Source organism: Phocoena phocoena, chromosome 10 (genome assembly GCF_963924675.1).
Source record: "Phocoena phocoena chromosome 10, mPhoPho1.1, whole genome shotgun sequence".
NCBI classification, from domain to species: Eukaryota; Metazoa; Chordata; class Mammalia; order Artiodactyla; family Phocoenidae; genus Phocoena; species Phocoena phocoena.
The window spans coordinates 40902733-41040496 of record NC_089228.1 but is presented as its reverse complement, the minus strand read 5'-3'; the positions used below and the strand labels follow the sequence as shown (position 1 = coordinate 41040496).

Here is a 137764-nt window from a genome sequence, read left to right as displayed (position 1 = left end):
TAGCTGGTCAGTAAATATTTGTTGAATTAGATTGGAAGGAAAAAAATTTTGGTGAGAATTCTAAACTATCGTCATGTCTAAAAGTCTAAATCAGAATCCCCTACCCTACCACGGTTTCCAGTAAATACATCAGGACTATCTCATCTTGTATACGGTGAACTCTCTTGAATAAGTTGCCCAGAATTTGGCACTGCTTGGAGTACTTAGGATTGACTTTTTTTCCCCTTTACTGTTGCGGGGAGGGAGTATTCTTTGTTGTATTTCCTGGCTCAGGCTAGGAGGCGCAATTTGTTTTCCTTTGGAGCTTCTCAAAGACCTAGTCCACGCCCGCCTCACCTTCCCTTTTAGAAAGTGAGGCTGAAATGGAACGCTGAGTCAGCCACAAATGTGGCAGATGGTATAAGATTTAGCCAAAAGGAAACCAGCACAGGCAAACACTGCACTAGCGGCTGGGGAAGCGAGATTTCCAGAAGACCAGGTTTCTGGATCTCCTAGTCTGAGGGATAAGGCATGGGGGAGGGGCTGGTGAAAGACAAGAAAACCAGCAATTTACCACAGTGTTGACAAAATGAGGGAAACTCCAGTTCAAGTTCCCTCTAAGAACCACCTGCCAGTCCCTAGAAAAAGAAATACAAGCATACAATAAACATAAGTGCAAATCCAAACAACAACAGGATACTATCTTCACATATAGAATTGGCAAAAATTAAGATGCTTGCTGCAGCCAGCTGGTAAGGACCTGCAGGATCTGTGTGGAAGGGAGGGACAGGACACCGGTGCTGCCTTCTTGGAAAATAATTTGGAAATGTCCCCCCTTTAACCAAGCAGTTCCAGTGCCAGAAGTTTATCGGCTAGATATATTCCCAAGCAATCACCAGGATATACATATAAGGGAGTTCACTGCAGAACACAGAAACACACCAAGTGATTCCTGATAAGACAGTTTATGATACGTCTACATAGAAATTCATATGATACAGTCCCCATCCCCTGCACACACATACACAAATGAAGTCCCCTCTTAAGCCCTTCTCTGTCCCTCTTACCCAATTTCTGTAACAGTATAGCTCTAAAATGGCTCGTTTGAGCAGTCTTCCCTACTGAGTTTGAAGATTTTTGAGAGCAAGAATCTATTCTTCTAAACCCCACACAGAGGTCTGTAGCAAATATAGAATAGGTTTCCAGTGGCTGTTTGTTAAATGGTGAAAACAGAAAGCCATTTACTTGATGAACGGGCGAGGGCTCCACTTCTGACAGTGTTACTTGAGTTTTATCAGAAGCTGTTGGGCGCTGAGCTTGGTGGGATAAGAGGCCTCGCATTCCTCAGCTGGAGAAATTCCCCGGCCTGGCTTGCCGCTCTTCCCCATCTTCTGGCCTGAGGGGAAAATGACAGAAGTAAGACACAACGTGCCCCTAGGAATCCTACGATAAAAGTAGGGTTTGACCTTAAAACCTCCTCATTGTGCTGCAGAAATGGCTGCTGTTTATTAACTATTCAGTTGGGGTTTAATTCTAAATGGTCTCGACCACTGAAATGTTCGAATTGGCTTTTTAAAACTATCCTACCTCCAAATGTGTTTTCTTCCTTGAATTTGAGACAGACACTGGAAGTTTCTCTTTTGATTACGATGTTTTTTTTTGTTTCGACTATTCTTGATTGGTTGGATGGTTTTAAGGCAAATTCTTACTTGTATATTTTAAACACACACAACTCTGTCTCCCTTGCCCCAGTGTTTAACACAGGACAGCTCAGAGTTGTCGAAGCCAAGTTCGTGTGCCCAATGCATGTTTCGGTCTGTTTGGCCCCTTTGTGCATTGGCACACAAACTTGGGTTTGACAACAAGAGGGCGATACTGAACCGTCCTGAGACCAAGACCATTTGTTTGTCAGTGCCCTCCATAAGGAAGGAGGTGGCCCCCATTCCAGGGTCTCCCATCCCCAGGCCCTCCATGGGTCTCTAACACAGTACTCACTGGCCAGATACTGGGTGGCATCTGTCAGTCAGCAGTGACCGAGCAGAGGTGTCCAGTGGCCGTCCTAGGGTCACCAATCAACTCCCCACCCAGACACAGCCACACAACTACAATCACTGATTATCGTCCTCTATCCCCCACACTACGCAGTGGGGTCACCTCTCACCACTGTGTCCCCAGAGCCTAGCCCCTGACCGGTAACGTAATAGACTCATTAAATACTTGTTGAATGAACAGTCTGCGGGGCCGCCAGCCCGATAGCAAATGTCTGGCCACTCAGGCACCTCTGCCCTCCCCTCCCCCTCATTTCTTCCTAACTCAAAACTTTGCCCAGATTCTGTCTAGTGCATACACTTGACTTTCTTTGCCCTCTGTACCCGTGGGGAATGCAGATCTTTTCAGTGAGTTCCAGTCTTTGGGTACACAGAGATTCTGTGTGGGCTGCAGGCTGAACACACCAGCCATGCAGACTCGGGGCCTTGGTTCCCTCCTGAAAGTGGGGAGGTGATTTCCAGGGATCCTAATTCAAGTCCTGAAAGTTCCACAAGAGCCCCTTTAAATAAGGAAGTGTCAATGCAGGGGTGGTGTCCTGCTGCCAGTTCTGCCACAGACCTGCCCAGCCTCTGTGGAAAAAGACATTTAAGTCCACAGATGGGATTCTTTGGTTCATCCTTAACGTGAGACTAATATTGCCAATGCTGTTATCTACTTAGCACACCGGATTGTTGAGGGCTGTGAAGCACAACGTGTACTAAGAATGTACTGTACTTTCTTTAAGCCTCCGTGCAACTCCTGGGGTTGGGTGATTAGCTTTCTCCTCTGCACTGGCCTTCCCCATATCCAGCTTCTAGAGCTTCAGGCCAAGTTCCCCATTCTCTCTGAATCTCAGCGTGACACTTGAAGCTTTTTAACAAGTTGAAAGGCCACACAGGGAGTTGAAGCACAGCAGGAATTAGTGAGCTGCTGTGGAGTAAAAATGCTACCAGCTATAAGTAAATGGGCTGCATCGCATCCCACCATTGCTTTGATGGGGACCTACCTCCCACTAAAAATAATTTAAAGTTTAATTCTCCCAAGATGCAGGTGTAGAAGCAAATAACAGCTCTTCTTTAGCACCTGTGGACCTGTTGCCTTCACAGAGGTAGACACAGATGCTGAAATGGCTTCAGATGCTGCTGCCAATTCATTTTGCCACGGTGTAAATCCAATGGACAGAGATGGGTGACAAGAGAACTGAAACAGGAGGGACGGGGGCAGGGCACAACCTTTCAAGAATAACACAGTGGTTGAGAAAAACTGGAGACGACAAACACTGGTTAGAGAAAGACGCAGATGTAGAGAATGGACTTGAGGTCACGGGGAGGGGGAAGGGTAAGCTGGGACGAAGTGAGAGAGTAGCATGGACTCTCTCTATATACACTACCAAATGTAAAATAGATAGCCAGTGGGAAGCAGCTGCAGAGCACAGAGAGATCAGCTCAGTGCTTGGTGACCAACTAGAGGGGTGGGAGGGAGATGCAAGAGGGAGGGGATATGGGGATATATGTATATGTAGAGCCGATTCACTTTGTTATACAGCAGAAACTAACACAACATTGTAAAGCAATTATAATCCAGTAAAGATGTTAAAAAAAAAACTGGTTAGAGCTGACCAGGCCCAAGATGGCGGAAGATTTGACTCCCGGTAGACCTTGAGCTCATTATGCACTCATTGTAATATATTAGCATATGCTAAATGACACACCCACAGGCGCCATGACAGTTCCAAGGCTGACCATAAAAGGTCAAAATGTGGGCGGTGGCCCAACTCCTGGAAGTCCCTGCCTCTTCCCCAAGAGTCTCTTTCCCAAGGGACTCTTTGCTCAAGAGTCCAGCACTGAAAGACAAGTGTTGGGTAAAAGGAAAGCTAGCCTTACTGAGGAAGCCAGCAACCCTGGGGAGATGGTAGACTCATGTCACAAAGACCCAAACCCCCAGGTTTTGCTTGGGAAAAGAGGGAAAAGGGTTACGTGCAGGGGAGGGGTCAGTCTTCTATTTTCAGAGATGATTGTCTCCATCACGCGGTTCCAAGTAGCCGTCAGGTCTCGATTGTGGTTGGAACGTTATCTGACCCATAAATCTTTGGTCACTTAGTCCTGGAGAATAAGGAACAAGGGTGAAGTCTATAGAAAAACTAATCCTCAATCTCGATACACATCAAGCAGCAAGCAGTTTCTCCATCAGCAGCAAGCTAAGCTAAGCTAATGGTAGAAGTCAGGCATAGTAATAATTAAGAAATATATTGGGGGGAATTCCCTGTCAGTCCAGTGGTTAGGACTACATGGTCCCACTGTCGGGGTCATGGGTTTGATCCCTGGTCGGGGAACTAAGATCCCACCAGCCTTGTGGTGTGGCAAAAAAATGAGAAAGAAATAGATTTGGAACAATGCTGAGTTGCTGACAGTCCCTAGTAACAGTCTCATTTCCTCAGTTACAATCCCCACTGCCGGATTTTCCTTCCATGTCTAGGGAAAAGGGGTGAAGACGTCTTTTGTAACTTCAAGCTGAGCATGGGCAACGAAGGATTCTTAGAGTGGAAGGATCTGACATGGTGTAAGAAATATTCTTTGGTTCCCTTACGTGCCTGTTGAGATTCCAAAAGAGGCATCTCATTACTAACGTTTTAAGTAACTGTTTTGCAAAGAGCTGGCGTGCCAATTATGATCCCTTGACTAGAAGATAAAATCCCAACTTAAGGATTCCTTCAAGCATTGACCTAATCCCAGAGGGAATCCAAGAAAATAGGTTCATAAACCAATCCCATTCACCTTGAAATAGGGGAGTATGGTGGGCTAAGATCTGTTGGAGCCAGGTTGTGTCACCGTCATCTTGATTGTTTTAAGCACAGTTAATCTTCAACTCCAGGGTCAGTTTTTTCCCATTCTCTTGAGGCCAGTTCTTGGAATTGTGCTAGCCATAGATTCAGTGCTGCTCAAGACAGAGCAGCTCATGTCATGGCTACAGTCTGGTCATCATGCAGTTAGCTTTTTCCCTCTGGTGGCAGTTATAGTATCTGCAACACAGCTCAGGAATGTGCATCAGACACTGTGTCCTTCAGGGAGGAACTGAAGATTCTGTGACTCTATTGTCCTAATCATTAACTGCTTGAGCCTGCTCCTTTGTGACTCAACAGGAGACAAGGGACATGGAGGGGCTTTTTGTACCTGGGAGGGCCCCTCAGGGTCCTGCTTGGTTTCTAGAGGCCATGGGCTAAGTGACATGCCTCTCCAGCAGCAGCGTCTGGGGCTTCAGGGAACCACCAAATAAATGCTTACAGGGTTAACAGGGGACACAGCTGAATCTGGGGTTAATTCCCGTGTTGTTGGGGGCAGGGCGGAGAAGGGATGGAAGAGGCCACACTGCGGGCGCTGGGAGACTGTTAAAATGCAGTGAAACCCAGTGGCAAGGCTGAAATGGCCTCCCAGGCCGGACTGCCATGTTTCCAGAACATTTTCCTAGAGCAGGCCTGGCACCCCGATGCGCAGGCCACCAAGAAGGCGCAGGCCCTGGACGCGCACTCGCACCTCGCTGCCCGCCTCCCCTTGCCCCACACCCCACCCCTGGCGCCGGCTCCGCTTCCTTCCAGTCTCGCTTGCAAATTCAGGTGCGCCTGGTATTTACACCCACTCACTCCTGCGAGGGCAGGAACCCCCTCCCGACCCTGAACTTCTGTTTGGACTACCTGCTTCCTCGCCTTTCCCTCCCGCCCGCTGAGACACACTCTTCTCGACCACCTGAGTCTGCCTGGGGCGGAGCACGGGCTCAACACACCTTTCTTGGAAAACCAAAGATGAAAGCAAATTTCGGGAAATAAAACTTTTCAATAAAATATCAAACGCCTTGGGAGACCCATACATGGGGTTCAGGTTTTCCCGATTACAGCAATACTTTCCACCACTCCTCCAACTTGGAATCACCACCCCGTTAAGAGTAATTGGTTTGCTTTTTTTTTTCTTCTTTCTTTCAAAGAGTAAATGTGATCTTTTTAACTCGAAACTAATGATAGAGACATTAGGGCTGATTAACAACAGTTTTACAAGAATGGCCTTTTCCATTCTCTCTTTGTTTGGCTTCACCGCCTCTCACCTCCACCCCCAAGTGTTTCAGCATTGTAATGCGCACGGGTCTCCGCCTCCCCGCCCACCGGAGGGCAGTCCCCGCCACCCAGGGGCTTGTGGCTGAGGAAGGAGAATCTCCCTGAAGGTTTTTTTTTTTTTTTTTTTTTCCCCTGAAGGTTTTATTCAAAGCATTTATTAGGACCGACCTGTCTGAGAAACCCCCCAGTTTCTTCCGGCATCCTGGCTCCTGCTTCTGAGACCTTCTGGGGAGACCATATTTCTCATCTGGGATATTTTTCTCCTTAAATGCCCATTTTCGCTTCAAGAAATTAACATTTTCCTTTGGGTGTTTTGGCAATGACTGTGAATTAAAGCCAGCCTAATATCTTTTTCTTTCTAAATTGTTAGGAGCCATGGACCAAAGAAAGATGGAGCGCTTTTCTTACAGGTATGAACCAATCTTGAGTGTGAGCTTTTGATTACTAGTTTCCCAGCTTAGGAAACATGTCCTACACCTCTCTGTTGTTTGATTTCCTCTCATTCAAACCTTAAAGAGCTGCCAACAGTGCTGCTGTTTTCCCAAAAGACCTGGAACTTAAAGTTGCATCCACCTTTGCTATTGGCTTTTAACATCTTCAAACAGGTCACTGGCTCTGCCTCTGAAATGACTAGTGTTTTCCTACTCTCTTGTTAGAAAAGGTCAATATTACAACGAAATTAAGAATCTGCTTCTGAGAAGGTTAAAGGTATAGGCAGGTTTTCAATATTTGGGAACCGTTAAGAATAATGGGAATTTTTTTTAAACCTTGAACATCTTTTAAATGACTGGTTTAAATGAAATAGTTTGTAAAATGGAATTCATAAATTACATAGAATGTCATCCAGGCATTTAAAATTCCTATATGAAAACTATATGCAGGAGAAAAAAACATGTGAAATAGAAGATAAAAGATTTATACCTACTTAAAATTATGTGCATATGAGGACACAGCCTAAGAAGTAATAACACGTATTGGAAAGAGTTGGAGATTAGGTGGACTTTATTTTCATCATCTTTCTTTGTGTTGTTACGTGAATTAGTCAGCCATTTTAAAAGAAAGGAAAAAGGAAAAAAAGGAAAGTGGTGCTCTACAATTTCTCCCTAGTGGTCTGTAGTCCTGTGATGAGAAGACTCAGGTGTTAATTCAAAGGGATTTTATCTGCTTTGTTTTGCTAATGGAGGTCTGATTTCCTCTTCCTAGTATGATTTTGATCCTGGCCTTTTCCAGAGCATTTGAACTGGGATTAGTCACTGGTAAGAGACTTTGCTTTTTTGATCACTAGCAATTTTCACGTGGCCTGAAATACAGACGCAAGGAGTTAATTTTGTCATTCAGGATTGGGCCACTGTGAACTTGCCCGTCCATCACAGGGAGACCTGGCCTTCAGAGACGACGGCCTTCAGTCCCGGGAGGAGCCTGCAATTCGTCATCGGCCTTCCCAGTTTGTACCATCCATGGGAATCCAGAACAGTAAGACGTACCTGCCTTAGATCTACAGTGCGGTATTGCTATCCTGGTCCTTCACATGTTTCCTGAGTATCTTTTTAGACCCTCTTTCACCTAAGACAGTGGGCACCTGATTCTGGAGCTGGGCAGATGAATAGTTGGACTGGTTTTGATTCTGGGGGCCAGACAGGCATTGTGTACTTCACCTCCGCAGAATGCAGTTTCCCTCACCTGATCCCACTTCATGCTGGGGACTCCAGGTACCACCACTGGCTTATGCATGAAAAAAGATTTCTCTGATCAAAAGCACAGGTAGCCAAAGGAACACTAAAAAGGAGAGTCTTAGTCTGTTAGGTTTACAATGTTTATAGGCATCTGTCAACACTTGGAGAGATTAAGCCCTTACTGCCATATTAACCTTGGCTAACGGGAACTCAGTTTTTCAATCCTTCCACCCTCTCAGCCACTTTTCTTACATTTCAGGTAAGGAGCTAAACAGAACCTGCTGTCTGAATGGGGGAACCTGCATGCTGGGGTCCTTTTGTGCCTGCCCCCCCTCTTTCTATGGACGGAACTGTGAGCATGACATGCGCAAAGAGTAAGCCACTGAAACGGACTGGGGGTGGAGAGGAGAAGGAAGGAGAGGTGGGGATTTTAACTCCGCATGTCCGTTCATCCTCAGGAACTGTGGATCTGTGCCCCATGACACCTGGCTGCCCAGAAAGTGTTCCATGTGTAAATGCTGGCACGGCCAGTTCCGCTGCTTTCCTCAGCCGTTCCTACCCGGTTGTGGTAAGCAAAGGGTTGCCTCTTTTGCCCTCTCAGGTTAGTTAGTTGCCTGTGGACACTTAATTAACAGGGTCTCTCCTCTTACCTCATGGCTTGCTGAAGACTGGCAGCCAGAGCTCTCCCTGTAAAAGCATCAAGGACTCCAGATGGGTTGGTTGCCCTGGTGTCCTTGATATTTACTTCCTCAATATGTGGCCAGTCGTGCTGCCTTTCAGGTGGAGAGTTATTTCAAGTCTATTTGACGTTCTACAGTATGTGAAATTCTATAGAGGCAAATAAACAAGAAAAGACTTGGCCTCTTAAACACGAAGAGACACTCTCTGGCGTTCCTTTCTTTGGGCAGGGAGACCCAGACAGGCTCCAGGGGGGCAGCTCAGTGCCCACCCCACAGCAGGGTTGGGGGCACCCAACTCCAATTATTGCCCTTAAATTCCACCAGAGGAACTGACCCCACTCTCCTTTCTTAGGAACTTCTTCAGGGATCCTAAAAGGCCCCTCTAGGGCACCCCCTGGTGATTGGTCTCATAACCCTTTCACCTCATTGATTTTTACTGATTTGAGGAAAGCAATGACAAGGGCAGGCACCTAGAAGAGAACAAGAGGAGAGGGTTTGCTCCCTACCCCAACCTGAGCCAGATTTCTAGGGCCACCTTAGTTCAGAGACCTCTCCTACTTCTGACCCTGCATGTGTCAGAAATTGAAAATGTTCCATAAATTGAAAATGAAAACAAATGCTTCCTTGAGTACAACATGGGACCCCAATCCAGACAGGGATTGTCTTTTCCTTTTGCATTGGGTATCAGGCCCAGGATAGGTGACTGGAAGGTGTGGGTGGAATGGCTGGATAGGTGGGGACCATATTTTCTCCCTGGAACTGGGGACGCAAAATGTGCTGTCTCCTTAGCATCAGAGCCTAACCAAGTTCTGCCACACGCCAGCAATTATAGGCGTCACCGGCTGGGGTAGGTTACCAGGTGTGAGAGCATGTATCCAGGGAAGATCAAGTTAACAGTTTGTCGCAATATTTTCTCAGGGGAGTCTAATTGCACATAATCGGTACTGTTGATCCCATAAGCACATTGTACTCATCAAATCTTGGGCCCTAACTGCTTTTGGGTTCGTGTAGATGTGCCACGTGTTTGCCAACAGGATAAAGTGTCAGAGGGATTTCCTTTAATGACCAAGTGTCTCTACCTTCCAGATGGCCATGTGATGGATGAGCACCTCACAGCTTCCGGGACTCCAGAATTAGCGCTGTCTGCATGTGCTTTTATGCTACCTGGCATCTGCCTTGCTATACAAAGTTATTATTAACCCACATTTGTGTGCAGCATTTGCCATGCAGCTTTCATGACCTTTAAAGACTGTCTCTCCAATGTCCCAACTGAGAGATGATCATTTGTTAGTAGTCTTGAAATGGTGAATAGATTTCCCTATGGTCCCTAACATTTCCTTAAAGTACCACCTACTTTCCTCTTCCCTGCCCTCTCCAAAAAACTACTTAAAAAAAAAAGCCATATCTTGTTCCCAAGTCCTGTGTTTCTTGATACATGTAACTCTACCAAGGGCTTATTAATAGTTTCTTTTAAACAATTGAATTCTATCTTCAGATTATTGAAGGTTACTCCCAATGTGGAACTGAGCATAAAGCATCGAATAGAGTTGTGATCAGAATCAATTAAGATAGTATCTTAAGGGTTTCCCTGGTGGCGCAGTGGTTAAGAATCCACCTGCCAATGCAGGCGACACAGGTTCAAGCCCTGGTACTGGAAGATCCCACGTGCCGCAGAGCAACTAAGCCTGTGTGCCACAAGTACTGAGCCCAGGTGCCACAAGTACTGAAGCCCGCACGCCTAGTACCCAGGCTCCGCAACAAGAGAAGCCACCGCAGTGAGAGGCCCGCGCACCACAACAAAGACCCAATGCAGCCAAAAATAAACAAAATAAATTAATTTTTTAAAAAGTATCTTGAAAATGAAAGGAAAAGAAGCATTTGTAAGGGGAGCAAAGGAGAAGGGAGGGGGCAGACATCAGAGGTGAGAGACAGGATGCTGGAGTAATGGAAATGTGTGTGCATCCCTGGGAGACTAGGTAGAAAAGTGGGAGCAAATGAGAAATTTGAGAAAATAAAATGCATTACTTGATTGATCAGATGGTACAGAGAAGCAGATTAAAAAGCTAAGTTGGGCAAGTTTCTATCATCAGTAGGAAGCTGTATAAGATGAGGACACCTGTTTTCTCAAGGATTTGGAAAGAGAAAGTCCTTGAAAAAAAATTATATCTAAATTCCCTCAATGTATTAAGAGTGCTTAATACATTATGATTTCTCCATACTATGCAATTATTTTAACAGTGGTAAAAGAGAAAATGTTCACAATATATTTAGTTGTAAGCCAGGTGATAAAAGTATACATTGTAAAGCCCATTTTGAAAATATGTATCTGGTCTGCCCAGTAAAAGTGGGAAGTACGTTGACCAATGTGTGAACTGTGGTTATTTCCAGGTGGTGGGATTTTTTCCTCTGCACTTCTGTTTTCCACGGTGAGGGCATATATTTGTTTTCATATGGAATGAGATGACTACAACAGGCTTAAAACTGAGGAATCTGGAAGCGCCAAGAGCTCAGAGTGGTGCCCAGTTTTGTTTCTGGCTTTAGTGTGTGTGTTCTGCTGTGAGGGACAAGATTTGCTTCCGTTATTTATGTACTGCTGGATCCACAATTCATGTTTTTCCAAATTAATGCCCTGCAGATGGAAAATTCCAAATGAGTGGAATTTTTTTTTCAATGTCCTATGACAGAAGGTGAAAATGGGATAGGCAGGGAAGCAGTGAGGGATACCCCAGAGAGCTCAGAGCGTGAGGGTGGGCCGCCCAGTGGGGAGGGCTGTTCTGTCCACTTACTGGCAGTGGGGCCCAGTTTCCCAGTTTGAACCGGGTTAGTCCCTACACCGCAGTGTTGTTAGAATGAAGTGAACAAAATAAAACACTAGCACAAAAAGTTTCTCAACAAATGTCACATTTCTTCTCTTTCTACCTTCCTATTGACCACAAAGTAGTGTAAAACATTTTTTAGCCCAGAAATGGAAAAAATTTTTTAAACAAAAAAAACAAGAGTATTGAAAGAAGGCTTCTCATTTGCAAGCAACTCCTGTAATCCCTAACCACAGTGTGGGCAAGGCTGGACCGTGTTTTCCAAAGTTGGGCATTCACACTCTACCTTATAAGGGCCACATCACCTGTGCCTAATTGTTTTCTTTACATCAACTCATTTGTGTATTGCAAAATATACATAACATAAAACTTATCGTTTCAACCAGTTTTAAGTATAAAGTTCAGTGGCATTACGTACATTCACATTGTTGGGCAACCATCACCACCATCCATTTCCACAACTTTTTCATCTTTTCGAACTGAAACTCATTAAACACTAACTCCCCATTCCTCCTCCCCACAACCCCTGGCAACCACTAGTCTACTTTCTGGGTCCATGAATTTATTCTAGACACTTCACATAAGTAGAGTCGTGTATATCCTTTTGCGACTGGTCTATTTCACTTAGCATACTGTTTTCAGGTTCATCCATGTTGTAGCATGTGTCAGAACTTCATTCCTTTTTTTTTTTTTTTTTTTTTGCGGTACGCGGGCCTCTCACTGTTGTGGCCTCTCCCGTTGCGGAGCACAGGCTCCGGACGCGCAGGCTCAGCGGCCATGGCTCACGGGCCCAGCCGCTCCGCGGTATGTGGGATCTTCCCCGACCGGGGCATGAACTGGTGTCCCCTGCATCGGCAGGCGGACTCCCAACCACTGTGCCACCAGGGAAGCCCCTCTTACGTGGTTTTGATTTGCATTTCCCTAATGACTGGTGATGTTGAACATCTATCCACTTAAGTGCTTTTTACTCATCCCAAACAATAGCATTTGTGAAGCCCTGGATAATTTATACAAGTCTTGAAATTTAAAAAAAAAATAATAATAACGTTCACCCGTATGCCATCTAAAATCATGAACCAGAGGTACATTTTGGGAAATGGTGTGCAAGGGGATGCAAAAGACTCTAGATTCCACTCTCAAAAGCCTTATAGGGGCTTCCCTGGTGGCGCAGTGGTTGGGAGTCCGCCTGCCGATGCAGGGGACACCAGTTCATGCCCCGGTCGGGGAAGATCCCACATACCGCGGAGCGGCTGGGCCCGTGAGCCATGGCCGCTGAGCCTGCGCGTCCGGAGCCTGTGCTCCGCAACGGGAGAGGCCACAACAGTGAGAGGCCGCGTACCACAAAAAAAAAAAAAAAAAAAAGAAGAAGACAAGGGAGAGATTATCTATTGTAATTCCAAATCACTCCAGTTTGTTTTTATTTGGAAAAAGAAAAAAAAGCCATGATAAATCATGTAATCAATGTCAATCAGAAAAACTGACATTATTATAGGATTTACCAGACTAGCCCATCAAAATAAAACCCATGTGTATGAAAAGAAAATCAAATCTTGTTTGGTATTGTGAAAAGTAAGATGTTCATTTTTCTATAGTACTTGGATATTTGGATAAAGGGTGTTTCCCCCTCTAAAGTGTGTCCCGGTTGTACAAATGCATCAGTTATAAACAGAAATGTCAACAGTCCCACCAGACAAAAGATGGTTAGATCCTTTGCATAAGACCCTTGCCTTGAAGCTTCGGCTCTCTCTCCACTCACAGCTGCTGAGTCTTGGCTCCATCTCTGCCAGCACAGGCACAGCCTAGCCAAAGGTCAGTGTCACCCCCACGTCCAAGAATCCTCCGTCTCTGGGCAGGGGAAGGAGGAGGGAAGTCCACAAAGGGAGATAAGACTAACTGCTTTGTAACTCCATGAGCCCCTAAAAGCCCCAAGTGAGAAGCATCAGGCGATTGCAACTGGTGATGTGCCCTCCAGCCTGGGACATGCATGCAAGCTTATTCTTTGCTCTGCAAGAGTCACTCAGAGGAGCTCTTTGGAGCTAGTTCTGAATTCAGCTGTGCCTCATCTCCCTTCTTAGGAGAGGGAATAACAGCTTCCCGGTGTGCGCTGGTCTGCAGGGCAAGCAAGCACACCTAGTGTGCAGAGCTGGAAAGACTGCACCTTCTCCCCATATGGCCATGTTACCAGTCCCCAGCCTCCTTCCAACTTGAAGCTGCTAGGTGGGCAGACCTGACTGATGTTCTCTGAGATGGATGTGGCCCTTCCCTTGGCGTCTGTCAATCACTGGGGCAGGTGCTCTCACTGGGAAGCAAGTTGTTCCAACAGCCCATTGAAAAATGGCCAAAAGGAGGTTCAGAGCCAAAGGTAGCTCAATAGATACATACATACACCCATTCAAGTGTGTTCCTGGAGATCATGTAGCGGCTCGGATAATTTTTTTGAAGGTCCAGTTTCCCCTTTGGACCTGGAAGAAATCAAGTGAGCCCTTTCCTGGCACACAGGGAGAAAAGCCTCCTTCTTGGGTGGGGCCTCTGCTGGGAAGAGGAGGAGTGGTGAGAAAGAAGGGCCTTTAAACAGGATGGAGAAGAGCAGGAAACCGCAGACACACCTTTTCAGGCTGCCAAGAGCTAGCCATCCAAACCTTGGTCTTTTTCCCAACACAGTGGGTTTGGACTCTGACAGCCTAGGAGCAAGTCTCAGCCCCGCCCATTGCTAGCAAGTCGCCTTAAAGGCCTGTGCCTCCACGTGCTGTGGGCAGAATGAGGGCCCGGGCAGTCTGTTCGTCGTTGTCCCCGTGGTACTTGTGCCAGCATGTAAGTGGTGCTCAAGACATGTTTTGGAAGGGAGTGGGGGAGGTCCTACCACCATGCTTCCCATTAATCACCTCTTTTCCTATAAGTCTCTTCCAGATATGTCCCCTGGGCTGCCTTGCTGCAGCGTGTGCTGAACACTCCTCACCAAACCACAGGGCAGTGCTGAGCACGTGGCCTGGTTCTAAAGCAATGGCTTTAGAAAGTAGGCAGATTAAAGGGGGGAAAGTGGCGGGGGGGGGGGGATGAAATGGGAGATTGGGATTGACATATATACACTAATATGTATAAAATGGATAACTAGTAAGAACCCGCTATATAAAAATAAATTTTAAAAAATTCAAAAAAAAAGAAAATAGGCAGATTAGGTTCTCATTTTAATTGGATTATTAAGAGGGTTGTATCCCTTTCTACTCTCCTTCCTTTTGTTTATTCTTCTGCAGTTGTTTTGGCAAAACATTTGAGTTCAACCCCCACAGAGCAGTGCTGAGTAACTTGAGTTCACACCTCAGGGCAACTCATTCAGCTCCCAGCGCCCTTCTGCTCCACTCCTGAGCCGGACACATGGCATGGCAGGAAGTGGCCAGGCTCACCCAAGCCTTTCTGTGTCCCGCCTCCACCTCCGGAGATATTTGGATTAAAATCCAATAGCTGATTTCCCTGAATATGTCAGGGGTAGCTCACTCTTTGTTGCTCTTGTCTGAAAACAATGTTTGCACCTGCCCAAGGTGGTGGCCCCAGCAGGTAGAGCGGTTCATCCTTCCCCAAGGTGAGGGCAAAGACCAGGCCCACCTCCTGGCTCCCAGGCTGGAGGCAGGAGGAACAGCAGCTGCCTGGGACTCCACTCTCTGTCCCAGCTGCCCTCTTCTGACCCACCAGGATAGCAGCCCTGTGTCCCGGCGTCTGAAAGCCCAGGCATTTCCTCCCTGAACTCAGCACCCCAACTGTGGGCTCCCCCATTTTGACGTGAATGGGGGTCCCCTCAATGAGGGCTCACCCTCACCATTTGGGGCCCCACTGAGAGGTTTTCTTTTCAGAGACCCCTGGCCTCTCTAAGGTCACCCCTCCCAACACCTTCCATCACAAGGTCTTTCTCATCCTAGTGTGGGTTCATTGTCATCATACTTCCTTGTGTGTTGTCTGTGTCACTCCACAAGGACAGGGATTTGAGCTCCATGAGGCTGAGGTCTCTTGTGCTTTGTTCACTGCTGTGTCTAGAAAAATGCTTAGTACATAGTAATGTAACCAAGCAGTACCCTATGGGGCCTTCCCAGTACACACCCCCCATGTCCTCCACCTGCCTCTTGTTTGCAGTAAAACTTTAGGCTCCCAGGCGCTCCCCGAGTTCCAAAGAATAAACTTAATCAGAGAAGTGAGAAAATGCAGAAACAAAGGAAAACAGTCAAGCAAGACAAAATAATAATAGTTTAGCCATTAAACAGTCAGGGAACTTTAGTTCCTTCTCAAGGGCTATATATAGTATTCTGAGCCATGTCCTTTGAGCTGTTTTGCAGACACTGAAAATCTCACCAGGAGGAAGAAGTTAACTCTATGCTGACCACCAGCACATAGACCCTAGACCCGTAGGAACCAGAAGGTTGATGATGTTGACTCCCAATTACCTCACCACCAACCAACCAGAAGAATGTCCATGAGCTGACCACACACCCCTCAACCCTCTCCCTCACCCTATCTTTAAAAACCTTTCCCTGAAAGCCTTTGGAGAGTTTGGGTTTTTTAAGCACTAGCTGCCTAGACTCCTTGTTTGGCACCCTGCAATAAACGCTGCACTTTCCTTCATCACAGTCCAGTGTCAGTAGATTGGCTTTACCGTGCAAGGGCAAGTGGACCCAAGTTTGGTTCAGTAACAGTAGGTGACAAACAAATCTTTAAAAGAGTAAGTGAAGGAGCCCTGTCCTATATTGTTATCTTGGAAGGTTTTGTGTTTGGGGCTCTTACTTCTTTAATCAGGGTTTCAGCTGTTTATTCAGCTACCTTATAAAACAGTGTTAGGCCCCACTAGAGCCCTCAGCCAGCTGAAGGGGCAAGGCAGGTGGCCTAAGGTCATACTCAGAGTCACATGCTACCTTTCCTCCAGCTGCTGTCATGACAACGGTACAGCAGTGACTGAGCATCCACCAAGTCCCCTGGGACCCAGGAGAGGCCTGGACCAGACACAGGTGAGGAGTAAAGAAGTTGGCCAGATCCTGAGCCCGCCTGGCCTCCAGGGCTCGGTACTGCCTGCTGCTTCTGAGCTGAGTGGATCAAGGTAACTGCCAGAGCTGCTGCTGTCACCTGCAGAGGGAAGACAAGATGTGCCCAGCAGGGAAAGTGCCTGGGGTTGCCATCGGTCATCGGTAAACCAGCTGTCCTTGTCTTTATCTTCATTGCACATAAAACCAGTCTTTATTAGGCAAATGTCATGGATAAAATGTGTGGTATCACAAATATATAACCAGGCGTACAGCCAAGGAGGCATTCGGTCACCAAGGGGACAGGCAGTGGTGACTGATCAGGGTTTCGAGTCTGTACTGCCTTGTATGGAAACTTTCTTAACAAGGCAAACCACCTCTAGAAACTCTGAACAGTGATGGGTTCGCTGTGGAGAAAACCCAGTGGCTCCATGACCGTGGGCAGACATTAATTCTCTAGATCTCACTTTCCTTGTGTCTATACTGGAGATGATACCAATATCCACGATCGAAGGATTATTGTGAGGATGACGTGAGAGCGAGAGCAGGCAGGGGCCCCACTAGACTGAGTCCTGCACCCAGTAAGGACACAATGCCTCATTCAGAGTCAGGACTCGGGACCGTGCAGGGCAGGGACTTCATGCCCAGCAATGACCAGGATCCACCTCCAATGCAAGAAACATGGGGGTGGGAGGAAGTGACTCAAAACCAAAAACCAGTTCACGACCCCTCTGTCCTTCCCTGGCCATGAGGCCCCGGGGCACATCACATCACTTCTCAATTTCTTACCAGTGAGTTGAGACCAGCTGACACAGGGGCTCCAAAATCTCTGACTTTTTGCATTTCTCAAAGTGTTTGAAACTAAGTGCAAGATGGTTTCTGACTTGTCACTCAAGAGCCCAAAGCTAACGCCAAGTGACCCCAAGTGACCTTCACAGACCCCCTTTCTGCCTTCTCCCCAAGTTCTTGAACCTGACAAGCTTTCTCACTGCTTCCCAAGGCTTTTTCTTTTCTTTCTGTTTCCTTCCTGACTTCTTTGGCTGCTCACTTTTCCTACTTGATGTGCTTTTCCCAAACTCTCATGTTAGCACCTTCGTGGCCCCAACTCCTCTCATTGGAGTTTTCCATCCACATTACACGTTTCCCCCCTCTTTTTCAGAGTGAGATCGAGATGCTGTTCTTACCCTCGAGATTCTGTTTCAGCTCTCTGACTGCTCCTCACTTGAAGCACCTGGTGTTTAAACCACATTCTAGGAGTCTCTGGTTCACGCCGACTCCTTTAAGATGTGCCGTAAAATATGAACTAGAAGGGGATCAGCTGGCAAGTGGGTTTTGCGGTTTCCTTTTCCTTCTGTGGTCTGTAGTTCTCCCAGTCAGTTTCCTGTAGGTTTGCTGAACATGGCCTGGCAAACTGGGACCTCTGCCGGAGGACCAGAAGGAGCACCCTGGGGGTGAGGACCAGGGGCTGCTGTCCTAGCAGTGAGGTCCTGGAGCAAGTCAGTCCAGCCCCGCAAGTCCCTCCAGGTCCCCCAGGGTCACCAAGGCCCCTCTGGGCAGCAGATAGTTTGTCTCCTGTCAGGGAGAGACAGCGTCTGACCAGCTTGGACTTTGCCCCACACCTAGAGGAGAGGCAAGCCCACCCCCCATGGCTTCTGGTCAACTGCCTTCACCTGGAAGTTTAGAGAATGAAGCCCAGATCCACTCCTTTCCCTGTGCATCTCAGGAGAACATGACGCTCAGATAGCCTTCGAGGTAGCGGTGTTACCCAAGAAAAGTGCAGAGAGGACAAGGAAGGCAGGACAAACGTGTGTCACCATCTTCCCAGAATCCAGGGCTGCTGTCTGTATTCTTCAGGGCAAACTGACCACCCACCTACCTTACCACCCTGGTGTCTTGCCCAGACTGCACGGTGAGACTGCTCTCTTCATTCTCTGGGGCAGGTGAGGCCCAGGTACCTGAGGAAGTCCTGGTTTGCTCCTCTTCTAGGCCTTGCAATGTGATGGGAGATAAAGACAAATTATTTAAGTTCCTAACACCCTCTCTCCCCAGATATTTTAAGGTAGAACTTCAGAGACTAACTAATGAGAGTGTTCTTCATTTATTTATTCTTAGGGTCAGGGCTTTCTTTAGGTGCCTGCTGCATTTTTCCTACTTCCCTTCTTTTTTAAAATTACAAAAAAACTTGTGCCTGCCCAACACTATTTGCAGTGCATGGTTGTACGCGAGGCAGGACGTGTAAGGCAGAGTGGGGAGGCTTCCGCAAGCTGCAGGGACTCTACTCCTAGTGGATTTGGGTTTGCAGAGTGCTTTCACCACTTCCCCTGCCGTGTTGCTGCAGCAAATCCCGAGGGAGGGACCGTGGAAATAGGACAGGTGGTGCTCCTACCGCAGGTGAGCCTGACCCTCTGTTTGTTTACACACCACAGGGGCCTCTGCAGCTCTGCGAATCCACAGTTCCCAGAGCTGGTTTGAACCCCTGCCCAGGCTTCATCTGCCCAGTCCTGAGCCCACCCAACAAGTCACCAAACTGTGGCCCCTGATGGCTGGTGTGGGATCTACAATGGGTTGGCCCCCTGCCCCTATCTCAGCATAGAGGGTGCTGGGTGTGTTCAGGGAGAGACCCAGAGGCGCTGGGATTCTGTGAAGCTGAGTGCAGCGAGGGTAAGGTGCATGGGCTTAAACACCCCCTCCCTAACCTGGGGCTCTCCTGACACATTTAACCATCCTTACCCTGCACACAGGACAGAGGCTCCCAGAATTTTTATCTTTTGTGGGGTGTTTTGTTGGTTTCCAGCTCTTCACTGTCTCTGCAAAGATCATCCTTATGCCCGTATATTTGTACACCCGTGTAATTGCTTTAGTGGAATTGTAAAAGTTGGACACGAACTACGAAATTATCCTTAAAAATATTTTTTTGCTTATAAAAAATAAGGCCTATTTGCTTATAAAAATAATAAGGCCTTCTTATAAGTCTGTGGTGAAAATAAGTTCCTAGAGCCTTTGTTAGGACAACCTGGCGGGATTGCCCCCAATTTACATGGGCTACACTTTGAATTTATCCCCCCCAAAAGAATTGCACATGTACGTATAAAATTCTAGGAATAACCTAAATGCTTATAAATAAGGGAACGATTAAACAGGTATTGTGTATCCATAACAACGTATATGGTACATCTTAACATGTACTGGTTAAAAAGAGAGCATGAATCTATATGTATAGACTTGGAAAGAACTTGAGGGTAAAACATGCGTGTATAACATTGCACTTATATTTAAAAAGCCACATGTCTTATTTCTACATATATTTGTACATATACCTAGAAAAAGGATCAGGAGACACATCAAATTCAGGAGTGGTTGTACCTGAAAAGGAAAGCGGGATTGAGTTGGGGCAAAAGGATGTGGTGGTGAAGGGGGGCATTCATGTCTAATTCTAGGTATCTCTGTGTTCTTTCAACATTTTATACCAACACAACAAAACAAAAAACAAACAAAAAAAGCATGCATATATTACTTATTAAAAAAACAAAGCAACTCATTAACCCTAATAAATTGATGTAATAGTATGTTTTTAAGCTTACTTTTCCACCAAGTGACTCTGAAAGTGCTTGTTTTCCCACATCATCTCAACATTGGGCATCAGCCCTTTTAACCTTCAGCAAATACTTTAGCCTAATATTACATTATTACTGTCATCAGCATTGTTTGAAAATGAGGCTGAACGTCTTTTTGTGTGTTTATTGACTACCCGTATTTCTCCTTCATGTCCTTTGCCTAATTTTGTATTAGATTATCTCTTAAGGATTTACATTAACCTTCTGTCTGTGTATATATAGCCTCCAGGCCTGTGCTGCTTTTCTATTGGCTTTTTATCCCCACAATGTAGTGTAATAGAACAAATACTACTCACTGGGGCAATTCATTTAACCCCTCTGGTTCTTAATGTTCTCATAATTGCTTCTAATACTCATCCATCTATTGTGGGCTTACTCTGCCAGGAACTTTGCTAGAAAACTTGTACACATATGATCCTATTTGATGCTTTCAACGATAGTGTTGGGTAACTATTATTACCTCTATTTCACAGAAAAAGAAACTGAAACTCAGAGAGGGTGACTAACCTGCCCAAGACCACACAGCTGGTAGGTGAAGACAGATTCCAACACTGATTCCACATTCTAGGTCCTTATATCCCATACTACATTATAACTCTTCATCCCCAGCCCCATTCTCATCCCAAACATGTGGGCTTGGATCAAAGTAAATCTACTGTTACTGATTTTCTTTAAGCTAAAAACATTTAGTAGGGGGAAAAAAAAAACATGCTCACTATATGCAAAGCATTGTCCTAGGTGCCTGGGGCAAACACATCAGGACACACAGGACATAACCCCCACAGACCATGGTGCCCGTAGCCTGGGGTGTGAAGAGACAACTACACAAAGGGAAAAAGCACAGAGCAGGTGGTGCTGACTATGGAGCAACTGGAAATAGTCAAGTTCACCATTCAAATCTGAAACAATAGTATTATCGCTCTGTGGGGTATAAAGCCCCATTTTATGCAGCAGGTCACATCTCATCACTACAGTGAGCAGACCATTGACAGGAAATCCTGGAGAGCACAGGGTCCCGACTGTGGGTGGAGAGAGGTCCTCAGGTCCAACTGCTGGCATCACCACTGTGCAGAGGCAGCCCTGGCTGGGTGCTAGCTCACGGATCACCAGCTGCACTCCTGACAGAGGGCATCAGCATGCCGCTCCCCACACACATGTTCTCACTCACCCACATCCTGGGCGGGGATCGGAGGAGGAGTTCCATCACACTGTTACCAGCCCGACCCCCTCTCCATGCAGCCAGCCTAGGGGCTGGCCGGGGAGCTGCGGCTCTGCGGGCCGCCTCCCTTTCCCGAGCTGTACCCTTGCAACAGTAAGGACGTGCTTGGCCAGAGGTGCCTGGACTCAGCAGCCTAATTTTTAGTGTCTGGAAAGACCTCAGAAAGTCCTTGTCCAAAATAATCTTCCCCATGCCACTGCCAGAAAATCTTCCCCTACTCTCATTTTTCTTTAGAGGGTGACAGGGAAGACTGGCGAAAATGCTGGTGTAATCCAGGCAGCTCACTCACTGGCACCCCCTACCTGCCAAGTAAGAACAGCTTCTCCAAAGGTAATGGAATATGGATCAGATTCATAAAGGGATGGAAAAGGTCAGGCCAAGAGAGACACAAGCCCAGGCCCTGTCAATTTCACAACTCTTATCTTCTGCAAGGCATGTTTCTAAATGAGGTTCTTAAAGGTAAACCTCCAGGAGGACAGATAAATGCATCACAAAGCGGGCCTGTGGTCCTGACCACATGAAGGCATTTGAAGCCTCAGAGGGAAGCTTCTGTCAGCATTTGCCATGGATGTCTCTTAGAGAAATTCCAGTTCCCGGCTCTGTATCAGTTGGGGTCTGCTGTGGGCAAGGGTCTCGGAAAATCACTGACCTCTGGGTCAGTGATTGTCAAGTCCTGTTATGCTTCTGCCCAGGCTGTCTGGCACTCAGGGGCCGGCTCACAAACATTATCCTCCTTCACCAGAGGAGCGGCATCATTTAGGTCCCTTCCCAAGCTCATCTTACGCCTTTTGTCATCTTTGCCGCACTTATCACTTCTCCTCACCCTTGTCGATAGCTCATTAGACAATGTGATTGAAAGCATTTTGTGAATTTAAAAATGTCCTACAAAAATGTAGGACATTTTTAAATTCACAAAATGCTTTCAATCACATTGTCTAATGCTTAGCTATGCAGGATCACAGTCATGACTCAGGGCTCCTGACCGCTCCACTAAGTCAAGTGGAGCCTGGAAGTAAGGAATCAGGCCTGAGAAAGGAATTGCTGAGAGAAGAGAGAGGGAGATGAAAGATGTTCAGCTGCTTCCTATTTAACAACCCATGGGTCCTGGTGAAGGAGCACAGCTTTAAGGTTAAAGCCACCCAGAGATGGCAGAGTCAGGGACAGAGCCCTGCAGTAGACTCCTAACACAACCTCCAGACTTCTCTTGGATTTGGCCCAGCCATACAGAGACCTCTTTGCTTATGGTGACCATATTTCACAAACCGAAAAAAGACAGACCATAATCTTTAAGTAGCATCATATTTGCAGTCAGGACTTTCCTCAAGATGCTGTGTGGGAAAGTCATCATACCTTTGTAATCTTGGCCATGTGCATCCCTTTTAACTGTCTGTGCTTGGTGGTATGGTCTTTGGGCTGTACACTCATCTTGTTTCCCACTCAATGCTTGGCCATCTCCTAACAGAGATTGCACAGCTAATGAAGTCGAGCTGTCAGGAATCACTTGGAATAAACTGGATTCCAGAACCCACAGTGTTAGACTCCAAGTCCTCACTTTCTGTTGATCAAACCCCAACAATCCCACTCTATTTGGACATTTATTTGGTCATCTGTTTTTTTAACTGACCACATTGGATATAGTCATTTTCTATTTAAGTATCAAAGATTTAACTTTGAATCCCCTACCCTCCTCCCTGTGAAGATGACAAGGGATGTTGACATGTCTTAGTCAAGTATGGCTCAAATGACACAATGTTAATCGTGTTTTATAAGGCTAGTTACTATTTATATTCTGTGTGCCTACTATATGGGCCAATTTCAACCAGATACAAACATACCAGCTTTAAGAGCACCTGCAGGCTTTGAGGTCAGGCTGACATAGGTTTGAGCCTCAGCTCTGCCACTTACAGCTGTGGGATCATGGTCATGTTGTTCAGTCTTTCCCAGAATCAGTTTTCATGTCTATAAAACAGGGACAAGAACCTCATGTGAGGACAGTCAGTGAAGAACCACAATATAACATCAAATGCTTCACAATATAACATACATAAACATTAGTTTCATCTTCCCCTACCCTCTCTCATAGAAAATTAGTCTCCTCTACTTAAATTCAAACATTCTATCTTCTTACTAATTTTACATTCCTTCCAAATAGGAAACAACTGGATAACTAATATGTCATGTGTAAAGCATTGTGAGCTTTTGCAGGGAATGGAACTCACTCCATGGAGTATTAGGAAGAGAGACCATCATTACGTTAACAGGAAAGTTCGGGGCTACCAGCCCTGGGAAGGCCTTTCCTGGTCCAGTCAGCTTAGCCCAGAAAAGCAGCCAAATAAGGGCTAGGAACACCATGCAACCCACACAAATACTTCCAGTGTTGCAAAACCCAGGCTAGTAAGAGCTTGGGATCACCTAAAGCAATGTGTTGGCTCCCCAGTTTCTGCCTTATTGACCTTGAACTTGCCTGTAAAAGGCCTAACATTGTTGAGGGGCAGTACTTGCAGCTCAGCGTTGAACGAAAGCACCTTCCTCTAATGAGGGGCTTCTTAGAGCCCCATCACAAAGGACAGAGATGGCCCTTCCTGGGGGCTCTGCCACTTCCTCAGTCTGGGCTGCAAGTGTGTTTCCTGCCAGCCCTCTTCTGACCAATGACTCATAACTTCTTTGCTTCCACTCAGCCTCCAAGCTTAGTAAAGCAGCCCCTTTCTTATAAATGGGGTGTCTCACAAAGTCTCATTTGTGAACCTGATGGCTGGACCAGGTCCCTACTTGCTTGGAGCTGAATGACTCTTGATGGTTAGGGTTCCTGGCGGGCAGGCTGGTCTCTCTAACTGGGTTTCCCTTGGACTGTTTTGGGGGAGGGTTTTTTAAGCTGGGTTGTTATCTCCTGCAGGAGAGGCATGTTTTCATGCTATGTATTTCGCTCTCTCCCTGCCCATCCCCACCACATCTAATAACACAGTTCTCAGAGCCAAGAGTATATGCTGCGCTGAATGCAAACATCTCAAGATTCAGCTGGGCCCTGGCAAGCCCTGGAATTCTCCTTCACCATTTTGGGACAACCCATATCAAAAACTGAATCAGTACAAATCCCTTATTTCCAAGAAAGGAGAAAGACTGTGTACGATGACAACAGCAACAATAGCGGAAGCAAAAACATCTCCATCTATCAGGGTCTCCTCTGGGACAAGAGCTATGTGAGGAGCAAAGCAGCTGCATTTTCAAAATGCTCTGCCTGGTGGCAGTCTTCTCCTAGGACTGTGGCCCCTGCTTCTCTCCTGTCCTCCAAGGACTGCTTCAGCCACACGGCTCTTGCAGCTGCCCTACTAGGTCAGGCCAAGTTCAAGGAGGGAGTTGTTCAAACCCTCAACTCAGAAAATGTCCCATTTCCACTGTATTGGGCTGTCTTAGGAATAAATGTAACTAGAAACCAACCAGGCAGCATCAGGCTCTGCAGCGTCCCCATGACTCACTTCAGAAAGCCTGAAACCTGGGTGCTGAGAGGGCTCGGAAGCTGTGACTCTTCCACTGCAAGCACACCCAGCACCCAGGTCTTGGTGCATCAACACCTTCCTCCAGAAAAGTAGCCAGGTCTGCAAAGAGAAATGGCGGATTCCAGTGCAGGGGCAGGAAAGGTACAAGATGAGCCAAAAAGTAAGGAGGTCCTCAAAGAAGGATGGGGACATGTCAAAAGACACAGAAGCCAGCTTGAAGAGGCTCCCCCTGGCCAAATCTGCAACAATCTGGGCATCAAACTTTTAAATGGTAGTATGGATTATAATCCACTGAATAAAATAATAATCTATGAATCCATACTGACAATATATAGACAGACCAATAGACTGAGAGATAGTTGAGAAGGGCAAACTCTACTGTAGAATGCCAACTAATACATGTAGAAGTAAAGATGGTATTAGAAAATTACAGTTGCAACCATTATAACAAAAAATGTTTCAGGCAGGAGTCATCAGTGGGTGCTAAACGGGAGGCTGAAAGTTTGATGAGCAACAGGATATTTACAGTCTCCTACTTGTTCCCCACAAAATACTTATTAATTAAGGGAGAAATAATAACTTTACAGTGGATAAAACTGGCAGACACTACGTTAATCAATGATCAACAGAGACACCACCAACATAGAAACAAATGGCTATCTGTGCGTCCTGCTAGGGTGCCCTGAGCAGGAAACATCACTCCACTGATACTTATGCCAAAAACCCATAATCTGATTCTAGCGATGACAGGAGAGCAAACAAAACCAAGTTGAGGGATATTCTACAAAATACTGACCTATAGAATTAAAAACTGTCAGTGTGACGGAAGACCCAAATAAATAAATTCATTAAAAGGTTGAGGAAGTGTTCCAGATTAATGCAGATGTGACAAGTGAATGCAGTATACACACGATCTGGGATTGGATTCCAAACTGCTATCAGTTGCATTGAGAAAATCTGAAAACCATTTGTATGTAAGATAATAATTTAAAATTTCCTCATTTTGACCACTATATGGTGGTTATGTAAGTGAACATCCTTGTTCTTAGGAAATACACACTGAAGTATGAAGTACTTAAGAGTAAAGGGGCATGATGTCTGCGACTCACTTTTAAACAGTTCAGAAAGGAGATGATGTATGTATGGATGGATGGATGGATAGAGATGATAGGTATATAGAGAGAGACAGATGTAGGAAATGCTACAGCAAATGTGGCAAAATGAACATTTGGTTAATCTTGGTGATGATATGGAATTCTCTGTACTATTCTTACAAAGTTTCTGTTAAGTGTGAAATTATTTTAAAACAAAAAGTTAAAAAAAAAAACAAAGCAAAACATGACAAGTGAAAAGGAAGATACTAAAAAAATATATGCAGGATGGAAATATAAAGTGGTACAGCCACTCCACAAAGTAATTTGGCACTTTCCTAAAAACCTGAACATGTACTTACCATGTGACCCAGCAACTGAACTCTCATGTATTTATTCCAGAGAAAGAAAACTTCTGTTCATAAAAAGCCTGTACACAGATGTTCATAGAAGCTTTGTGTATAATAGCCCCAAACTGGAAAGCACCAAAACACCCTTCAATAGGTAAAAAATCAAAGAAGCTGATGCAGTCACATCATAGAGTACTACTCAGCAAAGGAACAAACTACTGATACACACAACAGTTTAAATGGATCTCAAGGAAATCAGGCTGAGTGCAGAAAGTCAATGTCAAAAATTTACACACTGCATGATTTCCATTTATATAGCATTATCAAAATGACAAAATTGTAGAGATGAAGAATAAATTAGTGGTTGCCAGAGGTTGTGGGTGGAGGGAAGGAAGGAAGTGGCTGTGAGTATAAAAGGACAACACAAGGGATCCTTACGGTGGAACAAGTCTGTATCTTGACTGCGATGGTGGACACATAATATGCACATATGATAAAACTGCACAGAGCTACACACACACACACACACACACACACTCAAGTGCGTGTGAAATGGGTGAAACTTTGAAGAAGCTGTGTGGGTGGTACCAATGACAGTTTCCTGGTTTTGCTATTGTACTATAGTCATGAAAGGTGCTAACTCTGGGGGAAACTGGGTGAAGGATGTGCAGTACCACCCCGTACATTTCTTTACAACTCTCTGTGAATCTATAATTATTCCAAAATAAAAAGTTCAAACCAAGAAAACAGCAAGCCCCGGACAGAGCTTGTATGGGCTGCCCTGCTGACACTGCCATGACCTCTGCTCCCAAGAGATGTCCCTTGGGGAGTCTGGCCTGAGTGGTGTCCTTTCTTCTCACTTTATCTGGCAGCCCCACAGCTTTGCATGAAGTCTCAACCCCCTTCACTATGTAACTTATCGCTGGGGAACAGAAGATGGAAGCACAGGGCAGAGACCTAGAGAAATCTGGGTATGACCTTTAACAATACTGGAGCTCACATTGGATTAAGGGCTTTGAAGTCAGGCTGCTTGGGTTCAAACCCCAATCTGTCTCTTACTATCCATAAGGCCTCAGATAAGATGCTTACCCTTTTGTGCCACAGTTTTCTTATCTATGAAGTGGGAGTGATGATAGTCCCTGATCATAGGTATATGATGTATATCATACTGTGTTTGTACCTATAAATCTTAGAACAGTACCAGACACCTAGAAAGAGTTAATAAATGTTAGTTGTTATTTATAATACAAATAAAAACAATTGTTTACCATCATTATATCTCTCTACAGGTTTAATCATTCCTATTTTACAATGAAGAAGCTGGGACTTAGCAAAACTAATTAGCTGGTGTGGATCGACTAGTGACAGAGCTGAGATCCAAATCCAGAGCCTCCAAGTGCATGCCCTGTCCAATACGTCTGTGTGAGTCAGTGTGTGTGGAAGCCTTACCAGAAAGAGGACGAGGGGGAAAATTCAGAAAGCAGAGAAAAGGAGAAAGAATAGATTATATTCTAGGAAGAAAGATGTGAAAGAACATCTCAACTGACTTAGACTATAAAGGAAATTTACATTCCCACTATTATGAGTTCCTAAGGTAGGGAGCCTCTAGTGTTGGTGAATTCAGTGGCTAAGCAATGTCATGGATCGTATGGGTCTATCTTTCGACTCTGTGTTGTCAATTCAAAATTCAGTCAAATTAGGAAAATCATAAATGTTTGTCCTTTGGAGTAAACAAATTATAGAGGCTGTGAAATTCCATGCCAGGGCATTAAGTAGGTTTTCAGATCACTTGTGAGCACAGAGGAAATAGCAACACTTCAGAAGCTTTGTTTGATAAGTTTTTTCTTAAAGTACTTGCTAATGGCCTCACTAAAATTTGAAGAAGCTCATGTAACCAAAAAGGTTTTCCCAGCATATAACATGTCTGTAAAAAAAAAAAAAACAGCAACAAAACTTTCAAGTTAATCTTTCACCTATTAAATATTGTTCCACTGTGGATTTCTTTTAAAGAGGAAAAGGGTATTAAAAACTTACAGTAGAAATATTTTACTAGCTTTTTTTATCCTATCCTCTCTGTTTGCATATAACATGTATCAAGAGAAAAACACTAAAAGCAAAATGGGTATTTTTACTTTGCATATAATCCAGTGATATCAGCATTGCTCTTGCTATCATTTTGAATAGGTGATGCTTTGAGGGGTTGCTTCCAAATCTACCTCCCTCTTTCCCCAATGAGAAAACCTCCACTGTACCATCTGGTTCTGCTGCTCCATTAGGCATTCATATTCGGAGAGAAAAGACTTATTAGAATACCTCTGCAGATTCAACATCAGCAATTCTACTTGCTTCACTGCCCTCAGATTTTGCAGTGGAGGTTTGAGCTTTGACACTGAAACTCATGTAACTAAGTTATAAGCATGCTTACTAGTAGCCTAGCAGGGTTTGATGATGACCTGACTGTTCTCAGACAGGGACCATCCCAGATGTTTAACCCAAGAACACAACAAGCTCCTTGAAATGGCTTGAAGGCCCCTTTCAACTGAGAAGCCCTTCTCGGTTTAATGTCTTTGCTGGAAGATGGTCATGGGTGTCCAGTTCTTGCTCCTGCTGGGGGACAACTAAGCAAACTGTGAAATGTCATCACCAAGCTCCCCGGGTGGATTAGCAGCTCCAAAGGGCAACACACATCTCTAAGTCGTCCTGTAAAGTGACCCCAAAGCGTGACTTGTCACACCATCCTGGGCTCGTTTACCCTCTGAAGGGCAGAGGGCCGCTTTGCCTGATGCACAGCAGGTTTAAGCTCACGGATAATCCAGAGCATGTTCTGAACAATAACTGGTTCCAGCCAAGTCATGGTCCCTGCAGGGCCTGCCAGGGCAGAAGCTCGCCTGCCCTTGGGTGGGTAGGGGGAACAGGCAATGGGAACTATTTTTCACCAGGAAGCACGTCACCATGTCCCTGGAATGAGACCTCTGTGATTCTGCTAATTTGGTGCCTGTAACCTTGAAAGGATGAGGCATTTCTGAAACACCTCCACTGGGCATATAAAGGGTTGAGGCCCTGAGGTTTCAGGACAGGCCGTGGACTTTGCAAACCCTAGAGCTGCAATACTCACCCTCCTTGACAGAAACTGTATCAAGACAGCAGCAGACTCATCTCAAAGGTAAAGGATTTTGAACTTGAGTGTGCCTGGGATGGAAGTTCATCTTGTATTTCTTGGGGGAAGCAAATGGATAGACTCCTTGTAACCCTGTCTTTTTCAGCCACTGGGGTTCATCTTTCCCTCTGAACGCTCACTTTGCATCTGCTTGGGAATGACTTAGAAATCTTAATGGGGCTTTTCCATATCTAATTTATATATTTAAGTGATACATTCAAAACAAGCTAAACTCTGTGAGAGCGCCAGAAATCAGTGCCAGTGTTCATTTAACACGGCACTGATAAGATGAAATCTTGTAAATGAAAACAGTGCATATGGAGGGAGAGTCTACTGAGACTGGCTTCTTCCACTCAGCATGAATGCCTTTGAGGTTCATCTAAGTTATTGAAAGTAGCAACAGTTTGTTCCTTTTTATTACTGAACAGTATTCCATTCTATGGATGTTCAACAGTTATTCACACATTCAATGACTATTGGTTGTCTCCACATTTTGGCAATGACAGATAGAACTGTGTGTGGGTGTACAGGTTTTTGCTAGAACGTTAAGTCTGCATTTCTCTAAGCTAAAAAACTAGCAATGGGATTGCTGGGTCATATGGTGAGAATATGTTTAACTTTATAAGTTATAACGTATGAGAGTTCCAATTGCTCCATACCTCTCCTCTCTAGCACTTGATATTGTCAATATATAAATTTTTATTTTGGCCATTCTTATAAGGATGTAGCAGTATCTCTGCACTTTTCATTTAATTTGTATTTCCCTAGTGGCTAATGATGTTCAACATCTTTTAACATGCTTAATTGATATCTGTGCATCCTCTTTGGTGAAGTGTCTGCTAAAGTGTTTTGTCCATCTTTTAACTGGGTTGCTTGCTTTCAAATTGTTGAGTTTTGGAAGTTCTTCATATATTCTGGACACAAATCCTTTATCATATACATAATTTGCAAATATTTTTTTCTCAGTTTGTATCTTGTCTTTCCATTCCTTTTGGAGAGCAAAATTTTCTAATTTTGGTGAAGCCCAATTTATTTATTTTTCTTTCATGAAGTGTGCTTTTTGTCATGTCTAAGAATTCTTTGCCTAGCCTCAAGCCACACAAAAAATTTCTCCTATATTTTCTCTTAAACGTTTTATAACTTTACATTTTATATTCGATCTATAATCCATTTGAGTTAATTTTTATATAAGGTGTGGGGTTTAGGGGGTTTTTGGTTTGGGTTTTTTTGCATATTGGTATCTTATTGTTCCAACACTATTTGTTGAGACGTATCTCTGATGTCTTTTTTTTTTTTTTTTTGGCCGATATCACACATCTTCATTATTGTAGCTTTGTAGTAAGACTTAAAATCAGGTAGTGTAATTCCTTCAACTTCACTCTTCATTTTCAAAAGGGCTTTAGTTACTCTAGTCCTTTGGCCTTTCCATAAGTTTTATAATCAGTTTGTCTTTATCTATTTTTAAAAATCCAATTTGGATTTTTATTAGAATTGCAATAAATCTACAGATTAATTTTGGGAGAACTGATATCTCTGCTATGTTGTCTTCCAATCCATTAACATGATATGTCTCTGCATTTATTTAAGTTTTCTTTTATTTCATTCATCAGCATTTTGCAGTTTTTAGCAACCATATTTTGCACACGTTTTGTTAGATTTATATCTAAGTATTTAATTTGGGGGGAGTTATTGTAAATGGTATTGTCTTTTTAATTTCAATTTCCAATTGTCCACTGGTAGCATATACTCATTTCTATGTATTAAACTCATATCCTGCATCTTTGCTAAACTCACTTACTAGTTCCAGGAATTTATTTTTTGTGATTTGCTTCATGGGCACTTGAATAGAATCTGTATTCTGTCGTCACTGGGTAGAGATCTATAAATTACATTTAGATCTAGCTGGCTGCTGCTGCTGCCCAATTTTTCTACATTGGTGATTTCCTCCCTACTAAGTTCTGCTCTTTGGGATCAGATCCACACACGTGCAGCCCACAGGCCAGCCTAGGCGCTCATGAGCAATTTTTAAGGATACCCACCTCTGTGGTATCCCTGGTAATTTCCAATTCCCTGGACTCCCCTTTTTCAATCCTCTGGCCAGAAACTTAGGGCTTTAGTTACCTGCTCTGCTGTCCACTTCTGGAGGCTGCACCCACAGCTGGGTCATATGCTGAGAGGACAGAGAGAGAGAGAGAGAGAGAGAGAGAGAAAAGCAGCGAGGGTCGGCTCCATCCAGTAGGACCACAGCTCCTCCTATCTGAGCAGGTGGGTTTTGCGTCTCTGCAGGCCCTGCTGCTGGTCAATTCCATTGCTGCTGCCAAGCTCCCTCGCCTTGGAATTTCCTGGAGACCCGCTAGAATAGGGAAAAGGAAAACTAGTGATTTCCCTCATTCTCTGAGCATCAGGAGTCTCCTTTCTTCCTAGAATCAGAGGATTGCTTGGAGCTCTCTCTGTCCACGTTCCCACTTCTGAGTTTACTGTTGACTTGAGTCTAAAGTGGGGATACCAGAATAAAAATAGAAAACTTAGCCCCATTCAATGGTAATTGGAATTCTGGCCTTCTTCTCCAATCCACCTGCTACTGTTTACTTCTTGGAGTCCACAAGCAGTTGCACTGAGTATTCTGTCCAGGCTTTGGAGCTACGTTCTTTGGAGAGACGGGTAGAGTGTGCTTCCTCCATTTTATCTGGAACTGGAACCCTATTTCAAACCATGATCTTTATGAAGCTTTTTGAAATGTTGTTAAAAAAAAGAAAAGAACCATGAAATAGTTGCTCTTATGAGGTGTTGGGTATGCAAGAAGTACGTTGGTGGCACACAGTCAGCTGGGATGCAGTGAGCCACACTAGCCGAGAGTCACAGGAATAACTGATACGTCAAAATTCTTCTTAAAATAACTCTCACATTCCTCAGTTTGGGTTTAATACTCTGAGTAACCAGAGACTTAGGAGATTAAATGGTTGGCACAGCAATTAGCGCTCACGATGGACAAATGTGCCTTTGTTTCAGCTGACTCACTAACATCGTTTGGCACTTGGTGCAGCACAAATGCCTCACAGATGGTGACAAGCTCAACACACTTTGTTTAACTGAATTCTGTGAAGGTGTTATACACTGTCGTTCTCTTTAAGCACTCATTAATTTTGTGAAGTAAAGTTCATAATTGTCATCGACGTTATGGCTTTTCTGGGTTGGTGGTGATTGACTGGAAGGAATACTATTGATTCTCTTGAGCTGAGGGCAGTCTGGTGGATGGTATTCTTAGCTGAACAGATACAGATGAATAGAGCCATTTATTTATCAAGGACGATCCCCTTTGTTTCCAAAGGGCTTTCCAACTATTGATATCTTCCTCATCACATTTCTGCAAGGTAGTTGTCCACATTTTAGAAGCCAGAAAACACAATGCTCCCAGAAACATGTATTACCCGTGAAGGAATGGGCTAAACCCTAACAATGAGATGCTGGGTCTCCCAGGAGGTTAGAGCTGGGGAGCTTGGATGAATCTCCAGTCCAAAGACAGAAGACAATTTTTCTCTACACTTATTTTATTTTATTTTTATAATATTTATTTATTTTATTTCTTTTATTTTTGCTGCACTGGGTCTTAGTTGCAGCACACGGGATCTTTTTGTTGCAGCATGAGGACTTCTTAGTTGCAGCACGCATGCAGGATCTAGTTCCCCGACCAGGTATCGAACCCAGGTCCCCTGCATTGGGAGCGTGGAGTCTTACCCACTGGACCACCAGGGAAGTCCCTTTCTACGTTTATTTAGGCATAACTTGTGTGTAATAAAATCCACCTGCTTTAGATGTACAGTTTGATAAGTTTTGGCAATTGTATACAGTTGTTTAACCATCATGAGAAGCAAGATACAGAACATTTCCACAACCTTAAAAGGTTCCCCAGGCCCCTTTGCAGTCATTCCCCTCCCTCACCTCGACCCCAGGCCACCCCAACTGCTTCCGTCACTCTGGTTCTGTGGGGCTCTCACCACAGGCCTCTGCACAGTCCACTTCCTGCATCCTGGGTGCTCCTACCCACCCACTCGTCCTGCATGTCCCTGCCCCTAGGAAGCACCCTGAAGCCCTCAGAACAGACCAGGTGACTCCAAGGTTCCCCTCACTGGCCCCAAAGACTTTCCCTCAATGCCTGAAGCACTACCACAGGGACCACTGCCACTTCCAGGCCAGCTCTTCAGGATAAAGATAACTTGGAGACGGGGGGGGGGGGGGGGGGGGGGGGGGGGGGGGGAGGTATTTATTCAATTCAATAAATATTTATTGAGCACCAGTACATGCTTTAATATATTTAAATAAAACATAGGATAATCACATTTCCTAAAAACTCTGAGGGCTTACTGCAAGGTCAGTTGGATCTCTGCTCTTTTGCCAGGAAAGTATGAGATCACTGAGTACTTCCAGGGGATAAGAAAGTCACTTTCCTCCTCCCTAGGGGACAGCTGGGGGCAGTGGGTGGGGCCTGGGCCCTGATTACGACAGCTGCCCCACTTACCAGCTGTATGACCTCGATAAAGCCCAATTGCTACTCAACTTTCTAACCTGCGGAATAGTGCTTACCTTGCAAGATGGCTGTTGCTGTGACATCCCTTTGCTCAGCCCTCACTACCTCAGCGTCCCTGGGGCCAGCTCTGACCCATGGCACAAGAGGACAGGATCAAAGACAGAGTTCTCACCTTGGCTGCACATTAGAATCACGGGGGGGCGCTTTTAGAAATCCTGACCCCCAGGCCACATCCCAGGCTGATGAAATCAGACTCCCTGGGGACTGGCATTTGTTTTTTGTAAAGCTCTCCAAGTGATTCCAAGGTCAGCCAAGGTCAATAGACACTGATCCAGAAAGAAAAGAGAAGAGAAGTAGAATTATTTCATGTCTATAGAAAGAAAGTTGGGGGAGGTTGTGATGATTACTTATTGTTAATTATTACACTATATCCTATACAGTTTGAGGTTTTAGAACTACAAAAGTTCTAACCTGTGAAACAATTGAATATTCATGATCAAATTTAATCTTCAGAGAAATTTTAAAGATGAGGAGTCTGAGGCCTGGAGAACTTATTGTCAAACAGAAGGTGCATCAAGTTAATGGACAAATAGGTCTGCAGTGAATGTCTGGCTTCAAACCCCTCTCTGCTTCCACCCTGCCCCACTGCCCTTGTCAGTCCCTCTGAGGGAGCTGTGATCCAGACCTTCATGCTGATTCCAGACCCAGGTGTCCAGATGCCCCTTCAGTACTTCCCCTTGGATGTTAACGCCCAGGCAACTCAAACTCTGTCCAGCACTGCTCAAGGTCACTCTGCATGGCCCTCCTCCTCTGGTTGCCCATCTTTGCACAGGCACAGCCAGTGCAGCTCCACTGACATCCCTCACCTTTGTTTACCACGTGGTGCTGACCACCTCCGGAATGCCTTCATTACCCTTGCCTCTACCACCTGGTCATAGCTCCTCCCTGGACATTTCCAGTAGCCCACTAACCCCTTTCCCCGCACCCACTTTCACCCTCCAGCCCCTGCTTTTGACCTGTCTGCTAGACCAACCAAGGTCTAGGAGTTGGGCAGGGGTTTCTTCATGTAAAAAAGTGACCATTTTTGAGTATCTGATATGTATGATTTCACACACAAGCGTGTGCACACACACAGGCACGCACAAACCTCAAAGCTGCTTGCTCGGTTGTGTCAGATGTTGGGACCATTTTCTGTGACAAACTTCTTTAGTAAAGGGCTTGAAAACATTCAGAAGTGTGCAGCCTGCCTTCTGCCAGTTACAGTTGTGGGACCACAAGCAAATTCTATCACTCCTCAAATGTCTCACCTTTAAAAGGAGGAAGGAAATGTTGACTCATGGGGATGTGGTGATAACTAAAGACATAAAATGCCTGTCACACACTACTTGCTGATAAAAAGCCAAGGGGCCGTTCATCTGTAAGGAGGAAGGAAGGACAGAGCTATTTGCTAGGTGCCTGAGACACGCCAGGCTCCAGCAGGGAGCTTCTGCCTTCACATCCCTGGATCCTGTCAACAAACCAGTGTACCTCCCCATGAGGTCCTGTGCTTGACCTGGGTCTCCCTCAGGTAAATAGCAGGGTCTGTACCTTCCAGAGTCCAAGAGAGCGTGTTCTACGGGGGTTCGGCTGATATTTTCTTTTTCAGGGGATGAACAATCAGTACGTCCGCCGGGAGGTCTTCTGCCGGAACACCTGTGACGAGCTCAAACGCTTCTGGGAAAGAGAAATTGGCAAACAGACTTACTACCGAGAATCAGAAGAGCATCGCCTGGGAAGAAGTGCGCTGGGAAAGTATGTGGCTTGTCTATTTTTTATTATCGATAATTAATTTTTAAAAATAGACTTTAATTTTTAGGGCAGTTTTAGGCTCACAGCAAAACTGAGCAGAAAGTAGAGCTTTCATACACCCCCTCCCCCGCCATACACAGCCTCCCCTACCAGCAACATGCCCCACCAGAGAGGTGCATCTGTTACAATCCGTGAACCCACATGGACACATCATACCCACACTTACTTGTCTGTTTTTTAAAAGCAAAATTGATTTCCCCAGAGGAATGCTAGATGGGCATCCTAGAGGACATAATTATTTTGATTTTCCATGCATATGGTCCTGTCACCATCTATGGTTATGGGCAGTAATTTTAAAAATTCTTTAGGACTTCCCTGGTGACTCCATGTTTCCACTGCAGGGGATGCAGGTTCAATCCCTGGTGGGGGAACTGAGATCCCACATGCCACGTGCCGGCAAAAAATAAATAAATAAATAATAATAAATTCTTCTAAGCTAACAAATGTACACTCTAGTTCTTATCTGTATAAACAGAAAAATCTCTCCTCTCTGTCACCATTTCTAGTGTGTGAGGGTTACACTAAATTTGGGGAGCAGATCAGCAGATGTATCCATGAAGAGCAATCAAGCAAAGGAGACAATGACCAATTAATTCTCAGTGCTCGTTTGGGTCAAGACACAGGACGTCCTGCATGGTGCTAGGAGGAGGGCCAATGGGCTCTCAGCCCTCTGGTGTGCATCCCTGTTCTAGCCAAGCAAGTCGAGTGGAGAGCAGTAACTCACATGAGCAGATCAGCGTTGCTGTCTCTAGGAACACTAGCACCTCACCACACTCACACATACTGCCTCTCGATGACTGCAGGGGGTCACCCACAGAACACAGGGAAAGACAGGTCGGGCTGTCTACCCCCTCATAGGGAACAGCTCAGCCACTGTCTGTTCACTAAGACCACAGCTAGTGTGTAGCCAGTTGCTGGTGGGACAGGTGTGTGCTGGCCCAACGGCAGGGCCCGTGACTCCATACTGTCAGTCCACGGTTGCTAGGCTGAGAACATGCATGAACTCACAAGAGTTATATTCACTGTTACCTTCCAAAACCCCGTCCTGAGCCCTAGAGGCAAACCCAGCCTCTTCTACATGCAGAGACCTGCTCAGCCATATTCCTGGCCACAGGCAAGAAAAAGCAGACTGTCCTACCTGCTGAGGCGTTGTGTTAGGGCATCTTGTCCAGGGATTCTCAGAGAAGCTGAGTCAGGTGGCCAGTCATCTGGGGAGTCCCTGCCATCTTCCTCCCCCGAGGCCAGACCACTCAGCATGCTGCACACCAGAGGCCACACTGAGGCCTGTGCCACGTGTGTGTCCCCCAGGGCAGTACACAGAAGGCCTCAGGTGGAGTGAAACTGACCTGCGGAAGATGCAAAAACCTTGTCTCTAAGCAAGGAGTAAGCCAAGGGGTGAATAAAATAAGCTCTGAAACAAACTGTGTTTTATTAAAACATTAAAATATATGTGTGCAGGATCTCTCCATGCACATAAAAAAGACTGCAGGAAAGACACTTTTGGTTGGTGGGGTCGCAAAGCTCTAACTTCTTATTTATCCTTCTCCTGCCTCTTCTAATCTGAACCTGGGCAGTCTGGCTCCAGAGACTCTCTGCTCCTCACCACTACTCCATGTTGTCCCTTCATAAATTGTAGAAGACAGTTCTGGTTCATTAGGTTGTTCTGAGGCTTGAATAAGAAAATGTGCCTAGAGACTTCCCTGATGGTCCACTGGTTAAGACTTTGCCTTCCAGTGCAGGGGGTGCAGGTTTGATCCCTAGTCCGGGAGCTAAGATCCCACATGCCTTGTGGCCAAAAAACCAAAACATAAAACAAAAGCAATATTGTAACAAATTCAATAAAGACTTTAAAAATAGTCCACATCAGGGCTTCCCTGGTGGTGCAGTGGTTGAGAGTCCGCCTGCTGATGCAGGGGACGCGGGTTCGTGCCCCGGTCCGGGAAGATCCCACATGCCGCCAAGCGGCTAGGCCCATGAGCCATGGCCGCTGAGCCTGTGCTCTGCAATGGGAGGGGCCACAGCAGTGAGAGGCCCGTGTACCGCAAAAAAAAAAAAACAAACAAACAGAAAATGTGCCTAAAGCACCCAGCATGGGGCAGGGCCCAGGGCTCACAAATGTCAGGTCCCTTGCCTCCTCCACACTCCCACTTAACCCAGAATTGAATATAGCAGCAGCAAGATGCCAAAGGAAGAGCCCTCTGGGTGAGTAGCAAGTCTCCCTGTGCCTCAGTTTCCTCCTTGTTATTTTTATCATAGAGAAACAAACACTGACAGAAGAGGGATGTTGGGGAGTTACTGCCTTTAATTAGTGGGGAGCAGTAGGTTGACAGTGTTGTTCAACTATATCCTTACTGATTTCTTGTCTGTTTTACTGATGCTTGAAATATGGGTACTGAAGATTTGCAGATCTATTTCTCTTTACAGATCTATCACGTTTTGTTTCATGTATTTTGAAGCTCTGTATTAGGTACATAAATGTTTAGGATTATTATATACTCTTGATGAATTAAACCGTTTATTACAAAACAACCCTCTTTCTCTTTGGTAATATTCTTTGCTATGAACTCTACCTTGTCTGTTGTTAATATAACCACTCCAGCCTTCGTTGATTAGGGTTAAGATGGGATATTTTTCCATCTTTTTACTTTTAACCTATTTATGTCTTCATATTTAAAATGAGTTTCTTATAGGCAACATATATTTGGATATTTTTTAATGCAATCTGTCAACCTTTGCATTTCAATTGGATTACTTATGTCATTAACATTAATTGGTATGATTGGGTTTAAATCTACCATCTTGTTATTTGTCACCTTTTTCTCTCAACAGTTATTTATTCCCTTTCTTTTTCTGACTACTTTTGAATTAAACATTTTTAATGATTCCATTTAATCTCCTCTTTTGGCTTTTTAACTATATCTCTGTGTGTTATTTTAGTGGTTGCTTTAACATTTACATATACATCTTTAACTTATCACTGTCTACCTTCAAATGATACATTATTTCCTGTAGAGGGTAAGAACCTTACAATCATCTAGTCCCATCTCTCTGCTCCTGGTCTTTGTGTTATTATACAGAGTACAATTTGACTTCCACATATGTTATAAACGCCATATTACATCATTAACAGTTTTGCTTTGAACTGATGATCTTTTTTTTTTTTTTTTTTTTCTGGCTGTGCCGTGCGGCTTGAGGGATCCTAGTTCACTGACCAGGGATAGAACTCGTGCCCCCTGCAGTGGGAGCGCAGAATCCCAACCACTGGACCGCCAGGGAATTCCCATGAACCACTGACTATCTTTTAAAGAGATTTAAATAGTAAGAAAAAAAAATCATTAATACACACACACACAGATGCCCTTCCAGGTGCTCTTCGTTCCACTGTGCAGATTTCCATGTGGTGTCATTTTTCCATCTGCTTGAAGGACTTCCTTTAACATGTCATATGTGACAGTCTGCTGGTAGTGAATTCTTCCAGTTTTTGCATATCTGAAAACAACTTTATCTCACCTCTGTTTTTGAAAGATAACTTTGCTGGGTAAATAATTCTAGATTGAAGTTTTTTTCCCCCTCCTGTACTTTAAAGATATTGCACTTTCAAGGGAAATTTCAGAGAATTAAGACTAGAATAGTGCTCAAACAGAAGTGAGAGTTCAAATATGTATATATTTTAATTTGCAAGTCTTCTGCATACCTTTTAAAACCTGAACACATGCATGCACACACATGCATACACAGACACCTTCAGAATAAAAAGGAAGGAAGCTTCCCTGAACCAAAAGCCATGGAGATGAATACTCCGTTTGTGTATATTTTGTTTCTATTTTCAGGCTCAGAGAAGAATGGAAGCAGAAACTGGAAACAAAGCTGAGACTACGGAACAATTCAGATGAGACAGAAAAGCGGGCCAATGTTGGCCAAGAGCTTCACTGACACAAGAGGATACAAAGCACTGAGGTCACTCTGCCAGGACAAGCCAGTGCAAATCCCTGAGTCCCTTTGCTACACCATACAGATCCCATACTATTGTTTCCCCCACCTGTAAATCCTGTGGGGATTTACCTGTGAATCCTTCCCCAATGCTGAGTGGGAATTATTAGCCAAGGCAGTCCTCTCTGCATGGGGACCAGAATATTATCCCCAATGTGTCTAAAGACGAGATTATCTAACAGCAAAGCTCCATGCAGCATACTTTATTTCCATATAATTATCTTCTAATTTTGAAATCCCAATATTTGAAATTCTAAGCACATGAGGGGGGGATGATTTTCACGGTCATACTTTAAACATCGCACATTAGTTTTGCTCCACACTTCTCCTAGGAAACAGCACCATGTAATCCTTTCTCTTGTTTTCTTTTTATGAGAAGAGAAATGCACCTATCTGCAGAAATAAAAATAATGTAAATAGTCCTTAAAATAAGGTTTACAAATTAACTGATCTAATATTATTTTTCTTCACATGAATTTAATAGGCTTATTCAAAAACATGTTTACGTAGAACCATTCAATAAGATCGGGATAATTTTAATAAAACTTGGTTGCCATGCCATCACTGGTATACATGTTCTTCATTTTGTTGCTTTCTTTTAAATCTCCACATGCTGGCACTGGTTGGCTCTCTGTCAGCTCAGCTAAAGTATATCTGGCCACCCCAACAAAGTGCTTGTCACATAGATTCTGGACTTTGAAATATCATTGTCACTGCCCAGCCATCTCTCAGGTCCCCATACAGGGTTGCTGCTTCTAAAAGTGCAAACTGTAACTAGGCCTGGTGCAACATTTCCCAACCAGGGCAAAGGAGCAGAGAGATGCTTACATTCTGTAAAGTGCTTGATGGTTGTAGGCAGTGCCTACAAAGCCTTACATATTTAAGGGGCAGTGTTACCAGGAGACACAGAGAGCAAGGCAGAGGCAATTCTGAACAGAGCAAGTGTGGTGTTCCAGTCCTCTAAATGCCCTGATGTGCCCTAAAGTGCTTCCATCCACATCCCCAGGGAGCCCAGATGGGAGCCACCAGGAGGCAAGAAGAGTTGGGGGAGCATTTCCTCAGATTCCACACTCATATGATCCAGGAAACAGGGCTTAGAGCCCTCCTTCCTGCTATGGTCTCTCATTCAACCTGAGATTCAATTCAACTAATAAACCACGAATCCCAGCTGGGTTCTTTTGAGATTGATGAAAGAGGAATTTTTGTTGGGTATAAGAGGGAAATAGGAATTAAACAGAAGGAGAAGAAAAGACAGAGCTTTCAGGCTGAGAGGCTCTCAGAAGAAAAGGCCTCCCGTGATGAACTGCAGAACGCTGCTGCTGGAATCTAAATGCAGCCAAGTGAGGCAGATAATGCATGTGAAGATTCGTTGTGCATTAATCCATTCACCGCATACCTGGCACTGTGCTGTACGACCAAATACAGCAGAGTAAACCAGAAGTGATGACTCTGGAGGCTACAGTCTAGGGAAGATGGCAGAAAAGCCAAGGCAATAAGTGTGAGGGACTAAATAGCACTGGGAGCCACAGCAGGCAAAGGTGCCAACGTGATATGGGGACCCATTCTGGTCTAGGGAGGGCTTCTTAAGAACAGGGTAGTTAAACCCAAGTAAGCATGATCCAGTGAAGGCAAGATTCAGGGCTCAGGTCCTGGGTGCCTTGAGGGAATACATTTAGCTAAGCTAGAATGGGAGTGAGGAGAAGGTGTAGCAAGAGCTGAATCTGCAGAAATCAGCATTCAGGGCCTTGCTGGATGAGAGTATGAGCTTTTCCCAAGGGCACAGGAAGCCACTGAAGGGTGTTGGCCAGGGGAGAGCCACAGTGGCCATGGTTCAGGAGGATTACTTTGCACAGGAAGATGGAAGGACAAAGGTGGGAAGTCCAGCCAGGAGGTTCTGCAGATGCCTCCCAAGAGGTAAGAAGGCCTACACTAAGTCCTCAGTGTCCTGGCAGCAGGGACTGGGGGGAAAGAGACAGGGAGAGAAGCATGAGTGCCTTTTCTCACAGTACTAGAGGCTTGAGGTCAAAGATCAAAGCGGCAGCACGGTCGGTTTCTGGTGAGAGCTCTTTCCTGTCTTGTAGATGGCCGCTTCTCACTGTGTCCTCACATGGTATGAGGAGAGAGAAAGAGAGAAAGGGAGAGAGGGAGAGGGGGAGAGAGGGACAGAGAACAAGCTCTCTGGTGTCTCTTCTTATAAGGACACTAATCCCATCACAAGGGCCCCACCTGCATGACCTTATCTAAACCTAATTACCCCCCAAAGGCCTCATTTCCAAATACCATCACATGAAGGATTAGGGCTTCAGCATATAAATTTGGGGCAGGGTAAGGTTTGAGGGGCAGGGAGGACACAATTCAGTCCATAGCAGAATGGGATGCTTTCAAACTATGTATCAAGTCCTGGACACATCCCATTTATAAAATTGACCAGGCTCAAACAGCAAAAACTTTGAGAGCTGAACTATGGTGTGGAATACCATAGGTTTCAAATTGGCCTCTGGGTAGCACACAAGCAACAGACCACAAAAGCAAAGGCTTTGAAAAGTAATTGACATTTGAAGTGTAGCCCACAAAAGTGGGCCAGGACATGTGTTCTTAACATAACTGTCTATTAAAATAGATACATAAAAAGGAGAGTCTCCTAGCCTTGTACTCAAAATGTCCAGGATATAGTCCAAAATGACTCATACCAAGAGCCAAGAAAATCTCAACTCAAATGAGAAAGGATAATCAACAGACACTTAGTACTGAGATGACACAGGGGTTGAAATTATATGAGGATTTTAAAGCAGTTATATAAATGCTTCAACAAGCAACTACAAGCACTCTTTAAGCAAACGGAAAAAGTAAAAATATCAGCAAAGAAACAAAAGATATAAAGAAGAACTGAATGGAACTTTTAGAAATGAATGCTACAATAACCAAAATAAACAAACAACAAAAATAACACTGGATGAGCTCAACAACAAAATGGAAAATACAGAAAAAAGGATCAGTGAAGTTTCAGATAGTTCATAAAATTATCTAATTTGAACGAGAAAGAGAAAATCGTTTTCTTTAAAAAAAAAAGAAAGAAACAGAGTGTCAGGACCTGTGGGACAATAACAGAAGATCTGAAATTTGTGTCACTGGAGTCCCAAAAGAAGAGGATGCCCACTTTCATGACTTCTATTCAACACAGTACTGAACGTCTAGCCAGAGCAATTAAGCAAGAAAAAGAAAATAAAAGGTTTATCTCTGTTCACAGATGACATGATCTTATATACAGATAACCCTAAAGATTACATACACATACAAAAGAAACTGTTAGAACTAATAATAAATGAAATCAGAAAAGTTGCAGGATACAAAATAAACACACAAAACAAAATGTATTATTGCATTTCTAATACAACAACAATGAAATATCTGAAAAAGATTATGAAAAAAATTCCACTTGTAATAGCATCAAAAAGAATAAAATACTTAGGAATTAACCAAAGAGGCATAAGACTTGTACACTGAAAACTACAAAACACTGCTGAAGGAAATTAAAGATGCAAATAAATGGAAAGACATCCCATGTTTACGGATTGGAAAATTTAATATTGTTAAGATGTCAATACCACCCAAAGCAATCTACAGATTCAATGCAATCCAATCAAAATCCCAATGGTGATTTTTACAGAAATAGAAATTCACATGGAATCTCAAGGAACTCCAAATAACCAAAACAATCTTGGAAAAGAAGAAGAAAGTTGGAGGTCTCATACTTGCTGACTTCAAAACTTTCTACAAAGCTAAAATAATCAAAACAATGTGGTGCTGGACACATAGGCCAATGGAATAGAATAGAGAGCCAAGAAATAAACTCTTGCATATGTGGTCAGGTGATTTTCAACAAGGGTGGGAAGACCATTCAATAGGGAAAGGACAGTCTTTTCAGCAAATAGTGCTGGGAAAACTGGATACCCACATGGAAAACAATGAAGTTGGACACATACCTTATATCATTTACAAAAATAAACTCAAAATGGATCAAAGACCTAAACATAAGGGCTAAAACTATAAAAATCTTAGAGGAAAACAGGGGGAAACTTTATGACGTTGAATTTAACAATGATTTCTTGGATTTGACTTGGATATGATAACAAATAAAAATAGATAAATTGGACTACATCAAAATTAAAAACTTCTCTATATCACAGGACACAATCGACAGAGTGAAAAGGCAACCCATGGAATGGGAGAAATCATTTACAAATCATATACCTGATAAAGGATTCATATCCAGAACATATAAAGAACTCCTAGAACTCAACAACAAAAAATAAACAACTTAATTCAAAAATGGATAATGCATTTGAGTAGACATATTTAAGTAGAAATGCAATATAAATCTCCAAAGAAAATATGCTAGTGGCCAATAAGCAGATGAAAATGTGCTCAACGTCATTAATCATTAGGGAAATGCAAATCAAAATTACAATGAGATACCACCTCACACCCATAAGACGGCTACTATCAAAAAATACAGAAAATAAGAAGTGTTGGTGAGGATGTGGAGATATTGAAAGCCTGTGCACTATTAGTGGGAAAGTAAAATGGTGCAATTGTTGTGGAAAAAATATATCAGTTCCTCAGAAAATTAAACATAGAATTATCATATGATCCAGCAATTCCACTTCTGTGTATACACCCAAAAAACTGAAAGCAGGATCTTGAAGTGATGTTTGTACACTTATGTTCATAGCAGCATTATTCACAATAGCCAAAAGGTGGAAGCAACCCAAGTATCCATCAATGAATGAATGGATAAGCAAAATGTGGTATATCCATATAATGGAACACGATGCAGCCTTAAAAAGGAAGGGATGTCTGACACGTGCTACAATATGGATAAATCTTGAGGACATTAGGCTAAGTGGAATAAGCCAGTCATGAAGGAACAAATACTGTATGATTCCCACCAGGCCTACATGGAATGGGGAAGGATCAGTTTCTCAAATAAAAAGTGAAGAGTGTACTGAGTAGAAAACAATTAGTCCCCATAGATCCAAGGGGACCATGACCAAATGGCAAACACCCACAGGACCTCAACAGACCTCCTGTTGGAACCCAGTCACGCTTCCACCCTTAACTGTTCTGAGCAGTGTCTGTCCAGAGCTAAACTCAAAGAAGTTCCTTTCTGGCTATTCCTCTCCAGATCTGTGGTCCCCACAACAGCCACGCTTGTACCACAAAATCCTGTCCTGACCCGGGTTCAGAAGAGAGAATGGCACAGATCCAACGGACATTTCCCCAGGGTGGGGTGGGGTGGGGCCAAGGAAGAATCCATTTCCTTCCGAGCATCTGAACTAATACCATGGAGATCTGAGAGCTCCAGGGGCCACCACTGCCCTCAGACTGGAAAGCCTAACTGCTAGGAAATGAGAGGGAAGTAGACACCTGGTGAAAAACATAGGGGTGACAAAAGCACCCTCCATGGTTCTTGGCAGTCTTCCACTCCCAATTCTGGTCCTTCTCAGGGTCTGGCCGCTTTCCCAATTTGGGCTCCCCGAGGTACTCCTGCATCTGAATAATAAATTCCCTTACTGGGGCTTCCTTCGGGGCCCAGTGGTTGGGAATCCGCCTGCCAATGCAGGGGACAGGGGTTCTAGCCCTGGTCCGGGAAGATCCCACATGCTGCGGAGCAACTAAGCCCGTGCACCACGACTACTGAGCCTGCGCTCTAGAGACCACAAGCCGCAACTACTGAAGCCCACGCACTTAGAGCCTGTGCTCCGCAACAAGAGAAGCCACAGCAATGAGAAGCCTGGGCACTGCAACAAAGATTAGCCCCGCTCGCCACAACTAGAGAAAGCCAGCGTGTAGCAATGAAGACCCAACGCAGCCAAAAATAAATAAGGGAATTTATTTATTTATTTTTAAAATTTTTAAATAATTTATTTAAAAAATTTTAATGTTTATTTACTTAAAAATTTTTAATAAATTTATTTAAAAAATTTTAAATACATTTATTTTTAAAAATTTTAAATAGATTTATTTATTTATTTTTGGCTGCTTTGGGTCTTCATTGCTACACGCGAGCTTTCTCTAGTTGCAGAGAGCGGAGGCTACTCTGCTGCGGTGCACGGGCTTCTCCTTGCGGTGGCTTCTCTTGTTGCTGAGCATGGGCTCTAGGCACATGGGCTTTAGTAGTTGTGGCGTGCAGGCTCAGTAGTTGTGCTGCATGGGCTTAATTGCTCCGTAGCATGTGGGATCTTCCCGGAGCAGGGCTCAAACCCGTGTCCCCTACACTGGCAGGCGGATTCCCAACCACTGCACCACCAGGGATAAATTCCCTCTTTTAAGCTGCCTGCACATTTCTCTTATTCACAAAGAAGGTTACAAATAATATGGATTAAAAGGAGATTTCAGAGTCTGCATCAGGGAATGGGGCTGTTCTTTAGAGACAGGGCCTCCCACATCACCTGTAAAGTCTGCTGGGACCTGAGGCACCAGATGTGAGCAATGCTCTAGAATGCCAAGTTACACCTCTAGGGGAAAGCATCAGTCTGAGAAGTTAGGTACTGGGTTACTTACTGGGAGGAGAGCACCCAGAATCCACTCAACTCAAGGACTAAATTCTGCAAAAAAAAACCGCTCCCAGTTCTATCTCAAGGGCAGCCTCATAACCTGGGGTCTCCAGAGCAGTCCCGATTTCAAATGTGCTGCCAATATCTGATCCCGTGTCACCATTTTTGGTGAAGAAATGTGGTCATCATAAATATACTCCAACAGGAGTCCAAGAATTTTTCAAAGACATCTCTCTTAGATTCTCTTTGCTCAGCAGGTTAAGTACTGTGCACTCACTGGATAAAGGATTTAGTGATCAGGAAGCTACCGGATGGGGGAGCACATATTCCACAGGGAGCAGGGAGCTGGTGCTGTTTGTTTTGAAGCCAGGACGCACCTACTGTGTTGGGCTAACTTTCCATATAACATATTAACTATACAGAAAGAGAATTCTACTGTGCATAATTCTAGCTAGGTAACCTTAGTCAAGTTATTTAAGATGTGAGCTTCAGTTTCCTCATCTTTATAATACAGTTAATAATTACCTTCCTCATAAGTAAAATACAGTGCCTGACACACAGTAAGTTATGGTAGGCAAACAGATGGTGCAAATGGTGGTGTAAAACAACTGAACAGATTGCTAAGCTTCTAAGAATGATAATTTCTAGAATTACAAATGGGCTTCAAGTGAGTGCACTTAAAGGCTGTTCTTACATTTAAAATTTCAAAATCAAAGCATTCCTTCTTCTAAGATTTTTCCAGAAGGCTTCTCCACACCCACCCCCATCTTCCACCACCCCCCAATCTCATTATCTCCATAAATGTTGCCCCATTCATCCTGTTACTCAGATTAAAACCTAGTCACCCCATCTCCTCTCTTTCTCTTAAACCTTCCATCTAAGCCACTCACAAATCCTGCCAGTTCTACCTTCAAAATTCACAAGGTTTAGAATCAGACCACTACACCCTAGTTCAAGGGTCACAGTAATTTTAACACAATTAAAATTTATCATCTTTATATTGCTTAATTTATAAGCGAAGGTCAGAGTCTCCCACCCTCCCCAAGGTCACCTCCTCCAGGCAGTTGCTGCCCCCTTTCCATGAACGATGGCTCACGCAGGGTGGGTACAAGGGAGCTGGGTTGATGGGTTGTAGGTCACTCAGAAAGCTTGGTGGAAGTGGTACTTTTTAAATGGAGTGTGAAACACAGAAGGAATTCTATTCCCAGGTCACTGCTCAGATATTCTGGAGCACTACCTCCTCAGGACACTTTTTAGATACTGTAAAAGTGGTTATCTTAGGACCCTCTGTTCTGATGTCTATCTGGTCTTCTAAATGGGGGATAGAGACTTGGCAGAAGTCTTGGCTGATTCCATGCTGGTCTCCACCAGCAGAAAGAATGATGAATTCATGGTCAAGGAGGTGATGAGTGGGAAGAAGAGGTTTTGGACTTGGAGGTCCCATTTCCATAGGGAGAGGTTTTATGGGTGTGCTGGCAGGTGAAACAGTCTGTGAATGTCTCATCTCTGAGTATTAAGAAGGGATGTCTCTCCTTGGAAATACCCAAGTGTTGCTGACTGGGTGGGGCTCTATCCTATTCCCAGGCTGAATATGTCCTGAAGAAATTTTTATCGATTGGTGTGTTTTAGTTTAGTGTTTTTGTAAAGCACATGAATATAAGCAGAATGAAATTCCTCTTTTAGGATTGATCATAAAATCAGCTTGTCATGTCCACCTATATGGATGCAACTCATCATTTTTAAAGCTCCAATGGAATTCTCTTCTAGGAAAAACATGTGTTTTTGGAACCTTGTTTAGTCCTTGAAAATAACAGATGTATGACATAGGATTCGTTTGTTCAAGGTCAAAAAAGAGCCTTAGGGGATGAATCAGGCCTTGAAACTCAGCTCTCAATCCATTCTTCCCCAGTGGCTTGGTGTCCTCTCAGAGATCTGAATAGTCCTAGTTGTTGTTCCTTGGAAATGAGCAGACCCTGCTTGCTCTAATCTATGGAAAGGTCACCAGGATAATGCATCCACTAGGCTGGAGACCAGCTTTGGGAGAACTTGAGAAAGGCAACGGGAGAAGACCATGAAAGGAAGGTTCCAGCTACACAGTATGGCTATGGGGAAAGGGTAAGATAAGTTAGGGCCAGAAAGACCCAGGACCCACCTCAGGGGGCTCAGAGGCTGAATACGAAGGCAGAAACCTTGGCATCTGGTACAGCCCTAGGATCTGGAACAACACTCATAATATGTTATGAGACACGAAACTTACCTGTTGGATGAATGAACGGAGGGTTTGCACAAGCACGCTGCTCTATGAGAAACTCCTCAACAATACCCCATTCACAGCAGGGCAGAGAAGACTGCACCGTTGTCACCCCAGGCTTATTTCCTCCCCCTTTTAGCAGAGAACTAGCTCAGCTTGTCTGAATTAGTCCACATAAAACAGGCTGATGTCAGTGGCTAAGCTTCAGAGGCTTCTTTTTACAAGGGCACTTCCTGACCAGGAAGATTTCATAATTGTCCAAGTGTTTCCATTTGGCCTATAAAATGAAGGGCATTACAGGGGTGTGGTGCTTCTGGAACCTTCTCACATGTGCCCAGTCCATCTGTGCCAGGCCTGAGCCCACCTCTAGGTGTGCTCTGTGGCTTCTCTGCTGGTAGTTTCTCCCTAATAAACATAATTGTATATGTATGCCCTGAGTCACTTTACTGATGGGTGGTCCCTGCCCCTTGTTCATGACAGTGGCCCCATTCAGATCCTCCCAACCCCAGAAGGCTATCTTGGAGGACAGCTCCAGAGTCTATGGAAGACTTAGGACAAGAAGAGGGAGGGATATAAAGAAGGCAGAGAACGAACCGAGGGAAGTAAAACCCACAAACGAGAGAGATAGAAGAGTTTTTTGGAAAGAATCATGCAAAGGGTTTAGAAGAATTTATTCCTGATCTGATACATCTGACTGACAGGCCAGCCAAATGCATTTCGTTTGATTCACACAGCAGTTAATTAAGCCAACTGTGAACGGGACCTCAAGCTGCAGGATGAAACTCTCCTACAGTATTGACTCAACCATGTACCCCAGGGTCCAGGATCCCACCAGCTGAACAAATCCCACCAACCATGACGGATTTGTACTCTAGAAAGCCAGGTGGCTTTCCCCTAAGTCTCCATATTGACCTTTCCTCTTGGCCCGAGGCATTAATCCAGATGGGCAGGGTGTATTAGTGACTGCAGACCCCACTTTCTCCTGTAAGGAGGAAGCCTAGGCAGATTCTGTCATCCATAACAACCCTGGCCTGTGAGCTGAGGCTGCCCTGAATGCCTTCCAGAGCCGAGGTGGTGTCGTTGGTCACTTCAGCTGAAATCAGGGACAAATTTTCACACCACCTTTTCTAATTGGACGATTCCCATTGCGGGGAAAATGCCCTCAGGGTGCACATACAGAGTGAGTCTGAGAAAACAACGGTAGCCTCATTTTGAAGAGCTCTTGGCAGTTGTCTGAGGGCTACAGGAGCCACTGGTGGTGTTTCTTTAAGCACTCAAAGGTCTCTTATGACACCCCCAAGATACAAGTCACCTACAGGCCTGATAGGATGGAGACAGGTGTCTGTATCCAACAGAACCATGAAAGATTAAGTCTTTCCCTTCTCTGAGTTTCCCCAGCATACTTGAAGAGGTGTGTATAGCCTTTGATCCCTCTTGGGGAAAGGGAGACCTCTGCCCCGCCCCTAAGAATCTTTCTCCTTAAAGGAGCTTCAGTGAGGACAGAGGGGGATGGAGGGATCAATATCATGTCTCACTGAAATGCAAATCAGAACTACTATGAGGTATCACCTCACACCAGTTAGAATGGGCATCATCAGAAAACCTACAAATAATAAATGCTGGAGAGGGTGTGGAGAAAAGGGAACCCTCTTACGCTGTTGGTGGGAATGTAAATTGATACAGCCACTATAAAGAACAGTATGGAGGGTCCTTAAAAAACTAAAAATAGAATTACCATATAACCCAGCAATCCCACTCCTGGGCATATACCCAAAGAAAACCATAATTCAAAAAGACACATGCACCCCAATGTTCATTGCAGCACTATTTACAATAGCCAGGTCATGGAAGCAACCTAAATGCCCATCGACAGACGAATGGATAAAGAAGATATGGTACATATATACAGCAGAATATTACTCAGCCATAAAAAGGAACGAAATTGGGTCATTTGTAGAGACGTGGATGGACCTAGAGACTGTCATACAGAGTGAAGTAAGTCAGAAAGAGAAAAACAAATATCGTATATTAAAGCATATTTGTGGAATCTAGAAAAATGGTACAGATGAACCAGTTTGCAAGGTAGAGAACAAACGTATGGACACCAAGGGGGGAAAAGGGGGATGGGATGAATTGGGAGGTTGGGATTAACTTATATACACTAATATGCCTAAAATAGATAAATAATGAGAACCTCCTATATAGCACAGGTAACTCTACTTTGCTGTACAGTAGAAACTAACACAACATTGTAAAACAACTATACTCCACTTAAAAAAAAAAAAAAAGCATGTCTCATTGATTTACTCCTGGTTTGCTGGTTTCCTGTGGTGGCAATCTTGGTGCTTTATTAACATTATTTTTGTAGACTTTTTAATTCTATCCTATGTTTTCTGATGGATTCTTGGATGAAAGACTCAAGTAACATACACTGATTATCAAGTGCATAATTTATAAGCAGAAATTTAGGCGTATAATATGTAAGAGACACAAAGGACTTGAAGCAGTGTAGGTAGACAGATGTAAGTTAATAAAAGTGAGCCTGTCTTATTATGTCAGTTTATGACAGATAACATTAAAACCTGGAATAACTGTGTGCCTACTTTTAAAGGAATTTTGTGTTATTTTAACTCAGCGCTTAAATTTGGGGCTCTGGAATGAATTAACAATTTTCCACTGAAATTAAACTTAATTATGCTTTTAACTTAGGAGAATTTGCCCCAGATGATGTTTATGGTTTTTTTCCTCTTCTGATCTTTATGTTATAAGCATTTTCAAATTTAAAGTATAACGAATATGCGTATATATGTGATCAAAATTTTAACTGCTAACATTTTGCCATGTTTGCTTCACTTATTACTGTTCCGCAAATGTTTTTGAGAATAAATTACAGATATATTGACAGTTCATTCCTTAGGTTTCTCTGAAAACTTCTCTGAAAATATGACATTTTCCCATATAACTAGTAAAAACTTATCACACCTAACAAAACCAACAGTCATTCCTTAAACTTATCTAATCCTCAGTAAAAACATGTTTCTCAAGAATAAATTACTCACCTAAGGTGGGGAAACATTGTGATCCGGGACATAACCTGAAGATATAATATTTATATCTCTAAGAATCTATAATAGTTTCCCTGTGAAAAGAAACAAAATAGCTCCCTTACACATAGGAAATGATAAGTGACAGAAGTTTTCATTTTGTCCAAAAACCTTTAGACAGCAGCATCAATAGAAAACTGTAAATTTCATTGCTATTGTCTGAATGTGCATCAGGATGGACAATATGTCCAAAATTCCCAAAGGGGACTCTTTTTCTTGGGAATTAGTAGGAGTCCCTGAACTGGAGACACTGCACATCTTTTCTCTTCTTGTCAGATACATACCAGTGTGTGAGGTGTCCAGATCATCAGTACTCAAACCCAAATCAAAACCACTGTCTCCCAAAGAAAGTGACTTCCCTACCTTATCAAGACCCACTGAGGATGGCTCTGGCCTGCACTGCTCTGTGCTTCTCTGTTCTCACAGCTGTGGTCCTTGGGGTCTCTGGGAAGCACAGAGACACTCCCATCATCAAGGCCAACATCCAACCCACAGCTACATCCTGCTCACCTCCCTCTTCCTGGGTTCCCTCTGTTTCTTACTCTCCATTGGCCTTCCCAACACAGGCATTTGCATACCTCAGCAAACAACATTTGCATTTGTGTTTACTGTGGCTTTTTACACTGTTTTGGGTAAAATCATTTCTGTGGTTTTGGCTTTCAAAACAAAGGGAAAAGGACGAGGCAGTGGTTGATATCAGGAGCACCTGACTCTGTCCTTCCCATCTGTGCCTTGATCCAAGTCACTATCTAGAACCAGATTGGGACTCTCTCCTCCTTTCATTGAAATGAACACACACGCTGACCCTACACACATCACTGGTTGCATTAAGGGCTCTGTCACTGCCTTCTACTGTGTCCTGGGATATATGGGATCCTTGACCCTGGGGAGCACTGCTGTGGCTTTCTGGGCCAGGAATCTACCTGACACCTTCAATGAAGTCAAGTTCAAGCACGCTGGTGTTCTGCAGTGTCTGGGTCACATCCTTCCCTGTCTATCACAGCACCATGGTGGCCATGGAGATCTTTTCCATCTCGGCCTCCAGTGCAGGACTACTAGGCTGAATCTTTGCCCCCAAGTGCTATATTAGTCTCCTGCTGAGTCCTGATAAGAACATCTTGCAAGCGATAAGGAGTAAAACAGGTCCTAGAGCCAATAAGCATTCCAAAGATTTAACTCATGGCTCTCAAATAGGTGAGTAACAGACACATGAAAACGAATCACCATTTTTATAGAGACAGTGAATCAAAGCCAAATTCATAATTTCTCTTTCTCAATTAACAAATTAACATAATTTCTCTTTCTCAATTAACAAATTTCTCTTTCTCAATTAACAAAGCCAAATTCATAATTTCTCTTTCTCAATTAACAAATTCTCTTTCTCAATTAACAAATTAATTTCTCAATTAATTCATAATTTCTCTTTCTCAATTAACAAATTTCTCATTTTCACCAACTTGCAGCCTCACCAGTTATATTAACAAAGGGTTTTTTCTATGTTCTCTAGTATACCAGGGGCACAGCCATGCTCAGTCAGCAGTTCCTGAAACTTCAAGGTCATCTTGGATATTCTGCTCACCAACATTAAATCTATGATCTATTTACATGTACAAGAACTTCATTTTACCCTCCACTTCTTGAATGAATTTTCTAGCCCATGCACTGATAGTTGGTACAGTCTGCCAGGTGGTCTACTATTTTAATTTGGTCCCCAAAACCATTCGGCAGCATCAACAGGAGTTCATGCTCATCCTTAAATAAAATGGTCTTTCACATACTAATTTGGGGACTTATTCTGCTATCTCTTCTTCTAATATATTTAGTTTTATTTTTACCTTTTAACTATTCAGTTTATCTGGTGCTTGTTTTTGTGGTCTGTGGAGGAAGCTACACCATCCCTTTTTATGAGAGAGAACTGGAGGGCATGTGGTTTGTTACCTGCCCTGAGTGAGTTGGGTCTACATGACCAGAAGGGTCTAAAGTGAAAGGCTGAAGAGGGTTTGGGGCCAAAAGCCCCAACTCTGGGGAGGCCCTACATGATGACAGGGTACTTTATAAGTTGAAGATGTCACAAGCAAGGAGGGAATAGAATCTTAGCTTCCTGGGAGCCTGGGAATCCTGTGGGGTCTGTGCCATCCAGGGGCCAGTTATAGGACACACAAGATTAGAGACACACAGAGGCTCATCAGAGGGAAGAATTTCCTGCATGTCAGAGCCACCCAGCATGAGAGATAGAGGTGGGAGAGATGGGATCTGCCCTGAGCTCACACTGCCCACCATCTGGAGTGACAGGAACATGCAGGATGTGAGGGAGTTGGAGGGAGTCTCTGAATTAGCCCAGGTCAGGGAGGATGAAACCTCACCAGTTATATTAACAAAGAGAATTTAATATAAAAGCATTAACCAGTTATGTGTTTTTTATTGCTGCGAGAGCAAATTATCACAAATTTGGTCACTTCAAACAACACAAATGCATTCTCTTTCAGTTCTGTAGGTTAGAAATCCAACACGGCTCTCACTGGGCTGTGTTCCTTTCTGGAAGCTCTAGGAGAGAATCCATTTCTTTGCCTTTTCCAGTTTCTAGAGTCTCTCACATTCCCGTGCTCCAACCCTGCCATCTCCCGGGCCATTCCTCGGTGGTCACATCTCCCTCTGATTCTCTTCTGCCTCCCTCAACTTCTAAGGACCCACATAATTAGATTGAACCCACCCAGATAACCCAGGATCAGCTCCCCATTGCAAGGTCCTCAACTTAACCACATTTACAGAGTCCCTTCTGCCATGTAAGGTGACCTATTCTCAGCTTCCAGGGATTAGGTTGTGGACATCTTCGGAGAACAATTATTCTGCCTACCACACCCAGCAACTGAAGAACTAAAAAGGCAAAAAAAAGAATGCTCAAACAGTTATATATAAAGCAGCTTCCTCTCCCTAGGGCTGGAGGAAGAAATGGGGGAGGCTAAAGATATGAAAATATAGAAACTTGGAAGACGGGCCCTATGGGGAAGGAACCCAGAACTCTTGAGAAGGGGGTGCCTCCCTCGGGCAGCAAGAAAAGAACTGCTGTCCCTCATAAGGTGGAGGAAACTATGCTTCTGATGCAGAAGCTATCACTGTGTGCTGGATTTGTAACTCCAGTCAGAAGGTTGTCTTAACAGGGAAAAAAGGCACACTCCACGGGGCTGTGGCCCTATATGCTCCTGATGAGATCTCTGGCCACTCCTCTCCAGGCAAGGATAGTGCTTTAGGCTGTCCTTTTTAGGTTACAAAGGTGCCGTTTCAGCCAACACTGGCCCTACCACGTGCTTGAAACTAACCTGTGTTGTTTCATTTGGTGGACATTCCACACACCCAGGTTGCTGACCCTGCTGAATAATGCCTTGCGGAAATAGAGGTTTTAGGATGAGAACTACTTCTCCTTACTGTGAGGGATGCTGCCATTGGGGAAAGGCCACAGTTAGGACAATGACATTGGGACTGGTGCCTAACAGGTGCCCTCCAGGCTCCCCAGCCCAGCCACGTGGTGGCAGTAAAGCACTTTAGAAGACAAGGGTGGACGGGGAAGGAGATCACCACACACCATCTAAAGAGCTGTGGACGCAGAAGTGCTTAAAGAAAGCAACCAGCAGGCTGTACAGACTGCCTCCCGCTCAGGCCAATTGTCCTAAAGAGCCTTTCCAATGACAGTGTGGGGGACTGAGATACGCAACCTGGAGCCTGGGGCAGAAGGAAGTTGACACGCAGCAAAGGCGACCCCTGGTGTTTTGAGTGGCAGTTGCCTGACAGTCACGGCTCAGCATACCCCATGTGAGGGCCGATTCACTTGGCTTCTAACTGGGCATAGGTGGACGATGAGAGACCAGCTCCCCTTGTGGTGCTCCTCCCCGGCACATGTGTTATGGGATAAAGTGGGCCCTGCCCAGCAAGCACCTGTTATTAAATGAAACTGGTACATCCAAGAAAGAAGTAAACCAGCCATCAATGGACTCTCTCACCTGCATGAATGGGTGAACCTCAGACGTGGGGTCTTCAGTACACCAAGGTACCAGAGGATGCCTGGGCCCGACGCACAGTCAGCCCAGTTATATTAAACGGTCCACTGTGGCTGGGCAGCCACAGGAAAAAGCCAAAGCATGTAGAAAGGAAAAAACTCTGCCCGTGGACAGAGATGCAGACTGGTGCTTGTCCTGGAAGACACCCACTGAACACATTTTGTTACATTTTCACCAACTTGCAGCCAGTAGCCAATGGACATCAGTGTAGCACCTGACAACCGAACAACCGGGATCGAATCCCAGCCCCTTAGGGACAAACACTGTGGCAGCAGACTGCACAGGGCCCATGCACTGCCCATGACCCATGGAAAAGGATGCTTTGGCAATGAACATCATTGGAACCGACATGCTGACCAATTCTGCATCACACAGGTAAAGACCACAGCCACCTGGATACATCATCACAAAGGGCATGGCAATGCCAGTACCTGAGGCCAAGGAAGCCTGGCTAATGTGCCTGACTGGCAGCTCCACCAGCAAGTGACAAAGGGAACTCTGGGGTGCACGGTCCAGTGCACTAGACCTGGCCAGTCCTGGCAAATAGACTCTAGAAACCCTTTACCCTTGTCCCAGGGGTACCACTGGGTGTTGACTACAGTGAGACCCTTTCTGGGTACAACACAACAATTCCCACTTGCAGAGCAAACGCAGGCCATACCATTTGAGAACTAAATGTGCTGCTACATATTTGAACTCCCTGAACACATCCAGTCAGACGGTGATGCCACCTCCATGGTCACGAGTGCCGACAGCAGACAACTATCTGGCACTCATGGGACCTTTCACGTAACGAGCCTTCTCCCGCTTCCCTTTTCCCCTCCCCTGCCCACCTTCAGCTCTGCCCTGCCCCCACAGGTCCCGTAGCCTGGTTTCCTGAAGGCAGTAGTGATGGTCTGGGACGAGGTTGCCAAAACATTCTGAGATGACAAGCCTGGGGCTTCCCTTACCTCGTGCCTATGCCTGCTGGATCAGGCAATCGTGGACATTGCTGATAACAAGCCTGGGGCTTCCCTTACCTCGTGCCTATGCCTGCTGGATCAGGCAACCGTGGACACTGCTGATAATGAGCATGAGTATGAGGTGACAGCTCCTAAGGTCCTGCCAGCATGGCCACCACGTTCTGGGATGCCACACAGCAATCTCCTAGGGATGAATCCAGCCAGAGTAAGAAATGGCGAGGACTTCTAAAAGCGTAAAGTCCCTGTGCTGCAGGGACAGGTCACACATATACTGACCGTGCGGCCGAGAAAGGACAGCTGCTCCACTGGTGGGGAAGGAGCACCTCGGACTCCTGAAGGTCAGAGACGTTGGGGAGGGGGGCATTAGCGACATGGCTCTCACCTGCAGGACACCTGGCCCAGCCTGTCATCTCAGAATGCTTTGGCAACCTCATCCCAGACCATCACCACTGCCTTCGATCTAAGTCCTGGACACCCACTCTCGGGACACTCTGAACTGAGGACTATTGACTGGGGAGGCAGGATGGCCTCCACCAAAATGACAAAATAAGATTAATTTTCTAGATGCTGATACGATCTCCCTTAGCATCATCTTATTACTGCTGGTGCCCTGTGGTCTCCCTCTACCGTCAGAACAAGAACAAAACCAAACTTCTCTTGTGTGCTTCCTACAGACCATATCTAGTGCTCTACACTGAACTGATTGCTGGATCTGTCACCCCCCACCTGGTCCTGCTGACGGGACCACCTCCCCCTCTCCCGGTCTCTTGCCAGCCCCCCTTGGATCTGAGGGGGCAGGCCTCATCCAGGGGCACATACGGAGGTGGCTTTGGAAGAGACCTGCCCATCTCGAAGCACCTTCTGTGCATGTGGGGAGAGGGGAGGTGGCTCCGACTCCTGGGCTCCAGCTCACCCCCCAGGTGGAGCTTGTGCTCTGGAGTGAGGCTGTCTAGGTTCATTCCCCATCCTGACCTAGCCGCTCAGTCCTGTGTTTCTCCAGGAGCAGAACATATGCTCCTCCGCTCCAGGTCTCCTCCTCCTTCCTGGATGGCAGAACAATAGTGCCTAGCAGCAACCTTCCTTACACACAGCACAGAGGACCCAGTTAGGGGAAGGACTTGGCCGAGGTCATGGACAGATCAAGCCCTTGTCAGCCTGGTCCCCATCCCTGGTTCTTGCTCACGGTGAGATAAAAGCCAGAGCTCACTTCTGCACAACTCTTGACCAAGCCAACCAAGAAAGCCCCGACCTGCACTAGGACCCTGAGCTGACCTGAACCTGACCTTGACTCTCACTCTTCACTTCAATCCTAACCCCTAACCCTAAACTGACACTGACCCTGACTCTGACCTTGACCCTAACCCTGAACTTATTCCTTCCCCAGTGCCCACAGGAGGGCAGTCCCTGCCATTCGCTGACCCCACAGTAAGCAGCCATCCCTCTGGGAGCCCCGACAGCTGTGGCATGTGGCCCTCACTCAGGTCCCTGCTCTGGTTACATAGCATTGCTCAGACTGCTCTCTCACCCCCCACCCCGACTCCTTCCAGCGTCTCTGGGGCTGCAGTGGGCAAGGGGCCGCCCAGACTGTGCACTAGCTCCCAGCACCCTCAGGGGTGGTCTGAATAAAGAGACTTGGTCAGAACTCGGATCCAGCTCCCCATTCTCGCGGCCTAGCATACACAGTGAGCCGTGTGCCTGGCGAACTGGGGGGAAGCAGGCACCCACCAGTCACACACCAGTAACGTGATGAGGCCAGGGAAGGGGCCCTGGAGAAGGGCTGGGGAGCAGGGAGACTCCTGCCCCGGGACACGGGGCTTCATGAGAGCTGGGCCTGCGAGGATGGAGCAGCCTGGGACCCAGTGGAACTGGAGAAGGACACTTCTAGGGGACAGAACAAGGAGGGGCAGGAGCTGGAGAGCAGGAGGTGGCAGCAGATAGGTTTGACTGTTGAAGGGAAGTAAAGGGTGAGGGGGAAGCAGGGGTTGAGAGGTTGCATGAGCGACTGCATGCAGGACCAGGACTGCATTGGGGGAGAAAAGTGGGGGGTTGGGCCGTGTGACTCGGACACATCTGCTCACTGAGAGCCCATTTAATAACTCTCAGGTGTCTCTGTCTTTCTCAGCCCCAAGTCCAGGTCCTTGAGGGCAGGGCCAGTGTGGCTCTTTGTAGCCTGTCAGAACGCCGTCAGTGAAAAGCATCTCCCTTGGCCTCTCTCCTCTCTGGCCCTGGTGATCATGAAGTCCTGATTGAGACTGTGAAGAATTTTACCACTTCCTCACAATCACTGCTGAAAGCAGAATCCTCATCCTGGAGAAGAGATGGGGACCAGAAAGACGGAGCGCAGAGGCTGCTTTTGACATCATCCGGATCACCCGAGGCGCTAGAGTTCCTGGTTCCCAACCAGACTCAGAGTGGATACCAGTGCTCTCACTGCAGCGAAGGGGCTCCTGCAGCAGCCGGGGGAGGCCATCACTGGAGCGGGGACTCGCCTGCCCGCAGGTGGTCATCTCCATCAGCCTCCCCAGGCACCCACACGGCAGGGGGTTACCTGGCTCCAGGTATCTCTTCTGTAAATGAAGAACTGACCTCAGTTGTCAATTCGCTCACTGTCTAATTCGAAGGCCCCTGCTGGCTTTATGGTTGTGCTGAAAGGGTCTGACACAACAGCCCGAGCTGCCCCGGGATTCTCCTGAAGCCCTGTCCAGGGGCCCCAGTTCAGCAGGTGTTGGGGAGGCCCAGCAAGAAGATGGGTGAAAGGTCCTGGTGAATCTGCACTGCGGTGAGCGTGCACTGATCCTGATGGAGCCGGGGAGTGTGCGGTGCTCTCTGGAGTGAGGCTGCAGCATCGCACCAACTCAGGGCTGCCCTTGGGCAAGGCTGTTGTCACTTGTTAAGGGACAAGAACTACCTGACAACTGCTGGAGAGTTGCCATAGTCCTGGGTGAGGTGCATGCCCACGGCAGCCTGGATATCCTTACCCTTCCTCAGTTCAACCCTCTTCCAGGGACTCTGCGGGGACACCACAGGAGTGTCTGGCAAAACCAGAGTCCAGGACCTTTCTCCATTCAAGCTGCCACATTTGGCAGAACAGCCAGGGAAAGCTCACCCCCGCCCCTTCCTCTGGAGGCGGCAGTGCATGGAGGCAGCTGAGTCTCTCCGCTCAATGCCCCACAGCATCTCTGAAGGTCCTTGGATTGCCCCCTGCTAAATCCTTGGGGATTCAGCCTTGGGCCCAGGCTTTCTTGGAGCCTCCCTCAGGGTTTTTTTATGGAAGGCACACCCAGAGCCAAGATGTATGACCCAATTTTCTTACAGTCCAAGGCATGGGCCTGGCAGCTAGGCCCACCTTGTCCTCCAGGGCTATGCCCCTGCATAAACCCACCCTCTCCCCATGCTTTGCCCTTGGACCACTTCAGAACACAGTCACCCTGCCGACCGTCACACATCTCCTGTTAGGGCAGGGGGAGCCCCTGCAGGCCACCTGGTCCAAACTCCTCCATGTGGGGAGGAGAAACTGAGGTCCGGCAGGGATGAAGCTGCCCCAAGACCCAGTTCTGTGTTTTTTGGTTTCACACTAGAACCACTATTTAAATAAAGTCCTCCCCTCCCAAAGGCAAAGGAGCTCCCAATGCCTCCCTCCCCAACTCCTGTTGGGGTCCTGAGCCAGAGGTGCTTATCGGTCAGGGCACAGGCCAACCTCGTGCCTCCGTTGTCCCTCCTGCACACAGGCCCACAGAGGTCATAGGTGTGTAATTCCCTTGGCACCTGCTGGCAGTGAGGCAAGCAAGGTGAGTTTCCTCCCCTGCCCCCAGCCTGCTCCAGCATGGCCATGATATGCGGACTGTAGTTCAGAGACCCCCAAGCCCACGCTCTCAATTGCATACCCAGCAAGGGGAAGGGCCTTGCCATAGGCCACCCAGCAGGTCAGGGTGGAGGTGGAGCTGTTCCTGCCTTGCAGCCCTGAGAGGCCAGCTCTGCCCTGGGGCAGTCGGGAAGAAGGCAGGTCCACAGGAGACAACTCATGGGAAAAAAGCCCAATAAACGGAGCTGTCACTAGCAGCTTGGAGCCTCTGACCAGGAGAGGAGAAATGGAATGACACCACCCGAGACACAAGAACTTCAGTTACGGCCCAACAGACCAAAGTCAGACTTACGGAAGGACGCCAGAAGTCAGCAAGATGGATGGAAGGCCCTTTACAGACCATGTAGTCCACCATTTTACAGATGGCAACACTGAGGCCCAGAGAGGCTCAATAACTTGGAGGCAAGGATGAGGCAAGGAGAGGCCAGGGGCTCCTTGCCCCCAGTCCATGAGCTGCTGCTGGTCAAGAAGGTCATCCAAGGCTGGCCTAGAGAGTGGCAGGGGGCAGGGGGAGGGGAAACCACCAGCTCTGGGGCCACACCCATCACCCTCACCCTCCTCCCAGTCAGGACAGCAGCAGCATCTCCCTGCGAGAAATTAAACGCTCATCTCCCCCAAGAGCCACCTCCAGGGCTCATCCTGCCTTCTGTCCTGTGGGCCACAAGGGCCAGAGTGGGCCACGCTCACTCCACGGGAATTCCACGGCGGCCCCTCTCAGCTCTGCAGTTTGTCCAGGAGAAGCTGAGCTACCACGGCTCCCTGGAGTTCTAGCGGCTGGGCAAGCGATGCAGCCTCATGTCCTCCTTCTGGATGTGCTCGTAACAGGACTGGCGGGAGAGAGGTGAGGCTGAAGCCAGCTGGCCTGCCCGCTTCAGCCACATGCACAGGCTCTAGGGCCTGACATTGGGGCGCACCCACCTCCCGGGCCTGGACCACTATGTCTCCGACTCAGCCCTCAGCCACAGTCTGCAAGGAAATGGCTCCTTCCCTCTCCTATTGTGCTCAGGGATGCAGCCTGGAACACACTCAGCCCTGGGGATCCGAGGGCCAGGATGCACTGTGCCCACCTCCCCCCACCCAGCCCCTTCTAACAAGGGCAAGAGCAGTGGCTCTGTGAGGACCCTTCCCATGGAGACACACAGAAGCTGTGAATTTGAGCTCATCCCCGCGATGGTGTCTGGGGTGAAAGGGGTCTGCCCCAGTGGCCAGGGCATTTCTGCCTGGCCCACCGCCTCTGTCCCTCACCTCCAGGGCCGTGAGCAAGAAGTCATACAGGCCCCCTGTGTGGATAGGGGCCATCATATCACGGATCAGGTGGATCTCGGCTCCCAGGTGCTGGATTCTGGAGAACCACCGCCACCACAACGAGAGGGAAAAGGGGACCTATCAGGGACAGGCATCCAGCAGCCGGGAAGGAGCTCTGGCCTGGGTGGCTGGACACCTGGTCCCTGCTCTGAGTTTGGCCCCCACAGGACCCTGGGTGGGCCTCTCTGGGCCTCAGCTTCCCCATGTGTACCAAGAAAGGCTGTGCCCATAAACCCCCATGTTCAAAGACTTTGGAGTATGTCTTGGTTGGGGGTGGGCAGGGTGGGAAGGGAACCTCCTGCAGCCCGCCCCCAGCTGGGGCTCACTGGGCACGCGACACCACGTAGACGAGCAGCGGCAGCAGGTCGTCCATGGGCAGCTTGTGCTCCTGGCCGAGCATCCGTGACACAGTGGCCTCAATTTCCCTGTATGTCCTCTCCAGCACCTCCAGCTTCTCCCGGGGGTCCACCGTGGTGCTGCAGCAGGGTAGCTGGCTCCAGATCAAGGCCCTCAGGTTCAGTCCCAACCAGGGGCCCCAACACTCCTGCCACCCACACCCACCCTCCCTGGGGTGTGGCTCACATCATCTTCTGCAGACATTCCGTGGCTGACAGGAAGCACTCGTCTCTGACTAGGGAGTATCTCTGTGTGGTTGGGGGAGTGGGTTAGATGAAACCTCCTCTTTCCCAGGGTCAGGGCTGGCCCCCGAGCCCCTCACCACCCACCCCCTTCCCCATCACTGGCTTCAGGACAGCTCTGCCCAGAGGGTTGAGTGACCCAGGGAAGGTCACAGATCCACTGTAAGCCTCAGTCTACTCAACTGTAAAGTGGGGTAAATGGTCTCCAGGACGCTGGGAGGATCAAAATGGAAAAAGAAGATAAGAATCATAACAGCCAATGGTCACTGGGTGCCGCCCAGTTCTATGTCAATGGTTCTTGAGTCCCAGGGCTTGTTGAAACACAAATTCCAAGTTCACTCCCTGAGTCTCTGACTCAGTAGGTCTGGGATGGGTTCAAGAATCTGCTTTTCTAACAGGCTCCCAGACAACGCTGATGCTGCCAATCCAGCAAACACACTTTGAGAACCAATGCCCCTCGTGTTCTGGCCCACATCACCCGACAACAATCACAGGAGGTAGTACTAGTACCGCATCAGGGACTACTTCTACAGATGGGAAAACTGAGGCATGGAGATCAAGTATCTCACCCAAGGTCGTACAGCCAGTAAAAGGGTGGAACCTAAGCTTGAACCTGGTCACTGTGGCTGTACACTCATCCACATGGGAAATCAGAACAGTGCAGAAAGCCTGCCATATCCTCCCTCACCCGCCTATGCAGCTTCTGACCAGTGACCATGAGGCAGAGAGCTGCTCGGAAGGCTGGGCAAACCTGGGGGCCCAGCTCAGGCTCAGACCTCCCTCTCCTAGGCAGGTAATGGGCCCACACTCTCACCTGATTGGTCGTCAGCGTGAGGTCCTTGAGGGGCCACAGGTGCCTGAAATTAAAGCAAGATGGGAAGCTCTGCCAGGACCAGGTCTGAGGGTCTGAGGTCAGAGGGCAAATTTCCTGCACCTCCATGTCCCCCAGGAGGGCTGAGCAGGGGAAAGGGGCAGGGGATGCACAATGGCATCTGGGAACACTTGTGTGAAGCCCAGGCAAGAGGAGGGCAGGAGGGATGCCCTGAGAGGGCAGCCCTCCATGTAGCCCCAAAATACGAGTGGGACTGGAACACAATGAGGAGACAGAGGGTTAGTGCTGCAGGCCAGGGGACCCTCCTAGGCAAAGTCCTGGGGGTCAGGCCAGAGAGCTCAGTGGTAGAGACTGCTCCAGGGGCTCAGTGAGCTGGCCCAGGCTGGCAAGAAGTAGGGATGCCATGCAAGGCAAATAGAGCCAATGGAGCAGGGAGGCCAGCATGGAGGAGGCGGCACTGAGGCAGCAGGAGGGGTGGGGAGGAGGGACTCTTGCAAAGTCATGGACAACCAGGTCTCTGGGCTGGTGCCTGGTCAGATACAGGAAACATTCACCACATCGGAAGGGGAAACAAGGTTTTTTGGCAGGAGGGGGAATGGGAAGCGCCATCACCTTGAGACAAAGGGAACCAGGTGTGGGAGAAGAGAGTGCGTTCATGCCCTCAACACTGGTAGTATCAATGGATCAAAGGGGCATGGAGAAGAACATTTTGATGACTGAGGGCAGAAGGGAGGCTCTGACCTACTTCCGGAACAGTCCTCAGTTTCCCCTTGAGGATCTCCCCTCTCCCACTCTCAGTCCAAGAGCTGGGAGCAGGCGACCTTGCCCCAGCCCCAGTGGTAGATATTGAGGCCAGCCTGGCCAATCTGGGCCACAGCCAGCATTCAGGGGCACATTCAAGACCCCAGCCAAGCCAGGGAGGAACTTCAGAGGCTCTGCTGGAGCTGTTGGGAAGGAGACACCAGCTCCCTGTGGGGCCTGAGCTGGGAGAATATAAACCTCGAGTGGCTGGTACCATATTTGTCACCATACGGGGGAGCCAGAGAGCCCAACAGAGAACGAGAGAAGTTGCTTCCTTTATCATGCAGCTGGACACTCAGATCCAGCCACACCTGAATCTAGCCACACCTTAGAACTTCATGGGTACACGAGCCAATTAACCTCCCCGCTTTTTTGCTGAAGACAATTTGGGTTTGTACCCTCTGCTACACAAGGACTCTGGCAATCGTGGCATGGTAGGGAGGCTTACTTCTGTACATCCAGGAACTCAAGCAGCTTGGTGTCGGGGAAGAGGCTAAGGTTGGCAATGCCCTGGCTGTAGAGGCTGTCCTCCCTCTCATGAAGAAGCAGGTAGAGAGTGAAGAGCTCCGAGTAGAAGCTGGGCAGGACAAGGGGTAGCATCAATCTGTGCACCTGCAGGTCCCTGAGTGAGAGCCACCAGGACAGGTCAGGGTCAGCAGGGTGGGCGTGGGGATCTACTTGGGCTGCCCCTCAAAGAGTCCACAGAACTCCTCGTCCCACCACAGTGTTCCTGCCTCCAGCCTCCGCCACCCCGGAGAAAACCCTTCCCAGCCTGTTCTTAGTCATTTCACAACCAATTGTCATCTGTGACTACCTCACACTCTCACTTGACTTTGAGAACCAATATGGCAGCTGAGGCAGAATTTTGATCCCCATTTAATTGAAAGCAAAACCAGGGCCTTGATAGATGAGTGACCTGCAGCAAAGCTCTCAGCAGCCGTTCCAAGCTAGTCCAGTTCTGCCTCCTAGTTTTCTGTGCTTCCTAGGACTCAGGGGGAAGTTCTCCCTAATGTCTAACCCCATTTCCCATGCCTCCTGCAATGCAGTAACAGAAAGACCTCTCTGATCAGGATCTCTGGGCCTGGAATCTGAAGGCAAATTTTAAGGTTTGGTCTCAGGGGACTGGGGAGACAGATTTAATGACCCACTTAATTCCTGCTCTGTGTGACCTCAGGCTCAGCCCCTGCCAGGCCTCAGTTTCCACATCTGTGCACAGGGAGAAGGAGGTGCCTGAGGCAGCTGCTAACCCTCCATACACCCAAGAGATGAGGGTGGGATAACATGTTTAGAACAAAGATGCATTTGATGCACTGTGGCAGTGCCCCTCCCCAGGTTGCTCAAGGAAGAGAGGTCATGGATCATTCTGATTCTTGAATGGTCAATGAGCAATATTTGGTCAATAGCATGAACCCCTAACATTTCCCAAGAAATACCCTTTTCCCCCGAAGGAGGGCCCAGAAGCAAAGGTATAAGGACTCCCAGGACCCGAGCCTGGCTGCACCAGGGCAGAGAACCCCACAGACCTAATGGGGGCAGTCACCTTGTCTCTGCATCTTGATCTTCCTCTGGGGCCTGGCCCTTGCACTGTAAGGCAACCTGCAGCAGACCCCTGCAAACCAAAGGGAGGGGCAGCGTGGCTGCCATCTCCCACAGAATGGGAGTCACCAAAGGCCAGGCAGGTGGGCTCCACCCCCAGAACCATGGAGCCTGAGGACTGCAGAGCCCAGTGGCCCAAACCCCAGCAGTGAGGAGGCTGGGAGTACGGGATGTCTGCCTGAGTGTCCTGGAACCCTACAACAGCACTACCTGCAGCATCTAAGGTTTCAGTTTATAGCGTTTGACGAGGTCACAGCTCAGCCGGGACAGGACGGGAGATGGTGTCTGAGCCCAGGTCAGGCTCCGTTTGCAGTGCGGTTAGAGTTCTCCTGGGGTCAGGGCTAGCCCAGGGCCTAGCTGGGGCTTGGACTCTGGCTGCAGTCAGGCCTTGCTATCACCTCCCCACCCTCTAACCCCTATGCTCACCAGCTGCATATTAACCAACACACCCTCTGTTTCTTTCTCGATCCAGACCCAAGGCAAAGGCACCCTTCCTACCCAGGGCACCAGGCAGAGCTGATGCTTGGAAAGGGCAGAGCTCCCCTCACACCCCGCCCTGGGGTCACAGTGCAGTGGTTGTCCCCATGTGCCACCAAGCTCACCTGTAGGCGGCCCAGAGTTCCTGGGCGTGCTGCTTCACCTCCTCCTGCGCCAGCCCCTGCAGGTGCTTGTTGGCCCCAATGCCTGAGTATGTGGCCTGGAAGGTCAGCATCAGAGTCCGGAGCAGCTTTCCCAGGGGATGCAGAGAGTTGCTCAGGGCCTGGGCAGGTGCAAAGGCAACAAAGAGATACTCAGCACCGTGGGCTGGAGCACAGCATGCCCACGCAAGACCCCACTTCTTCGATGGGAGCACCGAGGCACTCTCAGCAAGGGCCCACAGGCAGGCCTGTCCCCTCTGGTCAGCACCCTCCCCTGAGCCCTTACCTTCCTGAGGCACTGCTGCAGGGCCTCGGGCGCCCGGTGCTGCAGCAGCTCCTCCAGGATGTCCTCCATTCTGCCTGCGTGGTCCTCGGGGTGGGTCCTGGGGCACCACACACACACACGTCTCTCACCCACGCCCAGGCCTGCCCTCTCTGGGAAGCCTTCCTCCCCTGGCCGACTCAGAGCCCCACTGACCCCAACACTGAGCTCTGGATGCCCTATGGGTACACACGCCCACGCATGCCTGGGCCTCACCTCTCGCAGCACAGGTACTCCTGGGACTTGCGTAGCTCCCTTGAGCTCTGCACATGGAAGCCCAGCAGGGCCTCCTGCAGGTCTCCAGGGCAGCCAGCTTGAACAAAGTCCTGGAAGGGGCCATAGACGCCCTGCCAGCGGCTCTCCACGGGGAAGACGCCCAGGCCCAGCTGCCTGCGATGGAGGCAGTGGGGGACATGGATAGGGATGGAGCCATGCTGGGCAGGACCCTGTTCAGCCCTTGGAGAGGTGGGGATACCCAGCCTGGCCCAGAGTCAGGGCCCAGGTGGGGTGGGGGGAGTGGGGGATGCAGAGCGGCCTGACCTCCAAGGCTCCAGGAGGAGAAACGGGAGGCAGAGAAGGGTCAGAGAGAATCTACTCCACGGTAGAGAAAAGAGACAGGGGCACACAGAGCACTGGAAAAGAAACAGAAAGATCTGGAGAGCTGAAGGCCAAGTCCAGAGAGTGGGGTCTTGGCCTAAGAGAGACCAGGGCCCAAATCCCAGGATTCCCCCGCCACGGGACCCCGCTCTCCCTCCTACCACACCTGGGTCCTTCCTGAGCTTGATCCTGTCTCAGCCAATAGGCTTAGGGGTCTGGCCGTGTGTGTGTCTGGTGCAGTGTCTAATGGAGCACTGCTCTCCCATGTCACGCTCATAGATTTTCCTACACCTGCACCCGACCCGGGCTCACACCCCTAGGGTTTGCCATCCACTTCTAGCTCCTGCTGTCAGGGAAAAGAAACATGCAGGGACAATGTGTCAAGTAAACAACATGTGAAATGCTGGCTGGCACCATTAGAACCACCACCCACACCTCAAGAGACATAGTAAGAGTCACCACTTGAACAACGGTTTTCCAAGGAAGAACTCTGTCCCCATAGGGAAGAAGTCCATCCTCTTCTCAAATACCCCATGATAGGGACAGTGATTCCACTTAGTAAGCTTCCTTCTTTACCCTGGCTGCCAGGGAACTCAGAGCCAGGCTAATGCTTGATTATAAGGCCTATCTGCACCTCCCTTTCTTGTAAGCTCAACTCACACTTTAATTTTCTATCCTATTCTTGTTTGTTTTGTTTCATAAACTGTCTTGTACCCTTCCTAGAATAAAAGCAGGGTCTAAGCAAAGCCTACACATAGTATTTTTCTCCAGTTTTGTGGCATGTGGAGTTACCGTCACATAGCCCTTAATTCCAAGAGTCTCTGACAAGGGCTATGTGACCTGAGCTCTCTGAACTCTCCAAAGAGCTAGGAGGAGGTACAGAAAAGCCGTTCTAATGAGACCTGAGTCTTTAGGGTAGAAACATAGACACACACAGACACCCCCCCCCCCCCCCCAGAAAGGCTTCAGAATACACAGGCCAGACGGTCAGTCTCTCACCTCTTGCGGGTACTGCCTGGATCTGGAGGGAGGGCAGCTGTGTCCAGCACACCCTGGGTATGCAGTCCTCTCCCTGCCCCACTGCCAAAAGAGCCCTCCAGGGTGAAGCCATTAGGGAAGGTGACCTTGCCCTGGAAGCCAGGAGACAGATGCAGGGATGCCTGTCCATCTGTCTGTCCAGCTGCCCTTCCATCCCATCATGACAGGCCTCATGCCTGTCCATCCCGGGTCACAGAGGCTAGAAACTAATGGATGGCCTTCCCACCATCCATTCAATCTGCCCCACCCCAAGGGGCTCATAATCCTCCACCCCTGCAGGAGCCCCTGCCTGTGCCCACCACCAAGGGGCTCATCTCTGAGGCAGGAAACGGCGAGGGAGACAGAGAAGGGACTCACAGGTCAGAGTGGGGAGGACCACCACTGGGTCCAGAAGTAGGCAGAGGCCTCGGGAGGACATGAGGTATTACCGGCCTTGAGGAGGGGCAATTCCTTGCTGCATGCGACTGTCCCATTCACAGCATTCCTAGTCTCCATCCACTAGATGCCATAGTACCCGCCAGTCAAATAGCCCCCACATTTCCAAAGGCCCCAGCAGGGATACAACTGCCTTCTGCGAGGTCAGCTCAGACAGAAACATACTGAAGGACAATGCCTCCAGGGGCACCTGCCCAAGGCACTGATGGTGGTGGTGGAGGGGGTGGATCCCTATCTTGGGGGCCAGGAGGGGACACAGCCAGGAGACCACCAGCACCCTCTGCACCCAAGGCAAGCCTACCTATCCCCTCTTGACTCACACCCGATCAAATCACACCTCCGCAGCAGGGAATTGTCACTGTATCCACCCCCTAGATGTAGTGGAGATGGGAGAGGCCCTCCCTTACCTGCTCCACCTACCCTCAGCCCTAAATCCAAGCAGGAAGATTACAGACCCCAGCCAAGGTCTCAGCAGGGAGTGGAGTAAGGTCTCTGTGGCTCTCACCTTCCCCACGAAGGTCAGGTCCCTGGTGAAGGTGCCCTCATACAAGGAGTCATCTTCAGAGAGAAGGATCCCTGGGCCCTAGGGAAGGAAACGGGGAGGGTAGGGGCAGTGGGTTAGGAAGGGCCAGAAGACTGGCGGTGGGGAGGGGAGGTGGGCAGTGACCCATGGGCAGAAGGGTCCTGAGCCCTGCCATACCTCCCAGGACTGTGCCTAGGTGGGATGCCAGCCCCTGGCCTTCTGAGCACTGAGCACAAGGCCCATGGACCTCGACCCTGGGTTACCCTGACCGACACCCTGGGACCTGGCTCCTCCCCTCCAGCAGCCTCTCTCCAGAAGCCTCCTGGGGGACCCTTCCTTCCCACCTACAGCTCAGGAAGTACTGGGCTTTTCCTGAACCATCCCCACTTCCCTGTCACTGACCCCGGGGGCCGTGGAGCTGATCAGGCTCCTGTGCTGCACTGGCTGCCAGGAAGCTCGGAACCAAATGGGACACAATTCGCCTTCTACTTATTTCTGAATCTACCTTAGGTGCCTATTCTTACCTTTTCTTCCTCCTTCAATCCTTTCCAGGACAAAGTATAGATAAACAAACAAGCCACAATATCAGTAACGGCCATCAGGCCAGAGCTTCACTATGTGCCAAGCACCCGGCAGGGTGTGGGTGAGGCAGAAGGTGAGGGCTATGCCCGGGCACGGGAGACCTGCGCTTGAGCCTCAGTTCTGACACTCAAGAGAAGGCGACAGTGGGCAGGTTCTCTGACCTCTCTGAGCCTCACGTTTGTCACTTTTACACTAGGGACAATAACATGACCCCAGGGCTACTGGGAGGATCCCATGAGATTATGTTGCGAGGCTTAGCCCAGAGCTAGACACCCAGTTAGGGGTCTATAAACATGGGTAGTAGAGGCTGCTGGCATCCTCATTACTATGCACTTCATTGTTGCGATTTTAGTGAGTCGTTACGATAAGCAGTTCACCTGAGCTGCTGATGGGAAAACTGAGGCTGGGAGGGGCAGGGACTTGGCCAAGGCCAGGGTAGGTAGGTGGCAGAACTGGATTCCTGCCCAGGTTCTGGCTCCCTCCAGCACGTCGGAACCCTGCTTCCTGCCCCATCCACCCCTGACCAGTCTCAGTTCAGCTTTGGAGCCCCCAGAGCAGGGAAAGGGTAGCTCAGGACACACGTGGGTCACTGCACTCACCACCATCTTGTCTGCCTGGAAGGTCCCCTGGTAGCAGACACCCGCCTGGGTGACCACGACCCCTGGGCCATGGCGCTGGTCAGCCTGCCACATGCCAATATAGCGCTCACCCCTGGGGGAGGAGAGAGTAGGGCCAGAGTTGGATCAGAATTGTTCCCATGCACCTTCTGTGTGTTCTGCTGGCATGGGACCGGGGTGGGGGGCAGGGGTCAGATAAGGAGCAATGACATGGCCTGAATCCACTCAAGTCAGACATAGGGCAGGTGAGGTGAGGACCCGCAGGAGGAACGAGGGTGGAGGAGGAAGGGAGCCTGCCTGGGGGAAGGCATCCTGGCAGGCTTCCCGGGAGAGGTGGCAGGAAGGACAGATGGAGTAAGTTAGGGTGCCACTTAACATATGCAAAGCCATTGAGGCAGGAGTGTACGATAGATACGTGGGGGCGTTCAGTGGTCTAAAAGGCTAGGGGCCACACGGGTGGCATGGCAGGCATGAGGTCAGAGGAGCACGCAAGGCCTCAAATGTCAGGCCAAGGACACTGGGCTCTGTCTCAGCCCAGAGAGCCTGGAAGGGCTGTGATCCTTTGATAGGACCAGATCAGGGGGTCAGAAACTCCTCTCTGAAAGCGCAGGGAGGGGCCAGAGTTGGGGGGGCTCCTGCAGTCAAGGTCGGGGTCCCTCATCCTGAGCCTCAGCAACAACCGAGGGAGTGGAAAGAAAGTGAGGGGCTTCAGAGAGACTCTGGGGGACAGACAGAATGGACCCAGTGACGACAGGGAACCCGGGCCCTGAGGCATTTGGTCTGTGAGGGCCCCTCTGCCCCTCAATCCTGGTGCGGGGCTGCAGAGCACTCACCTGTCGCCGTCGTCCTGGACGCCATAGCCACTCCTCTGGCCCCTCTCCCAGTGGCCCGTGTACCTGCAGGGCTGAGGGGTCTGCGGGGTGCTCTCAAGGACCCCAAATCCATGCCGCAGGCCTTCCTGAAAGTAGCCCTTGTACACCTCGCTGGTGCTGTACCTGCGGAGGGTCACCAATGGCTGGCCCTGCCTCCCAGAGGACGAGCCTGTCCCATGAGCCTCTCCTACCATCAGGCCAAGGGTCACTTACTCACAGATGCCATAGCCGCACATGCTGCCTTCCCGCCAGTGGCACTTGTAACAGTCAAACTTATCCTCGGAGGCTTGGGGCACCAGGCGGATGCCAAAGCTGCCAGTGTGGGTGGGCAGGGAGGGAAGTCAGCACTGGGGACACAGCCCTGGCCCAAGACACCTGTCACACCCCCTCCATGCCCAGGAGTGTCCCTGCTCTTCCAAGGGGCCTTCTCAGACGATGGGGAGAATCTGAGAGGTGCTGAGCCCCATCTTGTTCCCTAGGGCCCCTCAGGACACCCCATCTCCACCCCAACCCCCATGCACTCTGGGAGGGCCTTCTGGCCCTGGACCACTCCCTCCATGACCTGCCCCCCTCCTCAGGCCTAGTTTCCCCTTTAGGACAATGAGTGGAGCTGGACCACATGGCCTCCAAGTTTCTGCTTGAGGTTTGGGAATGAAGGATGGGGCCAGGCTGGTGACAGTGGAGAGGGGTGGAAACCACGCCCTGCCTGCCCACCACACAGTCCTGTGTCAGCCCCAGCCTTACCCGTGCTCCAGGCCCTGGCAGAAATCCCCCACATGATTCCGCCCGTCTGGCCACTTCAGGGTTCCCCTGTAACACAGTCGAGGTCCACGGGCATCAGGTCCATGGGCATCAGACCCACCAGACCTTCAACACACACAAGACCCCCAGCCAACCTCTGCCGCAGACTCTCTCCGAGGCCTCGATCCCCCTTGGACTGGACTCTCTGCCCCAACTCGGTCTTCTTCTCCGAGCTTTATGGCCCCACATGGGCTCTCAGCCCTTCTCTACTCCTGGCACAATGGCCCCAGCAGCCTCACAGAGTGTGCTCCACACCCAGCAGGGAGAGCTCTGGAAGCATCCAGGTTGCCTTTTTCCCTTGACCAACAGGAAGCTCAGAGCTAACCTTCAAGCTCAAGCCAAGTGCTAGTCAGTGGGGTTTCTACCATCCTTGTCTCCTCTTCTGACACAGCATTGCTTTTTCTGTGTTTTTGTTCATAAGCTTCCTCAAGCCCTTTCTGGAAGCAGGCAGGGTATCAGAAACGAGTGGAATGCTTGCAAGCGTAACCTTGGCGAGTCCTTTCTGCTTTCTGGGCCTTGGTTTCGCCAGCTGTAGCACAAGTTGGGGCCATGTTCTTCAAAAGCCTATCTGCCTGTGGGGTCATGTCGACCTGCAACTGAGGCCAGGTTCACCCTAGAACCTGCCCTGAGGCCTGGGGAAAGTCATGCCAGTCTCTGGGCCTCAGCTTCTGCACCTATCACCTAAAGGGGGTGATAACACTCCCCCAGAGCATTCTTGTAAGGACTGATGAAGACAGAATGTCTGCAAAACATTTCTACCACCACCAGACAATGCTATGTAGACATGAGAGTTTTCTTCCACCCGCCTGAGAACAGAATGGTAACCGTGGGCCCTGCAGGTCAGCTTCCTGATGTCTGCCCCACGCTCGGTAGACTCACTGCCATCAAGACTGTATCTGGCACAAACCTACAGTGGGCCAGGTCCTGTCCAAGAGGACTTAAGAGAGACTGTGGGGGACAAACAGATTTCACCACTGGCGGGTAACAGCCTTTGGTTCATGCCCCAAGGCAATTAGGTCCATATGGGTCCTGTCTGCCCCTCAGACTCCCAGGAGGATCCCTGCCTTGCTTGGCCCAGAGCCTCCTTGGTCACTCACTTGCCATGGGGCCTGCCACCGTACCACTCGCCCTCATAGGTGGCCTGGCTGAAGCGGCCCTCCGCACGGAAGGTGTATGCTCCACAGCGGCAGATGGGGGGTGCAGAAGGCTCCAGGCCCGCCCCCAGCACCGGGAAGTCCTTCTTCCCACGCAAGGTCTGGCACACAGCCTGGGTGACCTTCCACTGCCAGGCCACCTGCGGGGGGACAGGGAAACACAGGACAGGCCACTGCTGCTGGAGGCAGCCCCTCTAGGAAGCCTCCTGGGGCGGCATCAGGTATCACCCTACCCACACCCACTCTTATCACTTGCGGGGACCTCCAACGGCTCCCGTGCTGCTCCCTGGGGCCTCATTCAGACCTGAATACTTGTTTGCAGCTTCGGGCCTGCCCAGAGAGGCCAAACAGAACCTTCGAACAGGCCCCAACCCTGGCTTCACAGAGAAAAGCAAGTGTTCTCATAGGCATTCTGATGCCTGAGCCCAGGCGGACCCCTGACTCACTCTGACCATGACTCCAGAGGCTTGACATTCCCAACGAGCCTCCAGGGCTGTATACCTGTGCCCTCCCCTTACCCTCCTGTCGCCTTCCCTCACTCCCCTGACCCCACTCCCCGGATTCACAGTCTGCCCACACTCACCCGGCCCTGTGGGTCCTTGGAGCACAAGGAGAACTCTTCCTCAGGCGTGAGGAGGTGAAACATGCACCTAGACAGATGGAGCTAATGAGTAGGCTCCAGCTCTGTCCAGGAGGGTGCTGAGGGAGGGCCCAAGTCAGAGGCCTGGGGTGGGCAGGTTACATGGGGTAGAGGGAGGGAAGGCCTGGGGCGTCACTGGATGGGGGTGCTTACCCGTCCTGCCCAGGTTCCACCCACACCAGCTTCAGATCAAAGGTGTGGACACTGTGGCCCTGGAAGAAGAGGGGGCACAGGTGGGCAAGACGCTCATCTATTCTCTGGTCTGGGCTTGCTCCCAAGCAGCAGCTCGCTGGCACACCGCTGGGTGTCCCCAGCATGCTCAGTGCGGCACACCCAGCACTGAGTCCCATACCACCCCTGCCGGCTCCCCATCTCCAGGACAGGTCCTCCACCTCCCTTCCCACCCGAGGGCCTGGCCAGAAACCCAGGACAAGCCTCCCGCACCCCCGACATTCTGCTCCATCAGGGCCCCCAGAGTGGTCTTCTGGAAATGCAGCATGGATCTTGTTAGCCCCTGCTGGAAACCTCTCTAAGGTCCCTACGGCTGAGCCTGACACCTGAGACCACACAGACCACTCCCCTCCACTGCCTGGGCCTCCTCCAGTTTGCCACAAATTCTCCTCAGCCTGAACTTTTGCATGTGCTCTTCCTTCTACTTGGAATGTCATCCCTGCTCTGAGAGATAGACCAAACCTCCCTTCCTCTGGAAGATTTTGCAGAGTGACCTTTCACCTGGCAACAGACACAGGTGGAAGCGGCACCAGGCCCAGGCCTGAAGGGGAGGAGGAGTGTGCCAGACACGGGCCAGGACAAGAGAGGATCCAGCACAGACAACAGGACGTGCCAAGGTCCAGAGGTGGGAAAGGGCTCAGCACCTTTTAGTGACAGTATCTCGTCAGCATACCTGGAGCACAGAGGGTGAAATCGGGAGTGGAGGGAAACAAACTGAATCAAAACCCCAAAACCAGGCTTCAGGAGACATAGGTTTGGATGGGCAAGTAGCATCCCTTCTAGGCCTCAGCCTCCCTATCTGCAGGGGAGTTCCAGGCTGACACTCTAGGGGGATACAGAAGACAGTGCTCTGGCTATCAGAGGAGTAACATAAGTTCAGGGGGAACTAGGCACAGCCAAGGTTATGGGCCACATAACAAATCCCAAACCCTAGTACTGGCTCCCTCCTGACTTCTGTAATGCCGAGAGCCCGGGCACTGCTGCTACATGGAACTCCTCTCTAGAAGCCTTGCATGTGCCCTGAATGGTTCACGCAGCCCTCCTCAGCCACTATGGGCCACTTATGACCGTTGTCTGAGGTTCCTCTCCGGTTGGAGGAAGACAACTAGGAGTTGTCTGCCATCTGCTGAAGCACAAACTGACAAGTGTCCCACTTTACAGGTAAGGAAACTGAGGGGAAGACATTTAACAGGGATACCAGCTGTGGAGAGCTGAGACTGGAAGAGCCCTGCTCCATAGCCCACACTCCTTCAGGGATGGCTCCACCTGCTGCCCCCACCCTAGCACTCTGCCTTTCTGCCCCCATCACCTCCTCAGGCCCAAGTTCTCGCTCCCAGCCACATGTCTCTTTCCTACTCCTTTTTTCAACCAGTCCTCAGACCCCCACTGTGACCCCACGACCTCTGGCCAGCCCCACCCTACCTGTAGCAGGACAAGGGCATCATCAAAGAGCAGCACACGCTCTGCCCTCAGCGGGGTGACCGTCACAGGTATGTCCTGGCTGTCTTGCAAGAGTCGGTGAGCGGGGGTACAGAGCACATCCTGGTGAGGCGAGGAGGGAGGTGCAAGGCTCAGGGACCTCTGTCCTGGATGCTGCTGGCCACTCCACTGCCCACCTCTGCCCCCAGGCACCTCCCCCAACACTCTGAGCATCTCCTGGAGGCTCCCAGGTCAGTGATGGGCACTGGGGCTCCAAGGTGGGGGGGTTCATTCCTGGCTATACCCAGAAGGACAGCACAACTTCTCTTGAAGCCTTACTTTGTCCTCCTCCAACCCATCTCAGGCCACGGCCCCAGTCAAGCCCCCATCAACTCTCACCCAGGGTTCTACAATCCCTGCCTCTCTCTGGCAATTCCTGTCCCCTTCACTTGTCCTAATTCTCTGCTGCACTGGGCCCCAAGCCCGTCACGCCCTGTCAGAGCACAGGGGACTTTCCCTCCTGCAGGGACAATACGGGCAGTGACTCGGGGGTGCAATCATTCAGTGACATCCCAGGAGAGAGGGTCGATTCTGCTGACCACTCTTCCCCAGAGCCAGAAGCTCACATCCCAGCCCAGGAGGTGCTCAGCAAATGGGTGAGGATGGCTGGACAGGGGAACGTCAGAGACACCTGCTTTAGCCGCTGCCCCCCGCCCCAGGTGGGGAAGCTGAGGCATGGAGCAGGCAGCAGGCAGCAGGCAGCTCAAGCTACCCAACGGGCCCCTGCCGGATGGCAACCCCCCTTCCCTCACTGCCCCTCAGGCCTCGAACTCACCCGCAGCCGGCTGCTCAGAGTGTGCCAGAGGGCCTGCGTGGCCATGGCCTGGTCCAGCTCCTGCCTCATGAAGGACTGCAAGTTCCCAAAGACGGTGGCTGCGTGCACCAACAGCTCCCGGGTGGGGTGACTCTGTAGGGGGACAGAGCAGCCGGGGTGGGGTATTATCAGAATCCTCTCCCACCCTGTGGTGACTGCCCCAGCCCTGGCCTGGCCCCAACCGGTCAGGAGGTCTGGGTCTAAGTCTAAGTTTTCCCTTTTCTCCCTGCCGGCCCCTCCTCTGGCAGTAGGAGGATGCTTCCAGGGGATTTAGGACCATTCGATGACTCCCCCAGCTGGGGCTGGGCCATGTGTCCTCACACCCAGTACATGATTCTACATCTGTTCTCTGGGTCTCTGCTGGCTCCACTAGGGCAGGGCCATGTACCTCAGATACCCCAGGGCAAGGACATATCCCTTCAAACCCCCCCAGAACAAGACCATGTCCCCAAGGCATGGCCAGGTCCTTCTCAAACCAGGGTTCCTGAGTAGGCAGGTTCCCGGAGCCAGAGGCCCATTTCTCCCATCCCTCAGCTTCCCCACGGGAGACAGGCCTGATAACCAGCAATCACCCCCCGCTCCCCATCACCCCTGCTACCTACCTCCCCGACAGCGTCCCTGAGGCTCAGCAGGAGGAGCATGCAGTGCTGCACATGATGGGTGAGTGGCTGGCGGAGAGCCTGGACCAGCGCCGTGCCCACCGAGCCCTCTGAGCTCATGCCCGACAGGAACTGCTGCAGCGCCTTCCGCTGGCCCTGCCAGTACTCGCTGAGTGGAGGGAGGCCCGCACACCCCTTCACTCTCCCCTCCTCTGTTCCCACACCTGCCACCATTGCCCCCTTGCCCTGGCTAATCCCCCAGATCCCAGGACAGTCCCAGACCCCAAACCTCTCTCCCATCAGAAAAACAGTGGCTGAGTGACCCTCTTGGAGATTTGGTAGCAGTATCTCAGAGATTAAAGCCCACCCTGAGTAGCAATTAGGAATGCTTCCCCGCCCCAGGGTCACTCCCATTAGTTGGCATATGGATTCTGCTCACAGCCTCACTAGGCTTCCCTCCCTCTCTTCAGTGTGGATCAGCATGTAATTGCTAGAGCCAGGATTGCTCAGGATGAGTCCCGGGCCATGACACTCACTGCTCTGGGGACGTGGCTTCCCCAAGCCCTCCCTCCCAGACACCCCCAACTCAGAGGCCCACTGCAGCATTCCATGCTCACCTCCTCCTCTTTACTGCCTTCTGAAAGGCCTGCACTGCCACACAGCTTGTGTAGGACTCGATGTACCTGTAGGTAGCACAGGGGACACCCAGCAAGCCCAACGCTCAGCTCCAGACCCAAGCCCCTGCCCTTCTGGTGTCCCCAGATCCCACCCACTGAGTGGCTGCAGCCCTGAGGGCCTGGCTCTGGGCACTGGTGACCTTGAGTCTTAACTGAGCCAACTAGACAATTCTAACTCAGTCTCTTTTCCCTGGGAGGCCACCAGGCTCAGATCTGGGGTGCCTGAGCCTGCCACCAGGCTAACACCCAAACCCAGGGCTGAACCCAAACCTTTGCCAAAGCCCTGACCCACGTGAGTCCCAGTGCCGGCCCCAGCCCCGCCTCGGCTATCTTACTCCAGGTGGACTTGCAAGACATGGTCAGCGCCGTGCAGCAGCAGCAGGGATTCCAGACTGATGGAGTCCGGGTGGCGCAGCCTCTCCTGCAGTGAGTGCAGGCTTTCCTCCGTCACCTCCCACAGCTGCTGGGAGCTCCTGTGCAGCTGCTGCAGGAGCTGTAGGCACTCTCTGCCCCAGGGATCTGAGGGCTCTGGAGCTGGGGCAGGAGCACAAGCGCACTGTGAGGGGAACAGGGCCGCTCCACCTTCCAGGGAGCACGCAGAGGCCCTGGGTGGTCACCGGAGGGGCAGCAGCACCCCTAGCCCTGGAGCTGCAGCTAGGGTCTCACATCCCTGGGGTCCTTGGGACAGAACTGGAAGCCCATGTGCCCCCTTGAGCTCAGCAAGGGATGGGCAGGCTACAGCAGTGGGCAGCACCCTTGTGGATTCAATAGGGGCACGTGTCCACCTCCTCACTAAACAGGGACAGCACTGATGACCTAGGGCCAGCAAGTACAAGAATCCCCCCTGAGTTTCAGAGCTTCCTCAGGTCCAGAATGTGAAGTCCATAGGGTTCTGTAGTCTCCTGCCATTCACAGAAGCACCAACAGAGCCCCCAGGAGGAAGGCACCTGCCCAAGGTCATTTTGTAAACCGGGCATCCTGCCTTCCAGTCATGCCCTGGGTGAAAGCAAGATGAGAATTCAGGCAGAGAATCCAGGCCTGTGCCCTGGGAGGGATGGAACATCGTCTCCGTTCCCAGCAGGTCTGGGCTAGAATGGGGTTCACAGCCTGGTTCCCTGGGGTCCCTTTGAGAAGGAAGCAGCCAGCAACTGGGGGTGAGGGCCCTGGATCCATCCGAAGACACCCACACCAAATGTCACCGCTCCCATTTGCAGCTGAGAAAGCTGTAGCTCAGAAGGTCCAACAAGGGAGGACTCCTGTCTCTAGGACGGTTCCTGCATCCCGCCCCCCTCCCCTCAACTCACCGGCCTCCAGAAGGGGCTGGAGGACAAAGCTGTTGATGCGTGCGAGTGTGGCTGAGAAGACCTCCTCTAGCCGCAGCAGGGCTGCCTCCTCAGGGCTGCACATGGCCAGGGTGCCAGACTCAGGGCCTGAGAACCAAGCAAGATTAGAGCGAATAGCAGCCATGGGAGCAGGGTGCCGTCTCAGGCTATATGCCCAAAAGGCCCATGACCACCCTACCTCAGAACTGAGCAAGGAGCCCATGTCACCCCAAAGGGGAGTTTCTGAACTGGCCAGTGACCCCTGCTCATGCTCCACGTGGGCCCAGCTGAGGGGAGCCTGAAGGAGTGGGAAAGAGGACTCAGAACTGCCAAGGGAAGCATCTATTTTTTACCCAAAAGGCAGATGCTCCTTAAGCCCTCTGGCCTGCTCATTCCTCTGCTCAAACACCCACCATGGCTCCCAAGGGCTCAGAGTAACATCTAGTAGTGCTCCGACCTACCCCTCTCTCCACTGACTCTCTGGAAACAAGGACATACTCTCGGAGGAGCACAGCCTTTATCGCAAGGCCATGGCTCAGGACTCCCTGTCACCCAATAGGGATATGTAGGAGAGGTCTGGGAGAAGTGGGAAATATCCTGCTGGAGCCATGAAGGATGGGCAAGAAATAAAGAGGCAGAGAGGAGGACAAGGCATGCAGGTGGGGGAACCATGAGAGCAAAGGCTCATGGGCATGAAGGCCCAGGCTCTGCAGGTGGCCCACCAAGAGCTCCCTAAGTGGCTAACAGAGGAGCCATGGAGGGCCTCAGAGTGGGGGAGTGATGGGATTCAAAGTCAGACTTGGGGACACGGACTTGGTGACAGTTTCAGAGGAGATGATTCCAAGCCATGAGAGGGTGAGGTGAGTGTGGGCAGGAGCCAGACACTTCATGCCCCCCTGCAAGCTGCAGGATGGGTTCTACTCCAGAGGTGGGGGCCATGGGGGTGGGCAGGTCTTTGGACCTCCTTCCCTGGAGAGCGGGATCCTCCAAGAAAGCAGGATCACCTGAGAACGCAGCCTCCTGACTGGAGGGAGGGGGAGCAAGGGGCCTGGGTTCAAACCCATCCCCATAGCCAGGCTGCATCCTCCAATCAGACACAGCCCTCTCCTACCAGACCTGGCAAAGGAGGTCATCTGCCCAGATTACGTGACTGTACGTCTCAGGGTTGAGAATTAGAGAGCCTTTTAACCCCAGACCCTCAGACTCGGCCTCTCTCCGACTCTGACACTCTGAGGCTCTGAGTTGGTTGACCTCGGTGGGGCTGTAGACATAATATGAGGAGATACAGACTGACCCAAAGGATCAAATGAGAGGGGGTCTCATCCCTCCCCACCCAACCCCAAAGACACCAAAGGGCATTCCAGGCTCCTGACAGAGCCTACAATTCCCAGAGAATTGGCTCTGGGGCAGAGTGAGATGAGTGCCTCAGAACTCTGGCCAAGGGCCCAGGCCCAGGACATTCCTGCCCCACCTTTCCTGCTGTTGTTGCTTCAGGAGGGCGAGGCCTTGGGAGGGAGAAGCAGGAAGGAGAAATGGCTGGACACCCAACTGCAGGCTTCTCTTTCTGCTGGCCCCCTGCAGCAGCCCCAGCCCCCTGTGGAGGACTGGGGGAGGGTTGCTCCAAGTCAGCTCAGAATACCAGGACAACACAGCCAAGGAGTCAGGGGTACAGCAAGTGCGGCCTGGGCCCATCTGACCCTCACCCATATCTCCAGAAACTGGTGGAATGGAAAGACCCTTTGGGAAGTGACCTTTCCACCCTCAGCTGGCAGTCTATCGGGGTCTGAGCTGAGAGGTGAGGACACCAGCTAAAGGTGGAGGGGGGCGGGTGCAGCCAGGATGGGAGGTACAGACTAGGAACCAGATCAGGGTGAGCTGGGGACCTGCAGCAGATAACTCACTGTTGGGAGGCCTTGCACATCAGATCCCCGACACTTACCTGGGGCCCACCCCAACCAATGCCACACCCAGGGCACTCCTCTCCCCTTTAGGCTTCCTCCCCTTGCCCCCATGGGGCTGGCAGAAGCTCCCTTACCCTGGACCCATGGCTCACACCTCAGTAGCTCCCACAGGACCCCCTTCTGACCTCTGCCCAGCTATTCGGCCCTGGCCATGCCCCAGCTTATCCAGAGCCCTGCTCTTCTCTGGGCTTCAATCACCTCCTCTGTGAAATGAAGGTCTGACTAAATCACAGCTTTTCAAACTATTTTAGTCCTCCCTAGAAAGCATAAACCGGTGGAGGGGAGCTCCTCTGGGTATGGGGACCTGCTCTTCAGTCTCCCTTATCTCTCAGTGCAGCCTGGGGCCCCTGAGGATGAGTCTTACCGACACAAACTGGCAACACTGGCAACACAGACTGGCCAGGTCTGTGGCCCCAAAAGGATCTCTAACCCTAGGAAACCGAGTCACACTGCCCAGAGGAAAGGCCAGAGGTTAAACATGGCTGGTGAGACGGCGGGTGGGGAGAAGACTGCAGTTGAGGCTAGACATCTGGTCTGGTTGGTCCCGAGAGCCTCTGCTCCCAGGCTAGGGAGTTCTGGGGCTTCATCCCGCAGGCAATGAGGAGAGTGTGAGGGCAGGGGCCAGGCCAGGCGTGAGTGTGCCTGAGTGTGTACACTGGCGAGGGAGGAGGAAGAGGTGCTGAACCTAACACCACAGGGACCCGGCAGGAGTCCCACCTCCAACCCTCTCCTCTCTGGTTAAGGGCATGGCTTCCTCATGCTCTCACTCCATCCAGCTCTAAGGTTCCTTAGTAGTAGACTGCACACGATGTACATATGGGGAAACTGAGGCCCAGAAAGGAATGGGAGGGCCCAGAGACACTAACTGTAGAGCATGTACAGGGCTCAGACCCAGGCCTCTGGCTCCCAGTCCCACCAAGCTCACCTGAAAGGCTGGGCGACTCACCTTAGGGCACACAGCAAGTACCTAGGCTTCCCAGGCAGGCTTCATGTTCACCATGGGGCGGGGTGAGGACAGACTGGCTAGTCTTGGCGTGTCCAGGTGAGTCAGCTGCCAGTCCCCGCGGCAATCTAACCAGCCGCCAGACCTGCTCTCTCTCTCACGCGCTCTCTTTCTCTCTCTTGCATTCTAGGCCTCTGTCCATGCTGGGTCCCTCTCTCCCTTGCCTCTTCCAAGGCCTGGCCCCTCAGGCCCCTGGGCCACACCCTGTCATGGTACTCACTCTGTTATTTCCTGGTCTGGACAGGCAAGGAAGTGCTGCTTGCTGTGGAGGCTTTTTCCTGGGCTGCCTTGGAACCCCCTTTGATCATCCAGCAAACTCAGCAGAGGAGGGAGGGGCTGCCCAAGGGAGGGGGCGCTGAACTGTCACAGCTGACGGGTCCCAGCCTCCACCTGGGCCTCTCCCCCCACCCTACCCCGGCACCCTTCCTCTGCCCTTCCGTGGCTCCAGACGTCTTGTCCTAGACCCCACCCCCCACCTTCCCAACCTCTCTGGTCGCTTTTTTCACAGCTTTCCTTCCTCTTCCTGCGTAGTCGCTGGAATTTCCCAAACATGGGATCCACTTCCCACCACCAGGCATTTGCCCATGCCTTCTCACTGCAAGCAATACTAGCCCGCGTCACCTCCTCCTGGCAGTCTCTCAGGCTGGCTGAGGCCCCGCGGGGTCGCCCCACAGCCCAGGCCAAGCCCCTGGGCACTGCCCACGTGTTTGTCTGCCCTCATGTCAGGCACGGGCCCAGGGAGGCTGTCCCGTGGTGACAAGGTGACCAAGGGGCAGGGAGGACGAAGCTGAACCCCGCCGGGAGGGAGGGACCTTCGGACAAACTCGGACGGGCCGGGTGTGAGTGCTGCCAGGGACCGAGGAGTCGTGGAGGGGCGGCGCGCGGCGGCCCGAAGACTAAAGTCCCACCTGGAGCGAGGAGGGGCGGGGAGCAGAAGGGCTCTACCCCAGACGACAGACCTCCAGCCCTCCCTTACCTGTGCGGCGCGGGGTCCCATGCCGGGAAAGCCGCCGCGGTAGCTCTCTCGCGGACGCCCGCCCCACGTCGGCCCCGCCCCTGCAGGCCCCACCCCCGAAGGCCACTCCACCCCCATGCCCCGTCCCCGCCTCGCCTCCGGGTACCGCTCCGAGTCAAGGGCGGGGGCCTGCCTGGAAGTAGGCGGGGCTTGGCGTCCATCTGCCCCGTGCACTAGGGCTCTCCTGAAGTCTCAGTCTGCAGTCTTTCGGGGTCTGAAGTCTCCTGGGACACAGTGGGGGGCTGGGAGAAGGAGGAGAGGAGGTGGGAGCTTGACCCGCCCCTCGCTCCCCCCAACACACACACGCACACGCTCTTGCTCACGCCCAGGAGAGCCTGGGTGTGTCTAGGAAGCAGTCTTGGTTTCCTTGTCCCGGCGGGGTCTTTTCCAATCCCCCTCCCCTCCCCTCCCCTCCGCCCTCATTCTGACTCCCTGCGGGCCTAGGTGCAGCCCGGTGACCTTCCTCCGCCCGCACCAGTCACAGGGGCCGGCACAAGAGGAGCACCAGGTGGGTTCATGAAACCTGTGGCCGAGAGTAGGGTAAACCGAGGCTACCCGCGGTGGGCAGGGTGTCCGTGGCCACTCCTGAGTGACCTTGGGGAAGTCCCCTGCCCGCACTCCTGAGTCTCAACATGGCCCAGTAGAGCGTGAAGCCAGCGGTTGTCTGCGCGCCAGGGCCTGCGACCTTGGCAAAGGTGGCGGGGAAGCCTTGTTCCAGCGGACCTCCCGGCAGGGGGAAGGCCCACGATTCAAGCCTGTAACAAAGGAGTCTGCTGCCTGCCTCCGGTTCTCCATTCACTTACTGAGGCACGCGGATTCCAGGGAATGACCCACGTCACTGCCCCTTTCACGGCTGACAACACTGAGGCAGAGAGGCCCCATCCCGAGACAGGCAGTGGAAATGCAGAAAGGATGGCCCACCAATGCTCTACTCAAGTCTGAGCTGGTGGGAGGCATGCCCCGTCCTGCCAGGCTGAAGAGAGATCTCCAGTGGAGTACATGGTGGGTTGCAAGCATTCCTTCACAGATGAGCAGGGTCTTGGCGGGTTTGTGAGTGGCCTGGCACATTGCGGTGGGCAGACAAGAGGTCTCTGGGCCATGGGAGGAAGGACCAAGTGCTGAAGAGTGGCCATAGCCACAGGTGGAGAGAGCAAGGTGATCCAGGAGCGTATGGTCCCACCACTTGGCAACAAACAGGGCAGGCAGGCCAGGCCCTGAGCAGGAGTGATCTAATCTTGTGCTGGGTGTCTCTGGGCCAGCCCTTCCCCCTCTCTGGGCCTCAGTTTCCTTATCTGTACCTGTAGCTGAGGGAAGGCAGTGCTGCCTGGGCTCAAGCAGGAAGAGAAGCGCCTTGTTGACTTCCTCCCCAGAGCCTAGATTTCCTGTTCAGCCACATCTAGGGGAATTGGAAGGCTGAGGGCTGGTCTTCCCTCACTCATTCCCCACTCACTGGGTAGCGTCACAGCCATTGCCAAGCCCAGTTTTACACCTGATAAATGGGGCAAGACCTGCCCAGCCTCTCTCCCAGCGTTGTTGGTAATTTGTAGTGCCCGGTAGTGCCCAAAAGACAGCCTTCACTTCGTCCACTTGCCCTTGACCCCCTGCAGTACAGCCCAGGGCCCTTACCCAACCCCACCACAGATGTGCACACACCCACCTGGACCTCTCCTACACCCCCTGCACACATACATGACTCCACAGTCACAGGAATATGGTGGTGTGTACACTTACCTGTGTCACATGGACCCATCTGCTATTGAACCCACTGGCGGGGCCTCCATATTGCATAACTTGGGTGGCAGCTCTGTACATGTGCATGTGTGCAGACTCACACACTGCTCCATGGAATGCGCACTGAGAGACCCAGGCATGCAGAGAGGCCAGTGCAGAGTGCATGTGTATTCCCACGTACTTGAGTGCCCTGGGACATAAACACATACTGATGAACACACAGGTCTCACCCAGGCCCAGCTCAGCCCCAGAGCTATTCTGGGCCAGGCCCGAGGCCAACAAGGTCAGAGACTGCCAGCTCCCAACAGGCCCCAGCCACTGTGTCACAGGCCTAGGCCAGCCAGCCCCCAACCCCAGCCCAGGCTGAGTCCAAGATGCACTGGATCTCAGCCTGGCTCTGTGACTAGGGGGATCCTCACTCCCTACCCCCTGCTTCCCCAGAGCTGAACCTTGAGCTCTGGGGTTTCAGGCTCCAGAAGAGAATGTCCACAGGGTCCCCTGGCCCCTGCCAAATGACTCTGCCCACAGCTTCCAGCCCAGAGGCCCTGGAGGCTGGACTGGATCCCTACAGGAAACCCAAAGGAGCTAAAAATAATACACAAGGGACAAACAGGATTCTGCAGGCCAGCGTTCATGCCACCATGCATGGAGGGAACACTGTCTTCCAGGGAAGCCAGGCTGGAGAGCATGGGTGTCCAGAGCTCCGCCACCCCAGACCTGATGGGCCCAACTGGGAGTGGGGTGCAGGAATATATGGGGACCCTCATAAGAAGTAGAAACAGTACTGGACAGTGAGCAGAGCTCTGGGTTAGGAGCTGAAAACTGAGTTTGAGGCCCCAGTTCCTGAGTGACCTTAGGTAGGACACAACCCCTCTCTGGGCCTCAATTCTTCACAAGTAAACAGGGGGAGGAATAAAAAGGTGGAAAAGGCTTTAGCTTTCAGTGTCCCTCTCACTATGGTGTTTAACACTGGAAAACTGGAAACACGCAAATATTCGAGAATAAGGAACTGATTGAACCAAGTATAGTTGGGTTTCATACAATGTAATTTCACACTGCCTTTAACAACAGTGACGGCAATAATCATAACGACTTGCATTTACTGAAGGCCTGTAATGTGCAGGTGCCATGATACTGTAGTTATACCCATTTTACAGATGAGGAATTGAAGCTTGGAGCGGTTCAGTAGCCCACTAAGAGCTCACAGCTATCAATATGACCATGACCCATAAGTCTCCATTTTCAGCTTTAATAACTTCAGAAGTTATAAAGTATAAAACTACAAATTTACAAGAAACATAATTTGAAAGTTTCATTCCTTATATTTTCTTTATGCTAATTTCATCGTGAATTTTGGATAACTTTAATTTTTTTCTGTCAAGTTTTGCCATCTCCAAAGGGCAAAAAAGGAAATTTAAATAATTAAACTTTCAAAGGGTGTCTCTTGTAAGTTTGCAGTTTTATACTTCTGAGGTTATTAAAGCTTAAAACTGCACTAAGCTTTTTGGGCCATCTTGTTATTTTAAGCCAGTTTGACTCCAAAGCCTGCGTGACAGTATTGACACTGTGTGTGGGGGATGTGGGGATCTAGGATGTTGTATTGGGTAAAAGCTCTGGGAAAAAGGTATATGATAAATAGCATACAGTGACATTTCAGCTGTGTTCAACAGCCTGCTGAGAGGTAAAGCACACTTGGAGCAGAGGCCATATCAGGGGACACTGCGGACACACATGATTGTGTTCCCTTTCAGATTTCTTCACTGGGCTTTCCCTACCTTTTGGATGGAAAGAAGCAACGACACCCTCCCCTCCTGGGCTGAGCTGTCCCATCAAGGAGAGCCAGCTTGTACTCATCACTCCCATAATTGTTAGATCATATAATCCTCCCATCAGCTCTGTGATGAGAGTCTTGCCCTCTGCATTCCATAGATGAGGACATCAAAGCAGAGAGGAGTAATGGTTTACTCAAGACCACTGTCAGGCTCACTAACCTCAGCCCAGTCCAGCCAAGGCTTCTCTGACCCCATTGTCCCAAGGGTGACCTCCCTGGCTGGTCAGTGTGGCTTTCCTAACAGATGGCCTGAAAAAATGGTGGGCAGAGAGCTGCAGCAAGTGATTTGGGCTTCAGTGAAATTCTTGTTTGCCTGACAAGGGCAAGCCTGGGGAATGTGGGGTGGCCCAGCCGACCCAGTCCCCAGACTTTGCCACCCACTGTCAAGGGTCTTCTCGATGGACCAGCTGTCCTTTGCCAGTGGTTTTCTCATTTTCCTGCCTGCCCTGTCATCTCCTAGTCCTGACCCCTGTAGGTATCCGCAGCTGGCCTTCTCCTCTCTGCTGCAGCCTGCCTTGGTCCTTGCCTATCTATGGCACCACCAGGCAGGAGCCGCAAAAGACTCTGGATCTACAGGGTCCCCAGTTCTGAGGGCAGGCCCAAGGCCCAAAGCACCCCAGCCTGCACAGGTCTCCACTGGTGCCCTTGGTGATGAGGAATGCAGGGGTCCAACACCTGGGCTGCTTCTCAGATTAATAATAATGGAAGGAAGGAAGGAAAGGAGAGAGGGGGAGGATGGATCAGAGGAGTCTCCCTATCGCAGGCCTCCCCACTCCTCTTCCAAAGTCCTCCCCAGGTCTCCACAGCTCCTCCGAGCCTCCCTCCCTCAGTCCCTGGGTTGTCAAGGCTCACTCTGAGGTCAGGACCAGAGTGCAGTGTGGGCCAGGTTCAGTGTGAGGTCAGGGTCATGGCTCAGACTGGAGTGAGAGTCAAGAGCTCAGGCTGGGACAGAGGCTGAGGATCAATCAGAAACAGAACATGGTCCTCCAGCCCTTCCAGGGGGAGCCCACCCTGTCCTGTGGGGTCACAGATGCTGGCTCCTTCAGGAACCTTCCATCACACCCGCAGCTGGCTACTCTGACCATGCCATCCCGTTCCCCCTCTCCCTCCCCTCTGCTCTGGTGTCCAGGGTGACCAGAGCTGCCTCTGGGCAGGAAGCCAGCCCAGAAAGCCCAGGATATCCCCGAGCACCTGTCACCATGGCAACCTGCCTGCCATGCCATTCCCAACACCCCCAATCTGGGTCCAGTACAGCTTTTCAAATTCAGAACGTCAGAATGGGAAGGGCCTCCTAGATCAGCAGATTCCAGCCCCTCCCTTTTGTCCCAAATGAATAAACTGAGGCCGGAGTGGGGAAGTGAAGGTGGGACCTGTTGTTCAAGGACCTGACCCCATCCTGTCCTCCCTCCCACCCACTCCCGGCCCTATGTCGGTCTCGGCCGGGTTAGGGGAGTGCGGAGTCTGGAGTGTGATCTCCGGAGAGGGGCGGGCTCTCCACCCAGAGTGGTGTGGGAGCGGGCAGCACGGGAACCAGACACCGACAATGAATAAATGATGCCCACTCGCAGCCTGCCTGAGACCAGATCGCCACCGCCGAGCGCCGGCTGGCCCGGGGGTTAGTCACCGAGCCAAGGCGGCCCGGCAGGCATCCCTCGGCTCCCCTTGACCTGCTGCCGAGCTGCGCGGAGCGCGCGAAGATGGCGGGGCAGCGGCTAGGCGCGGGGCCGCTCTGGGCGCTGGGCGGCGCCGCCCTGGGGGTTTGCCTCGCGGGGGTCGCCGGGCAGCTGGTGGAGGTGAGGCGGGGCGGCGCGGAGGGGCTCGGGGTGGCTGTCACCCTCCAGGCAGAGGGTTGGGGGGCGCCTTTCTGACCAGGAGCTGATTTTTCCCTTCCTCTTGCCCTAGAGGACCTGACTTAATGGGGAGACACAGCTCTAGCCCAAGTGCTTCCAGGCTGTGGAAGAGACCCAGCCCCCAATCTTAGTGTCCTTGGTCGGATGGGAGGGTACAGCCTCTGATTTCAGGAACATTATTCTGATGGGGGAGACTCACCCTGACCTTAGGGATTCCCGGTCTGATTGGAGATACAGCTGGGCATCAGCGTGTGTCTGATGGGGGACACTCAGCCCCTATTCTAATCTTTGGTCTAGTGAGGTCGAAGGTGGTGGGTGGGAGGCAGGAGGGTGAGGACATCCTTCCTAGAGCAGCCATGTGTTGAGTTAGACTCCATGCTGCACACTAGGCCCTGGAGGGGAGGGGCAAGCAGGGCAGGGCCCAAGGACTCAGGGTCTCACTTGGTCCTGGTGATAACTGGGAGCTAGCAAACATTTCTGAGTGGGCAAGAGTCATGAGTCCTGGTTTGGAAGGAGAATAAGTCAGAAGAGGGCACACAGTTGGGAGAACTGTAAGGAGCTGCTAAGATCGCCCAGGAAGAGGTTAAGAGGACGGCTGGGGGGTTGGCCAGGAGCCTGGCTGGGGCCAGGGAGGGAAGGGTGGGGGCCATCTGCAGCCTCCTTGGCTGGCCCCTCTGTACCCCATTCCTGCTAAGTCACGAAGGGGAGTCAAAGAGGCTGACCAGACCCAAAATTCTGGAGCATTAGGCTGGAGGGAGAAGGCCCAAGAGGCAGGACAAGGGAGGAGTGGGGTCAGAGCCTTGCAGGCAGTGGCAGAGTGGAGACAGCAGGGAAACAGAAGTGTAAGAGACAGCCAAGCACCCAGGAGAGCCCTCAAGGGGCAGGTGCTGGGGGACAAGATGGGAGAGGGAGAACAGGGCACTTGTTCCGTGGGGTCTGAGGGGACACAGCCCTGAACTGGTGGGTCTGAGGTACATGGAGACAGAGCCCTGCACCCCCTGTTCCTGCTGCTGACCAGGGGGTGTGATCAGAAGGCTGGGCTGGAGTCAGATGTCAGCTCTAGTGTCCCTGTAAGGGGAGCCAGGCTGGCTTGAGCCCCATGGAGTGTACTTGGTCCCCTCACCAGCTGCCCTGAGGCCTCAGGCGCAGAAACTGAGCTGGTCTGGGTATAGGAGAAGCCTGAGCGTGGGGGTCAACTCCCTTCTGAGCCAAGGATTCTTCCCTCAGCCCCCAGGAAAACATCTTCTCCCAGCCCATCAAGGGAAACTGCATTTCAAGTCCATCTGCCTGCCATCTGCCTACAGCCTGAACGAGGCCCTGGCTGAGTCCAGGCGATCCAGGGAAGCACCAGAAAGATGAGCAGGGCTAGGGTCCATGGCACCACCCACCCCACCCACAGGCATCACCCTCCATCAGCCTGTGAGGTTCTGTTGGAGGCCAGGCCTCCAAGCTTGAGTTCAGACCCCTAGCAGTGCCCACAAGGAGATGCCCAACTGTTACCTATTTCCCTCTACCCAAGACCCCTATCAGGGTGTCTTGAACAAAGCTGGAACAAGAATGTGTAAGAAGTGAGCTCATGGCTGCCCAGGCTCTGAATCTGAGATCTTTACCGTGGCCCTCAGAATCTTCCAGTTATACAACCCAACTGGGCCAACACACTGAGCCTTAGTTTCAGGGAACCCTGCCACTGCCCAGACCTTGGCCCTGACTCTACAAATGGGTGCCCAACCACATGCATGTGTATCCAACCGCACGTGCCCTATACACACAGTGCCCAGCCCTAACCCCATATGTGTGCCCCAACCCCACACACATGGGCCAGACCCCACAGACATGTATCTGAGCCCGCAAATGGGTCCAGGCCCCTGGGATGATGCTGAGGAAGGATATCTTGTCAGTTTTACCACTCAGGTTGTGTAGAGAGCTTCCCAGAGACTGCTGGAACCATCCCACTCAGATGGAGAAACCGAGGCCTAGAGAAAAGAAGTCTCCTACCCCAGTTTGCCTTGGTTAAGAGAAAAGAGCCAGGAATCATGTACCACTCCTGGGCACACAGATCCTCTGGGTTACCTGGGACAGGTTGCTGATCCTCTCCAAGTGTCCCCAATACATGCTGAAGGGTGGTGTCCATTAGATGAAGAAGTACCTGGCTTTTGGTAGGTGCCCCATCCATGCTTATGGACCAGAGGAAAGACTGGACAGATGGTTGAGCTGCGGGTTGCTTTTCCTTCCCAGAGAGCTGGAAGAGACTCCTCATGTCTGTCCTTATTTGGTTAATCAGGGGACAAGGCACTGCACAGATGCCCCAGGATCCCCTCTCCCTCCAAGTACTAACCCCCATACACACCCCTCAGCCAAACTTGGTGACAGAGATAGGGTCATATCCCTCTCAGCCCCACAGGTCACGCATAGGTCTTGCTCCCACCCACCAGAGCAGGGCCATGTCCCCTCAGACTCCCAGGACAGGGTGGTATCCTACTGGGAAGGTGGGAAGTGGCGCGCTGTGCTCTGCTCACGATTGCTCCAGCCGTGCTTACAGCTTTTGGCCTCCAGGTGTCGCTACTGCATTTCAGACAAATTATCTAGACCCGTTTCGTGAGGATTCTCGCCTAGCCTTCTGGTCAGAGGCGGTGACTCAGGTAGGACAGGTGACTGCTGAGGCCACCTGGTGGGAGTCCTGGTCAAGTAACAGAGTCACGGAGCCCTGACTTCAGTTCCACACCCCACCCCACACTGGAGGTACGTGTGAACAAAGTCCCACAGGACAGGACTCGCCTTGTCTCTGGCCTTGGTCCTGAGACCCCATCTGCCAGTGTGGAGGAGCCCAGGGCCAGAGCAGGAGGAGAGAAGGGCCCTTGAACCTGACTGGGACAAGCCATCCACCTTTGCCCCTTGGGCTTTGGTTTCCTCAAGCATCAACCCTTGCACTCCAAGTTCCCAGCTCCATGGTTCTGGGGCTTTACCCTCTTCCCGTTCTAAATCTGGAACTTCCCAAGGTCTGAGGCATTGTTTATGAATGTCTAAGACACTTGATTCTAGGAGATTCTGAAATGTTTGGACTGAGTGAGTGCTTGCTGAGACCTGGGCCTCTCTCGGCCCCGTCCCAGCCCCTGGCCTCTGCCTGGCTCATTCCACTCTCTCCTGACCCACAGCCCAGCACGGCCCCACCCAAGCCCAAGCCGCCCCCGCTGACCAAGGAAACGGTGGTGTTCTGGGATATGCGCCTGTGGCACGTGGTGGGCATCTTCTCGCTCTTCGTGTTGTCCATCAGTGAGTAGCTGCTCCCCCCATCACCGCCCCCTGCCGCTGCCACAACACAGCGGGAGCCCGGCACCGCCTCATCACCCCTCCACGCCCCCGCTCCACCCCCAGGGGCTCAGAGCAGCAATTCCGGGCAGTGCAGGCAGGCCAGGCGCCCACAGGAGGCCCGCTGTGGTTTCTGGCACCTCCTGATCCACACAAAGTCCCTGTGGAGGGCTGACAGGCCGGTGGTGACCTGAAGTATTCTGCCCGACCGGCGATGCAGCCACACGGCAATTATGGTAATTACAGGGGACTCCACTGAACCAGGACGAAGACGTGTCATTTTTCCCTATCGTTGGCCTCCTCATGCTTTTTCTGCAGTTTGGCCAGCTTAAAACACCCACACCCAGGGGCCCCAGCAAGGCCACCCTTGGCTGCAGCTCAGCCCAAAGGCTCCCCAGACACCCAGCAAACGTGGCTCCCAGGCTGCAAACCCTGCACTGTCAAATACCATTTCCCTGGAATGACTCACCTACCTCAGTCAAAAGCAGGAGACCCCCTCTTCTCTTGGACCTGGGAGTTGCTTGATGCGAAGTCGCAACAGAAGCCGGTTTGGCATGCTCCCTTCAGTTGTCCTTCCAGAGTTGGGGTCTGGAGTTGGGGAAAAGGGGGCCGAGAAACGCCGACTGGACGGCAGAGGCCGCCAGGGTACACAGCAGAGTCTGACAGAGGTTCCTACAGGCCAAAGGGAGGAGTGGGGCACAGGCAGTAAAGAGAAAGAAAACACACTCCCCCAGCGAAGAGAGAGTCCTCCAAGCTGTAGATTGGTAGGATGGATGAGTGGTTTTGTGTTAGGCAGCTGGAAAGGCATTACAGACAGAGGTACAGTGTGGGCAGAGGTGCAAGGAAATGGCCTCCACACAGGTCTCAGATAACCCCCATAAGACGTTTACTGAGTGCACCCGGGTCAGGGGCTAAAGGAGCATTTAAGTTCTAGTTGAAGCTATCCTGGGGGCAGGGCTGATCACAAGGGCCCATCCAGGTGCGGGGGCTCCAGGGGAGACAAGGACCTCTAATTTGCATGTGCTTCTCCTGGCACCAGAAGTGCCCTTCCACGCCCCCATGTCTTCCCGGCTGGAGTGGGAGCAAGAGCCTGCATTTTGTTCCTAGCCACGGCCAATGATCAGTCAGGCTTCTGAGTGGAGGCCCCCCAGAAAAACAGCTGTGACTGCAGCCCCAGCTCAGGTGTCCAGAGAGGGGAATAACCCCCAGTACCAAGAGGCAGGGTTGGGGGAGGTATCTGCCCTGCAGGGGCCACAGGAGCAATCCAGGGTGCAGGTCCAAGGAGCAGCTCTGGGGTACCCCAAGAAGCAGGGATGAGGGCACCATGGGGCCTCAAGACACACAATGGTTTCTCCAGGGCTCTGCTTGGCCCTAGATGGTAGAAGTACCTGGGGCCACATAGGAAAGTTGCAGTGTCAGGCCCAAAAAGGCACTTGGACCTCAACCACACAGACTGACTTCCACTCCTAAACCCATTTCCTAGAGAAAGGTAAGGGATAGTCCCAAAGGCCTCTGAGCAACAGTTTAGCATTTGTTACCCTCTATGCAGGGCTCTAGGGAGTAGGGAACGCCATCTCCTGGGGAGGAAACATCTTTCCCACTTCCCTGTCTGCTTGGGCCTAGGTGGTACAGCTGTTTGTGGAGCATCACCCCCAGAACCTTGTGGAGAGAGCTGGAGTTGGATGGGGTACCTCTTCGGGGTCCCCTCCAGCCTGGGGACTCCTATCCCAAGCCCCTGCCTGGGCCTGGAACTCGATCCAAGGAACTTTGTTTCTCTCCTCTTTGAAGAGAAGCAAACAGGCCAGGCTGGGTGGGGCAGGCCTGGAGTGAGGGGCGGTGCTTGAGTCCTGCTCTGACTGCCAATAGCTGTGGCTGAGCTCCCTTTAAAGCCCAGGCCTCCAGCCTTTGCAGAGAGCATGGGCATGGTCCTGAGGAGACACCTGGTGGGGTAGCTGGAAGAGGTGGTCCAAGCCAGTAGGGTGGAGGTCTAACCTTGGACCTCTGGCATACAGGGGTCTGGAGAGGACCAGAACCCAGGTTTTTGGGTAAGAAAGGCAGACCTACTGCTAAGACTCTTGCACAACTAACCCCCCACCATGTGTTCCTGGATGCTGTTGACACCCCATCCATTTATTCAGGAGTCCAGTCCTGTCCTCAGCCACAAAGGCTTTGAAACCATCTCATTCGTTTTCTTTCATTCTGTGAGTCTGGGGGAGACTCAGTGGGACCACAACATTGGCTGAAGGGGTTGCACAAGATGACCCCAAGGGGTGCTCCAGCCCAGGCCACATGGGTCTGATCTATCGTCCCCAAAATAGGCCTGACTTGTCCGCCTGGCCCTCCTGCCCCTAGGAGTCTGTCAGGAAGTTATGTCTGGTCATCTGATTTATAATAGGAAGCAGCTCCATCCCCTCCCCTGAGGCTGGGGCCAAGGTGGTCAGACTGTAGGGGCCTTAGAAAAATAAACTCAGTCCAGCCGGGTCCTGGCAGCTCTGCCCTGCCCATCCCTAGACAGGCCAGCTCCATGCCCTGGCCAGCTTGCGTGGGCACAGCTGCCCTGAGCCAGAAAACCACTCCTGAAATAACCCTGTCTAAGGTGAACGCGCCGGGGCAAGGTCTGTGTCCTCTTTCACGCTCTCACAGCCAGAAGCAGCCCTGGCTTGTCCTCAGGGAGGTTGAGGAGGATGCAGCCATGTCCTCCCGGGTCTGAGGTGCTCTCAGGAGCCTGGGGAGGAAAAACTAGGATGCACACGAGCCCAGAGGCCTGGGTTAGAAGAACAGGACACCCTGCAGGAGGCTGTAGCTTGACTCATGGTCCAGGCCACTGCCTGCCCTCCAGGACCCCTCAGTCTAGTCAGAAAGACCCACCAGAACCAGGACTGGTAACACAATATACGGGGCCAGTGCAAAATGAAATTGTGAGCCCCTCTGTTCAAAAATCATTAAGAATTTCAAGGAAGTGACAGCAGAATAACAAACCAAGCACAAGGCCCTCCTGAAAGTGGGCCTATTATGTGAAGCCAGCCCGGCTCAGGAAAGATATTTTGAAAATCCCAGAGCCCACAGGGGTTTTGTCAAAATGTGGAGCCTCCTGAGAGGGTCTCTTGGGTGGGACACTCATAGGTAGATGGAGACAGGCCTGAAATTTGGGAACCAATCCTGGGGTGTCTGAGCTCTGGCCCTTGCCAAGCCTGCTCTGTTTCCCCGTAGTTATCACTCTTTGCTGTGTCTTCAACTGCCGCGTGCCACGGACCCGGAAGGAGATTGAAGCCCGGTACCTACAGCGAAAGGCAGCCAAGATATACACGGACAAACTAGAGACTGTGCCACCCCTCAACGAGCTCACAGAAGTCCCTGGAGGTGAGCAGGCCTGGCCCCCAGCCCCACCACCCTCTGACTCTGCCACACTGGCCAGTTCCTCCATCCTGCCACCCAGAGTTGCCCTATTCCTCCCCTCCACCTGGTTCAGGGAGGGGACCCAGCCCTGTTTTTGGAGACCAGAGCAAAGAAATGGGTCAGAGTGAGGCAGGGAAAACAAGGAGCTATTCTGCAGGTAGGAGAGGTTTGGAAGGAAGAAGGAATGAAGGGCTGGACTGGGAGGCTCTGGTGCAGGCCCTGGGACCCTGTCTCACTCCTGTTGCACCCTTTTTCCTCTGCTCCACAGATGATAAGAAGAAGAAGAAGAAGGACAGTGTGGATACAGTGGCCATCAAGGTAGAGGAGGATGAGAAGAATGAGGCCAAGAAGAAGAAAGAAGAGAAATGAAGAGAGCTTCCTGGAGGTGGAGGCTGGGGCTAGCTGGCCCTGGGGCTCATAGTCCTGGCCAGAGTCCAGACATCTTAGACTCCAAGCTCATACATGGACCATAGAGGTTGCAGAACACCCTCTCCCTGCTCAGAGAGGGTTGCTGAGGCCCAGGACCCTGTCCTAGAGCCTACTGGGGCAAGGATATGACTTCACTAGGTGTGCTGCCTCCCAGCCTGGACTCCACTCCTGTCACCCCATCCAAGTGGCCACTCAGCAGAGGTGGTCTTGGGCCACTGTCCCTCTGTAGATCCAAAGTGGCCTCTACCCACCCATACATGCCTCTGTCCCCTCTTCTGCCAGGCACAGCAGTGGCTAAAGGGGTAATGGGATGTGGGTTTCCTTCTGGAAGGGGTTGGCTGACCCGGATGGGCTAGATGTGAGGCCACACCAGGCTGGCCATGAGGAGGGAGAGGGTCACTGGGGGAAGCAGGGGCAGCAGAAGGTTCTCAAACTTAGCTGGATAGCAGCTCTGGTGGTGAGGGGGTTGCCCCAAGCCTGGCAGGGGTTCTGTCCCAGGGCAGTGAGCAGAGGGAGACCAGAAGCAGAATGCCCAGCATAGCAGATCCCGAGCTCTAAGCAATAGGTACACTTGTCTTACACGCTGTGATGCAGCTGAGGCTGCTGGAGGGCCTAGCATGAGGCCCATGGCTCAGGGCTAAGGGCTGCAGGGGTGCAGAAGGCTGAGGCCAGTGGGCCAGAGAGAGAAGGGCCCCATCTTGGGAATCCAGGGAAAATTTGAGAAGCCAAGGGGGACTTCGGGTTTTTCTGCTGGCCCTTTCTAGGCTCAGCTGTGGTAGCAGGTGTCAGCGCCCCAGGAGATCACCGCAGGGGGCAGTTAGGGATTGAGGTAGCAACCAGCCTTCCACGTGCTGAATATAACAGCACAGAGCTTCCTCTTCCATTCTTAACAACGGTGCCTAAAAGAAGCACTGCTAGCCAGAAGGCGAAGGCTCAAACTTGACCTGGGGACTGAATCCTTGGGGAGGGGAGATGCAGAGAAGGGTTTCTAGATGGCAGCGAACATCAACTGAGGTACTCAGACCTGGGCCTGGAGACTAAGGAGACACCGGAGATTTCCGAGCCAGGGGGAGCTGCTGGCAAAGCTGACGCTGCCTCTGCAGCCTGCAGAGATTTGTAAATAAAGCTGAGTGCCTTCTCATACCTGAGTGACCTGAGATGATCCAGAGATGCCCCATCCCTGGAGCATTTACGTGGAGGGTGATGCAGTGATCGATGATAGGTGGTGTAGGCCAGGCTGACGTTCCCTCTCCTGACTTTTCTCCCAGCCTGAATTCAGATGAGCTGGAGGGAGAGGTGGTGGCCAAGAGGCAGAGGGTCAGCTGCAGCCAGTGGGGCCTATCCCTGAGGCAGGGCAGCAGGACCAGGGAGGAAGCTGCCTGCTCTCCACTTGCCTCTGCTCCACACCCTGGGTTTCAATAAGTGGGTGCTTGGGACACAGAGGAGTCAAACCTGGATTCTGATCTGGACCTGGACCATTATTACACAAGAAGAGGGAACCAGGCTGGCATGGGGGAAGGAGCATGGGGTCTTACAGCCATGAGGGAGCAGAGAGATTACAGAAGGCCCTGCTGTGGAAGCTGAGTACTCACTGCGCCACCAAGTGGGAACCCTGACTCTGCCCTTGGGCTCCAGCCTATGGGCTTCTCATACATATGGCTGTGGCAAAGATCATTCTACTCATACAAGCCAGAGCCCTCCTGTTGGCTGGGCAGCAGAAGCCCAGAGGAGCAGGAGCCACTATAAGTCAGAGAAGCAGCTGGTAATGCCTGGGGTAAGTCCAGGCCCGGGTTACATCTGCCCTGCCAGCTGCCTCCCTGACCTCTGACCTGGGCCTCCACTAGCCCTTTATGGACAGGCATGTCTGATGATGGTGGGGATAATAACTGATCCCAGTGGGCATCTGCCCCAGCCTCCAGACGGGGGACAGGGCTGGAAGGTCAAAGTCCACTACAGTGCTTCAGGGCAAAAACAGGGTATGTTCTAGCCACTGGCCAGAAGATGGGCCAAAGTCAAGGAGAACACACTTACCTCCCCAGCCCAGACAGAGCTGCACCCTTATTCCCAGCCTCACATTGTGTCCTGGCAGCTCCAGCTTCAGCCTGACTCTCCATCATCTGACCCCAGTATCTAGGCCCTCCATCATCGGACCCCAATATCATCCCTACACACTCCCTCCACCTTCTGTGGTAGCCACCCTGAACCTCTGGATGGAGGCAGATCCTGGGGCTCTGTACTTTTCAGTATAAACTGCCCATCCCACCCCTGTCTGGTTCTCTCATCTCCCACTGGAGCAGGCCCAGGAAAGAGGAAGCATGGGGAAGAGAAACATTTAATTGAGGACCTAGTCTCTGCCCTGCCTTGTGGGGCTGTGAGAGCTGCACAGAGGGTGAGGAGGGGCCTGGGCAAGGGAGGGTGCACCCAGAGACAACGGCACGAGTGTCAGAGGACAGCGAGGAGGTTGAGGGGCAGCAGGAGTGCCAGGAGCAGGGCCCTGGATGGGGCTGGCAGAGTCTGCCCATTGAGGAGTTCCCACTACTGGCAGGAGGAGATCTGTAGGTAGATGGGCAGGGCCTTGCTCTTCTTGCAGCCTGGGCCCCAGCTCACCATTCCCACCAGGTACCGTACGCTCTCCACAGGACAGGCCAAGGGCTCACCACTTATCTCTTGTGGGGAGGGGTGGGGGAAACAAAAAAAGGAGGCCAGATGTGGTCCAAGGGAGACTTAATCCAGCTCAGGAAGAAGCAGGGTGCCCTCACATCAGACCTTCCCTGCAGCCCCCGAGTGTCACATAGCTGAGGTGTGCCCTTGAGGTCCTGACCCAGGAGACCTTCCTCAAAGGGCTCCACCTCCCATCTTTCTCTTGCCAGTTCTCCATCCCCCATCTCTTTAACACCCACCCTCCATCTTCCCACTACCTCCCATTCTTCTCCCTCATCTCCAACCTCCATCCCCTCTCCCCATCTCTCTCACCCCAACCCTTCATCTTTTTCCTCCCAATCTCCATTCCTCATCAAATCTCCCCTCCCCCATCTTCCTATCTTCCCCCTCAGTCAGCCCTGCTCATCCCCATCCCCTTCCCCACCTCCCCGCAGGTCCTGGCTTCCCTGTGCCCCCAGCCCCATTCCTGGCCAGGTGCCCTTGGAGGCAAGTGAGCAAGGGGGAGAGATGCTCACATAGCAGAACTGTTCCTGTTGACGTCCTTTGCAGAAATCACCTGGGAGCTGATGATCTGAATCAGAGGGGATTTTGGAGAACCTGTGGTAGAGGCGTTCACACTCCGTGCTGTTTAGGATAGTGACTTCCTTCTCCTGGATGGTCCTGAACTGGGGCCACACACCTGTGGGACAGGGGCCCCCATTCAGGCTTGGCGGTTTCGCTCCTGCCCACTGCCGCCAGCTTTGTGTCCATCCTCCCTTTGTTCTTCGCCACTCCTCTGGCCTCTTCTTGCCACACAGCAGCTCTGGAGATCTCTCCAGGCATAGGCCACCCACCACTCCAGCTGATGCCTCCCAAGGGCCCCTTGACATAGAGACCTTGGGAGCAGGCTACCCATGATCTGGCTTTGTTGGACCTGGTCTCACATCCTGCAGAGTACTATACATTGAGTCCATTCTGATCTCAGCATCTTGGCTCTTGTGTTCCTTCTATCCCCAAAGCCTACCAGGTCCATCTAAGGTCCAAATCCTGCCTTTTCTTCAAGCTTTCCCCAAAGGCCTACTTCCTTCTCTAAGCTTCCCTAGACTCCCCTCCGTGGGTCTCAGGCACTCTTTACTCCCCTCCCTGCTCTCTCAATTGTATCTCTGTCCCTAGTCTGAGCTCCTAGGGGACAGGTGACTTCCAACCATTCCCAGCCATTCCTCAGATAGGCCATGGAAGGCATGACAAAAAGCCACCCCACCCTAGGCTGGAGACCCTGTGGGTGCTTTCAGGTAAGCTGGCTCTATGAGGCCACAGGGAAGGGCGCCTCTCTTGTGGGAAAAGAATAGGGGTTCCCTGAAGGAAATGGACATTCCTGGGGCTCATAAGGAAATGGTCCCTTGGACGGCCCTGGGACAACACTCCTGCCCTTTGGGCTCCTAAATTGGGATGATGAGGGATTGAGGGCCACTCCTGGGGGAGGGAGCCATGAGTGGACCCTCAGTGACTTCCAGCTTCTGGGTGCAGAGTGCCCTTAGCCAGCCACATGGGATCTTCTGGGGAGCCTTTTACAGACACAGAACCCTGCTCCTCTCACCTTGGCTGTTCTGCTTCAAGACATGGATGCCCTGGGACTGTGTGCAGACAGCAAGATACTACTCTGTGCCCCCTCGACCTTCAAGGAAGTCCTATTTACAACCTTGGCCTGGGCCTGAGGGTTCAAGGGCAATCTGGGTCCCCTAAGGCCTAAATGGCCATGATACATTCACTGCTGAGACCCTCAAAGGGAAAGAGACCTCAGAGGTGAGAGCCTGATGGGGGTGGGGATGGGGTCCCTGGGGGAGGTGTCTCAGAAATATCTGCCCATGGTAGACCCTGGCCTGCACCCAGGTCCTCTCCCACACCACCCACCCTGCTGTGGGGAGGCTCCGACTTACCATCAACCCTGGGGAGTCCCCAGCCTGTCACAGTGCAGAAGGCGTGGTCCTTTAGCGCATAGTCCAAGCCAGGCAGGCAGATGGGCCAGACATACTTGTTGTACTTGAGTGGCCGCTCAAGCTTAAGGAGGGCAATGTCATTGGCCCAGCCGACCCCGGACCAGTACCGACGGGACCGATAATGGCTGTTCACGATGACATGCTGTGCCAGGACATCGACAGCAGACTTGGATATCTGGTCAACCCATGGACTCCCCACCCACACTCCTAGGGGAACAGCAAGGAGAGTCCTCCATCAGCTCCAAGAACCCCACCCCAGCCTGCACCCCCTACCCTCCACCACACTGTTGCACCCTGAGCAAATCCAGGTAGGCCACCCACCTGCTTCAAGCCCCAGAGCCCACTCCTCACAACAGATGTGAATGGGGCCCTGCACACACACTGTGTGGTCCAGTCCTCACAACAACCCGTCATTTTATAGAGAGGGAAAATGGGGCTCAAGTGACTGACTCAAGGCTACACAGCTAAGAAGTGTGGAGCTGGGACGTGGACCCAGTTTTCTCTGGCTCCAAACTCTGGACTCTGTCCAGCATCCCATGCTGGGCCCTGGAAGTGACAGAGACCTTGTGCAAGCAGTGCTGCCTTGCCCTCCAGCCTACTTTCTCAGCGTGTCCCTTAGGCTTGGAGCTCGCTTCTCTACCGGTCAGCCCTCATGGCCAGATGTGACCCTCAGGCCGCTCCCTGGCCCCAGAACATGGGCATGCCCACTCTCTCATTCCCACCCTGACCAGACTCCCCTGTGAGCATCTATCTTCTTGTCTGTCTTCCCCAGCAACCTGAGAGGAGTGGTGCAGCCCTTTTCTGCCCCCAGTGCCCAGGCCAGGCCTGGCTTCAAAGAGTGCCAAGGCTGTTGGCTGAATGAAGGAAGGAATGAGTAAGTGAAACAAAGGGTGTGGAGCAGAAGAATTAGGACATTCTTTCTGCGGATAGGAGGAAGGAGGCCTAGACAGTGGCTGCAAGCCTCCGTTTCCTATCTATGGAATGACTGCACAGGACTGGAGGGGGCCAGGTGAGGGGAGGAAACTCCCAGCTCCCAGGAAGGAATCTGCAGGACTCATCCCCCACCTGCTCAGAGCTAGGGTGAGGTGGGGCTAGGACTATGGTGTCTGCCACTGATGGGCCAGCTGGCAAGATGACTGGGGCCCTGGTGGCTCCAATGACTTTCCACCCATCCACCTAGGCCCCGACTCACTGGATCACGCAGTGGGCCACGGTCAGCACCCACTCGGAGGCAATGAGGGTGCCTGCACAGATATGTGCCATTGGCCCGCACACTGACCATCCATGGTCACCGCCGAGCCATGGCCTCCGGATCCCTGAGGGTGGTGTCCCGCTCATAGGAGAAGCCACAGGCTAAGGAAGAAAACGAAAGGAGCCTGATAACAAATGGGCTCTTCCAGCCACATCCCACAGCACCTCTCCCTCCTTCTCCCCTCAGCCTGATCTCCCACCTCTCTAGCTGGCCTACACCCATCCAATGATTCTCCTTCTTCATTGGTCATCACATAATGATGTTGTTCACATGAGGACTGGGGTCTCCAGCCTCAGAAGGGCCTCAGCACTCCCCAGGTATCCCTCTCTCTGGTCCCACAGCTTAGGCCCCAGGGCGTTCCCAGCTGACCAGCCTGCTGCGCCACTAGCTCCTTTGTCCTGGTCAAGCAGACATCAGCTCTGGCCAGGCCCTTCACAAACCCATCTGTGTTTCCATCTGGTTCCCTTACTTCAGCCAAGGAAGACCCCTCCCCCTCCTCTAGGATCCTTCTCCTGTGATTCAGTGAGAGAAAGGCAGGTGACCTAAGAGAACAATGGGTAGTGTGCATGAACACATACATCTGAGGACGAGACCCCAATAGCAAACAAACGCAGAAGCTCTTCAGCCCCGTTAGTCCTCAGGGAAGTGTGGACTTAAGTCACAGTGAGGTTCTGCTCACCACCACCTGCCAGGCAAAACTAAACGTCCCTGATAACAAGTGTTGGTGAGGAGCAGGGCCCCAGGCTGCTCACTCACTGCTGGAGGGAAGGTCAATGGGTGAAGCCACCCTGGAAAAGCTTTTACAGAAAAAGTTCTTTAAACTGAAGATGCACATATCCAACACCACAGCAGTCCCGCTCCTACGTGTTCCAAGTGGACTAGAGGACCGTGAGATCAATGTAAGTGGGCTGTCACCAGCGGCTGCAAAGGCTAACGCAGGAGAGGTGCAGCTGGGTCCTGTGCGTGACTTCCTGTGACAGTTAAATTCTGTGCACTCAGTTCCAGGATGAGAAGTACTCCTTATGTGGGTCTTACTTCAACATGCTTGAAAGCCACTGATGGAGAGAATGCCTTGTGGGTGTGCCCCAAGACACACAAGGGAAGCCTCCCTGAAAGCCATGCTGGAGACCCCCTAAGGCCTTGGCTGGGAGCCTGGATCAGGGACTGGGCCGGATGGAGAGGTGCTGTCCCCATAGACCGTTCAGGGAGGCAGGACATGAGCACACCCCAGGCTCCCCCCACCTTCCTTGCCTCCTACCTCAACAGCATGGGAGGCCTGGCCCACAATAGGTGCTCAATAAGCACTGGTAAAAGGAAGGTCCCCTCTCACTCTCCGTGCCCCTTCTTCCGCTGTCCCTTAAGGTCCTCAAGGCTGCTTGGGCACCCACCTCCCAGTACTCACGGGAAAGGAACTCATCCTCGTCGGCTTTAGAAGCAGAGTACTGCAGGGTCCTGGGCGGCTGGCTAGTGGCAGCCTGCCGGGGGAAGCGACGTCCGCCTGAGGGACAGGTGGCACTGGGGGCACAGGGGGCGTCAAGGTCGGCGGGGGCATCCGTGGACAGTGCCCCCGGCACTTTGCCAGCGCCCAAGCAACCTGTGGAAGGACGCAGAGGATCAGAGGTGGAGGCCAGGCCTGTGTGGGGGGTGGGGCGGCACCCGCGGGCCGCAGCAGCAGCAGCAGTAACAGCAGTAGCATCAGCAGGAGCCCAGCGTGGGCAAGGGCGGACGTTCGGGGGCTGCGGGGGACTGCGCCAGCCGGCCAGCGCCCCACATCCCCGAGAAGCAGCGAATAAGCCTCAGCGCTCCTCTTGCGATGCCGCTCCTGGGGCTCGCCCCACGACGGCGCCCCCAATTGGCAGCCAGCGGCAGCTTCTTTGGTGTGGTGGGCGCGGGCGCTCCCGACCCCGTCCGCGCGGCGCCTCCCACTGGCCCCCCCCGCGATGGTGCTCCTGGTGTCCCAGCCGCCCTCTGTCTGGCTTGCTGGTGCTCAGGACTGCCTGGCTTATGGCCACGCCTCTGCCCTCCTGGGACCCCGTGTCTCCCAGTCGGCCTGGCCCAGCAGTTTCCTGGAGTCCCTTAACCTCACCTCGGCCGGTTCTTGCACCTCCTCCTCTGGCAGCCCACTTCCATCCCTACCCGGTGAGATGAAGGCCCAACCCCTGGGGCTGGCATCCGGGATTTCCAAGCCGTCCCACCTGCCCTAATTACGGTGGGGCCTTGCCCCAGGGCACTGAAATTAAGCAGGTTAAAATGTTTTCAATAATAATTTTTCAAGAGTGCATAATTTTAAGCACTGTCGCCATTCAGCAAATGCCCTTCCCTTACAGATCCATCTGCTTAGAAAGATGACACAGGTGAGGTTTCCATAAACAGAGAAAGAGGGATAGTAACCATTGGGCCCTTCTGGAGCAGAAGGCCACTTGGTATGTTGGAATTTGGGGAACATTTTGATGGCTCAGTGACACAGATGGATAATACAATTAAAAAGTAGTCTGGGGAAATCCTATGAGAAGCTTTGGTTCAAAGCTGTTGGAAAATTCTAGCCTAATAAAAGATAAGGTGAAAGTTAAATCAAGCCAGGACAGTCTAACATTTGCCAGGTCCTGCTGTCTTGGGAGAGACAATAGGGCTGGCCATTCAGTACTCCAATCTCCCGCAAACCACACCTACTACACTCTGGACCCCAAAGGCAAGGGTAGCTGGCCACTGTGAACCTGAGGCCTACCAGGTCTGAGGGGGTGCCCATGCTACTTTCCACAAGGGTGGCAGAGCTCTGCCCTCTCAGTCTGGCTAGCTTGCACCTGTCCTTCCTCTTCAGAGTATGATGGAGGTGACTAAGGCAGCTCAGGAGCTCAGGGTGCCGTCACCTCACACAGTCACCTAAGCAGGCACTCTGCCTTGCCCCCCATCATCACCCATCCCTGCCAGGGAGAGAGGAGGAACCAGTCAGCTTCTGTAGACTCCTAGGGTGATACGAGGGCTTGGGAGAGACCCACATGTTCTGGAACCAGGTCCACAAGTGCAGGTCTGGTCATTGTGAGTTTCTTGGGAAGAGGCCAACCCTCACAGTAAGGCCTGAGGGAAAACTGTTGGGTCAGAGACCCAGGAGAGAGTCATGGGGACTTGGGAATTGCTGGAGTGCTGGGATGACTAAGCAGGGAGTGAGATCACAAAGTCCAGCTCCATATTTGGCAGAAGAGGAAACTGTAGCCCAGAGAGGGGAACATGATGAGCACAAGTACAAGGAGGACTATCAGGGAGGCTCCCCTGAGAGGACAGCCAGGCCTCTTGGGGGAGGGGAGGCTTTGAAGGGTCTGGCCATAATCAAGAAGAAAGATGATGACTTCAGTGACACAAAGTTCAAGAGCATCTTCACTGAACAACTGAAAAAACAGTGGCTCTGGGACCCTCCCCCAGAGTACTCTGCCCTGATGTCCTGTGCTCCTCCAGCCTCCACTTCTCCTGAGGACTGACAGAGGGGAGGAAGAAGTGGCCTCCGGGAGGGAATGCCCTGGAAACACCACTCACAGGAGCCACGAGGAGCCCAAGGAAACCAGCAGAATGTAGCCAGTGAGGAAGACCAGGTTCAGGAAGCCTGGCCCGGCCCTACTGACGAACCTCACATCACTGATCTGTTTCTTGATCCAGTCGGTGAAGTGGGAAGTGCTGGTGTAGGTGCCCGGGAAGCGATGCCGGCTGCAGCTAAAGCTCCAGTTCAGCACCCCCACCTGAATCCAGGTGTGGTTCACTTGGCAGACAAGGGAACTGCCAGAGTTACCCTGTGGAGGGGAGGAAGGGAGGCATAAAGGAGGCAGTAGGAAGGCCTCCCTGCAAGTCCTGGACAAATAAACTTGCACCTTCCGGGGCCATATCCTTAGCATGAGCTGTGTTAGGCCCGTGCTGTCCCTGATATTAACGCATGGCTATGAACCTGCTCTGTGACATGGAAGCACTGCACTGGAGCCCAAGCTCAGGATCACAATGGGCTCTCTCTGCATTCCCCTGCTAACTCTCTGACAATAATTGCTGGTCCCCTCCTCTGCCTTCTCTTTAAATCGTGGTGGGCCTCCAAGGTGTTGCCCTTGACTTTCTTCGTTCCTACAATCCTGCTTACAGAATGAGCCATTTGAAATGCAAACCTGCCCCCTCTCTCTTTGTGCAAAGCAGGTGCATGTATAAGAATAATGTTTACAACAGCATACATCAAAAAGTAGTAGCTGTTATTTCTGCTGATGGTGGGTTTATGATTTTCTTAAAACTTTCTTACATTCTTCTGTATTGTTGAAAAGTTTTATAAATCTGAAAAACAGCTCATGCTCTCCCTCCCTCCCTCCCTCCCTCCCCCACATATATGTATATTTTTTCATGTAGCATAAACCAAGATTTATAAGACATAATCTAATGAAGAGTGCATAAAACATGTAAAGAAAAAATAATAAAACTATACTTAAGAACACAAAAGAAGACCTACATTAATGTACAGATATACCGTTGTTCTTAGATGAGGCAACTTAAAACAATGTAAAAAAGTCAGTTCTCAACATTTGGCTTCCTACAGTATGGAAGACTAGATCCCCTTTCCCACCTTGCTGAAGATAACTAAACCTGTGAGATTTTAAATGCATGGGTGAGCTAGCAAGAAAATAAAGTCTCCTCAGAGTGCAAAACCCAAGGGAGGGCTAAAACACAGAGCCATCAGCAAAGCCCAGAAGATGACTTTTGCCCCAAAGCCATAGGCCAAACCCAGTGAAACTGAGCTTTGGTTTTCACAGCCTCATTCGTGGGTGCAGAAGACGAAAGGCAAAACCCAGGGCCTGCCCAAGGAGGGGAGCCTAAGAGGAAACCTCCTGCAAAAAACTATACCTCCCAGAAAGGACCACACCTTCCGAGTGACGATAAACTAGGAACACCTGCCCTCATGTGAACTTGCAACTTGAATTCACACTGTCTTGGTGGTTAAAAAAACTTGAGCCAAGAACGTCATTTAAAGAGGTCCTGGGTTGGTTTTATGTCCAGGTATCTGGCAGAAGCAAATATAGATTCTGACTGGAGGAACCCACTTTCAAGCCATGCTTCAGCGAACTCCCACAAAAAAACACTCTAAAGGACATGTCCTCTTAAAACATCACCCTGCACACAGGGAAGCTAAGGCACCAAGAGCAAATGCCAGCCAGCAGAAAAAAACCAAAGCAGCATCAGAGCCTTCATGGTTTGAGATTCAGTAATCATCACGTGGAAGCCTCAAAGTTTCTGGTAATGCACTATTTTATAGGCTTGGTGCTGAGGGTATGAGTGTTGGTTGTGTTATTCTTTATTCTCCATACACATTTTATAAATATTCTTTTATCCGTATTCAACAGAGAGTGAAAGAGTCAAAAATTATAACAATGTCAGTTCTCCTTATGTTGACCTCTAAAGTTCAAGCGATTCCAAATAAAATGTCAGCAGGATTCTTTCAGGACCTTGACAATCTGATTCTAGAATTGATATTGAAGGATAATAGTCCATGAATTCTATGACAGGTTTGAGAAAAAAAGAGCAAATTGGAGAGGCTGGGGACTGGAGAAACATCTAAACAGAGTTAGATATATTTCAAAGCTATAATTACAGAAACCACGGTACTAGCATAGAAACTGAAAAATAGACCAGTGGGGCAATGGAGAGCCAGCCAGATGCCTGCAGGTGGAGGAAACCTGGCACATGCTCCAGAAAGTGTCATGACTGAGAAAGGAGGTCTCTGCTGTAGATGGTGGAGAAACTGATGGAGAAAAATGAAGTTGGACCCTGCCATAACACAACTCCAGAGGAAATAAAACTCTAAATGTGAAAAGTGAGAAAGATAAAGCTAATCAAAAATGTAGGGCCATGACTTTATGACTTGGGATGAAGCACGTGTTTTAAAATAAGATAAAACCCCACAAACCTGAAGAGGGCAAATGTGTTAGGCTTAATTACATCAAAGTTAAGACCATCTGTTCAATGAAAGACACCAAATCTCATTGAAGATAGATGATGAATTAAGATAGGGCATTTTCTCTGTCTAAAACCAACTAGAGGTCAATTTTAGCCTATCTAAGGAAACCCTGAAAATTAACAAGCAGAGAAAGTGAGTTGAGGAAGACTTGAAGGTTTCCATGTCTAGGCTGACCCAGTTGTCAGCTCCCAGTGTGCAGACCCCCATGCTCCAGAGGAGAGAGATAGAGTAGGGCTTGGCGAAGTTTAAATCAAATTGACTTTTATGTATTTATTTATTTTTTGGTTGCATTGGGTCTTCATTGCTGCACGTAGGCTTTCTTTAGTTGCCGTGAGCAGGGGCCACGCTTCGTTGTGGTGCCTGGGCTTCTTATTGAGGTGGCTTCTCTTGTTGCAGAGCACCAGCTCTAGGCGCGTGGGCTTCAGTAGTTGTGGCACGCGGGCTCAGTAGTTTTGGCTCGCATGCTCTAGAGCGCAGGCTCAGTAGTTGTGGCGCACAGACTTAGTTGCTCCACGGCATGTGGGATCTTCCTGGAGCAGGGCTCGAACCCGTGTCCCCTGCATTGGCAGGCGGATTCTTAATCACTGTGCCACCAGGGAAGTTCCAATCAAATTGATTTTTAAATTGAGACTTATAATACGACAAGGTATTTAATAACTGAAAGTAACTGAAAATTATGAGCTCTGCCCAAAATGATGTTTGGAGAAGGGAGGAAGATTTGACACAGGGCATATGGGGGCAATGACTGGAAAGAATAAAACCATTTAATGTGGATTCTCGAACAAATTGAGATTCCTCAACAAACAAATACAGGAGAGGACTGTAGCACAACATCATTTATGCAAAGTAAAATATACATATAGCAACACTACGCATTTTTCAAAGATACAGACTTCTTTAAAAACATGTATTAAACAGATTTCAGTAGGGGCCTTTTGTGGAGAGAGAAAATGGAAGATGAAGGGGGAAATCAAGCCAGTGATAATCAAGCTAGTGATAGAGACATGGTCGACTGGACTCTGGCAATCCAGAGAAAAAGAGAACTCAGAGGGAGAGAGAGAAAATAGAAGAGAGAGAGAAAGATCTTGTAAGTGGACATTCTCTTACCACAATGAAATTAAGCCAGAATCCAGTAACAAAATGTGAACCACCCCCATCAAAGAAAAAAAATTAACTTTCAAAAATGTTAAAGTAAAAAACAGAATTAAAATCTACAGTTAGAGTGTAGAAAGATAAGAAGGCCATACATTGCAAAGCCCACGGGATGTGGGCCTGAATTTCACACAGAAGAGTCTTAGTCTAAATACTTTAATACCAAACAAGAGAGAATGAAAATAAATTATTTATTGTCATCATCAATTATTTATCACTGCACATTCAGCTGAAGACACTTGAAAAGGAATTAATGAAGACAAAAAGCAGATGTCATGCATTAGAAAGCAAAAAAATCATAGACTTGAGGAATAAAATCAATAAATTGTACTTAAAAAACAACAACAAAATAAATATCTTGTAAGTCCTACCAAGAAAAACTCAAAGAGAAGGAAAATTCAAATACTTTGTGGTATAAGTAGAAAAGAGACTAGAATCAGACCCAGGGAAAATACACCTTCTAGTATCTGAAGACTATTTATAACTTTCTCTTTATGGATCTAAAATCTGGATGAAATGAATAATTTCTAAGAAAATCCAATACTCATGGACAAAACAACTTAAAGTATTGCTCAAGAACTACCCCTTCAAAGGAAAACAGGCCTATGTGGTTTCGCAAGCAACTTCTATCCAGCATTCAAGGAGCAGATAATTTATGTTATTTCAAATGTTCCAGAACATAGACTGTGCTTTCAAGTGAAGCATATTTGTGATTCTATAACTCGACAAAGGGGGTGCCTTCCTCGACACACCTTCGGTGGAGCCCAGCCTCACTGGAGGAAGACAAAACAAAACGCAAAGGCTGCGTGGATGGTGTCTCATAGGCCTGCTGTTCCAGGGCCAGTACCTTTCCTGGGCCACACACCAGCACTATCCTGTGCCTGGCCCAGAGCCCAGCACGGGGTGTCTTGTGGGATGAGCAAATAAATTAAATGTATTCTAAAAAACGATATTATACATCTGAATCCAACGGACGAATGAAATCAAAGCACACCATGACCAGGGAGGGCTAATCCTGGCAGGCAGGGTAAATGGACATGAAGAATCTGTTCATGGAACCGACTCAGCACTCTAGATATGGAGTCCAGTCAACCATATCTCTAACTCACTCTAGCTGAGTTAGGGTGTAGAGTCATCGTGATAGCTGCAGAAAACACATTTTACGAAGCATAGCATTCATTCCTGAAATAAAATGCCACAGTGAAACAAAGGAATGGCTCTCTCCTCGGCAGATGATATGCCCCGTTAGCAACATGCTTTATGATGAAGTGTGGGAAGGACTTCCAGGAAGGTAAGCAACAAGAAAAAGTAGAGCTACAATTCCAGGTTGCTTTTGGGGAGCAGTACCCAAAATAATGAAAAAAGTAAAAATCATGAAAACGAAAGAGGCGAAATCATCACTAATTGTAGCTCATATGGGCATAAACCTGGAAAGCCCAAGAGAGTGAATTAAAAACTCTTGGATATAATAGAAGTGTTCAGTGAGCTGAACTCCCAGATGTTTTCAACAAGATGAGTCTGGGGGATGCAAATGAGGCAAGTGAAAAGGAAGGCTCTTGTCCTGATAAGGAGGAAGCAGTAGACATTGATTAACTCTAGGTGTTAAGTCAAGTTTAAATACGTGTGTGGAAAATATCTGTAGTAGAATGACGTTGAGATATGACAAATTTTAAACCACTACAGGGGAAAAGTGGAGTGGAAAAAAAATCAAACCAATACATAAAGTAGGGGGATAAAAAGAAACATTCTTCTTGGTAAATGAATTAAAGGAAAGCCTCCCAAATGTGTTGAAAAATATAGCACTGAGCATTATACTGTTTATTAAAAGACATACCTAAAACAAGATAACACAGTGTCTCCTGGAAGACAGAGCAATTGTTCTGGAATATGATTCTTGACATTGCAATAAACAAGAGAAAGAAGTAAGAGGCATACATATTGAAAAGTAAGAGACAAATTTACCATTGTTTGCAGATGGTATGTCTCAAAATTAAAGAGAATCCATTATATCCACTATATCTAGGAATTTTGCTTATTACAAAGTAAATACACAAAAAATCAATATATAATACAAACGGAAAATACACTGAAAAAAACATTTTATATTACAATAGAGATGTAATATAAAATATCTAGGAATAAAGTTAAGAAGCAGCATGCAGGGCTTCCCTGGTGGCGCAGTGGTTGAGAGTCGGCCTGCCGATGCAGGGGACACGGGTTCGTGCCCTGGCCCGGGAAGATCCCACATGCCGCGGAGCGGCTGGGCTCATGAGCCATGGCCACTGAGCCTGTGCGTCCGGAGGCTGTGCTCTGCAGCGGGAGAGGCCACAACAGTGAGAGGCCCGCGTACCGCAAAAAAAAAAAAAAAAAAAGAAGCAGCATGCAGTAATTATATGGAGAAAGCTATATAAACTCCTGCTCTAGGGACACAAATAAAATAGAGCAAAATAGAGTCTATTTTCCCAAAATCACCACATGATTTTCCTTTTAGTATTATACTGAGATTGTTCAAAAGAAAATGGGAAAAAAACCCAAACACTTGGAGACTAAACAACATGCTACTAAAAAACCAATGGGTCGGGCTTTCCTGGTGGTTAAGAATCTGCCTGCCAACGTAGGGGACACGGGTTCCAGCCCTGGCTGGGGAAGATCCCACATGCTGCGGAGCAACTAAGCCCATGCGCCACAACTACTGAAGCCCGCATGCCTAGAGCCCGTGCTCCGCAACAAGAGAAGCCACTGCAATGAGAACCCCACGCACTGCAATGACGAGTAGCCCCCGCTTGCCACAGCTAGAGAAAGCTCACGCACAGCAACAAAGACCCAATGCAGTAAAAAATTAATTAATTAAAAAAAAAAACACCAATGGGTCAACAATGAAATCAAAGAAAAAAAAAATCAGAAAATACCTCGAGACAAAGATTGTTCAATTAGAATGAACATGGGAGAAGAGCAAGGTAAATTCTTTAAATGAAGAATAATGGATATGGGAACATATGTATATGTATAACTGATTCACTTTGTTATAAAGCAGAAACCAACACACCATTGTAAAGCAATTATACCCCAATAAAGATGTTAAAAAAAAAAAAAAGAAGAAGAATGAAGGAGGATTTGCCTTACCACATACAAAAAGGAATTATAAAGCTACAATAATTTAAAAAGAGTGGTGGCACACGAATGAGACTGCAAAGGGCAGAAATACACAAAAATAAGATGGGAATGTATGATATAATAAAGAGGGCATTTCTAATTCACTGCCGAAAAAAAGTATTCAATAAAAATTATTGACATAACTGGCTACATTTGGAGAAAAATAAAACTGGTTTCCTCTCTCACCCTTCTAGATGAATCAAAATTAAAATATTTAAAGAAAAAAATTAAGAACATGTATGAGTAAAGAATTTTATAATCTTAGGGTAGGAAAGATATTTCTAAGCACAGCACAAAAACTACAATCATTAAGGGAAATAACAATAAATATGAACATATGAAAATTTTAATAATTAACTCTATGGGAAGAAATCCACACCAAAAAAAGGTAAATCATGGACAAGTAGCGTAAAATATTGTAAAGCATTTCACAAAGGGTTAAAACTTCCGGTTCCTAAAGTTTTTTTTTAACTTTTTATTTTGAAATAATTTAAGACTTACAAAAAATATACAAGTATAATATTTTTACCCAGACTCACTAATTTAATGTTTAACCATATTTGTTTTATCTTCTCTCTCTCTCCATAAGTATGTGTGTATGTATATACCTATACTTATGAACCACTTAAAATTAAGTTGAAAAAGACATGATGTTCCTTTACCAATTACCACAGCATATAATATCTACAGTTTTTACAAATCAATAAAAAGAAAAGTAGTTTAAGAGAAAAACATGGGCAAAGGACAGGGAAAAGTGTAAATGGTACATTGAACACAAAAGGCATCTTCATTGGAATCCCCTTTGTCCCTTTAAAACGTATTTAAGGGGTGAGTTATTTCCCTGATCCTGGGTAAAAACTGGGCAGAGTCAGAACGTTTTGCTCACTGTGATTAATGTAATCATAATCAGTACGATTACGCTGTCACATAAACATCTCAGTCCAGAAATCAGAATATCCATAGTCACGCAATAGTCACAAAGCGAGACTTGATTTAAAGTCAAACTTCTCAATAGATAACTAATTAGGACCTACTGTATAGCACAGGGAACTCTACTCAATATTCTGTAATGGCCTATATGGGAAAAGAATCTAAAAAAGAGTGGAGATATAGATACAGATATATCTGTATCTATATCTATCTATATCTATATAGATAGATATATCTATCTATATCTATATAGATATAGATAACTGATTCACTTTGCTGTACACCTGAAACCAACACAACATTATAAATCAACCATATTCCAATTCAGCCCCATTTACTTCATCACTCCCCTCCTTTGGGGCAAAAGCCCCAGTGCAGCAAGAAGGAAAAACACACACTTAAAAGGAACAGAGCTGGCTCAAGCCCGACCTCAGAGTTTCTGCTCTAGCAATGTGGGAGCAGACTCCACCCCTGACAGGACAGCCACAGCCAGGGAGCAGAGAGAAAGTCCCACCTCACACCCTGTGCAGGCTCTAGCTCCTCCATCACCAGCCACACCCTCTATCAGAGTGATAGTGGCCAGCACACCATGAGGAAAGACGTGGCTGGCATCTGCATCAAATCCGGCCCTCACACCAAAGACACTGGGCACACACAGTCTATGTAGGGACACTCCCACATAAAAACACCACTTCAAGACCACAATAGATAACTGTTTCACCTAAATTCACAGAAACACAGAAAGTTAAGTAAAATGAAAAGAAAGAGGAACTACTCCCAGCTGAAAGAGAAAAAGAAAATCCTTGAAAAACCAAATAATGAAACAGATAATCAGTCTACCAGATGCTGACTTCAAAAAGCTGCTAATACCCACGTGCCATAACTACCGAAGCCCACATGCCTAGAGCCTGTGCTCAGCAACAAAAGAAGCCACCGCAATAAGAATCCTGTGCACCGCGATGAAGAGTAGCCCCTGCTCACCGCAACTAGAGAAAGCCCACGTGCAGCAACGAATACCCAATGCAGCCAAAAATAAATAAATAAAACAAATAAATTTACTTTTTAAAAAAAGAGGGGCTTCCCTGATAGTGCAGTGGTTGAGAGTCCGCCTGCCAATGCAGGGGACGTGGGTTCATGCCCCGGTCCAGGAAGATCCCACATGCCATGGAGTGGCTGGGCCTGTGAGCCATGGCCACTGAGCCTGTGCGTCCGGAGCCTGTGCTCCACAATGGGAGAGGCCACAACAGTGAGAGGCCCATGTACTGCAAAAAATAATAATAATAAATAAAAAATAAATTAAAAAATTTTAAAAAAAGAAAAGGGGGAAATTTCAAAAAAAAAGTTGCTAATAAAAATGCTAAGTGGGGCTTCCCTGGTGGCGCAGTGGTTGAGAGTCTGCCTGCCGATGCAGGGGACATGGGTTCATGCCCCAGTCTGGGAAGATCCCACATGCCACGGAGTGGCTAGGCCCGTAAGCCATGGCCGCTGAGCCTGCGTGTCTGGAGCCTGTGTTCTGCAACGGGAGAGGCTACAACAGTGAGAGGCCCGTGTACCGCCAAAAAAAAAAAAAAGTGCTAAGTGAATTAAGAAAGGGTATTAATATAAACACAGATGCTTTTTAACAAGGAACTAGAAACTATAAAGACCTAATCAAAAGTAGATAATTCAATTTCTGAGATAAAAAGCACTCTAGAAGCAATGAATAGCCAACTAAATAACAAAGAAGAACACATAAGAGATCTGGAAGATAGAATGATGGAAATAACCCAATCAGAACAGCAGACAGACAGACAAATGGAAAAAAAAAAAAAGAAAGCAAAATATGAGATCTATGGGATAATATAAAATGTGCCAACATATGCATAGTAAGGGTTCTGGAAGGAGAAGGGAGAGAGAAGGGGATTGAAAATGTATTTGAAGAAATTATGACTGAAAACTTCCTAAGCCTAAAGGAGGAAACAGATATCAAGGTACAGAAAGAACAGAGGATCCCAAACAAGATGAATCCAAACAGGCCCACACCAAGACATATCATAGTTAAAATGTCAAAAGTTAAAGATAAAGAGAGACTCCTAAAAGCAGCAAGAGAAAAACAGAGTCATGTACAAGGGAACCCCCATTAAGCTATCAACTGATTTCTCCGCAAAAACTTTGCAGACCAGAAGGGAGTGACATGATATACTCAAACTCATGAAAAGGAAAAACCTGAAAACTAGGATAGTCTACCCAACAAGATTATAATTTAGAACAGAAAGAGAGAGAAATAATTTCTCAGACAAGCAAAACTAAAAGAATTCTGCAATACCAAACCTACTCTAAAAGAAATGTTGAAGGATATTCTCTAAATGGAAAAGAAGAAAGAATCTGTCCGAAAGGGAAAATCCCAATAGGAAAAACAAATATATAGTAAGGATTGAAGATAACTTAAGTAAGCCAGTACATAGAATAAAAAAACAAAAAATAGGGCTTCCCTGGTGGCGCAGTGGTTGAGAGTCCGCCTGCCAATGCAGGGGACACAGGTTTGTGCCCCGGTCTGGGAAGATCCCACATGCCATGGAGTGGCTGGGCCTGTGAGCCATGGCCACTGAGCCTGTGCGTCCAGAGCCTGTGCTCTGCAACGGGAGAGGCCACAACAGTGAGAGGCCCACGTACTGAAAAAAAATATATATATATATATTGTAAAAGCAACTATAACTACAATAAACAGTAAAGAGATAAGCATGAAGATATAAAACGTGACATCAAAAACACAAAATCTGGAGGAGGGGAGTAAAAAATGTAGATCTTTTAGAATGTATTTGAACTTGAATGACTTCAGTTTAAAGCAAACAGATATAATTATGGGTCAATATATATAAACCCCATGGTAACCACAAATCAAAAACCTACCTATTGTAGGTTTTGTATACACAAAAACCAAAAAGAAAGGACCTCAAGAATACTATGAAAGAAAATAATCAAACCACAATGGGAAAAACAAAAAAAAGAGGAAAGGAAAAAATAAGAACTACAAAAACACTGGAAAGCAAGGAATAAAATGGCAATAAGTACATACCTGTCAAAAATTACTTTAAACGTCAATGGACTAAATCCTCTGATCAAAAGACATAGGGTGACTGATTGGATACAAACAAAACAAAACAAGACCCTTCATTATGCTGCCTACAAGGGACTCACTTCAGGGCAAAAGACACACACAGACTGAAAGTGAGGGGATAGAAAAAGATATTTCATGCAAATGTAAATGACAAGAAGGTGGGGGTAGCAATACTCATATTAGACAAAATAGACATTAAAATAAAGAACATAATGAAAGACAAAGAAGCATATTATATAATGATAAAGGGATCAATACAAGAAGAGAATATTACACTTGTTAATATATACACTCAATACAGGAGCAACTAAATATATAAAGCAAATACTAACAGACATAAAGGGAGAAATTAACAATAATACAATAATAGTAGGAGACTTTAACACCCTGCTGACCTCCATGGACAGATCATCCAGAAAGAAAAACAGTAAGGCAACAGAGTTCATAAGTGACACCAAACACCAGTTGGACTTAATTGATATCTGTAGGACACTACATCCAAAAAAGAAAAAAAAAAAGTAGAATACACACTCTTTTCAAGTGGACATGAAATATTCTCCAGGTTAGATCACACACTAGGTCACAAAACCAGCCTCAACAAATTTAACAGGATAGAAATTACATCAAGCATGTTTCTGACCACAATGATGTAAAAGTAGGAATTAACTATAGAAAGAAAAATAGGAAAAGAACAAACACGTGGAGACTAAACAACATGCTACTAAAAAACCAATGGGTCAATGATGAAATCAACGAGGAAATCAGAAAATACCTCAAGACAAATGAAAATGAAAACACAACTTTCCAAAATCTTCAGGATGTAGCAAAAGAGTTCTAAGAGGGAAGTTTATAGTGATACAGGCCTTCCTCAAGAAAAAAAGAAAAATCTCAAATAAACAACCTAACCTACCACCTAAAAGAATTAGAAAAAAAAAACCAAAGAAAGCCCAAAGTCGGCAGAAGGAAGGAAATCATAAAGACCAGAAAGGAAATAAGTAAAATAGAGAGTTAAAAGATATATATATATATAAAAGAATGATGAAACCAAGAGCTGGTTTCTTGAAAAGATAAACGAAATTGATAAACCTTTATCCAGGCTCATGAAGAAGAAAAGAGGACCCAAATAAACAAAATAAGAAAGAAAGAGGAGAAATAACAACCAATATCACAGAGATAGAAAAAATCATAAGAGAATACTATGAACAGTTATATGCTAACAAATTGGACAATACCAAGGAAATGGACAAATTTCTAGAAACATATAGCCTGCCAAGACTGAGTCAAGAAGAAACAGACAATTTGAACAGACTGGTCACTACAAGTGAAATAGAATCTGTAAAACAAATAAACAAACAAACAAAAAAAAAAACTCCCTGCAAACACAAGTCCAGGTCTGGACAGCTTCACTGGGGAATTCTACCAAGCATAGGAAGAACAGGTTACACCTATCCTCAAACTATTCCAAAAACTTGAAGAGGAGAGGACACTCCCAAATTCATTCTATGAGGCCACCATTACCCTGATACCAAAGCCAGAAAAAGACACTACCAAAAAAGAAAATTACAGGCCAATATCTTTGATGAATATAGATGCAAACATCCTCAATAAAATATTAGCAAACTGAATCCAACAATACATAAAAAGGATCATACACCATGATCAACGTGGATTTATTCCAGGGTCCCATGGATGGTTTAACATACACAAATCAATCAATATGATACACCACATTAACAAAAAGGAAGACAAAAACCACATGACCATCTCAGTGGACACAGAAAAAGCCTTTGATAAAATTCAACATCCATTCATGATAAAAACCCTCATCAAAGTGGGTATCTCAACAACATATGGGAACATACCTCAACATAATAAAGTCCATTTATAACAAACCCAGGGCCAACATAATATTCAACAGCGAAAAGCTGAAAGCCTTCCTCCTAAATTCAGAAACAAGACAAGGATACCCACTCTTGTCACTGCTATTTAACATAGTATTGGAAGTCCTAGCCACAGCAATCAGACAAGGAAAATAAATAAAAGGTATCCAAATTGAAAGGGGAGAGGTAAAACTGTCACCTTTGCAGATGACATGATACTCTATATAGAGAACCCTAAAGTTTCCATACAAAACTATTAGAACTAATAAATGAATTCAGTAACTTTGCAGGATACAAGTTTAATATACAGAAATTTGTTGCATATTTATACTCTAATAATGAAATACCTGAAAGAGAAAGTTTTAAAAAATCCTGTTTAAAATAGTGTCAAAAACAAACCAACAAAAAAACTAGGGTTAATCTTAACCAAGGAGGTGAAAGACCTATACGATAAGAACTATAAAACATTAATGAAGGAAACTGAAGAAGACTGAAAGAAATGCAAAGATATCCTGTGCTATTAGATTTCAAAATTAATATTATTAAGATGGCCATACTATTCAAAGCAATCTACAGATTTAATGTACTCCCTATAAAAATACCCAGGAGGGCTTCCCTGGTGGCGCAGTGGTTGAGAGTCCACCTGCCAATGCAGGGGACATGGGTTTGTGCCTCGGTCTGGGAAGATCCCACATGCCGCGGAGTGGCTAGGCCCGTAAGCCATGGACACTGGACCTGTGCGTCTGGAGCCTGTGCTCCACAACGGGAGAGGCCACAACAGTGAGAGGCCTGCGTACTGCAAAAAGCAAACAAACAAAAAAAAAAAAAACGAGGAAATTTTTCACAGAACTAGGATAAATAATCCTAAAACTTATATGGAACCACAAAAGATATCAAATTGCCAAAGCAATCCTGAGAAAAGAGAACAAAACTGGAGATATAACTCTCCCAGACTTCAGACTATACTACAAAGCTACAGTAATCAAAACAGCATGGTATTGGCACAAAAATGGACACAGAGATCAATGGAACAGAAATAGAGCCCAGAGAGAAACCCACAAACCTACAGTCAATCTATGACAAAGGAGGCAAGAATATACAATGGAGACAACACATTCTCTTCAACAAGTGGTACTGAGAAAACTTGACAGCCACATGTAAAACAATGACGTTAGAACATTCCCTCACATCATATATAAGAATAAATTCAAAATGATTTAAAGATCTAAATGTAAGACATGAAACCATAAAACTCCTAAAACAGAACATAGGTGAAACACTCTTTGACATAAATCAGAGCAATTTTATTCTTGGATCAGTCTCCTAAGGCAAAAGAAATAAAAGCAAAAATAAACAAATGGAACCTTATTAAACTTAAAAACTTTTACACAGCAAAGGAAACCTTGACAAAACCAAAAGACAACCTATGGAATGGGAGAAAATATTTGCAAATGATGTGACTGACAAAGGGTTAATATCCAAAATATACAAAGAGCTCATACAACTCAATATCACAAAAACAAATAATCCAATCAAAATGGGCAGAAGACCTGACTAGGCATTTTTCCAAAGAAGACAGCCACACGAAGAGATGTTCAACATTGCTAATTATTAGAGAAACACAAATCAAAACCACAATGAGGTATCACCTCACACCTGTCAGCAAGGCTATCATCAAAAAATCTACGAATAGCTGGCGGCGGGGTCGAGGTGAGGTGTTGGCAGTAGAAAGGGGTTCGGGTGCGGGGGGCGGGGGAACGCGGAGAGATGGCCCGCGCCGGCTGCAGGGCCGGATGAGAAGCGGTCGCGCTGCGGGTGTAGGAGAGAGGAGGGTGCCCCGGCGCCACGAGAGTATGACGGGGGTGTACAAGCTGGTGTGGCGGGTGCTGCACGCTCTGCTCTGCCTGCACCGCATGCTCACCTCCTGGCTCCGTGTTTGGTCCGGCACCTGGCACTGGATCTGGTGGCGCTGCCGTCGGGCCGCCTCCGCTGCTGTCCTAGCGCCGCTCGGCTTCACGCTCCCCAAGCTCCTGGCTGTCGGCAGGAAAGGTAGGAACCGCAGTCACCACCGGCATCCACGTTGGGGGCCGACCCCGGCCGCCGCCCACCCGCGGCTACGCTGGCGCGCGGACGGCAGTTCCCTGGAGAAACTGCCTGTGCACATGGGCCTGGTGATTACCGAGGAGGAGCAGGAGCCCAGCTTCTCGGACATCGCAAGCCTCCTGGTGTGGTGTATGGCCGTGGGCGTTTCTTACATTAGCCTCTACGACCACCAAGGTATTCTCAAAAGAAATAATTCCAGATTGATGGATGAAATTTTAAAACAACAGCAGGAATTCCTGGGCTTAGATTGTTCCAAATACTCACCAGAGTTTGCAAATAGTAATGACAAAGATGATCAAGTTTTAAATTGCCAATCGGCAGTGAAGGTGCTTGTCCCCAGAAGATGGAATAGTAGATATTGTGAGAGCTGCTCAAGACTTCTGCCAGTTAGTAGCTCAGCAGCAAAAGAAATGCACAGATTTGGATGTAGATATGTCAGACAGTTTACTTAGTTCAAATGGTTTCCCTGATCCTGATTCAGTATTGAAGTTTGGTCCTGTGGACAGCACACTAGGCTTTCTTCCCTGGCACATCAGGTTGACTGAGATTGTCTCTTTGCCTTCCCACCTGAACATCAGTTATGAGGACTTTTTCTCTGCCCTTTGTCAATATGCAGCCTGTGAACAGCGTCAGGGAAAGTAGCGATCCCTGGTTGTGTAATTTGATTTCAGGCTTTTGGAGAAAAGGACTCAAGTGACTCTGATGTTTACAAAGCACCTATGAAACCCTGTACACACCTAGTTCATAATCCTCATAATTTATCAACAAACACAAAAAAGTGTCTTACTTGAGAGTAAGAGTACATGTGTGAGTGTGTATGTGTGCGCGTGTGCATGTGCATGCGTGTGTGGAAATAAACTTATAAATGGGGGAAGTGTTGGAGGAGGAAATATGTGGACTTGCACCTTTGAGCAAATAGCAGTGATGTTTTAGGAGCTGAAATTTCAGATTTACAGGCTTCAGCCCCAACTACTTCCCTTTTTTGTGGGGAGAGAAAGGGGTGATTAAAGCTGTTTTGTTGTTGTTTGGGGGGGGAGGGGAATAACTTTTGTTCAGTCTTTCCAAGTGACCAAACTTTAATTTTTAAGAATAGTATACTGATGTATTAAACGGAAGCATTCTGAGTTTGAGGGATCTCCAGAGGAATGGAGTTCTGTGTTGTTCACATGTTAAAAGTTTGCTCACCTTTGGAGCAAAGGGAATACCTATTTTCAGACATCCGTCCATTTTCATCTCTTCATTATTGTCAAACAGTGTGACTTGAAAATGTCGCTCTGTTGTCTGTGTTCTGGGTTGTGAAGATCACTTGAAAAAGAACTCTTACAACATTGAAATGCAGAATTAAAAAAAATTTAAATATTGTATGAGGTAGTCATAAAAGGTGAAAAAGTTGTAATCTTAAAAGTAAAGGTGAAACTTTGCTGAATAAGGAAAGAAAGTTTTGATCTCCTTTTCTGTTTGGTGGGCAGTGGGCTAGATAGTACCCAAAGCTGGTTTAAAAATTTTCCATTAACTGTGTTTAAATAAGCATTTGAGGGAAATTACCGAGGCAGCTCTTTTCCTCATAAGTAAACTGTTCCTCTTTGGAATAGCACATTTAGGACCATGTTAGTACCCAGGATTTTTACTTAATAAATCCTGACGGTGACTTAGCGTAAAAATATGATCTTTAAGTAAGACTGAGGCCTGTGTAGGTAATAAAACATTACCAAAGTCTACAAAGTAATTTAATTTTGCATGTTCTCTTTCATGGCAGAGAACAGCACTGGATCTGTTACTTTTTAAATGAAGAAATGATTTTTTGATAGGTGTTTAGTTTTTCTTCCCTCACTGCTGATACTCAGACAGAAACCGTTATTCTTTATATTTGATGGGCTGTTTTCAGAAGAATCTTATTAACAAGTGCACAATAGTTATCCAAAATTGTATGTTTAGAATGGAGTAGTTTAAAAACTAGGGCTCAGACTCTGAAAAATAGCAAAGAAGACTGGATTTGGAAAGCAAGGTCTGGAATTGCTTGCCAAATTCTGAGGCTACGAAGAATAAATGTTTTGACTTTGGATACCAAAACCTCATTTATGATTTTAAAAAACAGTTGAAATAAAATGATTATAAACTAAAAAAAAAAAAAAAATCTACGAATAACAAATGTTAGAGAGGATGTAGAGAAAAGGGAACCCTTTACACTGTTGGTTGGAATGTAAATTGGTGCAGCCATTACGGAAAACAGTATGGAAGTTCCTTAAGAAACTAAAAGTAGAGCTACCATATAATCCAGTAATTCCACTCCTGGGTATATACTTGGAAAAAACAAAAACACTAATTTAAAAATATACATGCATCCCCAATATTCATAGCAGCACTGTTTACAATAGCCAAGACATGGAAGCAACCCAAGTGCCCATCCACAGACAATTGGCTTAAGAAGATGTGAGATATATATATATATATATATATATATATATATATATATATATATATATATATAAAACAATGGAATATAACTCAGTCATAAAAAGAATGAAATACTGCCATCTGCAACATGGATGAACCTAGAGAATATTATGCTTAGTGAAATAAGTCAGATAAAGACAAATACTGCATGATATCACTTATATGTGGAATCTAAAAAATAATACAAATGAATGTATATGCAAAACAGAAACAGAGTCACGGATATAGAAAACAATCTTGTGGTTACCAAAGGGAAGAGGGAAGCAGGGAGGGACAAATTAGGGGTATGGGATTGACAGATACAAACTACTATTCAATATATATAAAATAGATAGGCAACAAGGATATATTGTAGAGCACAGAGAATTATACTGATTATCCTGTAATAACCTATAATGGAATATAATCTGCAAAAACACTGAATCACTACGCTATACACCTGAAACTAACACAATAAATCAACTATACTTCAATTTTGAAAACCACAAGAAATACTTGTCTTAAAAATGAAAAAAAATTTTTTGAAGGTGTCCAACTCAAGAAATTATCCCCTATGTATACAGAAATTTGATTTATGAGAGAAGTGGTGACAGCCAGTACAGGAAATGGTTTTTTCAGCGAATGACACTGGGACAACTGGTAGTCCATACACAAAATAAATAAAAATAGACCCCTAAATTACACCGTTCACAAAATGAATGCACATGGATTCAAGACCCAAATGTGGAAACCAAAATTCCCAAACTTTTAGGAAAAAGAAAACATAGGAAAATGTCCTTATAACCTCAGGAAAATGAAGGATTTCTTAAATAAGCATAAACCAAAAAGGAAAAAAAAGATATGTTTGATTGAAATAAAATCTAAATTGCTATCACAACATTATGTCAACTATACTCCAATAAAAATTTGTTTTAAAAAATCTAAATTGCTATTGAGCAAAGGAGAGTATATACAAGATCAAAAAGAAAGAAAATATTTGCAATATACACAATGAACATAAAATCAGTATCCCAAGCATAAAAATATAATAAAAAGAAAATGGCAAACAATAAAAAATGTGTAAACTATCTGAACAAGTGATTCACAGAAAAAGAATTATGAATGGTGAATAAACATATGAACATATGAAAGGATGCACACTTGCCTTAGTTAACTGGGACAGGTACATGCAACCACAAAGGGATACTATTTCTCTAGTTCTCATCCTCAGAATGGAAAACATTTTACAGTCTGACCAATACCAAAAGTTGACAAGGATATGGAACAATGGAATTCTCAAACACTGCTGTAAGAATATAGATTAGGGGCTTCCCTGGTGGCACAGTGGTTGGGAGTCCGCCTGCCAATGCAGGGGACATGGGTTCGTGCCCCAGTCCGGGAAGATCCTACATGCCGCGGAGCGGCTGGGCCCGTGAGCCATGGCCGCTGGGCCTGTGAGCCTGTGCTCTGCAACCAGAGAGGCCACAACAGTGAGAGGCCCGCGCACTGCAAAAAAAAAAAAAAAAAAAGAATATAGATTAATACAATCACTTTGGAAAACAATTTGGCAATGACTATTAAAGATGAAAGTATGCACAGCCTATGACCCATCAGTTCCTTGCAGGATGCACCATATTGAGAAATTCTGGAACATGTAAATAGGGAGACGTGTGTAAGAATATTCAGAGCAGCAGAGTATGCGATATGAAAAATTAGAAGCTGCCTCAATGTTTATAAACAAGAGAATGAATAAACTGTGGAATATTTACAAAAGAGAATATTGTAGATAGAGCTGTTAATTAATGAACTACAGAGGCATGTATCAATATGGATAAATCTCAAAAACAATGTTGACTAGAAGATGCAAGAAGCAGAAGCTTGCTTACAGAATGATGCCATTTATGCTAAACTCGTTCCGCCAGCATCTGGCCCAGACCTGGGCATGTGACTGATGTTCAGAAGGGCTCAAATAACCTGAGAAGTTCTGCCATTCTTAACCATAATTGTGGAGAGGAGTGAAAAGTATTTTCACCCTTATTTTACATATTGGGAAACTGAAGCCCAGGGAAAGGAGATTTTCATAAGGTCTCCCAGTGCCATGTGGAAAGGAATGCATGACCACTTTAAGTCGTCTTCTCGCCCGGGTCTAGACACTGTGCACCTGACAGGTGTCCATGCCCCACTGTAAGATGGCACAAATCATGTCATTCCCTATTAACTTTTTCCGGCCCTTCAAGAAGAGGAACTTGTACTGTTTGTTGATTGCAGATCTTGTTGTTTACAATCTTGACAGCCACCTCCTGAAGACTGTAGGAGGGCTGTGGGGTCTCTGAAGAGAGAGAGATCCTGCCTCGTCATCCCTTCAGCTCTTTGGCACATCTCCATCTTGGAGCTATCCAGATTCGTAATGTGGGAGGCAGGGTCATTTCCTGGGACAGTGACGTATAAAGGCCCCAAACCACAATCTGACTTTTGAAAAAGCCCGAGCTCATTAAAAAGTCTCCCGAGGGGCTCAGACCAACATCCAAGCACTGAATGAAGCCAAGGAGAGATTACCCCAGTAATTCACGTTCCATGAGGGTGAATGGTTGGGCACTGCTCCATGGCTACCTGCCAATGTGGCAAGACCCTAGAGCCCAGAGTGAGCCACCCGTTGGAGGGCAGGACCCCACAAAGGCTCCTCAATTCTAGGACCTCAGAATGACACCAACAAGGGACAGGAATTATTGGTGTTCAAGGTAACAAGTGTTTACAATGGCCACCCAATGCCTAGGTACCCCCCTGAGACCACAGCCCTTGTGCCACCTGCAGACAGGAAATCCCATTAATAGCCAAAGATTAATTTCCTTCCAGGCGGCAAGGTGAGAGCTTGACATTGGAGTTAACTTTGGGAACTGAGGTCCATACACGCCATGAGTGTCTTTTACACCAGGGCACTGTGTATATCCTCCTAACAACAGAGTTCAGGACAATGTGCAGCATGTGTAGGTGCTCAGGAAATATTTGCTGATGGAATGAATGAGTGAATAAAGGAATGGATGGAGGAGCCCGTGGTGGAGTTATGTTCTGAAGAGGCAGTTGTCTTGGGACCTCGGCCTGCCTTCACTTACCCCGAGTATATGTTTGTCCCCACCCGATCATCCAGCACATGGATCCAAGAGATGGCTTGAGTTTAGGGTTAGGTAGACAGGCTGGATGAGGGGGGACCAGGAGACAGAGTCCCTGAGCTTCAGGAGGGCAATATCCTGGGACATGAGGCTGGTGAAATCCTCATGAATCACGATGCGAGTGACTGAGAGTTCGGTGCCATTTTCTGAGAGGCATTGAGTTCCCATCTTCACGGAGTATGATCTGGGGTCCTTGGATCTGCAGGGTCACGGGTAGGAGGCAGATCACCAGCAGTGAGGTCAAACATGGAATGGTTGGAGAGACACAGGCTGAGCACAGGGCTACCCAGCCAGGCCCCTACTCCCAGATCCCCAGATTCAGCAGGGCCTCCCAGGCCAGAAAGCAAAGCCCCTGAGACCGGAGGGCCACCCTGACTGAACTCTGAAAGCAGTGCACAGCTGTAAGGACCCACTGGTGGTGGATGAGGGAGCCACTGCAGTTGTTCGCGCCCAGGAATAGGATGCTCACCTGCCATGGCCGTTTGCCCGCCTCTACTAGCTTCCCCTTCACATTCTTGCAGGAGATATTAGTCTGACCACAGGTCTGGAACCAGGACCCTTAGAAAAAAGGTAGAGAGGGGGCCATGACAGCCCCATGCAGACTCTCAGGCAGCAAAGGGCAGCCCTCAGACTTCCAGCCGTCACAAGCAGCCACTGCCACATGCACATGTGGGGAGGGGCTTTTCTCACCACCCCCAAAGTAGCAACCAAAGGCCCAGAGGCAGCAGGAGCCCCATGTTATAAAGACAGCCTCCAAACAACGGGGACCAGACAACCCCTCCAGGGCTTCTTACAATCCGTCAGCCCAGGATTCATCCCTTCTCCCTTGTTTACACAAGTGAAGGAGAAGAGAGAATCATCAGAGGGGTGAGTGTCAGTAAGCGCTAAGTGATGGGGCACAATGAGCAGGGCTGCTAGTCAGTTGTAGCCAGAAAGCAATGGACAGTGATGTCACATTGTACAACTCCAGGGCATGCCTCCATAGACCACCAGCCCTGGAGGTGCGCTCTCTGCGACCATACCAGGAAATGAGTAGAGATGCTTACCAATTTCCTCCTTGCCCCTCACTGGCCCCAACAGCAGGAATGGGAGCAGTGGGGGCTGCATTGAAATGGATAGGAGATTGAGATTCTGAACTGGACCACCTTGGACTGGTATTTAATCACTGAACATCACTGAGGACAGGAAAGGGAGAAATTCTACAGCAAAGGTTGGAGACCAAGACTAAAGACAATTAAAAGGTTCCTTATGTATAGCCTGCTGTAAAGTTTGGGCTGCCCAAGAAGTTGTCACAGGCAGCCATGGACCTCCTCATACAGGCAAAGTTGGACATGTATTTACACTGTCTCAAGCAGACGTGGTTCCAGAAAGTGTTCCCTTCAGCAGTTCAGTGTGCAGTGCCAACCAGAGCTTCAGGGACTCAGCAGCAGCAAGCAAGGCTCGTCCTTGCCTGGGAACAGGGCGGGGGGCGAAAGGGGGCGGCAGGGCCGCGTTCCGCGGTGGTGGTGGAGAGGGTACAACAATCAACAGACCAGGCTAATAATCTATTGCAACTCATACACATTAGCAGAAACATCTACCGGGCTCTGCCTCATAGCAGTCCCTCAGAGGGTCCCAAACCATTGATGTTTGGTCTCGTTCCACCATGTCCCAGGGCTCCTGGTACTGCTATCAGATGTGGATGGCTGGTCCCCTTGCCACACACTCTCATGGCTGGTCACCTTTACCCTCAACCAGTGGCTCCCCCCAGGGATCCACAGGCACCTGCACAAGCCCCAACATCTCCATGGAGTTTCGTCTGCCTTGCCCTCTCATTGCTCCATTCTTGCCCATGTTTCTGTCCAATGGCTTGCTGTCTTATATTCTGTCTCCCCCAAGGGGGAGCCACATTTCCAGCCCTTCTCATATACTGTGGTGGGTTTATGGCTACGTTGTTTCAGATTACAGCCTGCTCCAATGGAGACTTTGGTAGGAAAGAGAGGGCTTCCAAAGCCTTGCCCTTGCCTCTCTTACAAAGCTTAGGCCCTGGAGACTCAGGGTCCCACAGAATGAACTTTGCTACTTAAAAAGTGACAGCTCTGGGCTTCCCTGGTGGCGCAGTGGTTGAGAATCTGCCTGCTAATGCAGGGGACACGGGTTCGAGCCCTGGTCTGGGAAGATCCCACATGCCGCGGAGCAACTTGGCCCGTGAGCCACAACTACTGGGCCTGGGCGTCTGGAGCCTGTGCTCCGTAACAAGAGAGGCCGCAATAGTGAGAGGCCCGCGCACCGCGATGAAGAGTGGCCCCCGCTTGCCGCAACTAGAGAAAGCCCTCGCACAGAAACGAAGACCCAACACAGCCAAAAATAAATAAATTAATTTAATTTAATTTAATTTAAAAAAAGTGACAGCTCTAAGAGGTAGGGTTGGGCTTTGCTTCTGTGCTCCACACCCTCAGTGGGTTCCTCAGTTTCAGAGAACAGTACTCCTCACAACTCACGTCCAGGACAACGCTGACTCTGATCTCCTTCCCCCAAACCTTATACAAGATGTGCAGGATTCAGCCTGGAGATGCCAGCACCAAGAACAGCAGCTGAATCTGGAGGGAGCCATGATGGGTTAATTTGGGGGCACGAGGTGTTGCGGATCAATCTTGTCATAGACACAGTGATACCATTCCATATATGGGGGACACTCAGTGGCTCAAACAGATTCCACTGCGGACCACCTCTACCCCTTCTTGGAGTTCGAGTCCAAGCGCTCCCACTCACAAGCTGTATTCCGATGTCACCCCGTGCACTCACATGTGGCAATGGGAATGTGTGTCTTGGCTCATGACCTCCGTGCCTACAAGGTCCCAGACCCTCAACCCCACATCATCACAGGCACAGCAGTTAGCTACAAGGAGCAGTGCACATCCTCACCACCCCCAGATGTCACAGATGCCTGAGGACAGCACAGAGTAGGAGAGCACTCATTCACTCACTCACTCACTCAAGGAACTGGTCTGGGAAGGGGAGTCACACAGTGAAGGAAAAGGACAAATTCCCTAAGGTGGGGAACACATCCCTACTAACAGATGCCACGCCAGCCAATTTTCTGCCAAGGGGCAGAATGAACAGCTGGCAGGTGACCTGAACCAGGGCTGCCACCACAAGATTACATGTGGTCAGTTAGGGTGGGAGCCCAGAGACCTTGTCACATGGGGTCCCACACTTTTTACCCCCAAAGAGTCTGCTGAAATCTGGTATTGAATACTGGCACCACAAGCACTTAGTTCTCTGGGCCTCAGGTTCCTATTGTGCAATGTGGATATTGGTAAAGCCCACTTCAGGGGGTGTTGAGATATAAGCCATGTGAATGATACCTTATGTGGGATGAGCAGTCACCCACATATCACATCGTCCTCATCACAAGTCCCAGTTCTCTGAGATTGTGCCTCCCAAATCCGTTCCATGGATATTACTTTGTTTCCAATTTTAATAAGGCTCTTTCCTCATGTTCATGGTCACTGGCAAACAGGAACTGCCTCGACACTGTCTGGGTCCCCAGGTTTGGCACACCATGCAGTCTGACGAGGAGATGCCCATCAGGAACAAATGGAGGCCGTGCAGGCATGAGGACAGTTGATATAGGCACCCAGGCAAACAAAGCCCTCCTGCCTCTCTCCCATGCTCCCAAAGCCCTACCTTCAACATAGAGATTATTCTCAGCCCTGGCAGAAGGAAATGGAGATGCGAGGCCCTGAAGATCTCCCTGCCCACATGCCACGGCAAGCAACTGCACGGCCCTCACTGGTCCTCATTATGGGACTTGGAGGCAGGGTGGGGCAGGGCATCTCTATTGTGTGAGAATTCTAGAACTCATGGTTTGTTTATGCAGGGCAGCAGGGAGTGAGCCTCCGCCCCAGGGTTGGGGGCTCACCCAGCTGGGGCAGCAGCAGGAGGCTAAGTAGACAATGTGGTCTGGGTCATGGCCTGCCAGAGCCACGATGTGATGCTGCTGCCAGTCACCTCTCTGGAATGGTGCTGCTGATGCCTTGCCCTGAGCCTGTGACAGCACGTGCTGTCTGGCCCGAGACACTGCCTCCTGGGCTCAGCCTTGGCCTTGACGGGGCCCCTGTATCCCTAAGTCTGTGATAGCGCCAGGTATCTGGCTTGTGACAGTGCCTAGTGCCTGGCCTGTGAGGCACTCCCAGTGCCCAGTTCAAGTTCCTTTATGAAGCCCTTCTCATGGCTCCCCTGGAGGTATGGAAACTGAGGCTCTGAGAGGGGGACGGCTAGTTCCTTGCTGTGACTGATTGAGCTGGAACTGAAGTTTTCCTTTTTCCCACTCTGCATTTTTAAGAGAACAGCTCATGGGTAGAGGCCAGGTGTTTTGGGCCTGGGAGGTGAATTCCTGAGAGGAAGCAGCTTGCAAGCCTGGGTCTTCATGAATCAGCAGAATAAATGACATTTTGGGACCCCTCCCCACCACTCACTGAAGTCCCCACCCCAAGAATCCCCTGAGGGACTGTCCATGAGGACAGCTCACTCCTGCTCCACCCCGTTGCCAGTGCTGTCAGGATCACGGGTAATGAGATTGCTGCTCATTACACTGCTAGAGGAGATGGACTGGGGCCAGCACTGTGGAAAACCTGCAGTTCCACTCCTGGTTGTGAGCCCTAGAAACATCATACACGTATGCAGGAGGAAAGACACATGAGACTGTTGGCAGCAGCACTGTTGGGTAGAGCCCCAACTAGAAACTACCCAGCTGCCATCAAAGGCAGGATGAATGCACGGAATACTCGAGCAATGAGAACAGACCACTACATGTAGTGACATGGGAATCTCATAAAACATATTGCTGAGTGAAAGAATTCAGACACCAAATGGTACATATTGCATGAAATTCAAAAACAGGCAACACAAACTATTTTTAGGAATACATGGTAGAAAATCAGATTTCCTACATTTCCTCTGGGGGAAAGAGGGAGAGGAGAAAGAGGGAGGGAGAGAGAGAAGAAAGAAAATCCAGAGAAGCGAAACTCTCTCTACTCTTCTGCCTTTGTGGAAAGTAATGCTTTGCGGGGGAAAGATGAACCAATAAAACCAAGATAATTGAATAAAGACCAAGCATATCCGTTATCACTGCCAATGTGAATACAAAGAAAAACCTCTACTTTTACAAGTCAGAGATTCTTATATTGGGTAGAAAAAAATCTACTCACATGCTACTCAACAGAGACTCACCTAAAACAAAGTGATATGAAGCAGTTGAAAGTAAAAGATGGGCAAAAATATATTAAGTATATGTAAGCAAAAATAGAAATGACAGTATTAATCTCTAGAGATGTAATTCAGGACAAAAGCTTTAAACAGAAAAATAAAATGACTTTCTGTTGAAAAAAGATAAAAATGATAATGACTATGTAACATTAAAGCTGTTCATCAATAACAACATCAAACAGTGATACACGAGAAATGGAAAAACCTCACTTGCAGTGGGAGAGTCTTCTCCAGCTTCGTCTATCTTTGAGGGATTGAACATCTATAAAAATCAACTGCACACTAGACTACTAAGAAAACCACAATAATTTCCCTATAAGTGGAACTAGTTTGGGCCACATTTTTTACCATGATGCAATGAAACAAAGATTTAATAAGAATGAGTAAGTGAAATAAAACAAATGACTTGAAAAATTTTTAAATAAAGTTGGTTAACTTATTTCAAGGAAATAAAAACATTCTATAAACTATTTAGAAAATACTAATAACTAGAGCAATGCATTAAAAAAAACTTTTTGAACTTTGTGTTTTGAACTTTGTGTTCAAGGCAAATCTATAACCTTAAAGGTATTTATTATTGAATAACAAAGAATGAAAATAAATGAATTAAATGTTCAAAGAAAGAAACTGTAAAAGGTACAAAATAACCCCAAGGAAAATCTGTAAGAAACATGTACAAAATATAAAATTATACCCTAACCAATTATTACAGCAGAGTTAGGAATGAACTCTATGATCTGGATCTTTGTAAAAAGAAATAATATTAAATAGGACAACGGGCATATTTTACACTGATAGGGTATAACCCATCAAGATGGTACAGCAGGCATGAACCTTGCACTCCTAACAACACAGCTTTCAAACATGAAGCAAGAATTGTTACAACTGCAGGAAGAAATAGACAAACTCTGAATTCTCATGATAAACCACTCAGAAATCAACAGATTTATAGATATAAAATATTTGAAGTGTTAGAGGATTTGAATAACACAATCAACAAGCCTGATCCAGTCAGTTCTAGCTAGAACTCTGTTTCAAAACACACACTTTTACTTCAAACGCACATGAAATATTCAATAAAACTGACCAAATACTAGGCACAAAGAAAACCTCAATACATTCCAGAATGTGTAAATAATTAAATCCATATTGATATAATTTTTAATAGAGAAAAAGGAGAAGCCCCTGTCCCTCCCCCAAACTATCCGTCAGGAGATTAAATAACACCCATATAGTACTCTTGGGTTAAGTAAGAAATACAGTGTGAAATAAAAAACAATATAGAATGAATGGCAATGAGGTCAGTACATATAAAATCCTGTGAAATACGGCCAAAGTGAGACTCACAGGAAATTTTATGGAATTAGTGAAAATATTAGAAATGAAAAAAGTCTATAATAATGAACTAAGCATACTACTCAAAAAGTTAGAAAAAGAACAATAAAGTAAATCTCCCCAAAGGAGAAGATTGAATTACTAAAGCTAAAAGAACTTTCATGAAATAAAATAAACAAGAAGAAGCATATTTGATCACTAAAATCAAAAGGTAGTTTGTACCATTTAGGAGTTGACAAGTAAGAGAAACTTCCACTCAAACAGACTTAAAATTTCTGTCTCCTCTCTTCAGTGATGGTGGCTTCATTCTGAGTTGATCCCCTTATTGAAAAATGGTTGCCAGCATCCTTCTGCCTCCTCATCCACATTAAGAGAGACAGTATGGGGACTTCCCTGGTGGTGCAGTGGTTAAGAATCCGCCTGCCAATGCAGGGGACACGGGTTCGAGCTCTGGTCCGGGAAGATTCCCACATGCCGCGGAGCGACTAAGCCCGTGTGCCACAGCTACTGAGCCTGTATGCCTAGAGTTCACGCTCTGCAACAAGAGAAGCCACCTCAATGAGAAGCCTGCACACCACAAGGAAGAGTAGCCCCCGCTCACCACAACTAGAGAAAGCCCGCATGCAACGAGGACCAAACACAGCCAAAAATAAATAAATAAATAAAATTTTTTTAAAAAGAGAGACAGTATGCATTTCTCTCCTCTAACCATACCTTATGCTTATTGGGATAACCTAACTGGGGTCAGGTGGCCGGGCACTGGACTATGCTAATTAGATCAAGCCAATGAGCCACCCACTTGGGAGCTGGGAGTGTGACAGCTTCTTCCTGAAGATGATGAGCAACATGGCAGACAGTGTGGACTAATGACTAGGACCTGTAGTAATATGAGGGAAGGAGGGATACCATAAAGCTAACCAACAACAGTACATCAGGTGTTTTTTTGGAAAATACCTAAGAAATAGACAAAAATTTGGCAATTTTAATCTTTAATAATTAGGAAAAGTGAAAGCATACACATGTAAATAATATTAAAAATAGGAAAGGAGCCACAGGTTCAAATTTTACGTATCAGTTAAAAATTTTTAAATCTAAGCTAAATTGATTTTACTAAAATTAATGCAAAAAGAGGTGATAAACCCAACTAAGCCAATAACTATGAAAGTTTTTTTTTTAAATAGTCAAAGATTTGTCCCCTAAAAAAGGCATCAGGCCCAATAAGTTTTATGTGCACAATCTACCAAACGTAAGGAACAGATAATGCTGGTGTTATATAAACTGCTCTAGGGCACAGGAAAAGACTAGAAAGCTCCTCAACATGTTTTAAGATGCTAGCATAGCAATGGCACCAAGGGTGGAACAGAAAGGAAAATTGTAGGCCAATCCAATATTGGAACAAAAATTCTAAACAAAACAGAAGAAATTTTATCCAGAGTGTATTACAGGATTTACCTAAGAAATCTACCGGAGATCTAGTCATGTGTTTCACTAAGTAAACAAAGTAAATAAGAATAATCATCTTAACAGTTCACAACTGTGTCACCTGGGCCCAAAACAGTGCCTGACACAGAGGAAATTCCAAGTATCTGGGGAATGAATGAAAGAATGAAGCCAGGGTCAGCACATGCACCCTCACCATTATTGCTACTATTTCATATTGTGCTGGAGTCTCCAGCAATGAGATAGCAAAAGAAATAAATGGTGTGACTTTCAAAAAGGACAAGAGGGAGCTGTCACCATTTTAGGTGATGTGATTACCCCAAAATAAGCCAAGAGAACCAACTGAAAAACTACTGAATTTAATACACAGTTTTGCAAGATGACCAGGAATCAAGATCACTGTTTTTTTTAAATCCATCAACAGCTTTAAAATACCTAATATGCAGAATTAGAAAAAGTGTAATGGGAAAAGATACCACCCATAACAGACATAATCAAAATCTGTAAACTACTTAGAAATAAACTCAATGGTTTTCCAGACATCCATGAATAGAAGAGCTGAATGAATAGAGACATATACCACATTCCTGGTTAGGAACTCAACACTGTAAAAATGACAGTTCTCCCCAAATTATTCTGTGTATTTAAGTTCAGTTAAAATACCAATAACATTTTTAATGAAAACCGACAAACTGATTCTAAAGTTTATATGGAAGGCAAACTTTGTAGATTAGGCAATTTTTTTTTTTTAAAGAAGAGGAGAGCTTTTGCTACCATTTAACAAAACATAACATTAAGCTGACTGAAACAGTACAGCACTAGCCCAGGAATAAACAAACAGATTAGTGGGAAATAATAAAGGTTTCAAAACCACACCCACAAATATATTAGGATTTCATTATTATAAATGTGGACATTCCAATCAGCAGGAAAGGATGGGCTCTACAAGAAATACTGTCAACCGAGTTGGTTCTCCAGTTGAAAACAGAGTTAGCGCCTGACTCACACTATATATAACGGAAATTTCAAAAGGATTACAGTTACACATAAAAAATAAATTTATCAAAATATTAAAAGAAATATGTGAAGATAGTTTTATAATCTGGAGATGGAGAAGGCCAAGTTAAGCAAGCCACAAAATCCATAAAGAAAGTAAACACTGACTGACTTCATTCAGTAATAATTTTTAAAGTCTTTACAGGAAAATTACCCATATACTCCACATATTTGTAAAAGATAAGTGACAACAACTGGAGAAAATATTTGTAAAATAATTGACAAAAGCTTAATATTCAGAAAAGATAAAGACCTTCCATGAGAAAAAGATAAACAACCCAATTTCTAAAATAAGCATATGAGCGGAGGATTTACTAGTGAAAAGGTATACCTTTTTTTCAATAAACACATGAAAAGACATTTTTCCAATCAAGAAAATGCAAATTAAAACAGCAATGATATAACTTTCTACCACTGGATGGGCAAAATTTTTGAAGATTAATAATATCCATTTTTAGCAAAAAGGAGAAGCGTTCATTCTTGTATACTGTAGGTGTGAATGTATACTGGTTCAGCTTTTGGGAGGAGTAAATTATATTCATCCAAAATTACTAAATTTGTGTCTACTGTGATGGTCCTCCCCTGAATCCACTCCTAGGAAGACTGCTGCAGAAATGCTTCAGACTGTGCTCTCCCCCACCCCACCCCCGAGCACGCAGGAATATGCTCATGGCAGCACTGTCACAATGCTGACAAGTCAGAAACAGCCTAAAACCTGGTGCTGGTTAAATAACATACATTACATCCACACGGTACACATGCAATAATGTAAAATTATGAATAGCTCTAGGTACTGACATAGGTTTTCAAGGCATATAGTTTTTTTTTTAATGTAGGTTATTAATAATACATATATAAGATTCTATTTATTTTAAAAACCATAAAGATATTTTATTTAAGGATGCCAACAATGATTACTTCTGGGGAGGGGAGCAGCATTGGTGGTGGGGGTGAATGAGCAAGGGAGAATCTTTACATGTATTTCTGAATTTTTTTGGTAAATCACAACAAAAATTCAGACATTGCTTTTAATTGTTTTTAATTTTTAAAAAATGTAGGAGGGGGGCTTCCCTGGTGGTGCAGTGGTTGAGAGTCCACCTGCTGATGCAGGGGACACGGGTTCGTGCCCTGGTCCGGGAAGATCCCACATGCCGCGGAGCGGCTGGGCCCGTGAGCCATGGCTGCTGAGCCTGCACATCTGGAGCCTGTGCTCCGCGACGGGAGAGGCCACAACAGTGAGAGGCCCACGTACCGCAAAAAAAAAAAAAAAAAAAATGTAGGAGGGGAACTTTTATAATCAGTTTTTTTTTTTAATGCCATTTTAAAAAAAAAAGAAAGCTGATTTTGGAGCACGATATGTGGGTCCTTCCTACTGTCACCTACAGTGCATGTCTCAACTGCTCTCTTACAGCATGCCCAATTTCCAGTTGAGGAAACTGATGCCTCAGGCCCAGGCCCTTTCCCAAAGCCCCAGCACAAATGATATAGCAAAAACCATCAGTCCCCACTCTGGGGAGCCTGCTGGCAGAATTAATTCCAGGAGTCCTTACCCATGCACCAACCCCCAACCCCCGGGGGCCACAGAGAAAAGAGAACAGAGCCAGCTCATGTTTGCACAGATTTAATCCCTGCTATCCTGGTCCCTAATTCCAAAGCCCTTCTAGGCCACACTTCCCTTCTCCTGGTCACTCAAAGCCTAGTCATCCACATCCTCCCCACTAGGAGGTCAAAGCAGGACCCAGTCTCCCAGGGGCCACTCTTTTCCCACCTTGATCTTTGTTGATTACAGACCCATGACCTTGGTCTAACCTTGATCTGGCCCCATTTGGCAAAGGCAAAGCACAGAGAAGAAAGGAGAAGGGAGATCAGGGGTCCATCTGGGGCTGCAGCAGCCAGGACAGGAGTAGGAGCCAGGAGGAGGTGCAGGGGACTGAGAGAACCCCATTGCTTATTTGCTTCTTGATCCATTTGCTGTATTTGGTGATACGGGTGTACACTCCTGGATTATGTACTTGGGCTCAGGCCTTTTCCCAGGACAACACCCCAGCAAGAATCCATCTGCCCTTGACCAACGGACCCCCAGGGTCCCCCCTAGGCAAAGAGAGAGGAGTGATGGAGGCTCTGGACCCAGCTGGGACCCAAGGGATTGGGGGACCCAGAATGCCCACCCTCTGAGTTCTGCTTGGAAGCTTCTTTCATTCCTTGAGGATCTCACTACCTGGAGTCCTCCTTCACTCCTCAGTTGGGGATCCCATCCCAGAATATCAGGCAAAATCAAAGTCACGGGGAAGGCAGATGGGAGCAGAGCACTACCTGATGATGATGACAAAGAGGGAGGCCAAGCAAACCTCCCCCTGGGGAAATGCCCCCCACCTGGGGTCATCCCAACTGAAGGAGAGCTGCCAGAACCTCCCAGAAACTCACACAGCACAAGTTTTCTCCATAATTGGTGGCACAGATCATGCCCCCCAGGACAAGGGGGACAACGCGGGGGATGAGGGACTTCTTGCGGTAAAGCCGGTCACAAATCTTGTTGTCCATGATAAACACCTCGGCCTCCCGCAACTCTGCGGTCAGTGTGGAGTTGGCTGTGGAGGAGTCCAGTGGGGTGAGAACTGACTCCTCACTCTACTCAGCCCTGCCTATTCCCAGGGTCTTGTCTCCTCCATCCTCAGGACTCAGCCACACCCCTTCACACCTCCATGCCCTCCTTCACTTGGCCCTTCCCCCTGTGGTGTGGACCATGTTGGGCAAGCACCTTGCCCTCTAAGGCTCTATTTCAGGATCCCTTTCTCTGGGAATCTTTTGCTCCTGAACCAAGCAGCCTACAATCCAAGTTTCAATGCAACCACTCAGAAATTGAGAGCCCACCCCCATGCTGCTTCTCTCCAGCCTCTGAACTCTATACTGGCTGTGCCCTCTGCCACCTGATTGACATTCGCTCTTCCTTCAGGCATCTCAGGCAGACTCTCTGCCAAAGCTCATTCCAGATCCCTCCCGACTTGCTCTCAAGATCACCTGACAAAGTCTTTGCCTCTTTCCTTGTTAATCTGTGCTTCCACCCATACTCAGTTATGAGTTCCCTAGAGGCAGGGCATGCATTACCAGTGACAAGGGTTTGGCGTGTGGCAGATGCCTGAACATCGAAGTTTCTCAGGTGAACAAATCAGTGAGTGAGTGAATTTATGAATCCCTGACTCTGAGCTTCCGTAAGAGGCAAATGATCAGGTTTTCCTAGGACTAAATGAAGTGCCCATAGCACATGCAATGGTGTAAACCATGGCAACAGTTCCCATGTGAGGAGCAATCCTAACACATCCAAAGAACCAGGGGCCAGAGGTAACAGCCACAAGCTTCCTGAGAGACACCATGAGGGGGCTCATCAGGAGAGGCCCCAGAGGAAAGGAGTGTACCCTCTGGGGTACCACATGTCACCCCGACCCCATCCTCCTCACCTGAGAAGCGCTGTTTAACCTGGCCCCAGCCAGTCACCCAGCACTATGTCCCAACCTTCAG

At 48.5% G+C, this 137764-nt stretch overlaps 6 protein-coding genes and 1 pseudogene across 6 annotated transcripts in view; 4 read left to right on the top strand and 3 right to left on the bottom strand.

Moving 5' to 3' along the window:
• Nucleotides 1-6484: 6484 nt before the first annotated feature.
• On the top strand, nt 6485-9661 carry CRIPTO (cripto, EGF-CFC family member). Its single transcript, XM_065886325.1, has 6 exons — nt 6485-6519; nt 7313-7365; nt 7448-7582; nt 8042-8156; nt 8241-8350; nt 9549-9661. The coding sequence occupies exons 1-6, from the start codon at nt 6485-6487 to the stop codon at nt 9659-9661; spliced, it is 561 nt and encodes a 186-aa protein (XP_065742397.1).
• Nucleotides 9662-35370: 25709 nt separating this feature from the next.
• FAM240A (family with sequence similarity 240 member A) lies at nt 35371-39509 on the top strand. The gene is made up of 2 exons (XM_065885920.1): nt 35371-35519; nt 39407-39509. The coding sequence occupies exons 1-2, from the start codon at nt 35377-35379 to the stop codon at nt 39507-39509; spliced, it is 246 nt and encodes an 81-aa protein (XP_065741992.1). The 5' UTR covers nt 35371-35376.
• A 21612-nt stretch (nt 39510-61121) lies between these two features.
• Nucleotides 61122-78952, bottom strand: ALS2CL (ALS2 C-terminal like). Its single transcript, XM_065885413.1, has 25 exons — nt 78850-78952; nt 77881-78079; nt 77486-77551; nt 76872-77037; nt 76231-76362; nt 75399-75518; nt 73899-73957; nt 73689-73755; nt 73049-73245; nt 71895-71960; nt 71364-71462; nt 71112-71273; nt 70261-70372; nt 69062-69139; nt 68083-68213; nt 66703-66876; nt 66451-66547; nt 66129-66286; nt 65471-65539; nt 64379-64552; nt 63112-63154; nt 62242-62303; nt 61986-62135; nt 61600-61696; nt 61122-61181 (listed from the first exon to the last, which is right to left on the bottom strand). Exons 1-25 carry the CDS (start codon nt 78950-78952, stop codon nt 61122-61124), a joined length of 2841 nt encoding a protein of 946 aa, XP_065741485.1.
• An 8809-nt stretch (nt 78953-87761) lies between these two features.
• On the top strand, nt 87762-96532 carry TMIE (transmembrane inner ear). The gene is made up of 4 exons (XM_065886154.1): nt 87762-88201; nt 91411-91528; nt 94775-94924; nt 95229-96532. The coding sequence occupies exons 1-4, from the start codon at nt 88106-88108 to the stop codon at nt 95327-95329; spliced, it is 465 nt and encodes a 154-aa protein (XP_065742226.1). The 5' UTR covers nt 87762-88105; the 3' UTR covers nt 95330-96532.
• Nucleotides 96533-97831: 1299 nt separating this feature from the next.
• Nucleotides 97832-109540, bottom strand: PRSS50 (serine protease 50). Its single transcript, XM_065885919.1, is given in 10 exon segments — nt 97832-98055; nt 98576-98631; nt 98633-98729; nt 99967-100265; nt 101219-101284; nt 101286-101379; nt 102681-102872; nt 102935-103227; nt 104807-105057; nt 109514-109540. Coding segments are annotated over 10 exon segments (1599 nt in total).
• A 9777-nt stretch (nt 109541-119317) lies between these two features.
• Nucleotides 119318-120209, top strand: LOC136130002 (dehydrodolichyl diphosphate synthase complex subunit NUS1 pseudogene; annotated as a pseudogene).
• A 15904-nt stretch (nt 120210-136113) lies between these two features.
• The window catches only part of LOC136129558 (serine protease 45-like), a 9667-nt gene continuing 8016 nt past the window's right edge, over nt 136114-137764 (bottom strand). Inside the window, 3 exon segments of the mRNA XM_065885918.1 lie at nt 136114-136367; nt 136675-136836; nt 137704-137764. The exon segment at nt 137704-137764 is cut by the window's right edge and continues 214 nt beyond it. Of these exon segments, the coding sequence (XP_065741990.1) occupies nt 136114-136367; nt 136675-136836; nt 137704-137764 (477 nt within the window).

Excerpts from the sequence above, each read along its gene's own strand:
- CRIPTO (XM_065886325.1), top strand. The coding sequence starts at position 6,485 with ATGGACCAAAGAAAGATGGAGCGCTTTTCTTACAG. Across the intron at positions 7,583-8,041 it reads ATCCATGGGAATCCAGAACA|GTAAGGAGCTAAACAGAACC; the intron begins GTAAGACGTACC and ends CTTACATTTCAG. Across the intron at positions 8,351-9,548 it reads GCCGTTCCTACCCGGTTGTG|ATGGCCATGTGATGGATGAG; the intron begins GTAAGCAAAGGG and ends TCTACCTTCCAG.
- FAM240A (XM_065885920.1), top strand. The coding sequence starts at position 35,377 with ATGAACAATCAGTACGTCCGCCGGGAGGTCTTCTGCCGGAACACCTGT. Across the intron at positions 35,520-39,406 it reads GGAAGAAGTGCGCTGGGAAA|GCTCAGAGAAGAATGGAAGC; the intron begins GTATGTGGCTTG and ends TTCTATTTTCAG.
- ALS2CL (XM_065885413.1), bottom strand. The coding sequence starts at position 78,952 with ATGTGCAGCCCTGAGGAGGCAGCCCTGCTGCGGCTAGAGGAGGTCTTC. Across the intron at positions 73,958-75,398 it reads ATGCCCTTGTCCTGCTACAG|GGCCACAGTGTCCACACCTT; the intron begins GTAGGGTGGGGC and ends CTCTTCTTCCAG. Across the intron at positions 61,697-61,985 it reads TACGTGGTGTCGCGTGCCCA|AATCCAGCACCTGGGAGCCG; the intron begins GTGAGCCCCAGC and ends GTGGTTCTCCAG.
- TMIE (XM_065886154.1), top strand. The coding sequence starts at position 88,106 with ATGGCGGGGCAGCGGCTAGGCGCGGGGCCGCTCTGGGCGCTGGGCGGC. Across the intron at positions 88,202-91,410 it reads TCGCCGGGCAGCTGGTGGAG|CCCAGCACGGCCCCACCCAA; the intron begins GTGAGGCGGGGC and ends CCTGACCCACAG. Across the intron at positions 91,529-94,774 it reads GCTCTTCGTGTTGTCCATCA|TTATCACTCTTTGCTGTGTC; the intron begins GTGAGTAGCTGC and ends GTTTCCCCGTAG.